Source organism: Sarcophilus harrisii, chromosome 6 (assembly GCF_902635505.1).
Source record: "Sarcophilus harrisii chromosome 6, mSarHar1.11, whole genome shotgun sequence".
In the NCBI taxonomy this organism is placed as follows: Eukaryota; Metazoa; Chordata; class Mammalia; order Dasyuromorphia; family Dasyuridae; genus Sarcophilus; species Sarcophilus harrisii.
Window position 1 is genome coordinate 178,524,924 of NC_045431.1, and position 144,179 is coordinate 178,669,102.

Consider the following 144,179-nt stretch of genomic DNA (forward strand, 5'->3'; position numbering starts at 1 on the left):
TTTTCCTGACCCTCATCCTACTCTAGCTATTAAAAGATCCCTGTCCAAATAGCCCTGCATTTATTTTATGTTTTACAGATACCTCGAGGATGCAGCTGGAAGATAACATAAGGAGAGAAAGAACATTTTGTCCTATAGCATCAGTGATGTAACTCTCCAGAGCTACATGTGTTCCTTGAGTATGTGTTTCTTTACCAATACTATCTGTGTGAGCCTCTGTGCTGATCTATGTGTAATTATGAAAGTATCCCTTCCCAAGTTTGGGTCTCTTAAAATGTAATTTTATTCAATCTTTATTAGCTTGAGCCTGAGATAGTTGTCCCCTGGTGACTCAAACTAAGAGTGCCAGTCAGATGGTAGTCCATGGGGGGTGCTGTACTTAGTATATATTTATATATTATCTTCTCCATTGTATCTGAAGCCTCTTAGGGTAGGTATTGTCTCACTTTTGTCTTTGGATCTCTAGGACTTGGCATATTGCCTAGGCCACAGCAGGCAGTTCTTAAACTTCTTTGTCATTTGTGAAATAAAAACATCATCCAGCCACCGACTTCTCCTATCAACAAAAGAAACAGAGAGATTCCCACAGAGATAGAAATAAAGATCAGAGACAGAAAGACACACACAAAAGATAGAGACAGTGTCAGAAAACAATACAAAGAATTAGAAGAGACAGAGAGGAGGAAATAAGTGCAACTAACTTTAAAATCACTTGCAGTAGGGGAGATATTATTTCTATTGCTATAAAACTTGAAGTTACCTTGTCCTGCTGCATTGAATTCTCAGAATCTGTCTTGATCCTGTCCAGTTGCAGCCCAGATGCTCAATTCCCTCAATTTAATTCCCTTGTGTTGGTCTATTCACCACTTCTTATCTCCCTTCCTGTTAGTTCTATGGAACAATAAGCTGACAAGGCCTTCCCAGAGAAACAAAATTATATATAGCCTATTTTAAGACCAAATTGGGGAAGGACAAGTTTTAGGGGCTGAGAGGAAGAAATTATGCAATAAGCTTCAAATATAGGGAATACACAGGAGTCCTTAGAGAAACACCTTATTTTCTCCTTGGTCGTATACAAGGCCAGTCTCTGAGGAGGCAGAAGCACACATTACCATGCTATTAGACCCCTCTGCTCCCAAAGGAAAATGTGATCATATTCACTTAGTTCAACCCATATTTCTCCTAAGCTGACAGAAGGTATTCATTCAAATTCCAAAATAAGATGATAAAAATGATGACTGTTCAAAAACAAAACCCTAAAAACAACCATCTAGAGCCCTGTTTCATGAGAGCAAAGCTAATTCACAACCCATCTCACTTTATATGCACAATGCAGTGAATGATATATGAGCCACCATATGGAAAATGCTTTAGCTTCACCATCAGCTCTGCTACTCTCAGTTCCCCTTGTTATGTCCATGAGGGCACTCTCCACACCCTCCTGGGCAAAATAATTGAAAAGCATTGCCCCTTCCCTCTCAATACACACACACACACACACACACACACACACACACACACAGAGACAGACAGACAGACAGACAGACACATTCACAGAGATAGGCAGAGAGACAGAGAGAGAAAGAGAAAGAGAGAGAGGCAAAAAGAGAGAGACACACAGAGAGAGAGAAAGAGAGAGAGGAAGGGAGAAAGAAAGAGAGAGGGAGAGACAGAGACAGAGAGACACATACACACAGAGACAGAGACAGAGAGAAAGAGAAAGAAAAACACACAGAGAGACACAGAGACAGAGAGAGAAAGAGAAAGGGACAGAAACAGAGACAGAAAAACACACACACATACACACAGAGGAGTCTTCCAAATTCTCTCTTGGACAGGGGTGGATGTGGCCAAAGGAAATGACTGTCCTCCATTTTCTCCTGACTTGAATTTTCTGTTCAGTAGTGGCCATCATACTGCTGGAGGAATTCTTTGTATTTAGTTGGGCTGATCTTTTGGTATCTCACAAACTCTCAATTCCCAGGTTAGTCCTCCTGCTTTTTCCATTATGGTGGTGGTTGTGATGGTGAAGTGATGCTATAGCATGCAAGTGAACTGGATTTAAAGAGTGGGGCTATGCAAAAATCATTAGGCACATTTTCTCCTTTGAAGCTATCTGGGTCCAAAGGATCAATCAGACTGAGACCTATTAAAGACCTTAACTTAACAAGACTAAGTTCTTACTGCATCCAGGGCCATCTTCTTTGGTTCTGATCTATATCTGGCCATTGGTCCCACTTGGATTTGGAGGAGAAAGTGAGATAGATCACCTTGCACAGTCATCTCTCACTTAAATCCAGTTCTCTTGCATGTCATGGCCCTGTCTCTGATGTCATGATCCTCTTCAAGAACAAAGAATAAACATATGCAAATAGTAGTAGTAACTGCCTCACTTGGAGAACAAGTGGAACTGAACAGTTTTTTCCTTCTCTTTTCTCTTCTTTTCCTTTCATTTCTTCCCCCCTCCCCTTTCTTCTGTCCATATAGAGTATTATATCCTTCTCCAATGTGTCAGGTCCTTTTAGAATGTAGGTTCCATTTGTATAACATTTCAGGTCACTCCCATGCAAGGAGATCCTGATGATAGAATACAGTGGAAACAGTTAACTGATAAAGCATAAAATAGTATATATTTGTACTCTTTCTTTTAGTTTATTTGATAAAATGAAAATAAATTATTTCAAAAACTTCAAAAATTGTCACCAATTATTTTTTTCACATGTCCCTTGAAAATTATTCATATGGACATAAAGGGATTGTGATCTACCATCACCTACACACATGCCCACATCTCTTTTATCCTTAAAAAGCCTTGCATGATTCTTACGATCCTTCAAGCTGAGATTTGATAGCTCTTTTCCCTTTAACACCCAAACTCCTAAGAAAAGTCATTGACATTTACTTCTATTTATTTAGTTCCTTCTTCACCTTCTGGAATTTGGCTTCCTTCCTACAACTCAGTTGAAACTGTTCTTGCCCACATCATCAGGGATTGCTTCATTGCTCACTTAAATGGCTTTTTCTAAGTCTTCATTCTACTTAATTGCCTAATAGTTTTTTTTCCCATACTATTGACCATCTATCTGGAAAACTCTCTTCTTTTGCTTTTTATGACTCTTTTTTTTCTCTTGATTCTCTTCTTACCTGTCTGTGGCCTTCCTAAACTCCTTTGCTGTCTCCTAAGTACAGAGCTCTCTTTAAAAAAAAACCATACTCTTTAATGACCTCATCAACTTCTATTATTTTCATCCTGCAGTTGATTTCTGAATATATAGAGAGAACCTTCATCTTTCCCCTGTCAGCTTAGTTTTTTGCATCTGGATGTCCAGAAGACATCCTAAACTCAAAATAAACATTTTGTTATTCAGTTGTTTTTCAGTTGTGTCTGACTCTTTGTAATACCATTAGGGGTTTTCTTGGTAAAGAGACTGGAGTGACTTGCTATTTTCTTCTCCAGCTCATTTTACAGATGAGGTAACTGAGGCAAACAGGGCTAATTGACTTGCTCAGGTTAGTAGATGGAGCTTGTTATCTTCTCTTTTCAAGTCTTTTTCCTAATTTTCTTATTTTGATTAAAGGCTTCATGGTTCTCCCAGTCATCCACATTAGCAATTTTAGGTTTTTTTGTTTTGTTTTCTTCTTCTTCACTTCACTTCTTCACTTCTGTTTCCTATTAACTTATTATTAATAATTCCCCATTTAATACTATCTCATCCTATAGTTAATAACTTAATAATTCATTGATACTATACCTCACAATCTCATGAATCTATCTCCTTTTCAATTCTACAGCTTCTATCCTAGTTCAGTTAGCATATAGACTCTTATAGTATCTTCCAAATTGGCATTTCTATTTCCAATCTCTCCCCTCTCTAATTCACTCTCTTCATAATTGACAAATTGTTATTCTTAAAAAGAAAAATTGGCTATTTTATCTTTCCTCAGTCAAAAAACAAACCAAAAAAACCTTTCAATTTTTTAGGGAATAAAATAGAAAAAAAAAGAAAAAGAAGATAATTTTAGTTGGTACTCAAGATCTTCCACAGAGTGGTTTCCATTTGCCTTTTTAATCTCACTTCATATTCTCTACTCTAAACTTGAGACTGCCACTATACATGACAATTCATGTCCTATTCCATGTCTTTTCATGGATCATTCCATGTGTCTAGAATATACTTTTCTAGAATGTGTTTCCCATATCCCTATTATCTGTCTCTTGGAATCCTCAGCTTCTTCCAGTTCAGGCATCAACTCCTGCATTGAGGTTTAACATTCAATACTATTTATACTGACCAATTAAAATTTTTCTTTATGGCTTGCAAAATTCCATTACAGAGATATATGTATATATATTTATGAATACATATACATATATGGAACTTTATACACATACTCAACCTAAACAGTTTCTGCCTTTAAGAAGCTTAAACTTGTGTGTGTGTGTATGTGTGTGTGTGTGTGTTGGAAGAAATGTAATGTGTTCACAGGAAAGTAAAATAAATTTAGGATTTCTGGAAAATTAATTGCATATATATAAATTTCATATTAAAATATATATTATATATAAATTCCACAAATATAAAATAGGGAAATTAATTCCATATATATATATAAACATATTTAATATATATTCCATATAAATATATGTATAATTCTATATATATATATGTATATAAAATAGCTAAAAATTGATTCCATATATATAATTCCAGATATATATTAAATAGTTAAGGAAATCAATTCCATATATAAGCATATGTATTATATTTAGATAGATAGGTAGATAGATAGATAGATAGATAGGTATATATATATGTGTGTGTAAACCTAGGGGGTACCATAGTGGATAGAGTTCTGGATCTAGAGTCAAGAAGACTTGAGTTCATATCCAGCCTCAGATACTTACTATTTGTATGATTCTGGGAAAGTCACAATCTGTATTTATTTCCATTTCCTGAATTGTAAAATGAGAATGGTAATAACATCTACCTTCCATAAAGGTTGTGAGAGGAAAACTATGATCACCATTTGTATCTATATTCTATATGCTGTTGCTCATTTATTTTTCAGAGCTTGTTAAGGGAAATAAAAATTTGAATTAATAGTATTTAAATACTTAAATTTAAATAAATTAAATATTTAAATTAAAAACACATTCCTGGATTTTCTTTAGAGGGGGGAGTTTGTTTTGTCATTTCTTTATTTTTCTTTATTAAAATTTATGCATTCATTTTCACCCTTCACTTTTATAAGATTTTGATTGCGTTTTTTTCTCCCTCCCTTCCTCCCCATCCCTCATCCAAGACAACAGGCAATCTGATATAGGTTATACATGTACAATCATATTAAACACATTTCCATATTATTCATGTTGTGAAAGAAAAATAAGAAAAAGGGGGAAACCACAAGAAAGGAAAAAAAAACATCAACAATAAAAGTAAAAATAAAATAGTATGCTTCAATCTGCATTCAGACTCCATAGTTCTTTCTCTGGATGTGGATGGCATTTTCCATCATGATTCTTTTGGAATTGTCTTAGGTCATTGTATTTCTGAGGAGAACAGTCTATCAAAGTTGATCTTTCACACAATGTTGCTGTTTCTGTATACAATTTTCTAGTTCTGCTCACTTCACTCAGCATTAGTTCATGTGAGTCTTTCCAGATTTTTCTGAAATCCACCTGCTTATCATTTCCTATGGAGTAATAGTATTCCATTACATTCATATACCAAAATTTGTTTAACTATACTGCAATTAATGGGCATCCCCTTGATTTCCAATTCTTTGCCATTATAAAGAGAGTTTCTATAAACATTTTTCTGTATATGGGTCCTTTTCCATTTTTATGAGCTTTTTAGGATACAGATCTAATAGTGATATTGCTGGATTAAAGAGTATACACAGTTTTATAGCCCTTTAGGCACAGTTCCAAATTGTTCTCAGAATCATTGGATTGGTTCATAACCATCAACAATGTATTAGTGTTCCAATCTTCCCACAACATCTCCAACATTTACCACTTTCCTTTCCTATAATATTAAGACAACTTGCAGATGTGAGGTGCTGTGGGGTGGTACCTCAGAGTTGTTTTAATTTCTTTATCTGAAAACTGCCTCTTCATATCCTTTGACTATTAATTGGGAAATGACTTGTGTTCTTATAGATTTGACTCAGTTTTGTATATATTTGAGAAATAAAACCTTTATTAGAAACACTGACTCTAAAAATTGTTTCCCATCTTTCTGTTTCTCTTCCAAAGTTGATTGCATTGACTTTGTGCAAAACCTTTATAATTTAATGTAATCAAAACTATCCATTTTGCATTTCACAATATTCTCTATCTTCTGTTTGGTCATAAGTTCTTCCCTTTTCCATAGATCTGACAGGTAAACATTCCTTGCTTTCATAATTTGTTTATAGTATTACCCTTTATATATAAATCATGTACCCATTTTGAACTTATCCTGTTATATGGGATGAAATTTTGGTTAAATCCTAACTTCTGCATACTATTTTTCAGTTTTCCCAACTGTTTTTTGTCAAATAGTGAGTTCTTATCCAAGAAGCTGTAGCCTTTGAGTTTATCACATAGTGTATTGCTATAGTCATTTACTATTGTATCTTGAGTAGCTAATCTATTCCAATGATACATAACTTTAGTTCTTAGCCACTACTAACTTATTTCGGCTATTGCTATTTTATAATCTAGCTTTAGATCTGGTATTACTAGACCACCTTCCTTTTCATTTTTTTCACTATTTCCCTTGACATGCTTGATTTCTTTGTTCTTCCAGATTAATTTTGTAGTAATTTTTTGTAGCTCTATAAAATAAATGTTTCACAATTTGATCAGCATGGCACTGAATACATAAATTTGTTTAGGTAGAATTGTCATTTTTTATTATATTAGCTTGACCTACCCATGAACAATTAATATTTTTCTAGCTATTTAGATCTGACTTTAAGATTAAGAACTTAAAAGCAAGTGTTAGAATCAGAATCTGAACCCAGATCTTACTGACAGCATTCTCTCCGACACACTTTTGAAGGAATATATAATCAAAGCTTAGGTAACTGAATCCATTAGAGGTATCATAACCTTCTGTCTGCCTTCAAGCTGAGGTTTAGCATAAAACCTTGAATTAAGCATTTAGCAGTTCCAAATGATAAAATAGACACTTAGACAATATCGTGTGAGATAAAGATCCTGAAAGTGGCTTTAGAGAGGTATGTAGCTGAAAGCGTATTTTCATATACAAAGTAAATTCTGACTATAAAAGGTAACTTGTATTGTTCTGAGGCAATGTTGTATAGATCTTAACAATTTATGTATTACTTTCTATAACTTATTCCAACTCTGAGAGACAAATAGCATTGACTGATCATTTTCAAATAGATTCAGAAACTGGGGCTCTGAGTGGTAAGTGATTCATTCAGGTTATTGAGTGAGAAAGGCAAAATCAGGACTAAAACTCATGTGTCCAATGAATATCCTTCCCTTTGTATGATGTGGAAGGTAAGAGATCTATTATTTCCACATTCCTTCTGTCAACAGTGAGTCAACAGATGATAGATTTAGGGCTGAGAGGGACCTTAGAGACTATCAAGTTCAACTCCATCATTTTACACATGAGAAAAGTATGGTTCAAAGACATGAAATGACTTGCCTGGAGAACCACAATCAATAAAGATCTAAGGGGGGATTTGAACTCATATCTTCATAAATCCAAGTTCAGTACTCTATCCATCATGACTCATTTAAGTGGCCAGATTTGTCTTTAGAATCAATCCAGGAATTTGGAGGTGATAAGAAAATTCACATCCACCATAAAATTGTCAGTATCCAACAATCATTAGAAATAGGCTTCATATTCATGTGGCAGATTGTTATTTCAGGATCATCTTACCTCTTTTCTCTCTGAATTTATTCTATATCTTCTTTATGCTAACTTGACTAGACTTTCTTTTTTGTTGACAAGTGTTTTTTCCATGTTCTCAGACTTATCGGAAATGTGCAGAAATGATCGACACTTTCCTTGGAATGGAGAATTGTCTGCTTGCTGTAATGCGGGCTATTGGTCTACAAATCAAAGGCTATCGATGCACTCATTTCATTCTGCACAAACATATTGACAATTGGTTTGGATGGGGGTGTATTGGAGAATAGGAGCACACAGCTTGTATTTGTACCAATATCTAAGACAGCTTAGATATTAGTGAAAATGATTTTAGACTAAGTAGGAAGCAATAATGGGCACTATATCAATGATGCCATCTGATTTAAATAGTCCTCTTTGGACTATGAAAGATTAGATGCAATTACAGCATACATAGAATCAAACAAAAAAAAGGAGGAAAAATGCTTCAATTTGAGAGCATGCAAGACCAGAGTGAGTATGTACAATTTGAATCTCCTCCTTAAAAAACAAACTAAACATATGAACTAGTTTATAGATTTTTCACAAGGGACCCAATGACCATAAATTTAGAACCCTTCCTCACAAGAAGTATAGTTAATTAGAAAAAATAATCTCAGAAGAGAAGTTGTAATTGATAAAGCATTCAATCTCCAATGTCTACCCGACTAGATAGATGACTGCTTGCTAACACCATGAAATAAATTTGGTAACAGGGCTTTGCTTTCGATTTTGATGCCAAGTAAAATTGTCTTTATTTGCCTTGTTAGGGCCATTCCATGAATTGTTCTTTTGGTTTTAACTTTTTTAGGGCATCAGAGATTGAGAGCTATAGTTAAGACCTTAGAAGTCATTGTGCCCAACTATTCCATTTAAAGGCAGCTGGTGAACGTTTCTTCACTTATATCCCCAAGAGATCTTGAAGGAGGGAAAGGGACCCACATGTGCAAAAATGTCTGTGGCAGCCCTTTTTGTAATGGCTAGGAACTGGAAACCGAGTGGATGCCCATCAGTTGGAGAGTGACTGAATAAGTTATGATATATGAATGTTATGGAATATTATTGCTCTGTAAGAAACGACCAGCAGAATGATTTCAGAAAGGCCTGGAGAGACTTATATGAACTGATGCTAAGTGAAATGAGCAGAACTAGGAGATCATTGTACACAGCAACAAGAAGACTATATGATAATCAATTCTGATGGACGTGGCTCTCTTCAACAACGAGATGATTCAAACCAGTTCCAATTGTTCAGTTGTGAAGAGAGCCATCTATACCCAGGAAAAGGCCTATGGGAAACGGAGTGTGAATCACAACATATAGTGTTTTCACTCTTTTTTTTTGTTTGCTTGCATTTTATTTTTTCTTATTTTTTCCTGTTTCATTTGATTTTTTCTTGTGCAGCAAGAGAATTTTATAAATATGTATGCATATATTGGATTTAACATATATTTCTATCATGTCTAACATATAGTGGATTAATTGCAATCTAGGGGAGGGAGAGTGGGAAGGGAGGGAAAATTGGAGCACAAGATTTTGCAAGGGTTAATGTTGAAAAATTTTCCATATATATGTTTTGAAAATAAAAAGTTTTAATTAAATAAACAAACAAATAAATGAATGAATGAATGAACAAATAAATAAAATGCAGCTGGTGAAGCTGCAGTGAATTGAATCCCAGACCTGAAATAAAAAAAAGACTGATCTTCCTAAATTCAAATCTGGCCTCAGTTACTTAATAATTCTGTTACCCTGGGCAAGTCACTTAACCCTGTCCTGCCTGGGTATTGCTCTGACTCTGTTGTCCACTATGTCTCCAGTAGGTATAGCCTTGGTGCTTTTCTGGCCCAACTCACTATTTTGGCTTTGAAAAAATTGTTGGCTTTGTCTCTGCCTTGTCCTGGCTTTTTTCTGCTCACAGCCTCCAAGGCTTCTTGTGGCCTTTTTATGCTACTCTGGACTTACAGCAGCTCCCATGGTTGTATTTATCCTGCATCTTTTGGTGAATTTTTCAAAGTTTGATCAGTCAATACATATTTTTAAGTTGAGAATATAAACATGAACAGAAAGATGAAAAGTTCCTGCCCCTGAGGAGTTTACATTCTAATTGAGGAGGAGAACACATAAAAAAGAGCTCAAAAGCATTGGGGATGGGAGAGAGCAGGGAAGAGGCACCATGTAAGCCCAGCATAATAAAGAAGGTCCTGTGCAGGTGAATCAATAGTAGCATCTGAAGAGGAATAAAAACATCTTTAGAAAAGTCTTGCTCCTTAAATCAGAGATTGTGGGAGGGACCAGCCAAGCAGAGAGCAAAGCCTTGGGGATAGAGGGTCCTTCTAATGTGAGAAGTAGCCTTAGGTGAGATGGAAGGGTTGACTGAGTTTTCAGAGTGAAAAGGTGCCTATGGTATAGTAGGAAAAGTCCTGTGGATATGAGTAAATAGTCTGGAGAGTTTACCTGAAAAGAGTTCAGGATTCTGGGCTCCCTGGGATCCAACACTTTTCTGTCTTTTCACAATTCCTATTATTATTATCGTCAATCAATGTTTCATTCCAAATTACAGACTCCTAGAATCAAAGGAGACCCCAGAAGTCATCTCACCTACTGGATATCTCAACAGGAAACCTCTTCACAGTGAGTGCTCATCCAGTCTTTCCTGGGGCAGACAGAGTCCATGCCTTGCTGAAGCCCATGCCACATGGAAAGAATTCTTCTTATTGGGGAGAATTTTTCTTCTTTTCCTGGAAATGAGCCTCCTTTTTCTCTTTACCACTTCTGTAGTGGGAATGCTGTTTCTGATAGGAATAAATCAAATAATTGCAATCTTAACTCCACATGGTTCTACTTCAAAAGTTCAGAGCCAGCAATTTGCTTACAAAACTGTTCTCCAGGAATTGACTAACTGGATGTCAGCAAAAACTGTCATTTTGCCCATTTGCCAATTAATCAGGAGTTAACAGCATTCCTGCAAAGAATGGGCCAAAGTCCCTCTCTTGAAATGAAGACACTTCCCATTAAAGAGAAAGGAGATGAATTTCAACGTCATGTTCTTCAAACTGTATCCTAGATTCCCCTTCTTTTTGAAAATATTTTGAAAACACCATGAGGTTGTATTGTGGTTCTGCTTCTCTACACCCGTGATTTAGGAATTCTGCTCCAGCAAACAGAATCAGCTGTCAGGGATCTGATCCAGCAGATGGTATTAGTTATCTGTCAGGGATTGGATTGGATTGGATTTCTTGCCTGCCTTGAAAATGGAAGCACATTCCATCTCCTCTACTTGCTTATCATCATTTGCAATTCTGTCATTTCTGCTTACTTAGAATCCCTTAGAAGGAGAGAGAATGTTATTTGCCAGTTCACAAAGAACCAATCTTTGTCAGAATATAATTTTATATTCCCGTGAAAATAAGTTTGTTGTACATACACATATATCCATACACCCAGGGAAATGTCTAATGACATCCTCTGCTAATAGATGGATACATCCATCATCCCAGTGAAATTAATATTCTGTCCTCAACATCTGTAACCTTGACTTTGGCTTTGAAAACTAACTTTAACCTCAACATTGGATTATTTCCATCCACAACTAGCAGGTCTTGGATATGCCTCAGGTCAATGGGCTCCAGAGACTTTACATCTTTGTCCTTGGATATTGGGTAGCATTAGGCACAGGAAGCTGACTGCAAATTTGGACCTTTTCTGCAGTTGTACTGGTTCCTACCTTGGAGGCAATCTTCCTTTCCCCCATCCTCCCACCTCAATTCTATGCTAGCATAGCTCCAAAGGAAGGGTAGTTAAGTTAAAGAGGCAAGAAGGCTACAGCTGCTGCCAACAATCCCAATCAAGGAACCAGCTATCACTCAATTTAAAAAATATAAAGCTCAGAGCCCCAGTTAGGAAGTGGCTAAGGAGTGAGCTGCTTCTTTATTTGAAGAGAGATTTGGAGACCTCACAGGACTGAGCAGTATGGCTCTGGGGAGTCACCTAGCCATCTATCATTATATGTCTCTTCCAATATATTCTGTCTGTGTGCTCTTGGTAGATTTTTGTATCAGATTATGTTGAAACTTATGGAAAGGGTTAGATCCAGAGTGTCCCAATGAGTTGTGGGATGGATCCCATCTATCAAAAAGTCAGGGGGAATTGCAAAATTGTCCACACTTTTTATAAAAAGCAGATTTAGATCTAGAAGAAAGGGTAGAAGCCAGAAAGTGCAAACTCTTCATTTTTTTTCTGACTGAAGATAAAGATGAAAAACTGAGGTCTAGAGTAACTGACTGGCCCAAGATCACCAAGGTGCTAGGAAGTAGGACTAGGGATTTAAATCCAGCTTATTGTACTCCAGATTTAACTTTTTCCAGGTCAGTAAACCCTCTTCTTAATTGAGTCATAGACCCTGGGCCCTAGAAGAAAGTACTCATAGGATCCTAATGTTCCTATTGCCCAATGCTTATTGGCTCTGTCTGCTGCCTTTATGCTTTGTTCCACAGCTTAAGTATCATTTTAATTTAGAGGATTTCACAGGTGAACAGGACCTCATTGGCTGACCAGTTCAACTCATCAAAAAAACAACAACAACAAAAAAAACCCTCTACAATAGACCTTCCAACTCAACTCATGGAAGATAAGGGATTTTCAAGGTCACATTAAGTGAGAGCCAGGTGAGATCTATAAAGGATTAAGTTTGGCCATGTAGGCAGTTTCCAATCAATCTAATTGCACTATGCACTAGCCCATATTTCTTCTTCTTTCCTACCAGAATAGCATGAGAGAGGTTCTCAAATGTTTTGCTAAAATCTTTTGCATGCTATATTTACAGTTGCCCCACATTCCCCATCACCATATTTATTTACTCACAGTATAATAAAAATAAATAACATTAGAATGGCAGAACACTTTTTTGATGAAACCATGCTCTCTATCAAGGATTGCCATTTTTCCTCTGTAGATGTTAAAAAATTATCATTTCACTCAGGTTATATCATTAGCATAAGATTTGTAAACTCCATTCTTTTCTTCTTTTTTAAATATTGGGCCACATTTGCCCATCTTTTTTTTTTACTTTGCCCATCTCCATGATCCTTTCAAGATCACTAAATAATTCAACAGCCATATCTGTCTATCCTTTTAGTTCCAAAAATGTATTCATTTGAGTCAGGTGATTTGACATCCCAGAAGCTAAATGTTATTACTGGGTTTTTTCGGTTATCAAAGCCATATTATCCATATTTCTCTGCTCTTTTCCAGGGCCAAAATCATTCTCCACAGCATTTAAAAGAGAATGTAAAGGGCAGCTAGACGGTACAGTGGATAGAGCACCGGCTCTGAAGTCAAGAGGACCAGAGCTCAAATCTGGTCTTAGACACTTAACACTTCTTAGCTATGTGATCATGGGCAGGTCACTTAACCCCAATTGCTTCAGGGGAAAAAAAAAGAGAATGTGAAAATACAAAGTAAACAGCTGTACCTTCTTTTCTGAAGTTACTTATTGTCTCTCCACCCTGAAGACTGATCCTATCTCTTGTATTTTTTCCTCTTCCCCAAGGAAGCTTTTTCTTTTTCTTACCAGCCTCTGCTCATGTTGTACTAGCATTCCTGAGTTGGTTCTTACAAGTAAAGGTTATATTTTGGTCTTATTCCTGAGCTTCTGTCCATCTTCTAAGTATGGATTTTTCAAATATCAAGACTAGTTATTAAATTTCCTGTGATTCCACATTAAGCTTTGTAGATAACTTCTTGTTCAATAGTTTTTCATGAGTGTCTAATTCTTTGTGACCCTGTTTAGAGTTTCCTTGGCAAAAATACTAGAGCAGTTCGCCATCATCTTCTCCAGCTCTTTTTACAAATAAGGAAACTGAAACAGAGTTAAGTGACTTGCTCAGAGTCACACAGCTAGTAAGTTCTGAGATTTGAACTCTGGAAGTTGAATCTTCCCAACTCCAGATTCTGGACTCTATCCATACTTTAGATAACTTAACTCATCCATTTCCCCCTCAACTGAGGGTATCCTATTAGTGTGTATGTATGTGTATATACATGGAAACATATGTATGGGCATATATACATGTATATCAAATATATATTTATATACACACCATATGTGTGTTTTACACACACACATATGTGTGTATTTTGCCCAACTTCATTTTTCAGATTACAGTTTTTGCTTAGATAGCTTTTTGTCTGTCACATGGTTAGCTGTGGTGGAAAGGGGAAAGACATTACTTGAATTATTTGTTTTTCATTCTTAGAGAGGAGAATGCCATCAGATTGGTGATGTAATGACTTACAAGTGAATGGATTTAAGAGATGTAGCATTGTTAAAGTCACCAGCCTCACTCTTTCCTCTGGAGCCTTCTGAGTCCAGGGGCAAGATAAGGATCAGGAAGCCTGGAGGTGGCCCTGGATGCAGTGGGAGACCTTGGTCTTTTTTGGAAGACCGTAGCTTTTTTATTTGAACACTTTCAGCTTGGACATGTCAACATTTCATCCTGTGTGATTCTGCCTCATTATCTAGTAGTAAATGTGGGTTACAGAGAATTGAAATTAAATTTCTAAGGAAATCAGGGGAGCTGTTTGTAGCAGTACAACTTCTTCACTGATGGAGAAACATTTATAAAGATGATATAAAGACCTGACAGACATGGGATGTGGGTGAGGGGTTGTTTATTTGAATCAGATGCCAAACCCCATTGGGCAAAGGAAATGGAGGAGGGCAGATTATATAAAGAGATTAGAAAAGGCAGCAGCATCCACTGATTTCTTAAGTCATGTCTGTGTGATAAGGCATATTTCACAGTTTTATGTAGAAGGAGAATTCTTCACCAAACAAGGGACTGAGATGATCACAAAAGATAAAATAAATAGTTTCAATGACATTAAATTGTATAAAAACAAAACAAAAGATCAATGTAACTAAGAGAAAGGGAAACTTTGCTTGGGAAAGATCATCATATTAACCATCTCTGATAAGACACAAGAGACTAATAATTGGATAAAACTTAGTCATTCATCAAAGACTAAGAGGTCAAAAGATTATAAACAAAAAATTCTCGAGGGAAAAGTTGCCAACTATTAACCATATATAAGATTTCTCTAAATCATCAATAACAAGAAAAAATGCTGATACTTTTCTGAGTCAGTCAACAAGTATTTATTAAGGGCCTACTATATGTCAGGAACTGGACTGAGGACTCAAGATACCAAAAAAGGCAAAATAACAATCCAAAAAAAACTTTCCTAACTCACAAAGATGACAAAAGAAAGGAGCAGTCTATGTCAAATAAATTAAAGACAGTCAGGCATATACTGTGGGTGGAACTGGGATTAGTTAAACCATTTTGCAAAGCAATTTGAAATTATGCTAAGGGACCAATATATTCAACTTTTGACCCACAGATCCCAATTGTGGGCATCTTTCCCAAGGAATCAGAAATAGAAAGATAAGTGCTATAGATATCAAAGAATGCATAACATAACTGCCGTTTAAATTTTTATTTTTAATGTTCATTTAAAAATTTTGTTGTTTTGAATTCTCTCTCCTTCACACTCCTCCCCATCCATTGAGAAACCAAGTGATGTAATGACAATGATACATGAAAACCATGTTTCCGTTTTAATTGCTGTTCATTTATATCTGACTCTTCATAACCCCATGGAATTCTCTTGGCAAAGTTATTAGACCGGGTTGATATTTTCTTTTCCAAGGTATCCTCATTTTATGGATGAGGAACTGAGACAAATAGGTTTAAGTGACTTGCCCAGAATCACAAAGCCGGTAAGAGTCTGGTACTAGATTTAAACATGTCTTCCTTACTGTAGGCCCAAATCTCTGTCTACTGCACCCCTTAGCTTCCCTTTCCCATATTAGCCCTGTCACAAAAATAAAAGCAAGAAATATAAAGTAAAAAAAATCCTTCAATTTGGACTCAGACTTTATCAGTTTTCTTTCTGAGAGTAGATAGAATTTTCCATCATGAGTCCTTTGGAATTGCCTTGGATCACTGTATTGATTAGAATAGTCAAGTCTTCCCCAGTTGATCATCATTACAGTATCAGTTACTGTGAACAATAAAACATCACAAAGATGATGCTCATTGACTGAGGAAAGGCTAGACAAACTGTGGTATATGAGTGTAGGAGAATATTATTGTCACATCAAAACAATCAGTATTAAGAACATAGAGAAGAATGGGTGGGTATTTGAACTGATATAGAATAAAGTAAGTAGAAAAAAATGCAATATGTATTATGACAATGAAAATGGAAAGAACCAACTTAATACTGCATGATTAAAATGATTGTTTTTCTTCTCATTCATTAAAAATCTCTCATTCTCTTCCTCCCTTCCCTTCTTCCTTTCCCTTTATATTTTTGACTGATCAGAAAGGCTACTTTTTGCAAGAGTTGGACTGTGAAGATCCCCCTTGGGGGAATAGGTTATCTCAGATTTATAATAGGCCAAGAGGAAGAAAAGATCATTGAATGGGAGTAGTGAGCAGGAGAAAGAAGTTTTAGATTTTTTAGCAGACCGAATGTAGGAATAAAAACTAACAGAAAAGTCACATAACAAGTCTTAGTCTGGCCATGAACACAACAGAGAGAAAGAAAAAATGAGGGCAAAAATGCATATATTTGTGAGAGATGAATGAAATTCATTTCTACCCCCTTACAAAGCCATCTTGACTTGGGACATACATCAGCTGTCTTCCAATAGGCCCCACAATGAGTGTTGAATGCAAAATTACTCATTGTTCACAACATGAAATGCTTACCTCATTTGTGTGTCCTTTGGTATGAATGACAGGGCATGAGAGGTGATAATAAACAGTCTAGAGCAGTGGACAGTCCTGCAACTGTGCAAGTTTTCAGAGTATAGAGAGATATTTGCCAATATTATCAGCTCCATCATACAAGAAGGAAGGTGAACTGGGTACCAATTGGTCTTTCTTCCAGGAGAGCATATCCCTAGTTGGCTGATATCACTGTCTACCTACATTCAGTGGGGAACCATTTTATCAGCCCTGCAAAAATGGGGACTGCACCCAAAAAGAACAGAAAATGATAAGCTTCCAACTTCTCTGTGCCAGCCAGAAATCTGGAATGTCCAGATGGATCCCATTTTCTGAAAGCAAGGGCACAGGTAGCTGCTACCTTTCCCTGAGCCATAAAATGAGAAGGATCCAATCAGAGTTGTCCATGGGAGAGAACCCCATCTCCACACCATCTTGTTTGAGAACATTCATGTGGTTTTTATGTTTATTAAAATGACTCTGTAGTTATGTCAACTAGGTCTGAAATTTCATCTTTTTTCTGAAATCCTAGCCATGATAGTTTCGTTGGTTAGTCTGTTTAGAAATGACCTTTTTCTACCATCTTTGGTAGATTCTTTGCCTACAATGTTTACCTAGTTGGAATTATTCCAGGATATTCATGACCATGGATCAGCTGCAAAGAGACCATAGCAAGAGGTCTCATCCAACAAATGGATAACTAGTTGACAGACATCAACCCTAATGGAGATGACTGGGGCAGCAGAGCAGAGACATGCTGGGAAATGACTAAAACTTATTATAATTAACTCTTAAAGATATTATGAGAGGGGCAGCTAGATGGTACAATGGATAGAGCACCAGTCCTGTAGTTAGGAGGATCTGAATTCAAATCTAATCTCAGGTACTTCACACTTCCTGGCTGTGTGACCCTGGGCAAGTCACTTAACCCCAATTGCTCAAGCCAAAAAAAAAAAAAGACATAATGAGATATCATAGAACTGTCAAGTAGTGTTAAAGTAATTTACTCCAAGACTTGGTTACCCAAAACCTTAAAGCAAACAATGTAATTATATATCAGATAGAGAGTAACTAAAGCCTAATCTTCCAAAAAAGACAAACATTTTGCACAGGAGAAAAACAATAGCATAGTTACATGGTGCTCTACTGAGTCTCCTTCTTCGCTATCCGCCCACTCTATGGGACTGGGCTGGAGGCTATAACTATCAATATCCTTTCTGGCCATCTCTTTAGCATTCAATCAGTCTGAATCCTACCCCCTCATCACCTGTACAGAGGAGGAAGCAAGTGTTAATTCTGCAAAACCATAGGACAGGAAGAGTATCCCAAAGAGAGGCATCTACCTCCACCTTCTCTGTTTCACCTGCTTTGAAATGCTGAGAATGCAGTTATTTTGGAGAAAAATCCAGAGGCTGTTTGTGTGTACAGACCTGTGATCAATGAACAAAGATTCTTGGAGAGAAGAAAAATAATGCAGGAGAGGGAGAACTAAAGTTTGAACAGAGGGCAGAGGTTTATGCTGAGAAGGAGATAGCCTGATTGTGTCTGCATCCCTGTATCTGGATGGCTTGTGAGAACCAGTGACTACAGAGATGCTGCTGGTGGGGTGGGCATAGCATCTTGGACTTGGGGTGACAGCCTCTCTCACATCTATCATTCTTTCCTTTCCTTTGTCTTTTCCCCAATTGCCCCACCAAGGGGAAAGGCCCCGTTTTAGGGAAAGTTTTACTCCCTCCAGCAATCAGAAAGCTTCTGGTCCCAATTCCTTCGCTTTCCCAATTGTTTCCTCTTCTTCTCAGGAGCTGTCAGTTGTTCTCTCTATTTTCACATAAAAATTTGTTTAGCATGCTCACCCCATTATTCCTTCCAAGCTAACTGCATCTAGTGTCTGAGGCAGAGTAGCTCTGGAAATGAGGGTCTCACTGAGGGGCCCAGGACTCAACCACAGGGCTATACAAGCTGGGAGAATAGTCAGCTAGTACCAGGTCTGGGCTGCAGGAAGGTACAGAAAACCAGCAAGAGTGACTTAGTGTGATACCTAACAGTAAAACCCCAGGTTTCTTAGGAGCCCAGTGTTAGGAGGGAGCATAGCATCCTGACAGACTGTCAGGATCTTTGTTTGTTCTCCCTCCTAAGCATGGCCAGGAACTGGGGGACCCTGCAGCCAGGGAGATTTCCTGAGACCCTTTCTCTGCCTCTACTTTTCCAGGCAGCCATCTCTCCTATTAATCCACTTGATAAGGCACCCATTCCACACCCCAAAAAGGAAGCAGGGGTGGTTCACAATCTGCTCCTGCTGAGATAGTATCAGCATCCTTGAGATCACAAATCCACTAACAAAGATAGCTAAAGTTCAAAAGTGTGGGCTGTGCTCTAGGCTGATATTTATTTTGCCTCTCTTTAGTTAGGCTCCTAATTTCCATTTACAAAATACCATGAAGTAACTGACCCTTAAGTTGACAACCACAAGAATCTAAATGGAAATAAACTGCTTGCAGAAAGAAAGAATAGATTTTTTTTAAAACACCTGGAGCCATCTGCAAGCATCCTCCTCTCCCTTGTTTTTGATCCATCCTTGTACAGGGAAAAGAAAGATGGATTTGGAATTAAAAGACCTGGGTGTGAGTTCTGTGCTTTCTATGTGTGATCTGAAGTCTTTCACTTATGGTCTCCTATACTCGGTTGTCCTCTTGTAAAATGAAACTAAATTAAATAACTTTTAAGTATGATACTGTAAAAATAGTATCACCATTATACCCCTAAGTACTAGGATTAATAATAATGATGATGACAGCAGGCATACATATGCTGCTTGAAAGCTTATATGGTGCTTTATAAATACTATATCAAAGCAACCTAGAAAGGAAGATGCTATTGTTTTCTCCTTTTATGGATAAAAAAACTGAAGTCAACAAAGGTCATAATATATTCAGAGTTACAGTTAGTAAGTGGATGAAGCATGATCTTCCTGATTCCAAGTTAACTTCTAGAAGAGACATGAAAGGAAAAGGAAGAAGAGGAAGAGTAAGGGGAAAGAGAGAGAGAGAGAGAAACACAGAGAGAGAGAGAGAAAGAGAAAGAGAGAGAGAAACAGAGAGAAAGAGAGAGTGAAACAAAGAGAGACACACAGAGAGAGAGAGAGAGAGAGAGAGAGAGAGAGAGAGAGAGAGAGAGAGAGAGAGAGAGAGAGAGAGAGAGAGAAACAGAGACAGAGACAGAGAGAGACAGAGACAGAGAGACAGACAGAAGGAAAGAGAGAGAAAAAGGGGGGAAGGAGGAAGAAGGAGGAGGAGGGAGAGAGTGAATTTAGAAGCAAAAATAAAGGGAAAATAATTGTAAGAAAAATTGAGCAGAAAATGAATTGACAAAAGCATGGTGAATGAAGGTTATCTAAAGGCAATGAGGATGTTTATCCTGGAAGATCAGGAATCAGTGAGTTGTCTTCAAGTATGAGGAAGTTTGGCACATGAAAGAGGCATTGAGGTGGGAACAGTAGCCACTCCATGCTTTGAAACAACTCGGTCAGTTATGAGGATCTGAAAAACTTGTCCATTTCCTGACCAAAAAATTCTGCAAATATACATTAAATAGATTTTCATGCCGGTGCTGCAAATAGTCAGTGCCTCTCTGATTAAAAAACAATGGAATACAATGTGAAATTCAATTAGCAAATGAATTTTCACAATTCAGATAGGTAGAAAGAAAACTAGATTTAAAAAGAAAAGCTAACTACAAAAACAGATACTGAGCAATGATGCTAACATTGAGAGAATGTTAACAGACAGAACTGTTACAGAATAACAGAGTTACTGTAACGGAGAGAAGAATTGTTACAGAGTAACAGAGTTACTGTAACAGAGAGAAACTCCAAGGACAGCTTAACTTCTTCCTAATTTAAACATCCCTGGCAAATTACATTTTGAAAAGACAGATACTGTTCATTGAAAGAATATGGGGTGGGGGAAAGAACTTTTCAGTTAGATTCAAAAGACTGAGCATTTCTGCCTCTTTTTAGCCAAGGAGCTATAGAGCAGTCACCTCAGTAGTCAGTCATCTGTAAACTGGGGCTGGTACCAGCTGCATTTTCCTTGTATATCAAATGTGAAGAGTGACATTGATTTTTGTACCAGTCTAATGCATCTGTTAGGACTGAAGGAGGAGATCCCAGACCCTTCTGAGCTGACTTTTGTCTTTAAACTACTGAGAAATCAAATCAGAAAGACAGAGAAAGAAACACTGAGATAAAATGAGAAAGAGAGAGAGAGAGACAGAAAATGAAGAGAGAGATACATAAAAACAGAGAAGAAGAGAGAGGGGAAAGGAAGGAGTGAAAGAAAGAGAGACAAACAGACAGAGACACAGAGAGGGAGAGAAGAGTAAGGGAATAAGGGAAGGAGAAAGAGAGAGAGGAAGGAGAGAGGAAGATCAAGAATGAGAGGCAGAGAGGAGATAGAGACAGAGAGAGAGCATGATTAAGTGCTTGCTGTGTTGTCAGACACTTGAGCTAAGCACTGATGATACAAAAACAAAATAGTTCCCGTTTTCAAAGAGCTTACATTCTAATAAGGAAAGACAACATATAAAGGACAACGGGATCATACTTAGATGGGAATGAGAAGGGCATTTGTAGGAATATCGTGGGATAAGGTAGCAGATTATTGGAGCAGAGCTGAGGGGGAGCCATGAAAGAAGGCAGCAGTGTGGCTGGAATTTCTCTTGATGTGATGGTTTAAGTTAAGGCATGGACTTAGCAATTATTGAGTAGACCTGGGAGGACAAGGCAAGCCAGAGGGGAGGTGAAGGTGGAGTAGAGTGAGATGGGAGGAAAGTGAAGACGAGTTGGAGGGGCTTTCCATATTCCACATTTCTGAGTAGGACAAAATGCTCCATGGACCCTCATCTATAAATTGGAAAAGATGTTATAATACTATCATTACTGACTATATAGGGTAGTTTGAGCTTCAAAGGAGAGGATGCATGAATGTATTTTGTAAACCATCAAACACTATACTTACATCATCCAGCAGATGCAATTCTTTCTCCCCCATCCCATCTGCCACCCAGAACCCTAACATTCTCTAGTTCTTCCTCTGAGACTGCTCACATCAATTTCTATGCCCTCAAAAGTCAACATTGTGTCAATCAGACACAAATGGGAAAATGAATGAATAAAAACCCATTAGTTAACAATTAAGATATCATGGAGACCAGGGCCTGTCCAACTTCTGGTTTCAAATACTGATCTCACTCAATGGCAACAAAGACATATTCAGTCTAAGGGCTCCAAGTACCAATAAATACACCAGTGCTCATCTCTCTCCAGCACTTCCTCTCTTCACACTTCCCAATCTTTCAGAGGCTTCAAATCCCCCAAGGTTTGTCAGAGAAGCTATGAACCATAGTGTCCTATATCATCTCAAAGAATTATTACCTACGATCTAGTCAAGGTTCAAGTAGGTGTCAAGATTCTGACACAGGCTTTACCTAAATGCAAAACAATCAGGTTTTAGAGATGCTAAACAGTACTAATGTAAACTGGTCATAATTTAGATATGGAAATCTTTGATGTAAAGGGAGGAAGTTTGATAATTAAAAAAATAAAAATAAAGATAAAGAAAAGTTAAGAGGAAGCTCATAAAGCAAAATTTGAAGACCAATTCTAAACCAAATTCTGAGTCTAAATAAGAGTTAAGAGTTTGTATCTCTTTTTCCATGATAGAAGCCTAATCTTGCTTGACAGAAGTCTAAAGGTATAAAAATTAATCTGTGTGGGAAGCTTGAAATCTTCAAATCATGGAGAACAATCTTTAAAGCTCCAAGGAGGGTAAGAGATAGAAATACATCTGAAAGTCAGTAAGGACACATTCAAAGTAGTATTATTGGTTTTTTAGAGAATCCTTTAATTCTACAAAAATCTAAGTAATTACACACTCCAAAGTATAACAGGAAGAAAGAAACTCTGGACTTGTAGAAGATCCCAAGAAAATTGCGTGCTGAATATATTTTATTCAAGAGAGTAGAAACATGCTCCCCATTTGGGCTTTTTTTCCCCAGCATTTCTTGTACAAAACCATTATTCAAGCAATAAATGGAGATTCATTTGTTCATTCAATCAAAAATTAACCCTGTAATTTACCCTGTATATAATTTGTTTGTACATAGTTATTTCCAATATTATTTCCTCCATTAGACTGTGAGGTCCTTGAGGACAGAGATTGTCTTTTATAGTGAAGTGGTATAGTGGATGGAGTGCAGACCTGGAGTCAGAAGACCTGAGTTTGAATTCAGTTTCAGATATTAGCTGTGTGACCCTAAGCAAGTCATTTAATCTATGTCTGTTCTTAGCTTCCTCAACAGCAAAATGACAATAATTGTTGTTGAGGATAAGTTTTTGGGAGGATAAATGAGATAAGATTTGTAAAGTGCTTAGCACAGTGCCAGGCACATAGGTGCTACATAATGTTTTTATTCTTATTAATTCTTATTCTTATTAGTCTTATTAACCTCCTCTCTTTTTGCATCCTCAGTGTTTAGCAAAGTGCTAAACCCAGAATAGGCACTTAGTAAATGTTCTTCTCCCATTACTTCTCTTAACAAAGAAAAAAGAGATTGATAAAGAAAAGGCATTTGGTCGATACAAGTTACTTATTTGTTTTCTGTTCCTATTCCACAGCTCCTCTTCTCTTCCCAAAAGTCAGATCCCAATCTCTAACCTCCACTTTTTAACAATCTTTCTTTTGAAACTGAGGTTTGATTTGCTTCTATTTTCTCCTTAACTCTGCCATCTTTCTCTTTTTTTTTTTTAAAGAAGAAATTATTTATTTTAATCAGCTAAAATTGATCTTCTCACCTCCCTTCCTTCCCTTCCCCTCCAACAAATGAGGTCAGGAGAAAAATGAAATCTATTACACATATGTATGGTAAATCAAGACAAATATTCCCAATGGCTATGTCAAAAAAAAAAGTTGTTTCATAATACATACCCAGTCCTTCACCTTCCTGTCAGGATATGGGTAACATATTTCATCATTAATTCTCTGGAGTCTGGGTTGGTCATTATAGTGATAAAAGTTCAGCACATTACTATTCCTTCACATTTATATGCCTTAAGTCGTTCAATCATTCTCCAACTTATGGGCACCTCCTCCAAATCCCATTCTTTGCCTCTTCAAAAAATTGTACAATATTAGACTTTGTTTTACTTAAGATTAATGCCTACATTAATCTAATCCCTCTCTCCTCTTCTCTTTTTTTTCTATTTCCCTATTGAGTAAAATATATTTCTGTGCCCAATTCTATGTGTATATTCTTCCTTGTTTTGACCAGTTCAGATCAGGGCAAACTTCAAGCCACTCCACTACCTCATCTTCCTTATTTGCACTTGTCTACTTGTGAATCTCAATTATGTGAGACAATTTCTCCTAAACTTCCTTTCCATTCTCCCCTATCCCTGATGTATTTCTCTTCCCCTTTCTTTCAATTCTCAAGATCATCATATAAGACAACCACACCCAGGAATTATCTAATTGGACTTTGTTTATAAACCCTAATGATGATAGGGGTTCAGGGAGGGCAACTATGTAATCTTTCCATATTTAAATGAAAGCAGGTGATCCTTTCTTAGTCTTCTATCATTGTTTATTCATTTTTACCTTTTTATGCTTCTCTTTATTCCTCTGTTTGAAATTAAAGTTTCTCTACAGCTCTGGTCTTTTTATCATCAATACTTAAAAGTCCTTTATTTCATTTAAAATCCATTTTTTTTCACTCTAGCATTATGTTCAGTTTTGCTGGGTGTTATTTTGCTTGTCAATACATATTCTTTGCCTTTTGGAATATTGAATCCCAAGTTCTCCTTTCTTTTATATTGCAGTTATTTATTTGTTTCAGTCATGTCTGACTTTTGTTAGCCCATTTGGAAAGACATTGGAGTTGTTTACCATTTTCTTCCGCAGCTCATTTTACAGATAAGGCAACTGAGGCAAATAGGGTGAAGTGATTTGTGCAGGGTCACACAACTAATAAGCATCTGAGATCAAATTTTAACTCAGGGCTCCTGACTTCAGGGCTGACAAGCTATCCACTGTGTCACCTAACTGCCCTCTACTTTATAATGGTGGCTACTAAAATCTGTGTGATCCTAACTGGCTTCTCAGTATTGAATTCTTTCTTTTTGTTCACTTATAGTCTTTTTTTTTTCTTCTTACCTGGGAGCACAGGATTTTGGCTATAGTTTTCCTGGAATTTTTATTTTGAGGTTTCTTTCAGAGGTAACTGAAATTTTTTTCCTGTTTCCATATTATCCTCTTCTTCTAAGAGATGTGAACAATTTTCTTTTAAGATTTCTTGAAATAGGATGTTTAGCCTTTTTTGGTCACACTATATGTTATATATAGTTATACTCACTCCATCTTGGATCCATTACCCAAAATTAAGTAGTGAGTGACTACATGCCATTTGGCACTTGTCTCCATTTTAATGCCCCAGTGTGAGCCCAAAATATTCTTTTTTATTGGTATTCATCTTCTCCCTATGTGCTGAAATGTTCTATGTGCTGTATGCTCATGCACTATCTCTGTCCCAAGTGTCTGAAACCTCTCTGCCTTTCCATGCTGACTTAGGCTGGACAAAAGGACTCACTGTGTCTTTTTCTGGGTCTTCCCTCCAAAAAAGGATTATGTAATGCATTTTAACAGTCTATTTGAAGGAGCTTACTTTTATTCTGCCATCTTGGTTCCATTCCCTACTCTTTCTTTCCAACCTCAATCTTCCTTTTCTCTCTTCTTATCTAATTTCCTGTGTATTATAATATATTTCTACAAAACATTTCTATGTGTGTGTATATGACTTGTGTACATAAACCTGTCTCAAAATCTTATATAAACCTTTCAGAATCTGGGGAAGTGAGAGTTACCCCTTCTTTCTGACTCTGTATACCACATGACTTAATAAATTTCTTTCTAAAACTATTTCATATTTTGGGATTGTTCTTGTGAAAAACAATTATATTCAATTGAGGATAGGGATAGTTTACCACTATATCAGTATAACTATATACATATTCTGGCAGGGCCTCCTTACCATACTGGAAAGGCTTTGATTAGAACCTTGGGAACTGACTGTGTCTGATCCCCAAGGATAATTCCAGATAAATTTTAAGTGTTTTTTAAAACTGAAGCAATTGAGGTTAAGTGACTTGCCCAGGGTCACAGAGCCAGGAAGTATTAAGTGTCTGAGGCTAAATTTGAACTCAGGTCCTCCTGACTTCAGGGTTGATGCTCTATTCACTGCATCACTTAGCTGCCCCTAATTCCAGATATATATTTTTTTAATTTAAAAATTTCACAAACATAATGATGGCTAATAAGACTTAACTTATTTTTGTAGCCACAGAAATCCCATGATAGATTGTGATCTTCATCATACAGAGAATTCCTGGATCCATGAGGAAGTGAAATGCTAAGGAATTTTTAGTCTGTTATGAGAGAGAATAATTTCTTCATATGAGAAATCTTCCATCAAACCCTAGATGACCATTTGTTGAGAATATTGATGGAGGGATTACTATTTTGGTAGAGGTCAGAATAAATGCCTAGTGATGCCCTTTGCAAATCAAAGAGTACTTCAAGTGCTTAGTCAGAAAAGACAGGAAAAATTGGCCATATACACATCTGGCCAAAGGTTTAAGAATTTCTATAGAGGGGAATGTGTATGAAAGAGAAGTTTTTCCACCCCTTTATCCAGAAAGCTTTATTAGTAAGCTGAGTGAAGCTGAGCTGACTGTAAAGTTGATGGCATTTTCCATATGGTGACTGATATATCACTCACTGCATTCTGCATAGAAATTGAAATGGATTTTGAATTAGTTTTGCTTTCATGAAACATGGTTCTAGATGGTTGTTTATAGTCTTTAAAAAGTAGTCATCATCTTTAACATCCTGTGTTGGAATTAGAATAAATCCCTTCTGCAAGCCTAAGCAAAATAGAGTTGAACCAAAAAGGTATTCCAAGGTGGGCATACATCCCTTTGGGAACAGAGGTGTTGAATGGCATGGTGATATATGTAAGCTTACAAGAGTCTGGGCATGTAAATGATCCATAAAAAAATCAGGAAACATTCTTTTTTCCATATAAAATAAGTAATCTTTTTTTAATTAAAACCAATTACATATAAAATTTGTTAATTTTTTTCTAAAATTTTGAGTTCCAAACTCTCTTCCTTCCTGCCTTCTTTTCCCAATAATTGAGAAGTCAAGCAATTTAATGTTGATTAGACATGAGCAGTTATAAAAAGCTTCTTTCTAGGGAATTAGAAGTTCACTGGATATATGAGTCCTTACGGCATTACATGATTACATTGTTCTCGGTAACCATGACAGAAGTGCTTCTACATACTATTGTAATGCTGGAGAAACTGAGGCAAGATAGAAATTAGAGAGTTTCTAATATTTTATTTGAATTTCTGAGAGGAAGGGATTTTTTGGGGGGCAGAGCAGAATCCATTTCTCCCTCAGGGCTGAATTGGACTTTTATCTCAAAGAATTCAGCATCAATTGTGAGATTCCAATGATTTTTGTAGGTCTCTAATAATTATTTAATAATTTAGGGGAACTGAAGCAGGACAATTTAGGAGAACTGAAGCAGAACAATTTAGGGAAACAGACAGGATAATAAAAGGAAACTGTGGCACAACACTAAAACCTTGGAGACAGAGACTGGAAGAAGGAGCATCAGCATACAGTTTCCATGTTACAAGTCCATACCTAATGAAGGGAATATGACTCCAGTAATTCCTGTTTTAGTGAATTAGGAGGCTTTTCTTTCAGACCCCAATGTTAAGTATGCATCATCAGAATAATGTGGTGTCATGGCAAGAGTATTGGTTTAGGATGTACAGAATCTGGCGTTGAATCTCAACTTTAATTCAGTCCTAGAGGGATTAGAAAGCCTCAACAATAAAATACTAAATAGTCAAAAAGAGTCACATTCTATTATGTTTTGGTAAAGATCATGTGACTGGTAAAATAGCATATTGCTCTAAATATATTTTATTGAATAATTTTTCTGTTATTCAGTCATTTTTCATTCATATCTGACTTCATAAATCTGAGGATTTTTTTTTGTCAAAATACTGGAGTTTTTGCCATTTTGTCCTTCAGCTCATTTCACAGATGAGAAAACTGAGGCAAATGGGATTAAGTGACTTACCCAGTCACTTAATTTTTTTAGTTTTTCCTCAGTGTTTTTCATTTGATTTTAAAATTCTTTTTTGAGTTCTATAAATTTTCTCTTGGCAGAGAGTCATTTTATGTTACTCTTTGGGGTAGAAGCTTTTTTTTTTTTAAATTAAAGTGCTCTCCTCTGAAGATTAATCCTAGTCTTCTCTATTACTATAATATGGTTCAATGGTAGGGTTCTTTCTTCTTTGCCAATTCATTTTTTAAATAAAAAGTATACGTGTAAGCACCTTTAATCATGGAGGGGATGATCCCTTCAGCTCTCCACTCTGACTAGAAGCCCCAAACCAAGAGCATCACCCTTCTGTCAGTCTCCCTGACCCACTGCTTCTGTAAGTGGCAAGTGCAAGAGGTTTCTTCTCACCCAGGACTGCATCTAAGGAGCACAGCCGAGCCTGGTGTTCTTAATAAGCCAAGGTTCATCTAGTCTTCCTGGACTCAACAATTCAACAAATTCAAAAATTAGTTCCTGAAATAAAAGTCTCTGTGGTTCTTGCTGAGGCTCCAGCCATACCTAGATAAACTGAGAGGTTCCCATTTGATCTTTCTGTGGCTAGCCTGAAGGTGTTTGCACTTCACAGGGGTTAATCTCCAGCCGTGGGGTCTTTCTTCAGATCTTCTTAGATTGTATCAGAGAACACTGGTTCAACCCTCAGTCTTCTTGATTTTTCACCTGTCTATGTTTGCCCTGAGTCAAATTCATCCTATTTAGAGAAAGGGAAATCTGGAGAGCTTGAAATTTACTCTGCCATCTTCCCAAATTCCTCCAAATGCCTGCCTTTAAAATTAAAGGCATTTTTTGTTTTTCTACCATTCTCAGCTTTATTCTTCTTTTCCCAGAAGATTGAGATCTCATCTTATTCACCAAAAATGCCATGGAAGAGCCACAATGGCAGAGAGAAACCAGGAAGATGTCTGAGCTCTTCTCAGTTTCCCTCAGAAACGTTAAATCAAGTCTCTAAATGGATTCTGGCATGACAGGACCCACAAAAAGATGAAGCAAAACAATTTTCCAGCTTACAGTAATTTAGAAGGACTTCAAGAAAGATCTGTCTCACTTGGGTAAAAGGGGAAGGCCCAACTCTGATGCAGGCAATCTATCAAGAGACTTTTAGTCATAAAACAGATCAACAGCAGAGATTCTTTGGTCTTGGCTCAGTGGGCCAGGAATTCATCAGACTAGCTGTGAGGCCCTCCAGTCACTGAGAAGGCAAATTGTGAACTTCCAAACCCTGGCAGAACAGGTGAGATTAGGCCAGGCTAGCTCAGTCCAGTAGGAAAGCAGCCACCATTTCCAGCCCCAGTATAGAAAGTCAGTTACCAAATCCCTGTTTCCCAGCAAAAGAAGTTTAAGACATCTCCTCTCTGTCCTAGGATCAGAGCTCAATTTTTAAAAAATGAAAGGAAAAAAATCCTGATCATAGAAAGTGCTATGGTTACAGAGAAAATCAGAACACAAACTCAGAAGAAGAAATACCAAAAAGAAAAGGAAAAAAATAGAAAGAACCTTGACCACAGAAAGCTACTATGGTGACAGGGCAGACCAAAACACAAACTCAAATGAGGACAGAATGTCCACAGAAGAAATCTCAAAGAGTAAGATAAGTTGGTCTCAAGCCCAAAGAGGCTTCTTGGAAATGCTATTAAAAATGTTAAAAGGCAAATAAGAGAGAGAGAAGAAAATGAAAAAAGAAATGAGAGGCATGCATGAGAAAGTCAACAGTTCGGAAGATGAAGGAAAAATTTGTCTGAAAAAAATAACTCCTTAAAAAGTAGAATAAACCAAATGAAAACAGAAATAGATAAAATCACACATTAAAAACTAGAACAGATTAAATGGAAGCTAATGATTTTGTGAGATAGCAAGAATCAATAACACAAACTAAAAAGGATGAAAAAATGGAAGAAAATGTGAAATACCTCATTGGCAAAATAGCCCACCTAGAAAATAGATCCAGAATAAACAATTTAAAAATTATTGGTCTACCTGAAGGCCATAATAATAATAAAAAAAGAATCTGGATAGCATTCTACAAAACGCCATTAAGGAAAACTGTCCTGATAACTAGAAACAGAGGGGGAAATACTCATTGAAAGAATCCATCAATCACCTCTGCAAAGAGATCTCACAAGGAAAACCTCAAGGAACATTGTTGAGAAATTCCAAAACTGTAATCTCAAAGAAAAAATATAGCAATATTGTCATTGGATATTGAAATTTATCTAACCCTATAAATAAATAAATAAATAGGAGCAAAAAGAGGAAAAGAAAAGGGAAGGGCAGGCTAGAAGGGAGGTCAAACACTAGAGGAAAAGGTAAGAGAAGAGAGTAAGGGTTGTTAGAAGATAAGGTACTGAGTAGAGTGGGTTAAAAAAAACACTAGTAAGAGAAGGGGGAAGAGGTGATAGGAAATAGGGTAATGGGTGGAGTGAATAAAAAAAAAAAGTACCACTAAGGACATGGTGGAAAGACAGAACAAAAGTATATACAAGAGAGAAAATAGGATGCAGGAAAATACAGAGCTGGTAATCATAAATGTTAATTTAAATGGATTGAACTCTCCCATAAAATGGAAGCAAATAGCAGAGTGGATTGTTGTTTACAAGCAATACACTTGACATAGAGAGATACATACTGAGTAAAGGTAAAAGGTAGAACAGAATTTATAATCCTTCTGCTGAAGTAAAAAAAAAAAGCAGAGGTAGCAATTCTGATCTCAGACAAAGCAAAAGTAAAAATAGATCTTATCAAAAGAGGTAAGGAGAGAAAGTATCTCAATAAAGGGTACCATAAATAATGAAGTAATAACAATACTAAATGTCTATGCACCAAGTGATAGAGCAGGCAAATTCCTAGAGAAAATTGAATAGGGACAGAAAGGAATACAATTTTTTGTTGTTAATACATGGCACCTACACAAAATTTGACCATGTATTAGGGCGTGCAAACCTCACAATCAAATGCATAAAGGCAGAAATAGTAAATACTTCCTTTTCAGACAATGTGCAATAAAAATTATATTCTATAAAAGGACAGGAAAGATAAGACTAAAAACGACTGGATAAAACAACAAATCACTGAAGCAATCCATAATTTCATTCAAGAAAATGACAATAATGAGACAACATACTAAAATCTATGGGATACAGTCAAATTAGGGGAAGTTTTATATCTCTAAATAGTTACATAAATTAGATAAAGAGTAGATTAATGAATTTGATATGTAACTAAAAAAAATTAATAAAAGAACAAATTAAACTCCCTAGTTTAATACCAAATTAGAAATTTTGAAGCTCAAAGGAGAGACTAATAAAATAGAAATTAAGAAAACTATTGAACTAATAAAGTTAAGAGTTGGTTTTATAAAAAAAAAAAACTTTGATTAATTTGATCAGAAAAAAGGAAAAAAAAAACTAAATCACCATCATCAAAAATGAAAGGGGGAAAGTTAACACCAATGAAAAGGAAATTAAAGAAATAATTAGGAGATATTTTGCCCAACTCTATGGCAGCAAGTCTGACAAATCTAACTGAAATGGATGAATATTTACAAAACTATAAACTATTTTTTGTAACAGAAGAGGAAATAAAACACTTAAATAGTACTTTTAGAAAAAGCAATTGAACAAGTCATCAATGAACTCCCTAAGAAAAAATTTCCAGGGCCAAATAGATTCACAAGTGAATTGTACTAAATATTTAAAGAACAATTAATACCAATATGTAAATTATTTGGAAAAATAAGTAAAGAAGGAATACTTCCAAATTCATTCTTTGACACAATATGGCACCGATACTGAAACCAGGAAGGACCAAAACAGAGAAAGAAAATCACAATCTCCCTTATGAAGAGTGATGCAAAAATTTCATGTAAAATATTAGTAAAGACATTATAGCAATTTATCACCAGGATAATACACTATGACCAAATTGAATTTGTACTGGGAATACAGGGCTGGTTCAATAGTAGGAAAACTATTACCATAATTGACCATATCAATAGTAAAACCAGCATAAATCATATGATAATCTCAGTAGGTACAGAAAAAGCTTTTGACAAAATAAAGCACCCATTCCTGTTAAAAACACTAGAGAGCATAGAACTAAAGGGGGCTTTTCTTAAAATAATGAACAGTATCTATTTCAAACCTACAGCAAGTGTTATTTGTAATGGAGAGAACCTGGATGTATTCCTAATAAGATCAGGGGTGAAACAAGAATGGCCATTATTATTCAACATTGTACTAGAAATATTGGCTTTAGCAATAACAAAATGAAAAGAAATGAAAGGAATTAGAATAGACAGTGAGGAAATAAAATTATCACTCTTTGCAAATGACGTGATGATATATTTTGAGAATCCTGAAAAATCATCCAAAAATCTACTGGAAACAATTCAGAGCTTTAGCAAAGTTGCAGGATATAAAATAAACCCCCACAAATCAGCATTTCTATATATTACTGACAAAACCCATCAGCAAGAGATAGAAGGAGAAATTCCATTTAAAATCATCATAGACAAAATAAAATATTTGGCAATTTACCTGCCAAGACAAACTCAAGTTTATGCACAGTTATGAAATACTTCTCACACTAATAAAATCAAATCTAAACAATTGGAAAAATATAAATTGTTCATGGCTAGGCCACACTAATATAATAAAAATGACAATTTTGTCTAAATTGGTCTACTTGTTTAGTGCCATCTCAATCAAACTGCCAAAATGTTATTTTATAGAACTAGAAAAATAATAACAAAATTCATCTGAAAGAACAAAAGTTCAAGAATATCAAGGAAATTCATGGAAAAAAATCACAAAGGATGGTGACTTAGCAGTACTAAACTTAAAACTGTATTATAAAGCAGCAGTCATCAAAACCATTAGCTAGTACAGCTAAGAAATAGAGTGGTAGATCAGTGGAATAGATCAGCTACACCCAACATAATAAGGAAAGCCTATAGCAAACTAGTATTTTATAAACCCCCAAACTCCAGCTTCTGGAATAAGAACTCACTCTTTGACAAAATCACTGGCAAAACTAGAAAATAATATATCAGAATCTCGAAATAAATCTACATCTCATACCCCATACCAAAATGAGATCAAAATGGATACATGATTTGGGCATAAAGGATGATACTATAAAAAAATTACGGGAACAAGGGATAATTTATCTAAAGGATCTTTGGAGAAGGGAAAAATTTATGACTAAAAACGAACTAGAGAACATTATGAAAGGCAAAATGGACAACTGAACTAAAACTTATATTAAACTAAAAAGATTTTACAGACACAAAACCAAGAGAAACAAGATTAAAAGGGAAGTCCAAAGCTGGGAAAAGCTCTTTACAGCCAGTGTTTCTGATAAAGGTCTCATCTGGGGCAGCTAGTTAGTGCAGTAGATAGAGCACCAGCCCTGAAGTCAGGAGGAACTGAGTTCAAATCTGACCTCAGACACTTACCACTTCCTAGTTATGTGACATGAGCAGCAAAAGTCACTTAGCTCCAATTGCCTCAGAAAAAAAAAAAAAGTCTCATTTCTAAAATATAGAAAGAAGTATGCCAAATTTATAAGACTACACATCATTCCCCAATTGATAAATGGTCAAATGATCTGAATAGACGATTTTTGGATGATGAAATTAAAGCCATTTATAGTTATATGAAAAAATGCTCTAAATCACTATTGATTAGAAAAATGCAAATTAAAACAATTCAGGGGTACAACTTTATACCTCTCAGATTGATTAAAATAACAGGAAAGAATAATGATAAATGTTGGCAGGGATGTGGGAAAACTGGGATACTAATGCATTTGTTGGTGGAGTTGTGAAATGATCCAATCATTCTGGAGAGCAATTTGGAACTATACCTAAAAGGGCTATCAAACTCTGCACACCTTTAATCCAGCAGTGCTATTACTAGGTCTGTATCCCAAGGAAATCATAAAGGAGGGAAAAGGACACAGATGTGCAAATATGTTTGTAGTAGGGTTTGTGTGTGTGTGTGTGTGTGTGTGTGTGTGTGTGTGTGGTAGCCAAGAATTCGAAAAGAAGTGGGTGCCCATCAATTGAGGAATGGCTGAACAAATTGTGGTATGTGAAGGTGATTCAATATTATTGTTCTATAAAAACTGATGAACAAGCTGATTATAGAAAGGCCTGGAAAGATTTACATGAATTGATGCTGAGTGAATCAAGTAGAACCAGAAATACATTGTATACATTAACAGTAAGAATGTATAGTAATCAATTATGAAAGGCTTGGTTCTTCTCAGCAGTTCAGTGATCTAAAACAATCCCAATAGACTTTGGACAGAAAATGTCATCTGCATCCAGAAAAACATCTAAGAAGACTGAATGTAAATCAACTCATATTGTGCTCACTTTTTTTTTCTGGTTTTTTTATATATATAAATCTCTCCCATGGTTTTAACCTTTTGCTCTGATTTTTCTCACCCAAAATAATACATAAAATAATGTATATTAAAAAATAAACAAACTTAAAAAAAGAAAAAAAATCAAGTGAGGGAGATAAAAGAAAAATTGGGAAAAGAAATGAGAGCTGTACAGAAGAATTATAAAAAAAGTCAATATTTTGGAAAATTAAGCACAAAACTGAGTCTTTGCTCTATAGAAAATAAATTAAATTATGAACCTAATTCCTTTCCCCTCCCTATATATTCAGCTGGTACAAGGTCAAGGGAGGAAGAGAATTATACTTTCCAAAGCAATCCCAATAAACTGGATAGGAAACATCTGTATCCAGAAAGAAAACAATGGAGATAGAATGTAAATCAACACATGCTGTGTGTTTACTTTTTTTCTTTTTCTTCTGTTTTCTTTTCCTCTGATGGTTTTTCCCTTTTGTTCTGATTTTTCTCTCCCAACATGATTCATAAAGAAATGTGTATTAAAAATTATTGTACATGTACAACATGTAAAGCTAAAGGTGGGCTTCAGGGAACTTGAGAGCTTGGTGGGATGAAAGTTAGTGTTAGACCAGGTGTCAAGAAGACCTGAATTCAAATTCAGATACTATGTGAGAGAAAGAAATCAAGCAATTAAAAAAAAAGAATACTGGAGAAGCCTGTGGAGAGTGGTGAAATCTTACCTACCTGACTTTCAGGTGATGGAGTGCTAAGATAGTCCATGTTATATCTTGAACTCTGACTTTGGGGGCCCTGATAGGTCTGTAGTTGCCACCTGAAACTAAGGAAAACAAAAAACATTTCATAGAAATAAATGTTCTCAGACCCATTTCTCGGAGATGAAATAAAAGAGGGAATGCAGGGAAAGAAAAGTCTTTCCCTTCTTTCCACACAGAAAAAGTGAGATAGAAAAAGAAAAGGGGAAAATGAAGGGCTGCTCAATCTCTCCAGTTTTAAAGATGCCAGCTGTGAATACAAGGGAAGTCCCTCAACATAGTAATTGTAATGGTAGGCAATTTGGACATGTTCCATTGGCCCCTCAGGGCGTCTTCATGTTCCATGAAATGGACCTGCCCAAGGCAGCCTGGGTACTTCTTCTTGGCCTGTGGATGAAGAAACTGAAAGGCACAGATACCGTGTAGTGAGTAACTAATAGTCTTGAGAGTCACAGCCACTCAAGATTTTGAGAGGTAATATTGTCAACAATTCTAGTAGAGATCCTTGCATAGGGAAAGGGGAAAATTCTCCCACATTACTTCTCAGTCATAAGGTCTGATAGCATATTTATTTTTTCAGAAGCACATTAATGTTGGAGACTCATTTTGAAGGCGCTAAAAGTGGGCTCGAGGGAACTTGAGAGCTTGGTGGTATAATGGTTAGTGTTAGACCAGGCATCAGGAAGACCTGAATTCAAATTCAGACACTATGTGATCTCAGGCATGTCACTTAATTTCTATTTGTCTCATTTTCCTCCTCTGTAAAATGGGGATAAAACTAGACCCTACTTCTAAGGATTATTGAGAGGATCAAAAGAGAGAATATTGCAAAACACTTAGCACAATGCCTGGCACATAGGAAACATTAAATAAATGTTGGTTGTTATTGGTATTATCAGTTACCAGAGGGAAGAGGCAACTCCAAGAAATGTGAGCCCTGGACTCAGGAGATCGTTAGCTCAATCAATGGAGATTCAGGTCATAGAAAAGAAGACAAAAGGAGAGAAAGAGTTTCTAGATCTCATATTTCAGGAATTGCCATGTATTTCCTATAAATCTGACTCACTGGCATTGGATTTTGTTTGTTCCCATTCTCCCTATGAGTGTTGTGCATGCTTGTATGAAAGTATGACCAGCCTTCTGATGATGAATAATTTATTATTGCAAATCTTATTGTACCTTCCGGGTGGAAGTGGGGGAGGGCAAGGTAATGGGAAATGGAATAAAGAAGCAGGAGAAGAAGCTAATTTAGTTGTGGCTCAGCAGCTAGATATCGGTAGAGCCTGGAAAAACTATCACCCTCTCACTCTATTGACCTATCATCTCTATATATTATCTGTCTATGTATCAATGCATCTATCACCTATCTGTAACTACATCTATCATTCATGATTGTGATTCATTTTTTTCATTGTTAAAAATCAAGCTTAGCTCCCATTTGGGGGGTAAGGAAAACTACCAAGATTTGAGGAGCCCATTGTCATCAGTTAGACTGATTTCTCCTTCTCCCATCTCAAGATGATGAGGATCTGTTGCCAGGTCTATACCTGAAGTCCTTCCAGCTCACAAGAGACTGCAGGAACAGGCATTTTGGTGTCAAAACCAGGTGTCCCAATGCTTCCACCATGAGGAATCAGAAGAGGACTTAAAGCAGAGGGAAGAAAAATCACCAAGCTGAACACTAGAGAATTGGGGGTTTAGGTCACCTTTTCCACCATCTTACTAGCAAACATGGACAAGGGACTTAACTTTGCTGGTAGAATGGTGATAACAAATCTTCCTGTCTACTAGAATCTGTTGTGAAAATAAAAGTGTATGGGATATGTGAAAGTACTATATATATATATATATATATATATATATATATATATATATATAAAGCACGTTCTACCAATGTGTGCTGTGGCCATTAACATACCTAACTTAAGTATTGATGTCTATGCTTGTGGCATAGTCCTATGAGAATATGGAAGGAGGAGAGCTGAATATTGTTTTTCACTGAGAGCCATCATATCCAGACTTATGTTGTCACATCGATTAAAATGGTCTGGTAACATTTAGTAAGCACCTACTATGTGCCAGATACTGCTCTAAGCACTGGGAAGATGAAGAAAGACAAAAGACAGAAGTTCACAATCTAATGGGGAGATATACTTACAGTTACATTGGAGATAACTATGTGTGATTAAACCCTCCCTATCCATCTCTAAGCTTGCTTCTGTAATTTCTATCCAGTCTTTGTCCATATTTTAGAAATACCATTTAAAGAAGGCTGAAACATTGACAGGATTCCCTAGGCCCTGTTGAGTTTCTCAGCCTTTACAGGGTTCCAGCCCTATCTGACATTCAGTTTGGTGAAGCCCAGGGCCCCCTTCTCAGGCTGACATTTTTAATTAAGTGAAGAGAATGCTAAATTTCAGCTAGAGGTTAGTGAAAATAAAAGGGTCATTTTTTTCCCATTCAAATTCATGACTTCCCTGAAATCTGTCCCAAGACAACTTGGGAGTCCAAGGACTTCAGGCTCAATAACCTCTAGTCTAGAAAATTTTTCCTCAGCTCTCCTTTTAGTGATGAGAAATCATAAGGACAAATGGAAAAAAATGTTCATATTAATGACCTTTTCTTTTTTTCATTAACTCCTGAGTTTGCTTTTTGGAGAATAGCTGAGCTGGTAATGACCTTCAGTGATTGCTCTGTAAGTATAGATCCCCTCACATCCAGGACATGGGCATTCTGAGGGAACATCTCCTCCATTAAACATTGCCAATAGACAGTCACTCTTACATAAAAGTCAATAATATTTCCAATAAATGCACATCTGGCCATTAGGGGCTCAATAATCTGGATGGAGAGGCAATTTTCTGTGGAGATATAAGGAAGCAGCTGTTTTCAGGCTACTGCAAGTCATTGTAATGAGGACCTCAGATACTATTTCCCCACCCCCATTTTCTTCTCTTGTCTCCTCTTCTTTCCTCTTTTCTCCTCCTTTTCCTTCTGTCTGTCTGTATTTCTCTCTTTCTGTCTCTGTCTCTGCCTTTTTCTCTCTGTCCCCCCTCTGCCTTTCTCTATCCCTCTTTCCCCCTCTTTTCGCCTCTCTGACCCCTCTCTGTCTCTCTCTTTACCTCTTTGCCTCTTTGCTCTCTGTTTCTGTTCTATCTCCATCTCTCTATCTTTCTCCTTCCTCTCCGTCTTCTGACTGTTGGTCTCTCCATCCCCCTCTCTGCATCTCTGTCACTTTCTGCCTTTTTCTTTGTCTTGTCTCTTCTTTCCCCCATCCCCTTCTCTCTGTCTCTGTTTCTTTGCCTCTCTGTCTCTATCTCCTCCCCATTCTGTCCCTTTCCCCTCAATCCCCACTCTACTTTTAAATATATATGTATATATATATACATATATATTTAACTATATTTCAGTATAATTGGTTTCCTTTGTAATTCTCTGTTTTTCATTTATTCATTTAAAACATTATTTGGAAAAGCAATCCATAGGCTTTAAAGATGTGCTGATAAATGTTTAATAAAAGGCTGTGTGGGGGAAAAATCCAACTGTATGCATGATATATTTTTAGCTTTAATCTCTATCATCACCATTTTCTCCATCACTTTCTTAAGTTTAGATTCTAGACAATTAACAAAGCAACAAATCATATTCTAGTTTTTAGTGTTTGTTTTTTTCCTAGGTTATAAATATTCTCACTGAAAATTTAGCAATCAACTCCAGGTCTAAATTAGTGTCTTCATGTCTCAGGCTTCATCTGAGCATGTCAAAGGAAACCATGACTCTAAAATGGATAAAACCCCAAGGCTGCACCCCAGGATTCTCTTCCATTCCTCTGATCATGGGTAACATAACTTATCAGAGGAGAGCCATGCTGTTCTGAAGAACCTAATTAACTGGAAGATTTTCTGTGTGTGTTTAGTCTTCTGTAACCTTCTATGGCATAGAAACCAATTACACTGAAATATCCTTAATAATATATTTATTTTTTATTTAAAACTTACAAACAAAACAGAAAAAGAAAACATCGTCATGTGCACAGAGAACATAAGAGAGTATTCAAACTATGAAAAAATAAATTTCCATTTCACAAAAACATATATAATAAATCCTGCACATTATAGTCAGAAAAGTCCATTTTTGCTTTCTTATAGGTTTCCTTTTGTTTTCTGCTGTACATTTTTTACTTTTTTCTTTTATTTGCCCATTTCGCAACTCCATCTCCCCCAAGCAGGTTATTGTTAAGCATGGATACGTAAACACATGCACATATATATGCACATATACACATACATGTATATATTCATATGCATCTATGTAAAGTTGTACTATGCTTGTTTGCCCACTCTTTCTCTGAAGGTGTATAACATCATCCTTCATAAGTCTAAGTCTTTCCACATTTTTCTAAATCCACCAACTCATCATTTATACCATAGTAATATCACAACCTTAGTTTTCCTATTTTTCTCTTTTTGTTATATCTATTTTAACTTTAATTTTGTCTCAGATCAGTGATTACCACCCTTGATCATTATTATTATGTGTATTTCTTGTTTTCTATACCAGCTGATTCTAATGTTTTACTTCTACCTAATATCTTGTCTTATCATTTAACAAATTCCCCCCTCCAAGGACCACTCTCTTATCCTCTCTTCCCACACTTTCCTCCCACTCTTTTCCTCCCTCTTTATTCCATTTCCATTAATTTACGCACCTTTCCCCATTCTTATTAATCTGCATTCTCTTCTGTACCCTACCATTATCCCCCCCTTATTTATTTGTTTGTTTGTTCGCTTGTTTGTTTTTGCTGAGGCAATTTCGGTTAAGTGACTTGCCCAGGGTCATACAGCTAGGAAGTGTTAAGTGTCTGATGTCAAATTTGAACTCAGGTCCTCCTGACTTCAGAGCTGGTGCTCTATCTACTACATTAATTAGCTGCCCCATCCCTCCTTATTTCTTAACAAATTTAGAAGATTTTTATACCCTTCTAGATATATTATACCCTCTTTAACTCATTCCCATGTATATAGAATTCCACATCTAATTTCTCTGAGTTCTTGCTCTCCTACCTCATTTGCAAAATCTAATTACCCTTTTAAAAACAATTACAGCTTTGCTTTTTAAAATCACATAATATTCAGCACTACCCCAATATTTCTTTCAAGTTACCCATTTACTAATGGCAATCTTATACATATGGTTTCCATGTATAAAAAAATAAACAATTTGTCATTATTTAATCCCTTGAAATTAATCTTTGATGTTTGCCTGATATTTTTCTTGGATCTTATATGTCAGATTTTCTATTGAGTTAGTGTGGTGGTTTTTCTTGGAGGCAACCTTAGTCTCAGTTGAAATAAATAATTACTCCAAATATTGCAGCCAGCTGCTAAAAATGCAAACGTTTATTTCTCCTTACAAATTAGCCTGATTAGTTGAGGCCTATCTCTCTGCCTGGCTCCAAGAGATCTTGCAGCTTTGTCCTTGGCTTCTGCTTCTGCTTCCGCTATCTTCAGCCTCCAGCCAGCTCCGAGTTGGAAGATGCAATGGATCTCTCTTGCCTCGAAGATAGGGCTTGTAGGCTTTTCTTCCAGAGTATTATATCTCAGAGCCCTGTTGATGTTCTGGAGAAATTCTTCTTAGCTCCAAGAGCTTCCTCCATATATATCATCTCCCAAAGGTTAACTCCTTTTTCTCGAGGCAGGGATTATGGGTTATCTCCCAGAGTGCTCTCTGGTCCTAAGAATTTCAAGGGAGGTGTGAATTCAGACTAAGCCAGCCCTGAATTCTCGTGTGAACTCCATTGAGTACTTAGATACTTATGAACTCTCTAAAGGTGTGAACACAAGCATTGTTCAATCAGTTCCACTTAGTATCTTGTTTCAAGTTCTGGCCCAAAATAACTCTAAGATTAAATTAACTCCAATGTCTTTAACACTTTGTAAAGAAATGTCTTAACACTTTAGTAAAGATTCCAACAAGTTAGATCTTTTTCAACAAAATCCTGGAAATATGACAATTCACTGAATGTCCAGTTTTTTTCCTGTTCGGGATTATGTTTAATTTTGCTGGTTATGATATTTTTGGCTGCAACTCTAGTTCTTTGGATCTTTGATATATAGCATTCTAAGACCATTTTTTTAAATGTAGCTGCTGCTAGGTCTTATGTGATTCTAATTGCAGCTCCAGCATATTTGAATATTTTTCCTTGTTGCTCATAATATTTTCTCCTTGATTTATTGATTTCAGAATTTAGCTATGATGTTCCTATAGTATTTCCTTATAGGATGTCTTTCAAGTGGTGATTGGTGGATTTTTTTCTATTTCTACTTTCCTGTCTTGTTCTAACACCTCAGTACAATTTATTTCTTTTATTATTTCAAGATTTTTTTTTTGGTTGTAACTTTTGGATAATCCAATTATTCTTGTGTTCTCTTATTTTGATCTGTTCTCCAGATCTGTTTTTTATAAGATGTCTCACATTTTCTACTATTTTTTTTCATTCTTATATTTAAAAAAAATATCTTTCTTGGGCTCCTATAATTTCACTGGTTTTCTTTGCTCAATTTTAGTTCTTAAAGAGCCATTTTTTCTTCAATAATCTGGAATTCTTTTTCTACATGGTTACTTTCTTTATATAATTTTGTTTTTTGTGTATTGTTCTTTTTTAAGTTTTTTTTTCTCAGTCTCTGTCATTTGATTTTTGAAGTCTCTTTTGAATTCTATGGATTCCTTTTGGGTAGATGACCATTTGGTGTTACTCAGTGGCATAGGAGAGGCTTTTACTTTGACTTTAGTATCCTCCTTTGAAATGAACCCTGTTCTCTATTACAGTAGTAGTTTTCTAGGTTGGGATTTTTTTTCTTTGCCTGGTCACTTAAAAAAAATAAGAGCTTATTAGTGTAATCACTTACAGTTCTGGAGAGGAGAGATGGCTACTTAAATCATCTGAAGACTGGACTGAGATAATTCCTTCATGGGGTAAAAGTAAAATTACATCATCTGAGAAACAGGATGGCCTGGGCCCTTTTACTTCCAGGCTCAGACACTGTCTCATCACAGCCAAGTCATTTACCTCTATCTGCCTCCATTTCCTTAACTATAAAATGGGGATCATAATAGCACTTACCTCCCAGGATTATAGTGAGAATCAAATGAGATAATGCCCATAAAAAGTTTTGCAAGCCTAAAAGTTCTGCTAATAATAATCCATTGAAGGTCAAGGGTCTCTGGCATCCAAGATCAATATTCTATGTGGCTTCTTGAATTTCAACTCCATGAGGACAACAGTTATAGTTTCGGCTCCCAGGACACAAGGGCAGCCCTCTTCATGAAGTGAAGCCATCTTTTCATAGCTTTAATGCTTTGGAACTGGCACATATGCATCCAGAGTCCATGTATGGTCCATCTAGTGTCTGGTGGTGGAGAGAGAGCATAGGGGATTATTTGCTTCTGATACAGGAATCAGGCATTCCTGGGGTAAGGTCAACCCCAGTGGATTCAGTGCATATGTTAATGCTGATAACAAAGGTGACAATTGTTACAATGATAGTAATGGTGATATTTTAGTACTGATTGATTAACTGACTCACACTGCTCCCTAACTATGAAATGCTTTTTCATTTCTGCCTCATCGTCTCCATCATTTAGAGTCCAGTCTCATCCAGGAAGTTTTCCTGGTAATAGCTAGCCCCTTCTCATTTCACAGATATATCTTTTGCCTCTTTCGAATGCTCTGGTCATGCAATGGTCTGCTATAGTTATATTAATTACATTTTAAAACCTGAATCAGAGAATTAAAAATGTGATAACTGTTTCAATATAATTAATCTTGCCTATAATTATATATTTTATTTTATGACTTTAAAAACACGAAGCTAAAAAGGGATCCAAATACCTCATTCAATTATGAAAGGATTTGATCACACAAAAAATGTTAAGAACTTTACTTTGTGATACTCTAAGTTCTATGAAGGACTGTTTTTTCTAAACACCAAATCTCTCCCCTCTCCAAACAGCATTTTTCATAGTTTAAAAATATTTATTGGATGGATAGATAGGTGAGTGGATGGGTAGATAAATGGATGGATAGAAGGGTGAGTGGATGAGTAAATGGGTAGATGAATGGATAGTGGATAGATAGGTAGATGGATGAATGGATAAATAGGTAGGTGGGTAGATCAATGGATATGGGTGAGTATGGGTAAGGATAGGTATAATTGAGTGATCCTAAGCAGTAGTACCACACAGATAAAACTTATCTCTCTCTTCTCTTTCTAGCCTTTGTCTGACTTGGAAGCAATCACTGGGGTAAAGTGGTCATTCATCATTCTGACAAATTCAAGGAGAGAATCAGGCTTCTGAAATCACCTAACATCATAAAGAAACAGTCTGTGCACAGGACAGAATGAGGAAGGACTTAGATTCCACTTTGATTTTCTCTCTCGTCCCTTGGGTATGTGTGTGATTGAGAAATTCAGTTCTCATAGTTTCCCTACATATCAGCAGACCTCTGCTAATCACTCTACATTTGTAGCTTTCATCCTTTGCATGCATCCAGATGAAATGTACGAGACTGAAATACTGAATTTCATTATTAAAGAGAAGAAAGAGATCCATTTGAGGAGGGACCTTTGGGACAGACTTCCAAACAGGTAAACCTTCATTAGCTTTCTCTAAAACTTTGGGCAGGATGGCATGTGGAGGGATATTTTTGTTTGGTGTCCTCAGTACTCTGCTGAATGTCTGGTATATAGTAGGTACTCAATAAATGTTGAACTGCATAAAATAAAGTTGCTTTTTACTTCATGCTGTATTATAACTAGTTGTGTGTGTGTGTGTGTGTGGTTCCTAGGATCAAAGATTTATAGCAGAAGAAAAAATAATTAGGGGCATTAATTTCTTTTTATGTTGAGGAAACTGAGGCATAGATATTTAAGGGATTAGCTCAGTGTTAGAAATATAGTTAGAGTCTGAGGCAGGAGCTGAACTCAGATCTTCATACCTCCTAGTTCAGAATACTATCTATTGAATCATGCTGCCTCTCTGGGTTCTTTCAAGATAGACAAAAGCAATTTTTTTGCAAGAGAAAGTGTGCTAGTGGGGAATGTATTTAATTCTATTCAGCAAATATTGACATTCTTCTTGAATTGGGGAAGCTTTTCTACATTAGCACCTCTAAGATTCTGTCAGTTCAGGGGTGTTCTGGAGCTCAATTCTTATCATCTCCAGAGCTGATTGTTAAATTTTTTAGTGTGTTAAATTTTAGTGTGAGCATTTATACCTTGGAAATGAGCAAATATCACAAATCAGGGTTGGATTTATTGTCCTGTTGATTGTCTAGACTTAAGAATATGATAGAAAAGATGTTAATGATACAAAATCAACTTAAAAGTGTGTTGTATTTCAGAGAGACAATTGTTAAACATTTGTCATCTTACATCTGCTTACAGCTTTCTAGAGCCAAAGATAACTTGAGTTCAAATATAGGCAGATAGACATTGTATTCTTAAGGTCTCTGGGTTTGTTTCCTCAACTGTAAAATGGATTTTATGACAATAGCTCCTATGTGTCCTGTTTATTATGAAGAGCAAATGATCTAATATATGTAAAAAGTGTTTAGCACAGTGTCTGGCACATAGTAGGTCTTAAATAAGTGCTTATATGCTCCCATTTAAATCTTAAGGAACTAGGAATTTAAAGATACATTTCACAGTTTGTGGAAGAGAAGTGTTCTGAATACTAATATGCAAATTCAGAATTTGCCATCATTTATCAGTCTGGACACTGTTCCCTAAATAAAGCAATAAGAGCAGGCAATTAAACAGACAAAAAAAAAAATTCCCTCAAAGGTCACCAGCAATGTTGCCCAATTCAAAGATCCAGTTTGGTTTTTCTATCCTCATCCTCTTCACATGCTTGACTGTTCTTTCAATGAAATTCTTACTTGCCTCCAAGTTATCTACACCTCCACTTATCTACCTATCTGGGTACAAATTCTTTGAGACAATGGACCAATGTGCACATTGTCTTCTATGCCTTTCAGTGTCTTTCCTTCTGAACAGAAAATGGGCATCCAACAAATGAACATTTCTTGACTGAATTTTGCATTTCCCCAACTCCAATGATAGCTCCAAATCTATATTGTTTTTTTTTTTTTAAATCTCTTCAAGATAGGCACAATCTAAATTTGTTGGGTGGCTATGTGGCTGGGGAGGTAGTTGAGGGCATGGTAGATTCTCTGGTTTACTTGTAATTTTCACTTTACACAAACCAGAGGAGATCGCTTTAAATCCCATTTTACAGATGAAGAAATTGAAGCTGACATGTATCGTGTTGTGTAGTCAAAATGTGATTTTCTTCAAATTTCTTTATTTCTTCTTGGGAAGCCTCATTATCCTTATATTCAAGTTTCTTTACAGAGCTTTCCTGGAAATGTTGTTACTCTTTTGCTTAGATTATTACTCATTTCCTCAAGCAGCTTATTTTTATTCCTTTTTGTTCTTCTTGTTAAACCATAAAAATGGAAACAATGTTTTTTGATGAAGAAGGATTGTGTCTTTAAACATTAAAAATATTTTTTAAAATTAAATATTTAATTATTTAATGTTATTAAATATATTATTATACAAATATTAAATTATTTTAATTTAATTAAATATTAAATAAAATATTTTTAAAGTACTTTGGGTAAACTTCAAAAGGGGTAGCAGGAAATTTTTCAATATGATTGAAGGCAGGGAAGATATATTTTGGGCACACAGACTTAGTGTACCCTTGAAAACAGTGTGGTGGACTTGAGGATAAAGAATTGTTTAAGAATGAGGTACTGAACATAGAGAATGGATCAAAATTAGAGAGAGAAGGAATAAACGGGAAATCAGGAAACTTGGAATGAGGATCTCAACTCAGAGATGAAGGACTGAAATTAGATTCAAAACATTTAGATCCAAAGGGTGGCTATGCCATTTCCTGAGTCCCTGACTTGCTTCCATGTCACAGCTTCTTAGGAGACTGAACACTCCTTGAAGGCAGAAACTCTCCTGATTTCCACCTCTGACACAAAGCAAGTATTTCATAAGCCTATGGCTTTTCAAATTAAATGAATTGTTCCATATCTCCTTCCTGCAGTGGGTCTGACTCCCTACTCCATGAGTCATCTGGGGCTGAATATCTCTGAACATAACTCAGTTAATCCTTGATTGGCCATCACTTAGAACTAGAGCCCTTTCCAGTACTTTCTACACTGGCAGACTTTCCAGAGAGGGGAAGCACTTACCTAGGGCAATCCCTGCAAAAATGAAAGCCTCCACTAAAGAGACTTCAATAGTTATAATGAAAGAGCTTATGATATGTTGTAAGATATATAATTCTGATGCATTATTATTGTTCTATGGGAAACGATGAGCAAGATGCTCTCAGAAAACATCCCAAAATAACCTCTAGGATAGTCCAGAACTTTAGTATTACACTAGATGAGATTTGGTTCATGGAGTGCTGATGTTTCAACTGTGAAAATAAAGATTCAGGGAGAATATGATAGTTGTCTTCAAGCAAATGGGGTTCTGCCATGCAGCAGAATTATATGTTATATGCTTGGCTCTAGAGGCCAATGAATAAAAGTTGCAAAAAAGAAAAAAAATTCCCTATCTTCTCTATTCCATTCTCTTCCTAGCCTGGGGTCAGGCCCTTATCTTCCCTGAGACCCGTTTAACACATTTGTAAAATGGGCATAATCTAACCCTAGAGTATTTATCTCCTAGAGTCCCTGGTCTTCAACCCCATTTCTGGTAGGGCTTCCTTTCCTGGATGTTACCCAACCTCCCATATTGTTAGCAAAATTTTTTGAAATTACTTTGTACTTCTTTGAATTTGTTTACCTCTGACAAGAAGTATCTCCTTTAAAGGGCAAGGAATATTTCCTTTTAGTTTTTAGAAATAGCTTATATATATGGATATAATCATTATGGAGAATTCAGTTTGGGAGTTTCTGTTCTTTCCATTTATACTGCTGTAGTCTTCAGATCATTTGTATACCTATTTTTCTTTACTTCCCACTGTATCAGTTTATATAGTTCTTCCTAGTCTTCTCTTATTAGTCATTATTTTTCACTGCTTAATAAAATTTCATTATATTCATATACCTAATACTTTAGTATTAAGGATACTTAAAAAATACCCCCATATTTTTGGAAGCCTACGTTCTTACCAGTTCCTTGACATTCCCCCCAAAAGCATTGTTATGCGAAGTTTGATGTGCTTGAGATTTTTCATTTTCTCTTGAACGTACTCAAAATATATGTTTGCTATTCAGATCTTTGGATTTTAAAAATATGGAAATATTTATTACTTTTTTTAGCATGTTCCTATTTCCAGAATGGCTAGAGTAATTCATAGCTCCATCAACAGTAGATTTGCCTTCCTTTCCACACCCATTCCAATATTGACTTTTAAATCTCTTCTCATCTTTACCAACTTAATGAGTAGGAGAGAAAACTTCAGTATTTTATGTGTATTTTTCTTATTATTATTGATTTAGAATAATACATTATACAGTTGTGAATGGTTTGTAATTCTTTCTAACATTACGTCTTCTAACCTCTGATTTCTTGGGGAATCTGGTGAATACATGTTAATTGCCTATATAATTTGCATCTCATACCATTATTGGAAAGATTTGATATTAAGATTTTCCTCATGAAGAGTTATCTTTAAGATCAAAGAATTACAGATTTATAAATAGAAGGAATATTAAGGTCATTTAATCCAATATCCAATATCTTCATTGACAGAGGAAGACACTTTGGCACAAAAAGGTAAAATGACTTGCTCAATATCAAACATGCTTCTTATATTCATTTTTAATAAATTTTTATTGATATTTTCTATTTTTACATCATCATAATTATCTCCAGAAATATGAAATCATTCATAATAGATTTGCAGTTTCATGTGCAATAATCTTTTTAAAAATATTATACTATGTTATGGAAATGCTTGTTTTATCCCATAAATTAAAAAAAATTAAATAAATTTAAAAATTAAAAGTCATATAACATAATATATTTGTTAAAATATAAAATAAAAGAGGAAAAAAATCAACACAACTGATTTATACATTGAAAATAAACCTGTTGATTGGGGGTGTTTTCTCATATAACTTCATTTGAATTTTACTCAGTCTTTATAAGAGCAGTTAGGTGGTACAATTGATGGAATGTTGGGCCTGGAGTCAGTAGGACTTGAGTCTGAATCTGACCTTAGACACTTTGCTGAGTGACCCTGGCCAGGTCACTTAATCCTATTTGCCTTAGTTTCAGCATCTGGAAAATGAACTTAAGAAAAAGGGCATACCATTATAATATCTTTGCCAAGAAAACTCCAAGCGAAGTCACAAAGACTCAGACACAACTGAAGAACAAAGATCTTTATAAATTTGTTAGGTTTCTTTTACTTTTTTTTGGTTATGGCTATTATTTCCATTTCCATTATTGTTATTATTATGTGTATTATTTTCTTGGCACTGATGACTTCACTCTGCATCAGTTCATAAAGATCTTTCCATGTTTCTCTATACTCCTACATTCATTTTTGTCTATTTTAAATATGACTACAAATTTACATACAATGGAAGCAGCTGGGTGGTATAGTGGAAGACCTGGGTCAAATCCTGACTCACATTTCTTAGTTTATTGGCACTAGGCAAATCATTATATCGCTCTTTCTTAATTTCCTCATCTGTAAAATGGGAATAATAAAAGCACCTAATTCCTACAGTTACTATGAGGATCAAGTGAGATACTATTTGTAGTGTTTTTTTAATGCCTTAAAATCTAGTTGTTAATAATAATTATTATTATTAACAATTTGTAACTAATAATTACTACCATTACAATTATTATTTTGTTCATATTATTTTCTCAAATAGAATGCCACCTCCCAGAGAGAAAAGAATGTTTTCCCTTTGTCACAAAATCCCTCATTTATAATTAGTTCTGCTTACACACAGCCCACATCATTAGAATGTATACTCAGGGCATTTTATTTTCAAAAATATTTTTACTACACATTTATTGAAAATTCTATCATAAGGCACTTTATTTTATTCATCAAACTAAAGAAACCAAACCCAAATTAAACTTATTTTTAGAGTAATAACTAAATTTTAGTTTTAAAATGAAAACAAAAAATTCAATGCTCATTATCTTTGTATGTCATGTATGCATGCATACATGTGTGTGACATTAGGTACCAGTGTGCTGCTAAATAGATTAAAAACTGGCTGTCCTCCCCTAAAAATGTACCCAGATCTCACTTTGAAGTTGAATATGCATTATTAATATTGTCTGCATCACTTCCTAAGTTTAAACAATTAACAAAATAATCAAGTAACCTTGATTTGTAGAGTTTGCTGATTTCCAGGGTCCCATTGAACATTTAACAGAGGCAGTTACAGCTGGTTCCAGTGCACATTAAGGTTTGCTGAGCACACCCACCACAAGTCATCAACACTTCTAAAAATCTATGACACTCAAATATGGTTCTGGATCCAATCAATGACTAATCTAGCCTTAGGAAATCAGATCTTCTGATTCCAGACCCAGCATTCCCTCTAACACTCCAGGCTCCTAAAGATAGCCTGTTGTTTTATGTTGTTTCATCTGAAATACAAAGCTTTTTTTCACAGGAAGCTTTACAATTCTATGCAACAAAAATAATCCATTTCCTCTTTTGTGATCTCCTTTAACCTCTTTGCTTTGTTAAGAATTCTCTGCCCAGCAGAGTTCTGGCACCCAATCTCATTCTCCTGGAACTTTAGTACAATTGCTTGCCTATTGTAAGGTTATGATATTATGCTGTAAGATACTAGGTAAATGGAAGAGTTCTACCACATTGCTTTCTACTTCTCCTGTAAATTCTTGCCAAATATAAAATCCTTCTCCCAAATACTTCATACTTTTAAAATTATTGAATACGGGACTATTGAGTAAATTTTTTTTTTCTTTAGTTGTTCTGTTTCATTGATCTTTTCTCTTTCTTAGTACCAAAAAGTTTTGATGATTTCTACTTTATTATATAATGTGAGAGTTGGAAGTACAAGATTTCCTTCATTCCTCCTTTCCTTCCTCCCATTATTTTTCTTGAAATTCCAAACATTTCTATTCCTTCAAAGATTTGGGGGTTTTGCTTATAAAACTCTTTCTTCTTAATGGTTTGGTGTAGCATGAAACACACACCTACACACATATATACACATATTATCTTTAATAGTTATTACACATATACACACACGACATATAGGTATATACACATACATGTGTGTATAAATGTGTATGTATAGTTATATGTATGTATGTAACAATTTTCTTCATTTTCTAATAAGTTCATAGAATGTTTTCTACCCAATAAGCCATTCCATGTAACAAAGAATAATAATCAAAGAGAAAAAAAGGCAGCTTCACAAAATTAACTAATATATGAGCCAAGTTTGACATTACATGCAATGTTCTACACCTATAGTCCTCTACTTCGTCAATGAAATGTGAGAATCACATCTATTTCCCAGGGATCATAATAGTAAACAGTGATAATAATAATGATAAAGGGAGCAAAAGCAATAACAGCAGCAGCTAACCTTTATATACTTTGTCAAGAATGGCAAAAACCCTTTGCCTAAATAATATTACTTAATTATCCTAAAACCCTTGTGATGGTAAGGGCTGATCTTGTCTTCATTTTATAGATGAGGAAACTGAGCCCAAGAAATTGTAACTAACCGGACTGTAGGCACTGAGATGGGATATAATTCTATTCATAACACCAACCTGCCTCTCTCTTAGATGAGGAGCAACTTTGTTCTCATTTTTATTATTTTCCCTCCATATTAATGTAGTCATTTAGGACATTCTTTCTTGGTCCTGTTCATCTCACCTTATATATGTTCATGTCTTTTCATATTTTTGTGAACTGTTGTGATACATTGTTTTTTATGACACAATAACATTACATTATATTCTCATGCCTTCATTTGTTTGCTGATTCCCCAACTTGTGTCCATCTGCTTTATTTTATTTTATTTTTCTGTTATGAAAAACCACTTTGGGGGTATGTTCCAATCACTAGCATTTCTGGATCAAAGAGAAAAGGAAAAGTGAATGAGTATTTATTTAATGCCTGCTAGGCTAAGCTTAAAAAAAAAACAAATATTATTTCATTTGATATTCCCAAGAACCCTGAGTATTATTCTCCCCTTTTTATAATTAAAGAAATTGAGGCAAGGAGCTATTAAGTGACTTACCAAGATCCATTAGGATGGATTTGAGGCTGGATTTGATCTCCTTTCTTCCTGATTTCATATCTAATGCTCTTTCCACTGTGCTACCAACTAGATCATTCGTAAAAAAAAAAATTCATGATTACAAATTATTTTCCAGAATGGCTAGACTAATTCATAACTCTACCAATAATGTATTTGTGTACTTATTCTGCCACATAGCCTCGCTTTCTTTTATTATCTTTGCCAATCTGCTGAGCACAAACTACAATGTCATATTGTTTTGATCTACATTTCTCTAATTATTTATTTATAGTAATCTTTTTATGATTGTTGATATTTTATGATTCCTTTATAAACTATAAACACCTCTCATCCAATGGAGAGTATCTCTTGATCTCATATATTTGTGTTAATTCCCTACATATTTTGCATATAAAAACCTTATAAAGACAAATCAAGAAGTACATATCAAGTATGTACCAGGTACTCTGCTAAGCACTTGGGATGCAAAGAAAAGCAAAAATAATCTCTGCATTCAAGGAACTTACATTCTAATGAAGAAAACCACTCAAACAAGTATGCCCAGACTACTGTTGTTTGATCATTCAGTTATATCTGATTCTTTGTGACCCCATAGACCATAGCACACCAGGCTCTTCTCTCAAAGTTCATGTTTGTGGTTTCCATGACACAAACTATAAAGAGAACAAATTGAAGACTATTACAAAAGGAAGGCACTAGCATTAAGGGGACGGGAAAAGGCTTCTTCTAGATCAGCTGAGTCTTGAAGGAAGCTAAAGAAACCAAGACATAGAAATTTTTTCTTTATTTGGCAGCTTGCCTTCTTAATCTAACTGTACTGATATTTCCTGTGAATTTTTTTAAGTTCCTCACTGAAATTATAGATTTTCATTTTTGTATGGCCTCTTGTTTGTTAAGCAACTCTGTCCCAAAACACAACTGTGAAAGATTCCTGATCTTATTTTCTTCTAATTTTCTTTTACCAGTAATATGACCCTTAAAATTTACATTGAATATCCATTTTGAACATATGTGATATAAGATATTTGTCAATAACTAATTTTTTTGTCAAACGATTTCCAATATTTTCAGCAGATCTTGTTAAATAAGGAATTTCTCACCTAGGCAATTTATAGTTTTGAGTTTAACTAACAATGCTTTATTAAATTTAATGATTTTAAATTTAATGATTCTTTCTTATGTAGTTCATTCTAGTGGGCTTGTCTATTTTTAAAATCAGTAAAAAAAAAAAAAGCTTTGGTGATTACTGCTTTATAATATTATCTAAGAAATGAAAAAGTTTTCTTCCTTTGTAGGTTTTTCATAATTTCTCATGAGATTCTAAATTTTTTCCTGTAGATAAATTTTGTTAATTATTTTTAGTCTATGGAGTATCATGAAATCAGTAAATTAATTTACATAGTATTGTATTTATTATGCTGAATATTCTAATCACTGGCAAATTGATCCTATTAATTAAATTAAGAATGATTCATAATTATGTAGTTTGAACATGCCTTAGTAAATTGATTTGCATATATATTCATATATATATGCATTTATATTTATTTCAAATAGAATTTCACTTTCAGTTATTTAAACTGAACTTTGTTATTTCTGTATAGAAATGGATTGGAGGCATATTGCTCAGATTTCAACATGCACTTAGAAGGAACCCCTGTAGAACTTGGTGATTCATCTGTCTATCTTGGGCAGGTAGTGCAGACAGATAAGTGGTAGAGTCTGGAGTTTACCAAGAGGGGAATGGGGTGCTCTGCCTTTGGAAATGACTCCATTTAACCTCAACTTTTTATGGAAAGAAGCATTCTTCTATTTCACAGGAACATCCTAGCAATTTTTCTATTTGGTGGTGGGACATGGAATACAACTATGTTCAAATAATCACAAAAGGCAATGGAAGGGCAAGTGATGGGTATGAGCAGACTCTGTTGTATAACTGTTAAAAACGCTAAAGACTAGGAGCCTGAGACGGGTTGCTTATGTGGCAAAAAATTAGGAGTGACAGGATGGACAACCAAAGTGCATGAATGGTACCCACTTAGCATTAGAAGAAAGGGAGACAGACCTTTAGTACTTTGGGTGAACTCCCAGTAGTGAATGTATGGAGTAGGGGAGACATGGAAAAGAATTACACAGGATAGACAGTTTGGACGAGATTTCACTGAATATCACTGAAGAGAATCTCTGTCACAATGAGATTGTAAATCCATTGGAATATGTGGATATAGTCTAGAAAATGCTATCAATTCTGTGGATTTATATTATATACTGATTATCTCAATTAGTTTCTTTACTGATTCTCTGCATTTTCCTCAATAAATCTTCATGTCATCACCAAATAGAGGTAATTGTTTCTCCTCTCTGACAATGCTTATGTCTGTGATTTTTTTTCTTCTCTTGTTGCTCACCCACATTTCTAAAATTAGGTTAAAAACACAGTGACATCATCTTTTGCTCCTAGATTACTTGGGAAAAGCTTTTAGCACTTTCTCCTCTATCTTTTTGGGTTTAAGTACTTTAAAGAATCATATTAATGTAATAACCCCTGCAGAGACTTTCTTGTCCAACTTGCTGCCACTGGCTGGTTATATTACCCAAAGGAGAGGGGTTAGTGCTACAACTTTCAAGGTTCTGGAGATAATACTATGGGCTACTATTCTTCTCAGCCATAGCTCACAAACCCCAAACAACTCCCAGTGTGCTTACTCGTAATAACCAGCCAGTAAACTTAAAACATTTTCTAATAAAGACATTCATCTCAGACATGGTGATTACACAGGATTTCCTCTAAAAATGATACACTCTCCCATAAAAACAACCAGAGATCAAGAGGGAAGAAGATTGGTCATAAATTTAAAGTACAAAGGTGGTATAGGGAAGACATATGGCCAGGATAAGTCAAAGCTACAGAACTGCAGCATCTTGATATCTTTTCTCTCTGTGGACAGTCTTCATGATATTCTCTTGAGGGTGATGGACAAGCTACTGACTGTTTGATTGGACTTTATTTTTGCAAGAAATTGAGGGGATAGGAGGATTGAATGCCTAAATTGCACATAAGAAGGCCAGTAAGATGAATGGACTCTTGGACAGCCTGCCTGCTCAGCTGAGTTGTCTCCTAATAGGAGTGGTACCTTAATTAGATAAGTTCATCTGCTACTGTGTTGCTAGATTGGGCTAGCCAGTTGTTACTGCTACTAAATCAGGGCTACCTGATGGTGCTAAGGGCCACTCCTTCTGTGTGAAGCTGCTGCCATTCAGTGCAGGATTGTAGCTCAGTGACTGGGCTCTTTGCAGTATACTCTGAATGATGTATTCATCTCACTATCCTATACAGAGTTGCAGCCTTTGTCCTTAAGCCATTGATTTGTCTGGGTGGTACAATGCTTTCTTCAGCTTGAATGTTGCTGTGCCTCTTTTCATTGTACTGCTATAGAACTCTTTAAATTTGGTTCTAAGCCTTATCTTAGGATCAACAGAAGCCTCAGATCTGGGGTTGTTTGTCTCCTCTGGGGAGGAGTTGGAATAGGGATTACTTTTCAATTTAATAAATCATTTCTGATCCCATACCCTCTTTTTTCATTTACCTTTCCTTGAATTGAAATAGAGACAGGTAGGTGGTGACTAGGTGCCTAGGTGCCAGGTGATGCACAGAACACTGGACTTGGAGTTAGGAAAACTGAGTTCAAATCCAGCCTTACTAGCTGTGAAACTCTAGGCAACCCACTTAACACCCATTTGCCTCAGTTCTAGGTGCCTAGGTGCCAGGTGATGCACAGAATACTGGACTTGGAGTTAGGAAAACCAAGTTAAAATCCAGCCTTACTAGCGGTGAAACTCTAGGCAACCCACTTAACACCCATTTGCCTCAGTTTCTTCATCTGGGAACTGGGGAAAATAATAGCTCTCTGCCATATACTGAGTGCTATATGAATGCTAGTGATTGTTATTGTTGTTACTATGATACTGATGCCACTAGTAATAATGATGATGGTGGTGGTAGTAGGGATGATAATGAAGATGACGCTGATGCTGATGGTTATGATGATAATGATGGTGTTTGTGGTAGTGGTGGTGGTGGTGATGGTGATGGTGGTGATGGTGTTAGTGATGGTGGTAATGGTGATGATGGTGGTGTGGTGGTGGTGGTGGTGGTGAGAGTGATAATGATGATGAGGATGGGAATGATGGTGGTGGTGATGGTGGTGATGGTCGGGGGTAGTGATAGTGGTGGTGATGGTGAGTGGTAATGGTTGCGGTGGTAGTGGTAATGGTGGTGATGGTGGGTGGTAGTGATGGTGGTGATGATGATAGTGGGTAGGGTTGGTGATGGTGGTGGTAGTGATGGTGGTGATGGTGGTGATGGTGATGGAGATGGTAGTGATGGTGATGGTGGTGATGGTGGTGGTGGTAGTGATGGAAATCCTACAGAGGTGAGTGACTAAAGACAAGTCCAACTGTCTTACTGGCTTTCTCATATGCAATTGAGTCATTCAAGCTTCCTATCCCTTCAAATTTTACATCTTTCAGCCTTTATTTTACATTTCAGCTTTGGCTGAAATCCAACTAGCTTGCCCTCCCCCATCCATTACCAAACTGTACTCTGATTGCACTTCGTGATTTTGTTTTAGGGTGGTTTTTTTACATAACTAAGTGTTATATTTTTTCAAAAGCTTTTCTGCTTCTATTGGTATAATCACATAGATTTTTTTTCCCTTTAGTATTGAATGTGATTAATTTTGTTAATTGTTTTCCTAGTATTGCTATTTTTTGTTTTGAATGTAATTGATTACATTAATTGCTTTCCCAGTGTTGAATTATACTCTTATCCTTGGTTTAAATGCCATTTGATCATGGTGAATAATGTTTGGGCTATATTGTTTCTGCCTTTTGAACAGAGTTTTATTTAAAATGTTTGGATTAATGTCCATTAGTGAGATTGTTCCCCTTTTTTGCTTTAGCCTTCACTGATTTAGGTATTAGGGCTATATTTGTCTCATAAGTGGAGTCAGGGAATGCATTTTCATTTTCTTTTTTTTTTCTAGGAAATTATCTGTTCATGATAAAAAGCTTGATACAGTTCACTTGTAAGTGCATTTGGAACCAATGTTGCTTGTCTATATTTCCCCTGGCTATTTCCTTTATATCTAGTGCAATTTCAGTTTTTGAGACTGGGTTATTTAAGATCTCTCTTTCATGTTCCAGGAATTTAAGCATTTTACCTTAACCCTTAATTGCCAAGGATATGACCTATTATCCATCCTCATCCTTCTATAATATCTGAAATTATAGTCCAATCTATCCTGATCATTTTCTCTTCTCTAAGTCTTCATGGCAATGACCTCTCTTGTTCTTCTCTTACCTGCATGGTGACTACTTTTCTTAGTCTTATTTTCTTGCCTATCACCCATGCCACAACCATGGATTATGGTTTACACCAAGGATCTGTCCTAGGCCCTCTTCTGAGGTTTGCTATCTCAACTTTTTCTTTGAGTAACCCCATCCTCTCAGCGTTACTTTGATTTCTTGGAGTTCCACCCAACACATTTAGTTGTCAATCCTTGTCATTTCCGTCCACTTTTTTCTATTTACATGGGCATCTCCCTAGTTCTGGCCCTCATCACCTTTTATTTAATCTCTTGCAATGTCTTCCTAGTTTTCTGCCCTAACTCAAATATCTTCCCACTGCTAAAAGAATATTCCTTAAGCACTGATCTAAGCCATTTAACTCTCCTACTTAATATATTTCAATGGTTCCCTATTTCCTCTGGCATAAAATATAAATTTATTGGTTTGATTTTAAGGACCTTCACAATCTGGTCCTATCCCACCTATCTGTTCTTATTATGTATCATTCCTCCTTTTAGATACTATGATCTTACTTACTTGATTATCTCCATCTATGATATTCAATACCCACTTTCTATACTTTGGCTATACCCTAGACCTAGAATGCATTCTTCCCTTTGCTCCATCCCTTAGAATGTTCATTGTTCTTCAAGGCTCATTTTCTATATAAAGTCATTTCTGGTTTCCCCTCCAGTTGCTAGTTTCTTTCCTCCCAAAAAATTATTTCCTGTGAATTTTGTATATAATGCGTATGTAACTAACTAAATATATGTATCTTCTGACTAGACTATAAACTGCTTATGAACAGGGACTATGTCATTTTTCATTTTGTGTCCAATGATTTTCCATAGTACCCAACAAAATTTTGCTGTTCAGTGAATGCTGGTTGTCTGATGCATTGATTGGGTTTTAAAAATTATTATCCATTTTTTATATTTAAAGAACTTTTCTAGAACAAAATGTCAAGAATATCAAGGACAGCAATGAAAAAAATATGAACCTAGCAATACCAGATCTCAAACCATACTACAAAGCAGGAATCATCCAAACAATTTTGGTAATGGTTAAAAAACTAGAGTGCTTGATTAATGGAATAGATTAAGTACACAAAATATAGAAGCAGGTGAGCACAACAATATTGTGTTTGATAAATACAAAGATCCTAGTTACTGAAACAAGAATTATCTGATAAAAACTGTTAAGAAAATAAGAAAGTATCCTGGCAGAAACTCAGTTTAAATCATCATCTCTTTTCATTATTATGAATATGACAACACCAGCAAACATGACCATTTCCCTATCTAAAGAAAATAAATAAGACTCTGTGAACTTTCAATAAGTACCACTCTATTTTAATTTCAAGTTGAATGAATCACTACCAATAATTTCCTGCTTAATCATTAACCTTTGGGAACTCCTGTTCTCCCTTGTTTTTTGTTGTTGTTGTTGTTGTTGTTATTGTTATTGTTGTTGTTGTTTTTAATGCATCACTGCCAAACTTTTTGTTTCTTCTTCTTTTTTTTTTTTTGGTATTACTGTCACTTCCTTCAATATGTTCCTAAACCACCAAGCCCTTACACTTGAAAAAATCCCTTCCTTCCTTCAATATGTTCCTAAACCACCAAGCCCTTACACTTGAAAAAATCCCTTCCTTGTACCAAATAAATGTAGTCATGCAAAACAAATTCACATATTGATCCCATTTGAAAATGCCTGTCTCCTAGTACATAATCTCTTTGTGAAAAGGTTAATAATGTTTTGTTATCAATCTTCTGAAGTCATAATGTGTGGTTGTGTTGATCACCTTTCTTAAGTCTTTTACAGTATTTTAGCACACCATGTTGTAATCATCATATAAATTCTTTTCAACTTTCTTCTCACTTCATTCTACATAATTCTGAACAAATCCTTCTGGATTTTTCTGAATCTTTTTTTTTTTTTGGTAATTTTTATGCCACTAAAATATTACATTATAATGAAACATTTTTATTCAACCATGTTCCAACTGACATTAATTTTCTTACGAGATGTTTGCTTCAATATAAAGTACTAGTGTGAATATTTTCTCGGGGATCATGATTCTTTTGCATTTTATATACATACCCAATTCATCAATATGTTCTTTCTTTTATTGATTAAAAAGTGTTTATATAATTATTCCCTAAAGAATGAACCCTCTTCTCGGTCCCCCAAAAGCTTTGTTCTATTGCAGTATTTTTGTTATTTTCTTGGTTGAGTTATTATAGCTTTAGGGATTAGTTCTTTGACTCACAGATGCTTTAGAATTAAAGCAACTTATTTTACTTCTTTTGCAGAATATACACTTGGGATTGGGCTACCATTTGTCCTCAACTTCTTCCATTACAGGATATATGGTCTGCTTGACCCTGTCTTTCCATCCAGAGAGAAGCCTTGGGCAGAAAGCTGGCCCCAAGAGGATTTCCAGTCTCCCTTCCATCAGTCATAGATATTCTTTCCCTTCTAGTCTGTGGCTCTAATCAACTTTCCTCTCTCAAATTTTACTTATATTTTCACTGACCTAAACTGACCTTTGGTAGGATTACAGGGAGAGGCCCTGTGATGAGACTCTGAGTCACAATCCTACATAGCTACTTGGGTTCATCATACTGAGTTTATAGTAGACTGCAAAGTTGGCTTACTGAGAGGGAATTTTGAGTAGTCAATTCCTCTGCCATTATTTAATGTACCTTTATCCTGTGGTATCCGTTTTTTGCATTAAGCTTTGATTCATTACATTGTCTGAAGTTCTGAAGTATTTGCCTAATCATTGGCAGGCTGTCTCTTCCAATAGAATATGAGTTCTGTCCTTCTTTGATTCCTCAGTGTTTAGAATGTAATAATATGAAACATAGCAACTATTGTATATAGTCATTATTCATTGTGTGTTTCTGCAGATGGCTTCTGATCTCCCATTTCTTGATTTTGCACTGGCCTTCCCCCACACTTGGAATACACTATTTCCTCACCTCGATCTAAAAGAATGCCTCATTTCTTTCAAGCATTCTTTCAAACACTTTCTTCAAGCTGTTTAAGTATCACTTTTGACACCAAGGATTCAATCTGAGTGAGATCCAGGGACCAAAGAATTAATGAGTAAACTTCAAGGAGTTCATGAAATCAAATAGGGAAAAAACTGCACTTTCATTTTCACTAATCTCAAACTAAACTTAAATATTTTGTTTAATTACTTAAAAAAACTTATTCTAAGAAGGAGCCATGGGCTTCATTATACTACCAAAGTATTCCAAATGTAATGAACATTAAGAACTCTTGCTCTATATGAAGCTTTCCTGATCCCTCCAAATACTAGGGGCATCTCTTCTTAATGACCTAGTCTTTTTACACTATATTTTTTCATTTATATACATTTGTTTTACCCCCTCTTATGCCCCCAAACTCAAGGTTCTTAAGAATAGAGGCTTTTCATTTTGGTCTTGGATGTTTTAGTACCTAGCACAGTGACTAAAATACTAAGTACTGTTGATTGATGTTTGATTGATGATTAGGTGATGAAAGTTTCATCCAAGCTCAGTAATGAAGGAAGGTGATGGCAGTGTGGGAATGAAGAGTATTTCAATGTGGCTGAATCAGAGTATATGAAGTGTGATATTAGCCTAATAGGAAGGCTGGAGACAGAATGTGGAGGGTCTTAAATCCACTAATCAATCACCAAGTCTTTATTAAATGCCTATTTTATGACAATCACTGAGCTAGATGTTGACAATACAAAAACAAAAGAATGGAAAAAATTCCTTCCTTTAATGACTTTATACCTTTATACTTCATTGGAGCAGCAACACACACACACACACACACACACACACACACACACACACACTTGCATGCATATGCACACACATATGTATAGTCTATGCAGAATAAATACAAGGACCTTTTCTGGAAGAGGCAAAGCTGGATTTGATTAGGAAAGGCGTTCTGTAGAAGAATTCAGTGAGTTAAATTGAGTTTGGAAAGAAACCAGGAATTCCAAGAACTTTTCATGGTCAGGGACTGTTTTGCTTGCTTTTATTTGTAAGTTGCTTTAACCAACAAGTTTCCTAGAAACTTCTCTACCATATAGAAATGTATTTGTCATGTGACATCTAGAGAGCTTCCTTGACATTGAGTGCTGTTTTTAAATAACATGGAAGGGAACAACAGCCAACTCATAGCTTCATAGACTTTGAGTTTGAAGGATCCTCAGGGGCTATCTAATCAAACAGTAAATATTTATCAAGCACATCCCTAGGTATAGTGAGTGTGTAATAATAAATACTTTTAGGGGGTGTGGGGGGGTAAGAGGTGAAAAATTGGAACAAGAGGTTTGGCAATTGTTAATGCTGTAAAGTTACCCATGTATATATCCTGTAAATAAAAGGCTATTAAATTAAAAAAAAATAAATACTTTTTTATTCATTCATTCATATGTGATTTACCATCTCCTCTAGTTATATAGTTCTCTGATGACATTCTGTGCCTCACTTCTCCTGTAGAGGGATTGGGATTGACCAATCAAAAATGATGGAATATCCCATTGAGAACTCCTATAGGATGGAGATTATTTTTGCTTTTCTTTGTATTCTTAGTACTTAGCCCAATGCTTGGCACATAGTAGGTACTTAATAAATCCTTGTTGATCTACTAACATGGGGGTGTAAAGATTGCAGAAAGGTGAAAAATGAAATCCTAAAAAGTAAATTCTCAAGTATAGAAACACATGAAATCAAAGTGGGAGAGATGAATTGGAAAATATGGATTGGTTAAGAGGTTAGTAATCAACAAAACCATCAATACATGGTATTCTAAAAGTTTTAGAACAATTTTAAGTTTTGAAAGCTTAGAATAGTTTGTGGTAGGTTTAGTAGGAATGGGACAGAAAGAGAGATGTAAGGACAAAAAGTTATGGTTTAGAGAAAGGAGCTAAAAGAGACAGTATGTACAGTAGGTAGTGTCAAACTAGGAATCGGAGCTGAATTTGAATGCTGCTTCAGATACTTGTATATTTCTACCTTTCTGTGCAATTCCATGAAATGAAAGTACCTGGACCTGATATTTTCCAAGACTTCTTCTAGCCCTACATCTATGAGTTTAGATGTAAACTGTTGGACTGTTTGGAGATTTGACCATTGCAAAAGCAAGTGACCCCTTAGGAAACCATTTGGGCAGGTAGTCTAATTGAGATGAATAGTGGGATTACTGGCTTTTAGAAATTTTATGCTTCTGGTGTAGATCAACCAATAACATTGATAGTGAAGTCCCCAGGAATTATGAAAATAATGGATTGCCTTGGAAACAATGAGCCACATGTAGATCTTTTGGAGACATAAATTTGCGCTGGATCCTTCTCTCTCCTAGCTTTAGCCTTGCTTTAAAAATACCTGATATTTAAACATTAAGCCACATTAACAAAAGGGTAAGTTCAGTGTGAATAGATGCATGACAAAAGGTTACTCTCTTTAGAATATCACTGCTCATTCCAATATCCATGTTGGCAAAGGAAAAACATTTACTCCACAAGAAGCAGCTAGTTTTTTCCCCCTTAAGTGGTACCCAAATCACCTTTCTCCTTTATTAAGTGTTCTAGGAGATTAAGACTGGAAACAGTGCTGAAACCATTTGTTCTCCTAAGTATAAAAACTAGCACTCACAAAGGAGTCTTTAGCTCCTTAGGCTTGACACCTTCAAGTGACCAGTATGCTATCATGGTAAAGAAACCCTGAATCAGTGCTATATCCTTGCTGATCATCATTTCCACACTAAAGTTAAATATACTATTAAAACAAAATAAAAAAATTATGACATGAATGCATATGTATTTGTTCTCCCAGGAAGGAGGAAAAGGAGGGAGGAATAGAATTTGAAATTCAAAACTTTAAAAATAATGAATGTTTAAAATTTGGTTTTACAAGTAATTGGGGAAAAAATAAAATATTACTAAATAAAGTTAAGAAAATCTTTTTTTTTAATCAACGATGGTCTAAGAGTGTCTTACTTCCTTTCAGTCCTAAACCTCAATTACCAGATTGGTCTGAGTCCAGCCTGGCCTCAAATGCATATATATATATATATATATATATATATGTATATATATATGTCAGAAAAGCCTTGACAGCAAAAAGGGAGACAAGCAAAGCTTGGATGTCAGCACCTGGTGCATGGAGGGAGGGGAGGCTTGATGCTTCATCACAAAGAAGAGTGAATCCCATAAGAAGCAAGGTTTCCATTTCGCAGAGGCTTTAGCTGGGAGCAGGGCAAGTTCTTCAGATTTGAAGCTTTGAAAACTAGGGCTTGGGTCCCCACTCTGCCTCTGACAACTTGCATGGTCTTATATACAAGTCTCTCCTAAAGACAGGACCTTGCTTTCTATGCTTTCATAATGAAAATATTGGAGTTATCCTTTCAGGTTCTTAGTCCTGTGATCCAGACCTGACATCTCTGAAAATAGTTATTTGTTAAGGAGCAAGTCAATTCTCAGAGAGCCTCCACAGCTGTGAATCATAACATCTGAAAGAGTTGAAGGGCAGCCTTTGTTAACACAGGTGTTGTGGACTGGGAATGGGAAGAGGAGAGAAGTCAGACAACACAATGGCCTCTCAGTCAGAGAGGTTAGAGAACAGCAACTGCCTTTCAGGCTCCTTGTATCATCCTCTCGTAAGAGGAGATCCATTCTGCAGGTCTGGGTTGGATCTCCAGCAGCCACTGTTAGGTGGCTCCCATGTATTCCAACAGTAATTAGGATTGTCTTCCCTTTAAATAAAACTTTTCTTTGTTTAAAAACTGGTGAATGAAGGATGGTCTAGGAAGTGGAAGGACTGAGCTATATGATTTATATTGGCTATTTCTGCCCCTCAATTTCACCATATCTGCTGAACTCCATTTCCTTTTTGCTAGAAATGGGATCTGAAAGCAATGTTTCTATGAAAAATAATAAGGCTTCTTTTGAATTCATCAACAAATGATTAAAGGAAGTGAAAATAATTCACTTAAATTGAACAAGTGGGAACATCATGACCACTTATGAAAATAAGGAACGGCAGGAAATTGGCCAGAGTCAATCTGACTGTTTTTCTGCCAAATCAAATTTAAAGAGGCTGGAGGATGCAGATAAAAGACTGACATTTTGACTTGAGACTTGACTGTAGATTTCAGTTCCCAGAGCTGACTATCCACACTGTCAATTTTTTCAAAAGTGCTCATTTCCTTATTTCAGTTAAAGGATATAAGAAATGGTCAGAAAATCTCAGGGTTACTTTAAATTTAATCACTGAAGATTTTAACCATTTTCCATGCAAAATGTGGTGTACTGGCAATTTCTCTTGCCTTGAAATCAAAATATCTAGGCTAAAATTATGCTTCTGTCACAAGTTTTGTTTGGTATAGAATCTCTAAGAATCTTCATTTTTTTATTTGGAGAGAGAGAGACAGAGTTAGAGACAGTGACAGAGGCAGACAAAGAGGGACAGAGAGACACAGAGAGAGGGACAGAGAGACACACAGAGAGAGACAGAGACAGAGACAAGAGACAGAGAGTGCCAGACACAATGATCTCCAAGATTTCTACCCAGTCCCAACATCTGAGGATTTGGAATAAAAAAAGTTATTTGGTTACTTTAAGAGCAATGGAGAGACATGTGATGTGTTTAAAAAAGATTACAACATATTGCCCACAATAACTTGAGGCTAAGAAAGACAATTATATATCGAGTAGGGATAGCTGGAGGAGGTAGATGGGTGACAGTGAGTGCAGCCCTTAAATATATCCAACTTTTACAAAATGTAAAGAACACTTATATAGCTCAAATTATGAGAGAAACATTTAATTGTAGAAAAAATAAACCCTTTGATTCAATTTGTTCTATTAAAGGTATCATTTCTAAGATATATAAGGGAGGGATTCAAGTAAATAAAATGAAGAGCCATTCCCAAATTGATAAATGATTCAAAGAATTTGAAAAGTTGGTTTTCAGAGAAACAAATGTAAGTTATTAATAGCCATATAGAAAATGCCTCAGATCACTGCTAACAAGAGAAATTCAAATGAAAACAATTCTGAAGTTCTACCTCACATCCATCAGATTGGCAAAGATGACAAAAACAGAAAATGGCAAATACTGGAGGGGTGGGAAGGAATTAGACACATTGATGTGTTCCCTGTTGTGGAGCTGGTAATAGGTCTAGTCAATCTAGGAAGCAATGTGCAACTGTGTCCAAATGTTTCCAAAATGTTTGTACTCTTTAATTCTGTAATGATACTACTAGGCTTAGATGTCTAGAGAATTTAAGGAAAAAGGAAAAGAGTACAAACAGTATTTATAACAGATTTTTGTTGCACTGGTTATTCTTTCTTGGTACAAAGAACTAGAAACTAAGAGGAAGCCCATAAAATGAGAAGTGACTGAATTAATTGTGGTATAATGGATATAATGAATAGCCATTAAAAAATCATAAAAGGGACGGTTTCTCTGAAACCAGGGAAAACTTTTATGGATGGTTGCACAATAAAATGAGCAGAACCAGAAGAACAATTTATACAGCAACCATATTGTAAAGACAAAAAACATTGAAAGACATATAGATTCTAGTTTATTGTTAGTATGAATTATTTATGGAGATTATTGTAATTTTAATTACTACCCTACTCTGCATCAAGAAAGGAAATGTATCCATTACTCTCTTTAAAGCCTTAGAGATTTTATACTGCCTGCCCAGAAGAGTATATATCTTTGATCCTGACATTCAGCACCCTCTGACATCTGGCACTAACATACTCATGTAGTCTTATAGCATAAAATTCTGCATTGGGTCATTCACAATCCAAGCCCAAGGGACTACTCTCTATACAAGATGGGTAAAGCATGATCAGATATTAATTGGTCTGAGAAAGATCTGTGGTTTTATTGGCTTGGGTTATCAAGCAAATCAGATCTTGAGTTACAATCTTCTAGAGATTGTGAGGTGAGTGTCTGTATATTCCAATCTTATCACCTATCATCTGGAGTACTGTGTTCAGGGCTGATTTTAGAGTTTAAGAAACTAGACAGGAGGAAATCAGGTCTTTGAATCCATGCTGTAGGAGAATGAATTGAAGGAATTGGATATATTTCACCTGGACAAGAGAAGTCAGGAGGGCATGAGATGGGGATGATAACTGTTTTTAAGTAATGTCTTCAAGGGAACCATGTGGAGGAAGGATTTGACTTTTTTTCTGTTAAATTTAAGAGATCAAAGCCAGGAGCAAGTATCTGAATTTGCAAAAAAGGACAATAGTGTCTTAATTTGGGGAAAAAAACAACAACAGCAAATGAATTGCCACCAATTTGAGCTGTCACAAAGGGAATGCATTGCCATAGAAAGTGACAGATTCCTCTTCACTGGCTATCTCCAAACAGGTGCTGAATGACCCGTGATAGAGAACATTATAGTAGACATTCCTTTTGTATGTGTGTGCAACTCAATGGTCAATGAGTTGACTTCCAACTTTCAGATTCTGTGATTTTTCATTCTTATTCTTCCCTTTATCTTTACTGTACTTTAGAGGTACTGTTCCCCCTATCTTACAGAATAGTCCAATCTATTAGTCATTTTTGCCCTTCTCACTCTTTGCCAACCCATTGTAAATGTTACAAGAACATCAATTCTTCTTCCTTATTTCCTTGGAACCCAGCTTAGGGCTTCCTATACATCAGACGCTTAATGATGTTAAATGAATGAATAAATGCATGCGTTCACTTCTTAATCCAAAGGGTTATTTTCCATTCTGTTGTTGGTTTAAATCAATGATTTAAAACTCAAATAGAAACTGGGGCAACTAAGCCATGCATAAGGATTCCTACAGGCCACAGATTAACTGAGAAAGGCATAAATTAATTTTATGTTTTATTTTAATTTTTTTGTTAAGTATTTCCCAATTACATTTTCATCTGGGTCAAGCCATATTGGGCAATGCTGTTAACCATAAGGCATCTGGAATGCATAAACCAACTCTGGTTTAAATGCTCAATCCTATTGCATTATATTTTTGTTATTAATGTAACAATTATCAAAATTTCCTTCCTTACAGCAAATAAATAGTCATACAATGAATGGAGATTCCAAACATGTCTGAAAACCTGGGCATACCTCCTATCTGCTTGCACCCCTAAAAATGACTGAATTTTCTGTTTTCTTACATGGGGAGGACAATTATGTTTAAGACCACGAGTACATCTTTAATGTAAAAAATAAAACTGTCTTTTACTATAAATATAACCATTGGCTAGAAGAATGAATATACTTAATTCCAGCACATTAATTTTTAGATTTTACAACCCATTAAAACTGAATCATAATTATAAATCATAATTTAGCATTTTATGCCAAATAACTCCAAGGTGGCTTGCTCCATAAACATTTCACTTGTGTTGCATATGGAAATATACTTTTCAACTTTTTTTGGCAGTAATGGAAAAGTGGGATAGACTTTCCAATAAGCAAGAGGAGAACTGTGCTTCAGATGGTTACTCTGATTCAGTGAGATTTGATGCCAGAACCATGACAATGAAGCTTCCAGAAAGTGAGTTACATTTAATGAAATGGAAACCTTGAGCATCTCCATTCTCTGTGATTTCAACAGCATGAGCCTCAGCCTCATTGTTCCTGCATCTTATATAAAAATCCCATAACCCCTGCTTTCTTTAAGAAACCATCATGGTTAGAATGGCTGAAGCTTTTAGCTTTATCTGAATAATATCTGAGCTTTCTTCCACCTGCTGACTTTCTTTGATTCTACCATTGCCTTTTATTTAACAAATAAATTTGGAGAAAATGATAACATAGAATTATTTTAAATATTTAATGTTCAGTAAGAGTTAAGTATAATCTTTCTGGGCCACATAACAAATTTTTTGTTTTGTTCATCTTTTTAAATAGATATTCCCAGTGTTTTTGGTTTGCAAGAAAAGCTGAAGTCACAGAAAATTGCACTGGTTGTGCTTTATATACTTATGTTTGGGGTTTTGATCCCAATCACTGGATTTGTTACAGGTAAAGTATTCATGAGAACAATGATTCAGCAACACATACTCCAGGAAGCAAAGCCAAATTGGCTTCATAAGTTTTCCTGCCATGTATCTCTGTATTTAGGCAGTCCCCATTTGCTAACATGGGTGTATTTCACATATATGTATGTATTTGTGTTGTGTTGTGTGTGTGTGTGTGTGTGTGTGTGTGTGTGTTTATGTGAAGTCCTCAATCCATGGGAATCATGGTAGATATACCATGTTCAGCTGCTTCTGACAAGGTTTCAGTGCCTTGTTGTGAGCAATCTGTTCCTTCCTCTCTTTCAGAAAAACAAACAAAGAGGTCAGAGGAAGGAAGAGAGGAAGTATAAATAGCATCCCTTTATCCTAACATGGGACTTTTGCTTTGTTGATAGAGAAAAATACATTCCACTGCTTTCTCCTTCTGTCTCTGTCTATATTTGTTTCTCTTTATCTCTCTGTTTTTATCTCTGTCTCCCTATCTCCTCAATCTTTGTCTCTTTCCTCTCTCTGTGTCTTAGTCTGACTATTTCTGTTTGTGTCTCTCTGTCTCTCTGTGTCTATCTTCATCTCTCTTCATTCTCTCCCTCCCTCCTTCTCTCTCCTTCCTTCTGTTCCTCTCTGCCTTTCCCCCTCCTATTTGCTCTCTCTCTCTCTCTCTTTCTTTCTTTCTCTCTCTCTCTCCCTTTTCATTTCCTCTCTTAGAATATCACTTTGTTATCTGAGTCTTACAAAACTATGTTCCTACCTGCTAAGAACAAAGAAAAATAAATAAATAGGCAAAAACAAAACAAAACAAACCCACAAAGTGTGCTGTTTATGGGAAACCAAATAAAAGCTCCTTTGGTTTTTTAAGCTCTTTCACTGTAGCTCGAATTCACTTATCTAAGCTTGTTGTTGGCCTTTATATTAGTAAGGACAGAAACTTGAGATAGAAAAACTATTTAGGAAGCTATTGTAAGAAGTGTCTTTGTGAGAGGTGAAGAGGAATAGAAATATGGTGATGGCTGTGGGATACAAAGAACACTAAGGGAAAGTGAAGAGTCCAGAATTACCCCAACCTGGTAAACCTGAATAACTTTGAGAACCATGGAGCCCAAAGGCATCCAATTTAAGTTTATGTTTATGTTGGGCCAAATATGTACCAGTTTATGTACAAAGTTTATGTACCAGTTTATGTAAACATAAATTGGTAACTCAGTCTCCTCCCCAAGAAGTCTGGCTTCTTTTTTGAACTCTGTTTGTACCAAAATGAGTTTATTTCAATGTTCTTGCACTTTCCATCAGATTTAAGATTTTGTTGCTGATATTATTTTGCTCTGGGGTTTTTTTTATTATGAAAATCAGCATCTCAGATTTTTTTCCAGTTTGTAAAAGCCCAATTTTAGTGTTCCTACATTTCCCTACTGACTCCAGATCTTGGGTCCAGATCTTTTCATTTGAACTAAATATTTCATTTTAAAAATAAAGAATGTGTTTCTCCCTTTTGTAAGCAATGCATCAAATATGACAAACAGATTGAGTTTATGTTGGGCCAAAATTTGTATCATTTGTTAAAACCGTCAAAAAATTATGCATTTAGAACAAAGGCTGACACCACCTGAGGCAGGGGAACGCAGTGAGTTTAAAGTTGTAATAACTGGAGACATTCAATTCCCCCCTGGAGAGAAAGGATAAGAAGGAAGGAAAGAGGAGGGAAAGGGGAAATAGACAGACAGAAAGACACACACAGACAAAGACAGAGAGAGTCAGAGACAGACAGAGACAGAGAAAAGAGGAAAGAGAAAGAGAGAGGAGGAAAGGAAAAAAGAGGGAAGGGAGGGCAGGAAAAAGAAAGAGAAAGAAAGAGAAGGAGGGACAGAAAGAGAGGAAGGAAGAGAAAGAAGGATGGAGAGCAGGCACCAAGGAAGGGAAGAGAAGAAGAGATAAACAAAAGAGGTGGAAGACAAGAGGAAAGAGAAAAAAACTCACATTACAAAGGTTGATGGAAGATAGAAAGAGAGAACATGAGAGAAAAGGGAGGCAAGCAGACAGAAAGGGGAAGAGAGAAAGACAAAGAAGAAGGGAGAGACAGAAAAAGAGAGAGAAGGAAGAGACAGAGAGACAGATACAGAAAGATAGAGAAAGAGTGGAGAGACAGACTGAGAGAGAAAGAAGAGAGAGATAGAGACTAAGAGAAAGACAAAGACAGAGAGGGAGAAAAAAATGGAGACGTCTATAGAGACACAAAGTTGTGAAGAGAAGGAGGGAAAGAGAAACAAAGTGAGACAGAGAAAGAGGGAGACAGAGAAGCACAGAGCTGGAGAGAGGGAGAAAGGGAGAGACAGATACAGAAAGGATGGAGGGAGAGACAGAGTCAGAGAAAGAAAGACAGAGGGGAGTGTGTGTAAGAATGTGACACTTAGAATTTATTTTTCCTCTGTACAATGGCTTCCTCCTACTATCTAGTTGCATGTTTTCCAGGTCTTCTCCATATAACATTCTGTCAAAAGTTGAGAAAGTAGGCAGACATGGGGCGTCTGGGTGCTGTTTATCCAGTGGGTTGGTCTCTCTGCCCCTCTTAGAAGTGGTCAAAGGCAGGCTATGTACTTTTCTATTAACATGCTGTATCCTCCCTTTTAGAATGTGAGCTTCTTCAGGTCAAGAACTGTTCTTTTTTTGTCTTTGTATTCAAATATTTGGCAGAGTTCTAAAAGAAAAACTGTTGATTGTTTCCAAACATCTGCATTTCAGGAACTGTAATTGACTTCTACCTATCTACCCAATGATATTAGCGGTGATCATTGTCATTTTCTTGGACTCCACAGCTCAGGCTCTGAGATGGGGAGTGCTGAATCAGAATTCTGCGTCAGAATTCCCGGGGAAAGGAAACAACCATGAAGCTGAGATGAGATTGAAAAAAATGGTGTCTGGTCTCAATGACACTTTAGAAAAGGAGATTCAACAGATATCTGATTTAGAAGCAAGTTTCTATTCCATCATCTCTGCTATCCATACTCAAAAAGAATTGATAGCTGTTGTTACCAACACTTTAGCAGATGTGAACACCACTTTGCTTGGAGTTCAGCTTAAAATAGAGAATTGGAAAAGTACCTATGAAGGGAGCATCCACGAACAACAGGAGGTAAGTAAAAAAAGTAAATTTTGTGCATTAAAGGTCACATTGAAGAATGAGAGCCTACTTCTGGATAGGGACTAGGTCTCCAAAGCCATGCCAGGTTAACTATAAAAAGTCCCCAAAATCAATGACTCAGAAATCACCTTCTTCCATTTCAGGTCTCCTCATTCAGCCAGTTACTTTGATACTTAGAAGGTTTGCTCAAGTTGCTTAAAAAAAGCAAGGAAGAAAAAAATAAAAATACAAACACTACCAAACTGACTAGAATCTTATGGCATCTCAGAGCTGGATTATCTAGTTTCTTTCTGCATTTTTGAGGAATAACATAACAAGTGATTCCTTCACTGGAAATCCATAAATAATGTCTCATCATAACTTAAGAATCTGGATGTTCTACCATCTGGTGCAAATATGTTTAGTATTGATATTACTTCATTGTCTCTGGTACTTTTCAGCAAAATGTACCATCTTTGAGTATTTCTTTTACTTGTCTATTTTTGCTTTTGCTTTGTCTGAGATCATGCTTGCTATCTCTGCCTTTTTTTACTTCAGTTGAAGCATAATAGAATCTAATATATCTTCTTATAACTCTCTTATAATTTTCTCTGTGTGTTTATCTTTCTATTTTAAGTGTGTTTCTTGTAAATAATATGGTGTTGGATTCTGGTTTTTAATTCGACTGTCTGCTTCTGTTTTATGTGAGTTCATATCATTTACATTCAAAGTTTTGAAGACAGAGTAATCAAGTTTTGATTATTGTGTATTTCCTTCTATCCTATTTTCTTCTGTTTATGCGTCACTCTCTTTTTAACCATATACCTCCTCAAAAGTATCTTGCTCAAAAGTTTTGCTTTTGATCATCAATTCTATTAATCTGTCCTCCTTTTTATCATTTCCCCTTTCTCTTATGTTCTTCCCCTCCTACATGCTGGTAGATTAAGAGGGATTCCCACATCCCACTCTGTATGCATGTGTGTGTGTGTGTGTATGTGTTTGTACTTTTGACTTTTAGAACCAATTTCTTTAAGTGATATTGAAGCATTGCTTAAGTCCCATTTCCCCCTTTATTATAAAAGGTCTTCTTTGTATCCATCTTTTGTGTGAGATAATTTTCCCCTTTCTTCTTCTCTTTACCTCCTTTTCCCAGCATATTCCTCTTTCTCAATCCTTTTTTTTTTTTTTTTTAAGATCATCTCAATATAATCAGCTCACAGTTGGTGCTTCCAAAGTAGTATCATTCAGGAAGAGATGTAGTTCTTGCTGTCCTAATCTGCAGTCTGTTTTTTTTTTTTTTTTTTTTTTTTTTTTTGTGTGTGTGTGTGTGTGTGTGTGTGAGTGTGTGTGTGTTTGGCATTCACAAGCACTAATGCTACTTTCTGAACTATAATCCAGACTATAACATAGTTGATAAATGGTCAGCTAGCCTCTGTCTGGAGTCCACTACCTCTTGAAGAAGTACATTATATATTGAGATAAATCTGCTTTTTATGAAGTTTTTCCTAACTTCAAGGCTGAATTGGCCTCTTTACAATTTTACCCATTGCTCTTGATTCAGGAATCAATCAGTCAATAGCATTTATTAAGTTCCCACTATGTGTCAGACACAGTACTAAGTGCTAAGATAAAAAAAAAGAGGAAAAGATGAGTCCTTTTCCTTAAGGAGTTCACAATCTAATGACTATGAGACATTTTTATCAACTGCTTTGGTAAAATCAAAACTAAATCTATTATTTTGAGGAGATTTTTTGAATAATTTCCTAGGCTTCTCTAAGTCCGTCATCTTTTCATCTGCATAGAGTGATATTTTTATCTCCTCTTTGTTTACTAATTCTTTTAATTTATTTTTCTTTCCTTATTGCTGAAGCCAATTCTAGTACAATGTTGAATAATAGTGGTGATAATGAGCTACCTTGTTTTACCCCTGATCTTATTGGGAATACATCCAGCTTCTTTCCATTAGAAATGATGCTTGCTGCTGGTTTTAGATAGATGCTGCTCATTACTTTAAGGAAAACTCCTTTATCCCTATGTTCTTTAATGTTTTTAATAGGAATTGGTGCTATATTTTGTCAAAAGCTTTTTCTGCATCTATTGAGATTGTCATAGTATTTCTATTGGTTTTCTGATTGACATGGTTGATTACAGCAATCATTTTTTTGATATTGAAGCAGTCCTGAATTCCTGGTATGAATCCCACTTCATAGTGTATATCCTGCTGGTAAGATGCTGTAATCTCTTTGTTAATACTTTATTTAAAATTTTTGCATCAATATTCAGAAGGGAGATTGGTTTGTAATTTTATTTCTCTGTTTTAACTCTTCCTGGTTTAGCCATCAGTACCATATTGTATCACAGAAGGAATTTGGCAGGACTTTTTCTTTACATATTTTTCCAAATAGTTGCAAAATAAAATCTAAAGCATCCCATTCATCATCTATGTAATTATACTGTTCAAAAAAGGAAAAGAGATAAATTTTAGATGACCTGTTGTGAAAAACTGATGGTTCTTTGTAACAACTTTTTTCCTCTCTAGATATTTATGAACTGTTTCTTTAAAGACCTATTTGAGAATTGTCCAAAGAATGAAATAAAACTCATTGATCTATAGTTTTTGAACACTATTCTTATTTTTGGAAAATGTGTGAAATATAAGACTTCACATTTTGTGTCTCCCTTCTCAGTTTCCATCATCTTTCAAATTCACTAATAGTTGCTCAGCAGTCACAGCTGCCATTCTCTCATGAAGGGCAGCTAAAAATTCTCATCATATCTTCTTTTTTTCCTTAGGCATCAATTGTTTATTACATTTCCCATGTAACGACCTCATCTTTGGTAAAGAAAAGAGAAATAAAAATAGATTTTGAGAAATTGTGCTTTCTTTCCATTGTTGTCAGTTATCATTACTCCTTCAATGCCAAGAAGAAATCCAAATCCTTCTTATATCTCTCTTTCTGTCCCACTTGGGTTAAAAAAGTCCTCTTTGTTCATAGTTTCCTTAAAGAATGGGCTGCCACAAGAGATGAACCCTCCTTCATTGTCTTCAAGTAGACGCTCTAACTACTTCTAAGAAGGATTGTAGATTAAATCTTTGCTCTGGTAGTGCAGGGATCTCCTAGGATTCCATCCTTTCAAAGTTTCTCAAGGTCTGGGATTCTGCCGCAAAGGGAATTCTGCACTGACATTATCAATAATCACTCCATTTATTGAAAGGGTTTATAGAAAAGGCAGAGAAAGGGAAGATTCAAAATATTTTGTATCTCCTTTTTCAAAGGAACATTATACTCTTATACTATTTCCCACCATTTCTCATCATTTTCCTTATCCTTTCCTTTCCTCATTAGGGAATGAATGAATTAATGAAGAAAAACTTACTGGGCACTAACTACATAGAAGTGCAAAGTAGTTATGGAGACAAATAGAAAAGTAAGACAGACCTTGGTTTCAGGGAGCTCACATTACAATAGAAGGAGAGAACAAAAATAAGTTTCCACTGCTAATCAAGACTATTATGAAGAGGAGGGCAGTAAATAGAGTGCCACCCTTCTCAGAAAGGCCTGATTCAAATGCAATCTGAAATGCTTATTACCTGTATAATTGCTTTATACCTTCAGCCTTAGTTTCCTCATATGCAAAATGGGGCTAATAACATTACCTACCTCTCAGGGATATTGTGAGGATCAAATGGAATAATATATGCAAAAAGACTGCACACATTAAGATGTATAAATGCTGCTGCTGCAGCAGCAAATGAATGAATGAATGAAGACAGATGGAAAGATCTAGTAGTCTTTAGGGCACAAAGAGTTTGCTTTGAATCTCTTCTAGTTTAATATCTATTAATAAAAATCATATATTAAAGCCCTTTTTTGTGTGTAAGTGCTGTAACCAGCACTTACTATGGTGCTGGTACATAGTAAGTACTTAATAAATGCTTATTGGCTAGCTGAATGACTGGTAGAAAAAAAATGACTAGAGAGACCATAAGCTATATAAAGATAACTATCTAAATATAGTATATTTTTAAAGAAAAATCTCCATTAAACAAAATGTTCATTTATTTATTTGATGAAATAATTTTGCTGATCCTCTGTAATACTTTCCAGGAGACTGAGAGTCTGAAAGAGCATGTGTTCAATGTGTCAGCAGAAATTGTGACTTTGAAAAAACAGCAAGTCCATCTGAAAGAGGAAATAAAAGAAGAAATGAAACTTTTGGCTAACATCACAAATGACCTTAGATTAAAGAACTGGGAGCATTCAATGACACTGAGAAATATAACATTAATTCAAGGTATTATCAATTGGTTTCACTTTCTCAACAGACACTAACTTGGAAGCCTCTAGAGATGGCTAAATTTGAAGTCACATATCCCAAGAAAATGTTGCTTAGTTCAAAAGGGATCCTTTGCCAATGGGCTGGGATGGAATCGTCTAAATACCTGGGGGTGTCCTGATATAAGAAGCAGTCTCTTCAGTCATTAGATCAGTAGGGCAGAAAATCTCAATACAGCAGAAATTTGACACAATGCAAAAATCAATACAGTTTCTCCTGTCATATTAGATAAAAGAAAGAGATCCAACAGATCTCAACAGGTTAAAAGGAAAAATGAAATTTTATACAATTGAATTGAATAGTTTGACACTTGGGTTCAAAAAGTCAACTTTACAATCAAGTTATCAGGATGTTGTAGTTAGAAATCAGTTCCTCTGAAAAAGTTCTGGGAGAGGGTTACAGAGGAGGGTTAATGAGACGCAAGATCAATAGTGCTACCAGATGGCCAGAAAGATGACAGAATCTTAGCCTGTCCTAAGAGGGGCAGTGTTCAGAAAGGAAGATCATGTATTTGCCTCTATCACCACCCTACTTAGAACATCGATAGAATACTGAATTTAGTTCTGAAAGTAGAATGTGGACAAAGATACTCCAGATTCAGAGAAGGGTGAGAATTAAAATGAAGAGCTTAGAGATTATGGCATACCTGGATGAGGTTAAAAAAAACTAGGGAGGTTTGACCTAGAAAACAGTAAGGGATGCCATGATAGCTATCTCCAAGTAATTTGATGAATTATCATGAGGGAAAGGAATCAACCTTTTTCTGCTTGGTCACAAAAGACAAAAGCAAGAGTGATGATGGAAAGGGACACTAGAATAACAGAACTAAGTGGTATCTCAGCTACTTTCAACTCAGAGATTCTCCAAGTGATTCTCAACAGTAGATGGGAAGTGCAAGAAAAAGGGAAACTTTTCCCAGTGGCTTTGTGAAAGGTGAGTAAGGATAAGATTTGAGCAAGAAAAAGTACAAATAATTGACCGACCATGAGTGTCTGAAACCAAAGGGAGAGAACAACTGGCCCTGGGGTTATCTCTATTCTAGTGGACTGACCTTGGGCCTAGAGTAGGACAAACAGCTTTCTCACTTCAATGGAGCCAGTATTTCAAGAGGCATCCCCTGTCCCTGGAGGTGTGCAGCATCCTTCCAGAGGACTGTTATTATGCCCTAACTCAGCCAATATGCCAAAGCTTACTTCTTAAATAATTGGGTCCATCTGGCCTGTGATACAACTGTATTTATGGTAAAATAGATTTATAATGGAGTACGCTGCCATTCAAATCCTCTGAGAATATTTACAAATTGAAGCTTTCTTATTTCCTTACTGATGAAGTAAAAATGAGTTAGAAATTTGGCATGTTTGTGTAAAGCTAGTTCTGAATCCTCATTCTTTAGTCTAGGAATCAGGGGTAGAGATGTAATCCAACTAAGGTTCCATATGTAGCTGTGTGTAGTGGAGAAAGACCTGGATATAAGTAGAAGACCCAGATTCATATTCAGATCTTGCCCCTTTCCTATCCTCATCTGTATAAGAGGAAGAATTCCATTGACCAACAGTATCCTTCATCCCACACAGCTACAGTGAATAGGAAATCATGAAGCATCTTTGGGATAAAACAGTGATTACAGATGAATAAGGGGAAGATTACCAACTTCTTTGACAAGAAGACAATCATATACTCTTCTACCCTCAGTAATTTAAGAGTCTTTGTGATACCCCAGAATGAGAGTTAGAAAGGGATGATACGGGTCACCTCTGGATGTTCCAAGGACCTTAACAAATGCTTATCTGCACAGTTTGGGAGTGATTTATCTGAGGTCATTCAATAATCTAGGGCTGGAAAGAAACCTGAAGTTAGATCTAAATCTCCTGATTTCTATTTCTTTGCCCTCTTGACTTTTCTATCAGGAAATAAGTCACTTTACTTCCTGGCATTTTAAGACTTCAACAGTAAAAGGCCCTGTAGGGATGAGGATGGGAAGCTTTAGATCATTATATGCTATTTTATATCACAGAATGTTTCTGTATTCCTTTTATTGCCCTTTTAACCAAGTCAACAAAGGTTATCGGATCATGGGTCTAAGGCTAGAAGGGATCTAATCCCTTCTTTTTAAAGATGAGAAAACTGAAACACAGAGAGAGATGCTAGAGGGATAGAGAGCAATAAATAGATGGACAGACTGACTGATAGAAACAGAGACATGCAGACACACAGAAGCATTTAATGAGAATTTTCAGGAGCATCAACTCTCAAGAAAATGCTTAGCTCCAAAGCAAATGTATAGACCTAGGATAATTCAGAGCCTATCAGGCCCATGATTCATTGTGGAAAATATCTAGCTCAGCACAACTTACAAAATTCTAGAAATGTAGTCCCATATAAGGAATATTAAATTCTCAATGAAAACCCTCAAACCTAAATCTTGGCATTTCTCTGGACAAGAGGATACCATTGATTAATTATAAATACATGTCTTAGGTCCAGTGTGGTCTGCCACATACAAGCATGGAAAGCCCAAGGGGAGCTCCATGAGCCCCATTCTCATCCCAGCCAAAGACTAGGAGGAAGACAGAGAGAAAACAGTGCTCTCTAATCAGCAGGGGTGGGGGGAAAGTAGTATTCACAGAGCAGATCCAGAAAACTCTTGCTCCTTTGTCTACCAGGCAGAGGAGAGGGTAGAAAAAAGCTAATATGCTAAGGTTCTCATGGTCACATAGGGGGAAAGAGACCAAGGTCAAGAGAAGGACCTCAGAAGACCTATATCTGGGACTACTAATAGTCAGGACAGGTCACAAGCTACTTCTTGTTAAGATCCAGACCAGCTCTGAAGCAAAATTTTTGCTCCACCATTCTAAGCCTTGTAGATATGGGTCAGAGGGTAGAGGATATTCCCTCTTTTTCAAGAAAGGGACCAATATGGAAATGAGATCCTTCTCCATTCCTGATAGAAAGTTGCTTTTTCAAAATTTGTTTGGGAGAAATCATTCATTCTTAAGAATTTTTGTGCTATCTGCAGCTGAGAGAAGGAAAGGAGTTATTCTATCCTTTCTCTTCCCCTTATTTCAAATAGCTAAATATCATTAGAGTCAATTATTATTATGGTACTGACCAGAGTAACTGAATAGGTGGGTTCATCACAACAGCAAGGAATGGAACAAAGATTTATTTAGCATTTATGATGTGCAAGGCACTGTGTTAAGAATTTAACAAATATGACCAACTCTGTAAGGCAAGTGCTATTATTTTCCCCATTTTATAATTGAGGAAACTGAGGCAAATAGAAGTAAAATGCCTTGCTCAAGGTCCCACAAACTGAAAATGTCTGAAGCTGAATTTGAAATCAAGTCTTCATGACAAGAGGAGCAATCTATATTGTCTAGAAGATAGAACACATGAATGGGAATGGTGGGGTTTATAGTGGTAGGAAATAAAAGTGGATGAAAGGTGGATCCAGTTAGTAGAAGACCTCAAATGTTTAGATGAGTTAATTATAACAATAATAAAAAGCTTTAAGATTACAAAATACTTTATATAAATTTTATATAAATTTTATCATCTGATCCTCCAAACAACTCTAGTAAATAGGACCTTTATTACCTCCATTTTACAAGAAAAAACTGAAGTAGAAAGCAATAAAGTGGCCTGGTAAATGGCTGAGGCAGGGTTCAAACTCAGGGCTTCCTGACTTTAACCAATCTTCTAGCCATGATACCAATTAGATGCCTCAGTCTTTTATTCAGTGAGTAAGGTGCAGGCAAAGAATAGGACCTGGAAAGGTTCTGGCATATTCCAGGAGGGAGAAATGACTTATCAGTTGGGAGAACGGCTGCCCTTTCTCTTCAGGATTAGGGCTAGTATGTGTCTGATCACCAGTCATTATCAGCAGTTATCATCTCTTTCTTTCAAGGCCCTCCTGGACCAAAAGGTGAACAAGGAGACAGAGGCTTCAAAGGAGATGTAGGTGCTCCTGGTATCATTGGCCCAAGAGGTACGTGAATATAGCATGTAAGGAAACTGAGGTCCAGGGAGCTGAAATGATTTTCAAAAAGCAAAAGAGGGATTCAAATGCAAATCTTATAACTACAGATTTATTGGTATTTCAATGGCCCTAAGCTGATGTGGTTTTGGAGCAGAGTTGGCAAAGCATGTGAGCATGTGTATACATATATATGCATATGTTTACAATATATTTATATGTAGATTTTTAGGGGAAGACATGCTCTGGGAAAATCCAAACCACTCTGAATGAGTATTAAAGGGATCATATCAACATCCATTAGAGTGACTCAGGATTCAGTTTAATAGACAATTTTTTTTCAGTACCTGCTGAAGGTAATAGGTCAGTTATTGGGAGATTCAAAGATAACAGCAATACACATCCCACACTCAAGGAGCTTACATTCAAAGAGGATCATGGAAATAATGAGCACAGAAGTTCTCAGGGGTCTCCCAAATTCCCCATCAGAGTTTTTTATGCTTCATTGCACTTAGGGGTAATTCAGACCAACTCAGGTCTGCTTCTTAACTCAGCACAGCGCCAGCTGGTTTGGGGAGAGTGTGGAAAATTGATTGAAATCTCCATAGCTTACAACAGCTCCAGTTTCACATCTCTGGCTGCTGGACATCTCCAACTGGATGTCTCTTAGGTATCTCAAAGTCAGCATATTCCCCCAAAACTTATTGTCTTTCCCCCTAAAACTATCCTTGCTCCTATTTTTCTCGTTTCTGTTAAGGGAAGCACCATTCTCTTAGTTTCCTGAGTTCTTGCCTTTGGAGCCATTCTCAGTTCTCTCTTTTCACCTTCCATATCCAGTTATTGTCAAGTGTTAGTAATTCTGCCTCTTCTACACCTTTCTCCTTCTCTCCACTCACAGAGATTCCACTCTGGGGCAGGTTGCCAACCTCCTTTCACCTAGACTACAGCAATAGTCTCTTATCTGTTCCCCCTGCCTCTAATATTTCCATTCTCCATTGTATCTTCCAAATCCCTGGGAAATTAAAATTCCTAAAGCACAGGTGTGGCCACATCAATCTTCTATTTGAGTAGCTCCCTACTGCTTTTACAATAAAGCAAATGTGTCTGCCTGGCATTTAAATCCCATCAATTTCTGGCTCCAACATATCTTACTAGACTAATTATAAATTATTCTCCATTATGCACTCTATACCAGACAAACTAGCCTCTTTAGCTCCCAGTGGTTTTTTATCAAGCTCTTCTCCAAGAGCATCTCCAGTGCCAGACTTTCCTGAACGGAGGCAATACCCTCACATTTGGGACCTTCTTCAGGGCAGGCAAGATAACCCTCGCATCCTAATTAGTCTCTTGGGCAGGGATCTGTTTGCTCCTACTTCCTGTGCTATGGGCCTCCTCAGGTCTCCCAGGCCACAAAATCACCACCATATGAAGGAAAAGAGGTATAATCACCTTCTTCCCTCACTGGCCCTCTTCCTCCTCTCATAGTCTGTCTGGACTCATTTCTCAATGCTTCCCATGCTCCCATTCCCTTATATTCACTTCATCCTAATCATTCTGAACACTTTCTTATGAATATACAAACTCCACTTCCCATACCTAGCTGCCACTCACTTATTCCTATTAATCTCAACCTTGTACCCAGCCCCAATCTCTGTCCATGTCCCACTGCTGGTCTTCTTTTGAACTGTGCCCTTTGGTATACCTGCTACACAATTAACATTTCCTTTCATTTTAAACTTTCTTTCAGACTTTTTTCATCTCCTACCCTTTCTGAGACATGGTTACGCCCTAATGATATGGCATCTCTTACCACCCTTTCCATTACCAGGTATACCTGGTCATAACCCTGACTCACTGGTCACTGGCATAGTTAGAATACCACCTTGTCTTTCATTGCTACTTCCAAATATTCCCTCTACCAGTTTCACAAAATAATCTCTCCTTCTTTTAAAGACTCATCCTGTCACCCAATCCAGGTCTTGATGGCTATTATCTACTGACCTTCAGGATATTCTTCTTTCTTCCTCAAAGAATTCAAGGTCAGATTCATAACCATTATACAAATTGTTCTGCTATTTCTGTTCATTTCATTTGGTTCATCTAAGTCCTCCAAGATCCTTCTAAATCTATGCATTATGTCATATCCTATGGTGCAAGAAAATCCCATTTTACTCATTCATCATTATTTGTTCAGCTCTTCCCCAATTCAAGAGAATGCTGTTTAGTTTCTAGTTCTTTTCTGTAACAAAATGTGTATATGTATTTTTTGATATATAGTTCTTTCACATCTATTCTTGGAGTATCATTTCTTTGGAATATCATCCTATTAGTGGGAATGATATATCAAAGGGAATAGACAGCAAATTTTTGGATATAGTTCTAAACTGCTTTCCAGGAATGATTGGATCACTTCTCAGGTCCACCAACAATGTACTGTATTAATATATCTGTTTTCCAATACTCCTTCCAACAATAACCTTTTCTATCATCTTTGCCAATCATTCAATTAATATGTATCAATTATTAACTAACATTTATTATTCCTACTCTGTCAGGCACTGGGATACAAAGAGGGACAAAAAATAATTTTTGCCTTGGAGGAACTCACAGACTAATGAGAGAAGACAGCATATAAAAGGAAGCTGCAAAGGGGTGGTAGTGGTAGCAGGGGTGACAGTGGAGAATATGTGGTACAGGGGCATGATAAAGTCCAGAGGAATATACTTAGATGGAAAAACACTATGAGGTGAAACTATAGACTTGCTTTAATTTGTATCTCTATGATAATTATTTTGAAAACTATCTGTTCATATCCTCTGATACCTTTACAATTTTTTTTTACTAATTCCTTATATGTCTTGGATATTAGACCTTTATAAAAAATAAATACTGAAAGAAATTTTCCCAGTTAATTTTCTCTTCTAATTTTAACTCCATTGATTGTGTTTGTGCCAAAATTTTTCAACTTTATGTAACCAAAATTGTCTACTTAATCTCCTAGAATCCTCTCTATTATTTATTTACTCTTTTTAAAGGCTTTTCCTTGATCAATGTATTTGACCAGCCCAGGTTTCGTCAGGAAAACAATTTTTAAAAAATGAACAATATGCCTGATTTTCCTAGTATTCAGCTTTAAAAGTCAATAAATGGGGCTATGATGTCTAGAAATATCATCAGGGATCTGGTGGGTGAGAGGTCTTAGTTATGTTGCCAACTGAAAAATATCATCCAAAAAAGTTTTGCTGTTACTCTGCATTCTACAGACCTCCAGAGCATTTCTGGAATCTCTTAGTAATTATGAAGGTTTTTTTTTCCTTTTCTTAGGCTTAAATTTCTCTTTCTGAAACATGAGTCCAAGGAGAACAAGTTATTCAGTGAAACACTGTGCATCCAGGAGCAATGTCCACAGAGTCTAGAAAGATGATTGGAACCCCAGGGTTATGCACTTGATTCCTTTCCATTTGTACCTATAGTTATTGTGTAGCAGTTGAACCTTCTATCTGCATGATATTTTAGCCAAGGTGATGATGCTCTGTTCTTTAGAAAGATATGACCTTCTCACCTCATTCCCCAGGTTAGCGAGTTGCCATGGTGTGCTTTGATCTCTGCAGGACAGAATGCTGATCTCGGGTCATTTTCTTTTTATTCCTTGAATTCTTCAGGTTTTCCAGGTCTAAAGGGTGACAGGGGAATGATGGGCCCCCAAGGAAACAAAGGAAATCCTGGAATCCCAGGGATCAATGGAAGACAAGGTACCATTATTGTGCTACCACTACACAGAAACACAAGGAACATAATGTGGAAGTTGGGATGGGGGGAAAAATGAGGGGAGTAGAAGGAAGGAGAGAAACAATAACTGGAGTGTTGGTTTGGGCACAAATCAGGGTTAGGATACTGGTCAGTAACCCTGGTACTAGTTGTATTCTAGAAAAGGGCTTTTTAAAAAATATGCATTATTTTATTTTTCCAAATTCATGCAAAGATTGTTTTCAACATTCATCTTTGCAAAATCTTGTGTTCCAAATTTTTTCTCCGCTCTTCCTCTTTCCCTCCTTTCTAAGATAGCAATCTGGTATAGGTTAAACACATGCAATTCTTCTTAATGTATTTCCATATTTGTCATGCTACACAAGAAAAGTCAAATAAAAAGGGGAAAATATGAGAAAGGAAAAACAAACAACTGCAAAAAAGGTGAAAATACTATTATATATATATATACATATATATATATTCATTAGAGAAGGGCTTGTTAAACTTTTTCCACTTGCAACCTTTTTACTCAGGGTATATATAGGTATATAAAATGGGTGTACAGATCAATCATTTACTGACAATAAATCATAACTTCATGACTCCCACATTTAATTTTGCAACCCCATAGAGGATTGTGATCCAAAGTTTAAGAAACTTTGTTCTATAACACAAAATTTCTAAGGGCTCTCCTTACCTTATACCTCTGAGAGATTTGGGGAGTAGATGTGGTAAAGATTATTATCTCCATTTTCCTGATGAGGATACTGAGGCTGCAAATGCAAAACAGTTCTCCTGAGGTCACAGAGCCTTTATATTAATGAAGACTTAGATCACCTTAGAAGGAAGTTAGGAGGCTTAATGGATGGAGCACTGGTCCTGGTCAGATCCAACTTCAAACACTAGCTGTGTGATCCTGAGGGGGTCATTAAGCTCTATTTGTCTTAATCTACTGGAGAAGGAAATGGCAAACCCACTCTAGTATCTTTGCCAAGAAAACTCCCTTAGACAGTATGGTCTAGGGTCATGAAGAATTGGACATGCCTGAACAACAAAAGCATCTTTACTTTGAGATCTCTGACTCAATTCCCTTTGAAATACACGGAGCTTGCTGTCCAGTATCCCCCTACGTGATAGGTTCTCTAGCCTTGCTTTTTACATCTTTTTATGAAATTGCTCTTAAAACCAATAAGACCACCACCACCACCAAGAGTCTTTCCCCTTATCTCTTTCAGCTTTCATCTTTTTATCTGAGATCCTTTTTGGACCCTGATTATGAATATCAGTTAGCTTTCTCTCCCAGTCTTGAGTCCATGGTAATCAGAGCCATCCTGAATGTAGTGCTTTAAGGTCTACAAAACACTTTCCATGTAATATCTTCTTTGATCCTCATAATATCCATGTAAGGCATATGCTATGAATTTAGAAAACTCAGAGTTGAAAAAACTGCAGTTCATAGAATTTATATGACTTGTCCAGGGTCATATAACAAGGAAGTATCTGAGGCAGGATTTAATCACAAACCTTCCTAATTCTGTCTACTCTACCACCTAAAGACCTAGTCATTTGCAAATCAGCTAAACTACTTAGGCTTTTCCCCAAATTTTTGACATGAATCCTTAAAAACCAGGACCAAGGACAAGATCCCAGAAACATCTCGTATCATTTGGCACTCTGCATTAGGACTGCTCCAGATCATTCCACTGATCTCTTCTGCCCACATTCCCTTCTTGTCTCCAGTGAGATATTGGGAAATGGAAAAGATGAGTTCTTCCAAAAATCCATCATTGGATGAGCCTAACTCTCCATTAACAGTAGAATCTGTTTCTCCAAGCACTTTTATATCATATCATCAAACTTTAAACCAAAAGGAATTTTTAAGTTCCAGCTCCTCTAAAGCAGAGAGGTAAAGTTTTTTTTTCCCCTAAAGTCACACAGGAAGTAGGTAGTAAAGTTAAGATTCAAATTTAGAGGCTTCTAGGTAGCTCAGTAGATAGAAGACTGGACCCCATAAGAATCAGAAAAACCTGAGTTTGACAGTTGCATGACCATGGCAATTATTCACTCAGCCTTATCCATCCTCAATTTCCCCATCTATAAAATAAAAAGTTACACATAGTGATCTCTAAGATGACTTTCATCTCTAAATCTATGATTCCATAATTTGAACCCATATCCTCTGACTCAAAAATTAGTTGACTAAACTGTTTTTTCAAGGAGACTTTCTGCACCAGACAGAGCAAGGGAATAATGGGGTAAGGACACATGAGGTTGAAGTTGCCTTTTAGCTTTCTTCAATTAGTCAAGGATATGAACAAAGTGGAGAAAAGAGCACTGATTTTTGAGTCAGAAGATCTGACTCAGGGAATGCCCTCTTGAAATTGAAATCATCTTCCAGATAGAAATCTGGAGGCAGGGATACTTTCAAAAGAATAATTGTGTTGCTGATAACAACAACAACAACATCAACATTTATATCATGCTTTAAAATTTGCAAAGTTCTTTCTTTTTATTATCTCCTCTGATCCTCATAACAAACCAGGAAGATAAATTTTATTATTATTATTACTCACATTCTACTCACATGAGGAGATTGAGATAGGCACAGGGAAAGTGACTTGCCTGGGGTCACATTAGTAAGTGTCTGAAGGCAGATTTGAACTCAAATTTTCTTTAGTCTAGGCCCAATATTCTACTCACTGCCCTATCTAGCAGCCCAATCCATAAAATAACAGCAGAATTCACATACAGAAGCTTAAGGTTTGTAAAATCTTTTATAAGCATGATCATGACAACCTTAGGAGATCAATATCACAGCTATTGGCCCCATTTTATAGACAACCTGAGGCCCGAGGGGACCTTAACCAAGGGGTTAAGTGACTTGCTTGAATCATCGAGCTTCTTCCAAGTCCAGACCCCAGCCCAAATGCCACGCTGCTTCTCTAACATTAAATATGTCTAGATAGAATGTTTGAGAAGCAGAAGGCAGGGTAAAGGCTGGGACTCTGGTCCCATCTTTAGCCAGGAGGTAAATCACAGGAAGACAGAAGGATGGCCTAGTGGTATTAGAAATCCATATTTTCTGGCTCCTCAGCTGTCCCCACTTCAGAGAAGCTTGGAGGGTCTGCTGTTGATTAGAATCTCTCTGGTGGGGTTGAGTACCTTCCCATTTTTATAGTCCCACCCCACTCACCACTGCTGTACCTCTAAAGCAAATATGAATTTCTTTTAAAGGTTTTCCTGGACAGAAAGGGCAAAAAGGAGAAAAGGGAGAGCGAAGATACTATTGTAAGTATCTGTGAGAGTCTGTCTCTGGGTTGGGTTTGCTCACTGCAGTCATCTCTGACTTAGGCTGAGTCATGATGATGATTTTACAGAAATTCTCCCCAGCCTCCATCATTGAACCTCTCAGTTCAGCTCCACCTGGCTCAACTATATCAGCCAGCATTTTCTAAAGTAAAATGGAGCAACTGAAACAAACCTAAGGCATGAAGTAAATTGACTTAGCTTGAATGGAAAGTGTCCATTTATACTTTATTTTAAAATTCAGTTCCTAGAAATGTTCCCTCAAAGTTTCTTATAGAACATGAGGAAACAATGTTGGTTCTTTCCATTGAGGGGAGTATGAGTTCCCCAATGGGACTCTGAAGCCTTTACCCTCCCACTTTTTAGTTCCCGGCTTCCAGATGAATATTGACCAAGAAAGCAGGACTTTCCCAGACCAAAAGAGGAAAAAGAAAGTTTTTCCACTGTTTCCCAGGTCAGCCATCCTAGACCATAGAAGAAGGATTTCATTCAGGTGCAGAAATTACTCTTCAGATGCCACCTTTGGACAACAAGAGGAATTCTTCCTTGTACATTGGGTTATTTGTCCCTTATACACTTTAAGTGCTTAACAAAGCCCTAGCCCAGTGGTTCTCAAAGTATGGTCTAGAGAATTCTGGGGATCTCTGAAACCCTTTTAGAGGGTCTACAAATTAAAAAACAGTTTTTATTTCCAATATGGTAAATGTTTATAAATATAATCCAGATAAACAAAAATTCTTTGGAGAGATCCTCAATAATTTTTAATAGGATAAAGATACTGAAAACAAAAGTTTGAGAACCACTGCCCTAAGGCTGTCCTATAAATGTGATGAGAGATTGAAGAAAAAAGGAAGCAATGACTGAGCTCCGTCAATAATAAGAAGAAGAATCAAACTGAGGTAGACAGAATCCCATAGCTAGTAAATGTCTGAGGCTACATTTGAATCCTGGTTTTCCTGTCTCCAGAACCAGTTTTCTCCACTATGTCCACTGTTTTCTTATGGAATTTGAATATGGCCCTAGGATCCTTTAAAAGTGGAAGGAACTACCCCCCACCTCAGGGATGAGAATCTAGTTCAGACCAGTTATTTTTGGGCCAAGGACACAGAGACTCAGCCAGAGAGCTTGTCATTGGCTGAGGTCCACAGATTTAGGAAGCAAGCTAAGGGCTGGAATTCCATACTTCTCCCTCTGCACACACTATACATCAGGGTTCCTGGATGCCCTTAAATCACATCCACTGGAAAGGGGAGATGTTGTGTTGGTAGCATTTGATGGCACAAAAAAAGCTTTCCAGTTTTGCTTTGGAGGCAGGAGAATACATGATACATTCTACAAGATATACTTTTCCCCATTATCAGGAGACCAAGGCTTGACAACTAGCAACCACTTCTCCAATGTGGATACCTGTCTGACAACATATGGCTCTGAATTCGAGATGCTTCTTCCTGCTTCCATGTTGATCCCATCAGTCAGATGGGCCAGATCAAGCTCCAACTCTGACTTGTGCAGTCACTGCTTCCAGATAGCTCAGATCACATGATCCTTAGCATGGGACTGTGCCTCTGCCTCTCATTCCCCAGCCCCCCTTATCCTTTACTTCTTGCAAGGTTTGACCTTGGCCATTTTAATTACTGATTCCCAGTATCCCTTCCCCCCACTCCAGCTCTAATCATCGGCTTCCTGATCCAGCTTTACATATACACCTGGAATCCGCCCCCTGCACTATCCCAGTGCCACCTTGAGCTGCTTTTGTCTGCTAGAGACTGCTGCCATTCTCTTATACTGACACAAAAAGGCATGGCCACTGTTGTATCAACATACTTTGAAAACAATAAAAATTGCATGTCATTAAAATAGTTTCATACTCTAAAATCATCTCAATTTAATAGTTTAAAGAAAAACAGAAAAGAAGACCTTGAAAACAATGTCCTGAAAGGAAAAGGAATATTTGACCCTAAACTGTGGGATCTATTTCAAAATTTTAAATGAACATTAATATGTCCTTATATGATTTCATAAGTGGGTACTGACATTTGTTTTCTGAAATGTACAAACATAACACAAAAGATCACGAAATTTTCTTCATTAGAGATGCTTTTCACTTTTGATAGTTTTCTTACCAATTAGTCTTCTGAAAACAAGAGTCAAAGGGGTTTGTGTACTAGAGGAAGGGAGGATGAATCTCTACAGAAAGGCATTGAACTACTTTTGGTTGGTTTGATATTAACAAAAGAAAAGGGGACTTAGTGTCTTTCCACTATATGTGTTTACATGGCACAGGACCTCCCAGCAATGGGCAAACAACAAATGCAAGTCTAATGATTTATATGGGCATAAGTAACATGACCAGAAACAACTGCAGATTCTTTTTGGAACATAGCCAAAAAAACTGGAAAGAAATTGGAAACTTTAGATGTTGTTTTCTTTAGTGTTAGTATTACTGGCTCTGGAAGTAAATTCTGTACTAGCAAAGGCAGTGTATTATGATTATCAAATCATTTAAAAAGAACAAAAATATTCTCTTAGTCCAAATATTTCAAGGAAAAAAAAAACATACAGTGATCAAAATTATGTTGACCATTTGCTTTGTGATATTTCCTTTTGCTGAGATCAAAGCTACTTGAGAAAGTAAGATTCAAATTGGACATACTGAGTACATAGGAAGAATAAGGGAGAAGTTGGCAGGAAAGTCATAATAAAAGAAATGTAGAGGAGGGCGAGGGGAGAAGAAGAGTAGGAGAAGAAGGAAGAAAGGAAGAGAGGGAGGAATGAAGAAAGGCAGGAAGGCATTAAGGCAGGAAGGCATTAAGGCAGGAAGGCAGGAAGGAAGGAAGGAAGGAAGGAAGGAAGGAAGGAAGGAAGGAAGGAAGGAGAATAAACTGTTGTGTGTGAACTATATCTATCCCATAAGCAAGAAATTTCATTAAAGAAAGACAAAAGACATAGACACACATATGACTAGAGAGTTCTTTAATTTGCCTGTTTGCTGTATATTGGCCTTGAAGAATTTGGGGAGGGGGAGAATGTTGAGAGAAGATGGAATGCTTCACAGTCATACATTATAATTCTCAGTCTCTGGATTGCAGTCCTTCCTCCTATGCCTAGTTGTTTGAAAAAAGATTCAGATTAACAATCCAAAATGGATTAGAGTAAAAAGAGACTAACCCAAAACCAAACAGAGACCTTTCTTTAAAGAAAATCTCTTTTCTATAGTCCAATGACTGGGTGCATGAGGGTCTTTATTCTCACTATAAGAACTGATGCTTCACTTCTGTGCTATAGCACAGAGATAATTCCTTCTCTTATGGCAAGAGGAAGCACTTAAGATGAAAACTACATGTTGCAGCAAAAAAAAAAAAAAAAAAAAAAAAAAGCATCCAAGAGAAAGGGGGAAACAACATGGAACAGCTAAAGCATAGTGTCATACCCATCAGGGAGCAGATAATGACATTGATGGCCCAGCAGTATCAGAGGTGACAGATAACTTTCTCTGTGTGTTTGTATGCATGTGCTAATTACAGGCAATTCCCACTTTTGTCCCTCTATGTGTACATATGGCCACATATTTCCTATGCCTATTCCTTATTCATTTATACTCTTCCCGCTACATATTTGTAGAAGAGTGTGTCTCATACTTATGGTCAGAATATTCCATCATGAAATTTATTACCATGCTATTTTATCAAATGCTTTTACTTTGGATTAATTGCATCCTTTGTCTGACTAACAAATGTGAATACATTGGTAGGGGCACATCAGCTGTGTTCTTGAGTGGTTTCAAATCTATACAGAACCTTCGGTAGCTTTGGGGGGATATGAGGGAAGGACAAAAGAAGATGCCCTAAGTTCTGTAAAAGGAGAAAGATAAGTAATGCCTTGATCCTTCAAACTTTGGCTATGGTGATAATATTATCCTGACTAGGTACCTATATTGACTGGACTCATTAATTGGCAAACTATTGCTTTCCCAATACCTTCCTCAACAAAATTCCCAATCCTTCATTTGGGTATTAGAGGGAAGCTTCAATGAGAAGCTTTTTAATCTATTTGAACTCAGCTCCCCCATTTCATCATTAGAACATTTTGTCACTATTTTAATTATTAAACCAGATTGAAAATGAAAGAGAAATAAATTGCTCTAATGGAAACTAACCAAAAAGCATGGAAGAAGAGAGATGCAAGAGAGTCAGCCAAGATTTTGCAGTAGATAAGGCAATGCAAGTGTGACCAGATCACAAATCATAGAGGTAGTTTGAGTGCAGCTGTTGAGAATAGACATAAATCAAGGGAGAGACTAAACAAGGTATATCTCAGAGGGCAGAAGCCATCAACAGAGGTCAGCACAAAATATCAGAGTCATAAAACCTGTGTCTGAGGAGCTGAAGGACAAAAACTCAGATCCAAGAAGTCGCTGGAGAGAAATTTGAAGGAAAAGTTAGATTATCTGTCTGGCAAGGATGATCCTTAGGTGGCAAAGCAGCCAAAAATATTCTGATCAAGAGTCAAAAGACCCAAGCTTTAATCCCAGTCCTGCCACCTAGCGATCATGTTACTATATACCTCTATGAACCTCAGTTTCTTCACCTGCGAAATGGAGACAATAAAACTTAAACTCCTTTTCCCTACCAGCTAAGGTAGGGTTATTGCCAGGGAAATTGCAAATATTAAAGGAATATGAGTTGGATTTATTATAATTAGCAGCAGCAGCATTTAGAGGAAAAAGGAAAGAGCAAATAACTGTTCAGAGACATTTCAATATCTGGATACCTGAAAGTACCTCAGAGAGCATTTGTTGTTGTTTGTCCTTCATTTTTAAGAAGACTAATGGTACCATGAGTAATGTCTTGACCTGTGTGTGAATTGGATTTAAGTGAGGTAGAGTTGCACAAAGTCTTCAGCTTCACTTTCTCTTGCAATCATTGAATCCCAGTGGCAAGATGAAATTTAGTGGCAATAGCTCGGGATGCAGTCGGTTCTCAACAATCTCTGAGTGCTCCATAGCACCTACTTTCCCTGCCTTCACGGCAGTTGAACAAATTGTTCTCATCTGCTCATTCCCCTGGGGGAAATCTTTATGTGTTTGGAGTAGCGATTCCTCAATTCACTAGTGGGTTTGAGGTTCATTGGTTATCTTCAACCTGAGTTAACCTGTCTGCTGAGACAGTTTTACTGAGATGTGGCTTCTGTGTGCACTATAGTTTCTTGGAGCCACAGGCGAGAATTGGATGAATCAGGTGGGCACCAAAGATAAATGAGCATCCTGAAAAGGTGAGCCCTCAAACCAGAGGTGCTAGTCCTTCTGAATAATCCCCATACTCTAGAGAACAGTACATACCTCTGAGTAGAATATAAGATACCTGGATTCTTCAGTCAGTCTTGGCTTCTGCATATTGCATGCATATTGACTGTCACCCTCACCAGCAGCCAGATCAGGACTTGACTAACCCCAGTCCTAGACACCCTGGCAAGTGAAGTTCTTCAAATTTCCATGGATCCAGAATGGCTTTCAAAACTCTGAACCCTCTCTGTGCTGGAGATAACATCTTTATAGATAAAGAAACTAAGGTACTGAAGATAAAAAGGGAAGGAAACTTAGAAGATGATTTTGAAAGGGACCTAAATGATAATAGTGTCTGGTTATTTATTTTCTAGAAAGATGGAAGTCAATGGATGGGAAATAACCTCCCTTTGACAACACAGATAAGAAAGAGTTAAGTCATCATGATCACTATTCAGCCAAAGCTATGGGAAAAGATTACCCTATTTCTAAATTCTCTCTTCTCTCTGAGTTTTTGGGTCCTATAGGTATATCAAAATCAGTATCTCCAAAACAGAATTGATCTTTTACCCAAACCTGTCAGCCTCCTATCATCCCTATTACTGTAGAGTACCCCTATTACTGTACCATCCTTCCAGTCACCATGTTTACAATCTCAAAGTCATCTTTAACTTCTGATTCTCATTCACACCACTCTCCACCCTATTCAATCTGCAACCAAATCTTGTCTTTTCATCCCCAGCCTCGCTCCACATGTCCCTTTCCTCCTGCTCACATAGGAACTCCCCTGATATAGACTCTCATCACTTCATGCTTGGACTGCTGTCATACCTGCTGGTTAGGGCTGGTCTCCCTGTCCCTAGTCTCTCCCCACTACAATTCATCCTCCACCGTCAGATATTTTCCTCAAATACAGGTTTAATGATACCAAATCATTTCTCACCAAACTCAGTGATTCTACACTGACTCGGAATAAATTCCAGACTTTTCTCTTTGTTATTTAAAGCCTTTCACAACCTAGCTCATCAATCTTTGCAGTAGCGTTATACATGACCCCCTGCCGCAAACAATTGATGGCTCAGCCAAACTGACAGTTTCCATCCACTTTCCATCAGTTCTTTTCCATCACTTTCTCTCTTTTATACAGGCTGCCCCTCCTGCATTCTTGGAACCCAAACCCCCTCTTCATCTTAGTTCTCTGCAATCCCTAGATTCCTCCTCAGATCCCAACTCAATTGCCATCTTCAAATGATCCTTTTGACTCCACTACTCCTAGTGACTCTCTCAAATTACTTGGAATTTACCTTATATATACCTTGCATTTATTACCATATGAAGGAGTGGCCTCCCCTGCTCCCATGGAAAAAAGATTCCTGAAGGACAAACATGGACTAGTGCATTTTTGTTGACAAATTGGCATTGCCCAGCACAGCAACAACTTGGCACCTAACAAATGCTTAGTAAAGGATGGCCAATTGATTTTTGATCTGGCAAAGCTGGAGTTGAGCCTGATCTGGCTTTAGATACAGTATTCCAGCCAGGATACCATTCTACCTTTTTTAACCTTGAAAGGACAAGAGATTTTTCCAGTGTCACACAAATACTGGATTCCAGGGGCATTATTCTACCCAGGTTCTCAGGCTCCAATTTCAGTGTTCTTTGCCATATAGTATATTTCTTTAACTCTGGTTAATCTAGCTAAGTAAGAGAGTTATGCTCCAAAACAAAGGGTTTGGACCAGCAAAGAAGCATGATGGGATAGCTAGAAGGAAAATCAGGAAGACTGGAGTTCAAATTCTGACTCTAGATGTTATCATGGGCAAGTCACTGAATCTCTGTGAACCTGTGTCCTTATCTCATATATGTGTGTGTGTGTGTGTGTGTGTGTGTGTGTGTGTAGTATCTATTATTTATATCTAATATATCTATTATGGAGACAGCTGGATGATCTCCAAGATCCTCCAGTTTTAAATCTGTGATCTTAACCAACCTTTTCATTTGATAGATGAGGAAATTGAAAATGGGTAAAAGGAAGGGACTTGGTCAAAGGTATAGAGGAGAATCGGTCAATCTTTGACATTCAGATTTGGAATTTTTTTCACTTACAGCTTACATATATAAATGTATTTTTACATGTATGTATACAAAATATATGCATATTTACATATATAAATGGGTTTTTGTTTTGCAAGCAAAGTTAAGTAACTTGCTAGGGTCACACAGCACTTAAGTATCTGAGACTAGATTTCCAGAGGAGTAATGGTGTCAACCTATAGTAGATGTCTTGTGGGTGATGAGATAAGAAGTTAAGAATTGGCAATTAATAATATGTGAGAAGTGAAGCAGAATATATGGGCAATTGCAAACTTAGGTGACTAAAAGGAAGGTACTACTACTTCTTAACAGAATATGGCAAAGTGTTAATTTCCAATTACATGTAAAAGAAAATTTAGCATTTTAAAAATAAATTTTGTGTTCCAAATTTTCTCCCTGTCTCTTTGTTGAGAATGTAAGCAATCTGATATAGGGTATACCTGTGCAACCATATAAAACATCTCCACAATAGTCATGTAAAAAAAAATACAGACCAAAAATAAAAGAGATAGAAAAATTTTTAAAGGATGCTTTGATTTGCCTTCAGATTCCATCATTTCTTTCTCTGGATATAGATAGCATGTTTCATCATGAGTCTTTCAGAATTGTCTTAGATCACTATATTGCTTAGAATAGCTGTCAGATGATCATCATACAATATTGCTGTTACTGTATATGATCTTATGGTTCCTCTCAGTGCTGGTACATTATCCACTGCACCATCTAGCTGCCCATAAGTAGATTATTAAATGTTAAGTCCAACTCTTTCCACAAAAGAGCTCCTGCTCTGGACATATCATTAGTACACAGAGAGTTGTCAGGCTTTCCTTGAGCTTCTTTATTTTTCTCCCACATCAGAGCACTGAGGAAAACTCTTAAATAAGATTGGGCTATAATTCCTGATCAGATTCTTCCCAAAGTTAATTAACAGAAAAAGGTAATTCTTTTAGAATAGGTAAGTCCATGAACAAAGGAGATAGCAGATATGGGACAGTTATTTTTTCCTCTACTACTAAAGAAATGTTTAAACTAAACAAAACAAAAAGCCTCCTCAGTGCATAATAACTCAGCATCTATTATCCAGCTTTCTAGGATCATTTCAAAAGTATATCACATTCACCTCAGAGCTGCACCGACCAATCAGCTGACAAGTTCAGGTCTTCAGACCAACTAAGTACATTTTCTTAGTTCTTTCAGATTATAGCTCCATCCTGGAAATGCTGATAGTCATCTTCTCTGAGAAGTTGCTAAAAAAAAAAAAAACAAAAAAAACAACACCTCCCTTTGGATAAATAGCTTCTACCTCTTGTTGGAAACATCTGTTTCTTAGAATCATTATGGAGTTACCCAAGTTCAGGGAAAGAAACAAAACAGAAAATCTCATTTTCCTAGACAATGCATGTTCTTGGTATGTGTGGTTTTTATTGGAGGGTAGAAAGGTAAAAGTCAAGAAACCCCCTTTCCACTACCCCCTAAAAGTCTGAGAAAGAACTGGCTGAAATCTACAAAATGACCAGGTTCTTGAGACTGGGAGCTCTTCCATCATCACACTTTAAAATCCAGAGAGTCAATGGCTCTGTTAGACTGGGCAACCAGACATCTTGACAGAGACATACTATCATCAATCAGGACCAACTTCCATTTCACTTGATAACAGGCCAGAACATGGAATGTCCCACCCTTTGGATTCAAGGCACTTATTTCTAGCTCCCTTGGAAGGCACCTCAGGGGCTTTGTCATCCCCAATTACATAAAAAATTAATGTTTGAAATGAACCTAAGACTCTGCTTATTTAAGGATCATTTGTGAATGCCTTTTACAGCATCACTCTGCATAACCCAATTTGACTATTGGCATGATTTTTCATGTTAATTATTCAGGTAATAGGATTCCTACTTCAGAACTCTGTGTCCTATTGGCAAAATGAAGAAGTTGAGCCAGACAGAACATGCAATTAAGCAAAGATCAGAGACTCATAGTGGAATGGGGAGTGGGAAGACAGACAAACTTTAGGGATTGCATATTCCCTATTCCAATCTAGAGCAGGATAAGACACAAATTTAAAATTAATAGCACAAAATCCTAATGGGTGAGAGCAGCAATGAGGCTCTCCTAGCTGTGCCATGAACTAATGATGGGGCTTGGGATAAATCACTTTTATTTCTCAGGCTATGAACTTAGCTTAGCAGAATGGGAATAATGATCCCCTAGGTAAAGCTCTTCTCTTGGTAAAGGGGAAGAATCAAAGGAAATCATAATTGTTGAAGCATTTTGTCTCATGCTATAGAAATCAAGCCAAATATTCTAATAAATTCTTTCAACAGATTTTTTTTTTTTTGCTTTACTTCTTTATCTGGATTACTCACAAAATTGAAAAAAACTGATAAGAAATTTTTGGATTTTTTTTTTGTTATTTTGACCTCATTTCCTTAAATTTTCTTTTTTTTTTAAATAACTTTTTATTGACAGAACCCATGCCAGGGTAATTTTTTACAACATTATCCCTCAGGCAGGAAAACTGGGGCATTGAGGCATTGTTGGTGGAGTTGTGAACGAATCCAACCATTCTGGAGAGTAGTTTGGAACTATGCTCAAAAAGTTATCAAACTGTGCATACCCTTTGATCCAGCAGTGTTACTACTGGGCTTATATCCCAAAGAAATCATAAAGAAGGGAAAGGGACCTGTATGTGCACGAATGTTTGTGGCAGCCCTCTTTGTAGTGGCTAGAAACTAGAAACTGAGTGGATGCCCATCAGTTGAAGAATGGCTGAATAAACTGTGGTATATGAATATTATGGAATATTATTGTTCTGTAAGAAATGACCAACAGGATAATTTCAGAAAGGCCTGGAGAGACTTACACGAACTGATGCTGAGTGAAATGAGCAGGACCAGGAGATCATTATATACTTCAACAACAATACTATATGATGACCAGTTCTGATGGACCTGGCCATCCTCAGCAAGGAGATCAACCAAATCATTTCTAATGGAGCAGTAATGAACTGAACTAGCTATACCCAGAAAAAGAACTCTGGGAGATGACTAAAAACCATTACATTGAATTCCCAATCCCTATTTATGCACACCTGCATTTTTGATTTCCTTCACAAGCTAATTGTACAATATTTCAGAGTCTGATTCTTTTTGTACAGCAAAATAACAGTTTGGTCATGTATACTTATTGTGTATCTAATTTATATATTGATATATTTAACATCTACTGGTCATCCTGCCATCTGGGGGAGGGAGTGAGGGGTAAGAGGTAAAAAATTGGAACAAGAGGTTTGGCAATTGTTAATGCTGTAAAGTTACCCATACATATAACCCGTAAATAAAAAGCTATTAAATAATAAAAAAAAAAGAACACAAGGTTTTGTAAGGGTGAACGCTGAAAATTATCCATTTACATATTTTGAAAATAAAAATCTTTAATGAAAAAACAACCAAACAAACAAAAAAAAAATTATCCCTTGCACTCACTTCTGTTCCGATTTTTCCCTTCCTCCCTCCACCCCCTACCTCAAATGGCAAGCAGTCCTATACATGTTAAATAGGTTACAGTAGATCTTGGATACAATATATATGTGGAGAACCGAACAGTTCTCTTGTTGCTCAGGGAGAATTGGATTTAGAAGGTATAAATAACCCGGGAAGAAAAACAAAAAATACAAACAATTTACATTCATTTCCTAGTGTTCTTTCTTTGGGTGTAGCTGCTTCTGTCCATGCTTGATCAATTGAAACTAAGTTAGATCTTTTCTTTGTCGACTTAAATTTTCTTAGAGGGGAAAATATATATAATTAGAGATGGATAAAGGAATGATAATTCTTTCCCTTAATTGTTCTTCCTGCATGTGACCTCACAGAGCTGATTTTTCATATTTAAGAAATATTACTTTGTTGATTATTATTATCATACTTTTTGAGCTCCAGGATAAATTGAGTTTTTTCTCCCACTAGCTATCAAAACTGGACTCTGCATATCCAGTATATACAAAAGGAAGCTCAGAAGGCAGCTAGGAAGGCTTGTACTGTCCATGTAGAATCAAGGTTAACATTTGGAATTAAGGATTAAAAAGGAAATGAATATCTTATACAGGCTTCTTAATCACACCCTCCTTTATTTTTTATTTTTTATTTTTTTTGCGAAACTCAAAGAATCTTAAGGGGCATAGTGAGATGAGGTGTTATTTCTTGAAAGGAATATCTTGAAGGGGCATGGGTTTGGCCATCTGATGGCAATTAAAAAAGACTTTCTTACTCCAAGTCAGATAAGATCTTGGGATAGGGAAACTGCTCTTGCATGCAGGTGGAAAAGGTTCAAAGACAAACATTTATGCCATAAATCTACTTAACTGGTTCCAAATGTTCCAGAAGTCTTTGTTTCCCAGAGACTAAGACTTCTCTTCTGGAGAGGAAAGTTGCATATAATCAGAACACTTGAAAAGTACTCTCAATAAGGAAAGAGAAGAAAAAAGCAATTAAAGGTTTCTTTTTTCTCCCTTCTAGTCTGTGGTCTGAGATTATAAAGGATTGCCAACTCTCACAGAAAAATGCCAAGTCTTAAGTTTCTGGTTTTTAATCTAAAACAGGAATGGAAAGAACCCTTGTTCTTTCTAGGGTAAAAGGATAACACTTGGGGTGAAAGTTCCAGCTAGAGCCCAGAAAGAGAAAGATGCAAAATTTAGAGAAGACATTGTCTCTTCCTATATGACCTGAGTGGGTTCAAAACGATAAAGGAGTGAAACTAGAGAGTTAGTTGATCATTCTTTTCTGCACAATACCCCAATATTTTAATAGCAAATGCTTTGTAAATCAGAGGTTGTTAGTAGTCCACATTCTTACACTATGTGAAAGATCAATACAATACTCATAGTTTACACTTGCAGGAGGTTTATTGATGTATTACCACAGTTTACTGGTTAATGATAATGAGGGGGAGAATTGGATTGAACCTGCCTTCACTTTTCCTCACAACTCTGTGATGAATCTATTACAGGCTGGTAAGCACATGAGATGACAATTTAGGATGTCAAATTTGTGAGATTAGCAGCTACTTTCCAGATCTATAATTTCACTTTGGATTTTCCAACATTTAATTGTTGGGGAGACTAAGATTCTATTGTCTCCATTCTAAAATATAAACTTTGGGATCTCTGGGCACTATAACTAGATGAGATGGTAAAGAAATTAAGGGGCAATCTGGGATAACTAGATGGCATGGAATTCATACATGCCCTTGCAGATGGGTCACTTATTCAGATACAAAAATATTTAGAAGTTGGAAGCCTAGGCAAGACAGCTCACAGATCAAGAATGGAAGCAAAAAGTAGATAAAAAATGAAACAAAAAATGAAAATACCGTTCACCTTGTCTTTGGTCTAAGTACATGCCTTAGTTCATATCCTTATCTTATCCTTCTTAGAAGTCAGTCTGTTCAATTAGGATTGTTTTAATATTTTGGTAAGCTCCTTACTATGAAAGACATTTGCATCATCTATCTAGATAATTCTCTGGTGTCTTTGTATACCTAGTTTGATGTACCTTCCATATAGAAAAAGCTAAACTGAATTGATTCCACATAATAGCTTTAAAACAGTCATTCCCAAGCTCATACCCCCCAAACCTTCTCTTCTTCAGATTAAACAGTCTTTATTCTTTCCACTAATCCTCATATGAGACTGTCTCTATGGCTTTCATTGTCCTACTGGCCCTCTTCTGAACATGATCCAAAATAGTCAATATCCTTTGAAAATGTTCTCTGAACTGTTCCCTGCTGACATAATGTTTGTTATTATGGCTAATTTTCCAAGGTGACTACTAGAACTCTTTGGTAATGAGGGGGCTTATCAGTAGCAAGACTGATACCAATCCACACTAGTTCCTTTCCATTAAAACTACACAAGAATTATCTGATATCCTTTTTGTACTTCAGTTAAATTCAACAAGCATTTATTAATCACTTATAATGAACCATCACTATTGTAGGTGCTGGAAACACAAAGATTAAAAAACCACAGTCCCTTCCCTTGAAGAACTAAAACATTCTCCTGACAGAAAACAGTGATTCAGATGAGGTTTTTTGAAATACATAGTAAATGAATAATTTATTTTTTTCTCAATAGTATTTTATTTTTCCAATTATATCTAAAGATAGTTTTCACTATTCATTTTGTAAAATTTTGTGTTCCATTTTTTCTCCCTCCCTCCCTTAACCTCCCCCCAAGATAGCAGACAACCAATATGTTATAAATATATAATATTTTTAAATATATTTCCATATTTGTCATGTTGTAAAAGAAAAATCATGCCAAAAAAGAAAAAAATGAGGAAAAAGGTAAAGAAACAAACAAAAAAATGTAAAAATATTATGCTTCAAACCATATCCAGTCTCCATAATTCTCTCTCTGGATACAGACAGAATTTTCCATCCAAAGTCTATTGGAATTGTCTTGGATCACCACATTGCTAAGAAGAGCTAAGTTTATCACATAATCTTACTGTTACTGTGTACATTGTTCTCCTGGTTCTGCTCACTTCACTCAGCATGAGTTCAGATAAATCTTTCCAGGATTTTTTGAAATTAGCATGATCATAATTTCTTATAGAACTATAATATTTCATTATAGTCATATAGCATAATTTATTCAGCCATTCCCTAATTGATGGACATGTCACTACAAAAAGAACTGCTATAAACAATTTGCACATATGGGTCCTTTTCACTTTTTTATGATCTCTTTGGGATACAGACCCAATAGTAGCCCTGTTGGATCAAAGGAAATACACAGTTTTATAGCCCTTTGGACACATTTCCAAAGTGCTCTCCAGAATGGTTGAGTCATTTCACAACTTCATTACCAATGCATTAGTATTTCAGTTTTTCCACATCATCTCCAACATTTATCATTATCTTTTCTTCTTATCTTAGCCAATTTGAGAGGTGTGCAGTGGTATCTCAGAGTTTTTTTTTAATTTGCATTTCTTTAATCTATAGTTATTTAAGAGTAGTAAATGAATAATTTCAATGGAAGAAAACCAACAGGAGGGAGAATGAAAAAAAGGTCTTGAATAAGAACTTTATTTTGACCTGAGCTTTGAAGGGAGTTAGAAATTCTGAAAAGGAAATCTAAAGAACAACATTTAAGTCATGAGAATAGTCTATATAAGGATACAAAGGAAAGAAATGGAATATTGTGCATAAAGAACTGCAAGTAGGCCTGATTGAAATGCATACTGCGAGAAGGGAAGTCATGTGAAGAAGGAAAGGTTGTTAGCCCAATCTCTAAAGTTCTAAACATCAAGCAGAAGCATTTGTATTTCATACCAGAAACAATAGAATCACTGAAACTTCTTGAACAGGGGGATGACTTGACTAAAAATATCTATTTTGCATATGGAAATGGGTTAGAGAGGAAATAATTAGTCAAATAAAGAAGTGTTTTTTTTTTTTACCTTTATGTTTCCAGTACCTCAAACAGGGCAAGTCCACAATAGTGAAAAGAAAGAGAAATTAGTAATTATAAAGCTGTGGCAAAAGTGAGAGAGAAAGATGACAAGGGTCTTCATGTTAATGAAGAGGTGGATTAGAAGCTTCTCTTCCTGAGAACAATGCCTTGATCAAGAAAGTCAGCTGCCTCCAGCAATTTGTACAAAGGAATTCATCTCTACCCAGACTATTACTTTTGATTTTCTCTTTCATAAATTGGATTCCCCTAGATTCCAATGGAGGGGTACAATGGCATGAGCTTTTATCCTAAAGACAAGAATTCACCCAGATTAGACACACTCTCAAAAAAAAAAAAAGATCTTTTAATTGGACAAGATTCAGTCCCAAATCACATGTTTCCAGAGGATTTGGCCAATCTCATTTATCAGCAATATTCTTCAGAGTCTGACTGGCCCGCAGGAACTAGTCCCTGAATGAGGAAATAAAGGGAAAATCCTTAATCCTAATCTAATAATTGGTTATTAATGTGATAGGAAAATAATAATTTATCTCAAAATGGTGCCCATAAATTTGGGTTTCACTTCTAACTCTAGCACTACATTGAGTAAAGGCCCTCGTGAATCTGTACATCATTTTCAGAAGTGAGCAGAGAACATGAGCCAGGTGTTTCTAAGAGTTATTTTTTTTTTATTTATTTATTTATTTTTTTTTTATTTAATAGCCTTTAATTTACAGGATATATACATGGGTAACTTTACAGCATTAACAATTGCCAAACCTCTTGTTCCAATTTTTCACCCTCTTACCCCCCCACCCCCTCCCCTAAATGGCAGGATGACCAGTAGATGTTAAATATATTAAAATATAACTTAGATACACAATAAGTATACATGACCAAAACATTATTTTGCTGTACAAAAAGAATCAGACTCTGAATTATTGTACAATTAGCTTGTGAAGGATATCAAAGATGCAGGTGTGCATAAATATAGGGACTGGGAATTCAATGTAATGGTTTTTAGTCATCTCCCAGAGTTCTTTTTCTGGGTATAGCTAGTTCAGTTCATTACTGCTCCATTAGAATGTTTCTAAGAGTTATGACTCCTGGGTGAGGATGAGCAGAGGTCCTGCTCATTCCCTTGAAGGGACAGAGAGGTAATATAGCTCCTACTGAGTCTCCCTCCCTTCAGCCTCCCCCTTCTCTAATCCACTCTTTAAACAACTGCAGAATTTGTATTCCTGAAGCTCAGGTCTGACTGTGTCACTCTCTTACTCAAGAAGTTTCTAGCATTCTCTATTTCCTTTAGGATAAAATATAATCTCCTCTGTTCAGTATTACAGATCCAAACTTTCTGCACTGCTATCACATTTCTCCTCTTCATTTATTCAATTTCCAGCTAAAATGATCTATTTCCTGTTCCTCACATTAAAATTCCATATTCCACCTTTGCCTTGGCTATCTCCAATATCTAGAATGTTATACCTGCTCACTTCTGCCTTGTAGAATTCTCTAGCTTTCTTTAAAAAAATTCAGGAGATAGTTCCTACAAGTGGTATTTCATAATCTCTCCAGTTGTAAATGTTCTCCACCCACAATATTACTTTTTATCCATTCTTATACATATATCATATCCCTTTCATATCCTGAACATTAAAACATTAAAAGTGATTTTATGTAAAGAAAAAAGTTATATAGACTGGTAAAGAACATAAGATATTATTTCTCTCATAGTTGAACATTTTGATGACTGAAATGAACAGGAAAAGATCTTTGGCTTAATAAAAATTGCTAAAAATATTTGTGTGAAGAAACACAGTTGTCAGATGGGATGTAAGCATTTTGAGATAGAAAATAAACTGTAGCATAAATGTAAGTAAATGTAAGTAAAAAAGTAAATCTTATGTAAGATGTAGGGTGATTACTCATATGTATGGGGAGATTTTATGGTTTAAAGGGCAGAGAATTAACTATTATTAAAAACTGGAAAAAATGTGAGCATGAAGAAGCAGTTTCAAAGGCTCAGAAATTATGTATTGTGTTGAAAACATAGAGCTACAGGGCAGAATGGTCCCTTGGCTCATTTACATATAACTGTTTTAAGACAGGATTATAAAACTTACAAAATAAAAAAATCATGTAATTCTTTGGAGACTAAGGGATATTCAAATAAGGACTATTAATTTCACATGGGAAAAAAGATGAGCTGTTAGCTTTAAAGGGAAAGGTAAGTCAGTGAGTTCCAAGAGACTCTGATTTAAACCATTTAGAGATATAGGAAAGAGGAGAAAGAGTTTCCAAAACCTTATAGCATATTTACAGTTTTGAGAGTCAGGATATGAATTATGGTCCAGGAAAGGAGGTTGAGAAGGAGTCAGAGATAGATGAGATTGGATACAGGACAGCCTCTGCATCAGTGTCGATCAACAAACATTTATTAAGCATCAGATATTAGACTGAGAAAGAAGAGAATGTGAAGGAAGAGGTGGTATAAATGCATTAAACAATGAAGAGCTAGGTAGACTCAGAGTTCTTTATATTCATAAAGTCCTTTGTTGAGACAGTAGAAGTTTGGGTAGTGTGAGGACCTTGAGGAAAGAAGAAAAGATTGACATTACAACTGTGAGGGAATTAGATGGAGAGATAATCAGGAAACTGTAAAAGAATTATTTATGGCAGTGGGAACCCAGTTGAGATCCGAGTACTTTGTAGTGACTCCATTCAGTTCTATGGTGTGCTCTGTCCAGGACTGTTGAGCAGTATGAGCAGAGGAGGCAGATGGTAGGAATGTTCCAGTGATGGTATTTGATAGCTTCTAAATGAACGTAGAGCAAGAGTGGTAAAGACTGGAGGCTAGAAGACAGTATAACTTGAACTGGTTAAATATAGTTTCAAGATTGGGGTTTGCTGTTCAGCTGATTCAGTCATGTTTGACTCTTTGTGACATCATTTGGGGTTTTCTTGGCAAAGATACTGGAACAGTTTGCCATTTTTTCCAGCTCATTTTACAGATAAGGAAACCGAGGCAAACAGGGGTAAGTGACTTGCCCAGGGTTACTCAGTTATTAAGTATTTGTGGCTAGATTTGAACTCAGGTCTTCCTCATTCCAGGTCTGGCTGTCTCTCTACTGCATCCTACTAGGGATGACTCAAGAGATTATTCCAGATGGATGAAAGGCCTGGAGATAATGATGAAGCTAAAGAATTGAGATGTGAGGAATAAGATATAGGCAGAGATGGAATGAGAAGAGGTTAGATAAAGAAAATATACAAAAATAAAGAAATTTCAGAATTCTTGAAGTGGAAGTGCAGCATTTGAGAGTGATCAAGGGTATGGCCATCCTTGGTATGGCTGATGGGTATACCAACATAAAGTGAGGGTGAGGAACTAGGAAGTTAGTGTGCATGAAGAGACATCAACATGTACATTGAAGCCCACAGGAATAAGGAAAAGTGTTGAGACAGAGAGGAAGCCTTTGAGCCAGGCACAGAATCCTTGAGAAAGGAAAAGGAATAAGCTGGGAATTAATGGAGATGTCACCAGAATCTGAACTGGAAGATAGAGCAAGATGAAATAAACCTCAAAGGAGGAAAGATTGGCAAAAGAAAGATATGGAAATCTTCATGGAAAGCAAGAGCATGTCAAGTCTGCTTCCAGGACCAGGGAATCAGGGAATTGGAGAGAAACTGCCTCTGAGACTAAGCAAGGAAGCTATTTAAGGAAGTGTTATCTTCTGGGGAAAGACTGTTACTGTAAATGTCAGGAGAGGTAAGAAATGTGGTGGAGAGAAGAAGTTTCTTAACTAAAAAATAAGAGATTCTAGAGGGCACATACAATGCACTTAATGAATGTTTATTGAATAAAGTAAAACATAGTCGTATGCCGTGATTAAATGAGAGCATGACTGTGTACTGAGAATCAGTCTAGCTCCTCATCATAGAGTCTGCCAGCTAGAAACCATTTTTGTTTCCAGCCATAGCTATTCATAGGAAGGACCTTTCTAATAAGAAGGGGCACAGGTACTATTGTAATGCTGGAGAAATTGAGGCAAGATAGAGATTAGAGAGTTTTTAGTATTTTATTTGAATTTCTGAAAGGGAGAGATTGGGCTGGGGGCATGTTGCCCCAGGGCTGATGTCTCAAAGCATCCAGCAGCTAATGTGAGTTCTCAATGACATGAGCTCTAAGCTCGGGTAAACAAAAGGTGGTGGAGTCCAAAAGGTGTAGGACCACAAATTCTTACAAATTGGGAGGATTTAGGAGATGTCCAACTAGATCCAGGAAGTCTGGGGCTTAGATTTAGACAATGCCAATTAGGTATCTGAGATAGGACATCTGGAGTCTTATCTTCTGGAATGTCAGATCTCCACAGTCCTAATTATCTCAGTTCAGATGAGCAGAAAAGGGGGGTTTAAACCAGGGGAATTGAGGCAGAACAATTTAAGGAAACTGAGGCAGGACAATTAGGGAAACTGAGGCAGAACAATTGGGGAAATTGAGGCAGGACAATAAAAGGTAACTGTGGCACAATACTATCATCTAATCCAGTGAAGACCACGCCCACTCTGAGAAGATCCCAGTTTTTTGAAGAATTGGAGTCTTTTCTATTCATGAAATTTTTAATTCTGAAGCCTGGAACATTTATGCAATCTTGGATAAAAAGCTGTGATTCTTCCCCCCAGAAGATTTCTGGGATATATTCAGTTAGAATGTATAATTATGGTTCCTTGTGCTAAACAATACTTTCTTAAAATGTTCAAAGGAACTTGTTTATTGTTTATGGCAAATGGACCCTTTTTCAAAAAAAAGCACTTGGGAGAAAGCTATCCTAGCGTTATAGACAGGGAAGCCCTCTGGTACTCTGGAGTGATCCAACTTAATTAAATTATTTTAGAAGCATTGGCTCACCTTCAAGCTGTCTTGTTACAGCACTCTAGCTTCTGTCTCAGAGTGGGAACTCAAATTCCCTTCTGGGTTCCTGGACTTCAGTGTGTGGCACAAGTTCTGTCTAGGGCAGATCAGACCTACTATTCTGCTTTTCAGTCATAATAATAATAATTACTTTATTATCTCTACTTTATTGATGGGGAAACTGAGACCAACAGAAGTTGTGACTTGCTAAGGGCTATAGCTAATTTGTGTCTCCTCTTCCTAACTCCAAGTCCAACATTGTATCCATTGCATCTTTGAGTTAACCATAGATCTCCACACAGAGGCATCTGAGAGTGCCATACTGGTGGAGAATCTTGAGTTTCAGGATCCATCAGACTGCAAGCTCAAGAGTAGAAATTGTCTTTTGCCTCTTTATTTTTCTTTTGTATCCCTGCACTTAGCAAAGTGCTTGAAACAGAGTAGATGCTTAATGAATGTTTATTGAATGAATAAATAAAAGAATCAGAAGTTTACATATACTATAGGTGGCTCAGTAGCTAGAGACACTCAGGAAGGCTGTAGTTCAAATTCAACCTTGGAAATTAGCTGTGTGACTCTGAACAAATAGTTTAACCTCTGTCTGTCTTAATTGGAGAAGACAATGGCAAACTATTCCAGTATCTTTGTCAAGAAAACCTCAGTATGATACATAGGGTCACAGAGTCATAACTGAATGGCTGCACAGTAACAACATAGAAATGAAGGGGTTTGAGCAAGGGAGAACACTGATCAGAGAATGGCTTGGGACTATATTCACTCAATGGAGTGATGGTGGGGCTATGGGAACTAGTTAGTCAATAGTCCATCTGAAGAACAGGAAAGTTTGAATGAATTAAAATAGAAAGCAATAGTGAGAATTAAGTGAACACCATTGACTCCATCTTGTGACTTAATCTAGAGCTAGATAATTTTTTTTTCAATTATTTTACTGTCCTGTGATAAAACTGTATCCATTTGTGGGAGTTGGGAGAAATTTTATTATATTGTATGAACCTAGCCTTGCATGGTTGGGAAGCTGGGCCATCTCTTCCTGTTTCTTATAGACCCTTAACCAAGAACCCACATAATGCTGATTAGAAACTTGGTCAGATCCAAAGATTGATGAAAGGCATTTTCTCACAATTATAAATCTCAAGCAATTCGTGTCTTATCTGAAAACTGGTCCTGTCCTAATTAATCAGATTCCTTTGATTGGATAATTTAGAGGAAGGAGGGAAGTGAGGAACCTCTTATAATTTCATGGAATTATATCTGTTTTCTCTCTTTCTGCCTCCCAACTCCTAATGTTTCCAATTATTAGAAATCAGATTACCTACTTGTCCAAATTAATTGTTTTCTTTTAATTAGTTGCTCTTATTTGAGTAATTGTTTTTAATACATAAAGATCTGTCTCCCCCTGTATTGGGGGGGATTTGTGTTTCAAGCTGAGGAGGTCTGATCTTGATTTGTTATGTAAATAGTATTCATTGTGTGATAAATTGATAAGTTCAGAAGTTCAAGCCTTTGTTTCTTCAGTCATTTCATCTTTCACCTGTCATAGCTTTAGTTAGAGAAAGGGGGAGTGGAGAAGAGAGAGAGAGACAGAGAGAGAGAGAGAGAGAGAGAGAGAGAAAGAGAGAGAGAGAGAGAGAGAGAGAGAGAGAGAGAAAGACAGAGACAGAGAGACAGAGACAAAGATAGACAGAGACGGAGACAAAGAGAGAGACAGAGACAGAGACACAGAGAGAATATTCTTTAAAATTTAATCAATCCTCCTCTTCATGGAAAACCCTCAATTTATTTTTATTCAATTTAATTCTCATCTTATGCTAGAGACTTACATTGTTTATGATTCTTTGACTTTTTTAACAAAAGGAAATCAATTGTATAATTGAACATTCTTTAATCAATCATAGCTTGCAGATGAAATTTGACCAGAATGAAGGCATTTGCAAAGTCCATATCTACCTCCAAATTGGAAATCAATGAATTTGGTTAAAATATTTGCTCTTGGTATCAAATAAGTTGAATGAGTCTAATGGAAATTTTCTTTCTCATAGCTACAGCTCCAATCAAAACTGTCCGACTTGTGGGTGGAAGCCAGCCCAATGAGGGTCGAGTAGAGATTTTCCATAATGGACACTGGGGCACTGTCTGTGATGACCGTTGGGAGTTGAGAAATGGATTGGTTGTCTGTAAGAGTTTGGGCTACTCCGGGGTTGAAAAGGTGCATAAGGATGCCTATTTTGGAAGTGGTAAGCCATTTACAGAAGAGCGGTTATAACTAATTAAGACAGGCAGATAGACAGACAGACAGACAGATAGATAGATAGATAGGCAGATAAATGTAGCAATATTCTCCAGGAGAAAGAAAAAGTAAGTAGGACATGCTTTTTTGTTTTTTTTTTAATTTTAATAGTTTTTTATTTACAAGTTATATGCATGGGTAATTTTACAGCATTGACAATTGCCAAACCTTTTGTTCCAGTTTTTCCCCTCCTTCCCCCCATCCCCTCCCCTAGATGGCAGGATGACCAATACATGTTAAATATATTAGAGGATAAATTAAATACAAAATAAGTATATATGTAAGACATGTTTTTAGTAGAATCTGTGTTATTGCTTTTTTTCTCCACATCATTCTCTTAAGTCTAGACATTCAACAAAATAATAAAACAAGTCCTAAATTGTGGCATTGGCCTATATCCAAAGTGTAAATGCTCACAATGAAAATTGAACAATTCACTCTCTGGCTTCAGCCAACTCCTGATTCCAACCAGTTCTATCTTAATGGAGAATAGTTCTTAATGACTGACAGAAGCCAGAAAGAGAGGTCTTCTTCTCCAGTTTTATCTCCTGGGGAAAAAATAACCCTTGGATATTTTCTGCCGGGCTCATCTGCCTCACTCTATCTGAACAGTGAATCCATTTAATTCTATTTGATGTAAGACTTTCTACCGAGGTGAGCTCTTCACCTGACAAATACACAAAGCATTTAGAAAACATTAAATCCTGGGATCCACAACAGGGTCAGCATAGGGGATTACATTCTATGGCCACTTACATTGCTATCTGTTCCCACTGCCTTGTTGGATTAGAAGAGATCTGACTGGAATCATAACTTTTTCTTATTTTTGTCTTTTCTTCTCCTAATTTTGTATTATTTTTAATTTGTTCTCTAATAGCTAAGTGATATACCTATGGATTATTGATGATTCAGGTATGATTGACACTTCAGTAATGTGTCATTTCGCAGGTTAAAGTATAATTAATTTCTATATCTGAGTATATATGTTTGTGGGTTTGTGCTTGATGTGTCCTGCATCTTCTAATTACATTCTGGAGGAAAGTTTGCATTGTATTTCAGCATGAGATTCCTATGTCTCTCATTCCTTACTTTATATTTCTCTATTTTCCAACATATTTTTTTTTACCATCCTTGCCTTCTAACTTTGCATTAAAGTCACTAGATGTCACATTAATTACTGATTTAATTTAGAGGGCTGTAAAAGGAACTGACTGACTTACAAAAGTCATATTCCACCGAAAACTACTTCATTGCTGTCATACAAGTGGCTGAAAGATGAAGAAAATAGAAGATTGCATTGGATTTGTGGATTGTTGAGTATAAAATATCATACAACAGGAAAAAAAAATTGGCATAAAGACTCTTTGCCCAACAAGATAAAATATCCAATGAGGTTCTTGTGGGTAAGGAGGAAACCCAAGGCAGTGAAAGTCAAGGAAGGATTTCTATAGAGTGAGGACCATTATATGTTCCTATTTGTGAATGGCATACTGATAGCATTAAAACCTGAAATATGGCAGAAACTTCTCAATGAGTCAGTCAGTCAAACAGTATTTATTGAGATTTATCCTTGGCTAACAATTCTGCAGTAGGGATACAAAGAAAAGGCAAAAGACAGTAGATATCTTTAGGGACCTCAGTCTAATGGCAAGGCAACAGGTACAAATAATATATGGACAGGATAAATTGATGGTTGTCTTAGAAAACAATGCAATGAGATTAAGGAGGATGTGGAAAACCTTGTTGCAAAAGTTGGTATTTTAGCTGGAACTTGTAAGAAGCCAGGGAAGAAACAAGGAAGTGAAAATGAAGAGAAGGAAGATGGCCTCTTAATAGAACTAAATGATGAAACGCCTTGTTCTGGGAACAATCAAAAAGCCAATGTCACTACATCAAAGAATATGCAGAGAGATCAAGTTGTAAGAAGACTGGGGAAAAGAAGTTATGAAGAGCTTAAAAGAGGAATTTATGATATTATTCATTCATTTATTTATTTAGATTTTTTTAGAGTAGGTGAAAAAGGAGATTCTTTGCCTCATTTACAACCTAGCCTTAATTTCTGAATGGGTATTGCCTCAGTCAAACTGAAATCCAGGAAAGACATTAGCTTAAAAAGGGGTGTAGCAGCCAAGGAATTCTCTTAACTTGGTATACACATTTGTCTGTGGCATCCTTGGAAAGAGACTCATCCAAGAAAGGTCATCCTGAAGAAATTTAAGGATGAAAATTCATGAAATAATCACTTAAACTTTGAGTTTCCTCACATAAAATGGGAAGAGTATAACATCTATTTCAAGAGTTGTTGAGAAGACTAAATGAGATAATTAATGAATCAAAGAACCATATAAATGCTGTTGTTCAGTCATATCAATTGTTTCCTACTCTTCATGACCCCATTTGGGGTTTCTTAGCAAAGATACTGCAGTTCTTTGTCACTTCTTTCTCCAGCTCATTTTACAGATGAGGAAACTGAGCCAAACAGGGTTAATGATTTACTTGCCCAGGATCACATAGATAATAAGTATTTGAGGTCACATTTGAATTCAGGAAGATGAATATTCCTGCAGGCCCTATGTTTTATCCACTGTATACCTAACTGGCTTTTATATAAATGGAAGCAATTTTTATCATCATCATAATCATTATCATTATTATGAACCCAAATATCTCATCTTTTTAATACACAGATCTTTTCAATGTTATTGTACATTCTAATGTTCTCTGACTAAGAGAACACTATAGACTCCAAAGACTTAAACCTGAGTTTTATCCCAAAGTCAATGGAGAAGTACATGATGGGTATGAAGAGTCTAAAACACATTTCAAACAACATTTTTTAAAATGGTATAAGGCATATCAGCAAAGAAATATATGAGTAAAAAGAAGGAGAGCTTGAAAAAGCTCATTCTATCACATAATGATACCCAGGGGTAACCACTGGATAACACTATTGATATCCCCTCAATGTCAAAAGAAATTAAAGAAGACATCATTAAATTGACTTTTCTGTGGTAAACTCATAACTCAGTTTTGCTTTGGCTGCATCCTTTGAAAAAACAATCCACATCAATGAGATTTGTATTTTTAAATCTTATTGGACCAGGATAGTGACCCTGAGTCTCAAGGGTTAGATTAATAAAGGAAAAGCTCTAGCAGGTCTGCCCTGTGGAAAAAGGTTAACTTACTAGTTCACAGATGGACAGTCTGAGGACTGATGCATTGTCTCAGCATCTGTCTAACTATGAACAAATAAATTCATCACCACAAGGCTAGCTACTAGAAGAAGGCGGTTCTGGCTATTTTACTCAGGAAATTGTTAACATAGATAAGGAGAGACAGCCCTTGGGGTTAAAACAAAGATCTTTGGAAATATGCAAATAAGAAATAGCATTCTAAGCTTGAAGCTGCTTCCAATTGGTTTTTGTGCATAATTAAACAAGCTCAAGGGCATAGATTCAAAAATAACAAATAGACTGAAATAGGCAGTGAAAGCTCAAATTGAATAAATAAACCACACTGCCAACTCAATGATTAGCAAGGTTTGTTTATCAAGTTTAGGGATTATCCACTGATCGGTGTCCTCCAGATTGCTTCTTGGATTGTAATGGCTGGTGTTCAAGGTGGAGGAATAACATTTCATTTTGGGGCAGACATTTTCCTTGGGAATATTAAACTTTGGACTAAAATGTGAGCCAATCATCAACAAGTACTTATTCTGTGTCAGGATCTGCTCTAAATTCTAGGGATTAATTTTTTTTTTTTTTTTTAAAGTCCAAAGACATTCCCTGACCTCACAACACTCACAATCTAGAACTAGATGCATCCTTGCACAGATGAGCCATAAACAGAATAAATTGGAGCTCATCAGTAAAAATAAGACATTTACATTCATTGGGAGCAGGAAAGACTTTCTATAGAAGGTAGGATTTTAGTTGGGACTTGCAGGAAGAAATGGAAGGTCCTTCTGGTAAGGGTTGATTCAGAAACATCTTCACACAAAACCAGAATTTTGTTTCTTGGTTTTCAGAACTTCAAGAGGTTTTGTTAGGTCAGGAAAGCTCTTACAATGGAGAGAGAATAGAGTTGCATGCAAAAGTTTAGGCACAAGGCTACCTATTTGTCCTGTTTACTATTGGCCTATGGATAAATAAGATGGAGACTGACATTCTAATGAATCCTAAAATGCCCCCAATTTATTGATCTTACAGGAGCAAAGACAAAGATGTTACTACAAGATTCCTTCTGGATAGAGCCTACACAATCTCTGAGCTCATACATATCCAACAAACTGCAGATCCTATCAGGAAAGAGTTTGGCACATTCTTATACAAGATTACCAATATAAGGGCAGTAATCACTTAGATGGGTTGGTGGACCAGTTGGAATCTGACCTGAGCTTTCCCAATTTAGTCTGAGCCTTCTCCATTTGGAATCTTCCTGTGACCTCCATACTCACTGAATTTCCAAGTCTCCTTAATTGGACCTCCATAACATTTCTTGAGGTTGACCCTTTTTCTTGATTCACACATTTGCTACTCTTATTTATGTCATGGTCACTTATTCCCTGAAACATTCGAATAGTCTCTCAATTAGTCATCTTGATTCCAGGTTCTTCCTTCTTCAAAAAAAGAACTCCATGCAGTTGCCAAATAAGCCTTCTGGAGACTCATGTAACTCTGCTCAAGAAACTTTAGTGATTCCCTGTTTTTCCAAGGATCCAATATAAACTTTTCTGCTCATTTAAACCTTTCGTGATCTGGTTCCAGATGAGCGCTCCCAGATTCTTATCCATTACTCTCCCTCCATACCATTTAGCCAATTTCTTCTTTGTCCAACTAGGAAATCCAATTTCCACTACTATATTGTTGCTAGATTTGCTCCACATTCCCACTTATGACTTAGCTTTTTTCTGGTCTCAGATGGAATGAACTTCCTAGTCAAAACCATTCCTGATCCCTCCCAGGGAAGTGTTCCTTCACCCCTTTGTTATATCTATGTGTGTACATGTTGTAGTTCTCAGAGCACTACAACACTCATTGTGATCAAGGACTACTGAATTTCCGTCTTTGTATCCTTGGCACCAGAACAGTGCATGGTAGAAGGGAAATGGATTGCTATGTGAGGGCAACAGCAAATATGATAATACCAGATTTTAGGAACAATTAGATGTTTCAATGGATAAAGAGTTGGGCTTGAAATCAGGAAGTTTAAATTTGCCTTTAGACACTTACGATTGATGTGATCCTGAGCAAGTCACTTAATCTTTGTCTGATTCAGTTTCATCATCTGTAAAATAAGTTGTAAGGATCAAATGTGGTAATATTTGTGATGCTTCTGGCAAGTAGGTGTTTAATAAATGCTTGCTTCCTTCCTTCTATAGATTGCATGAAAAAGTTTAAAATGTGAAAAGACTGGAAAGTTACAAATAGGCCAGAATAGAAATAATCTTAAATGCCAACCAGTGGACTTTGTTTGCATTTAATCCTAGAAATAATGGGCAACCATTAAGTTTATTGAGCAGAAAAATGATGTGGTGAAGTCTACATTTAATAGGGAAAAAAGTGTTTTGGCAACTGTATGGAGAATAGTTTGAAGTGGAAGAGAGATGGGGTGAGGCTTGAGGCAGTGGAAAGCTACTATAACACTAATACAATAATGTAGGTGAGAGATGAGAACTTAAACATGCAAGTGGAGAAAACTCTGTGTGGGAGAGGTGTTGGGAAAGTAGAAATGATGAGATTTAATATAGTTGGTGTGAAAGTGAGGAATCCAAAAGAATACTTAAGTCATCAATCTAGGATACTGAAAGGATGGGGTTTCTCTCAACAATTACAGAGAAACTTGGAGAAGAAAGGGTTTGGGAGGAAAGATCAAACATTTAGTTTTGAACAAATGGAATTTGAGGTACTTAGGGTACATCCATTTTCAAATATCTAATAACAGTAGGAGAAACAGATTTGGATCTTGAAAGTCCACCTAGAGCTGGCCAAACAGATCTGGGAATTGCCTTCAAGGAGATTTTAATTGAGCTATGGGAACTGATGAGCTGGTCAAAAGAAATAGAATAGAGAAAGGTCCTATAACAGAGTCTTGGAGGGCACCTTGCTTTAGGGTACATGACAAAGATATATGGTATCCAGTAAAGGAGACTGAAATGGGGTAGTGAGGCAGGCAGAAGGAGAACCAAGAAGAGTACACATGCAATGAGATTGGTAAAGCTTTGGAAAATATAAATAGAGAGAAGGTAGGTAATTAAAACATGATGGTTGGGGCTTTCCTGAAACATGAATATGGAGAGGCAATCAACACAGCTAGACCCCAGGGTGGGAGTTTTTTCAGAGCAACAATGTGGTAGATGAAGTTGTAGAAGAATGGCTGTACAAGTTGCAATATATGATAGGAGATGAAATACACCATGCTAGAAGAAGTGAGGAGCTTGATGAGCTTTAAAAAACCATGGATAGACTGGTATAAAATAATGAAGGATATAAGAAGAACCAAGAAAACAGTGTACATAGTACAACAATATTGCTTTAAGAACAGTTATGAGTCATTTTGACTATAAATACCCAAATTTAAATTAACTAAATATCCAAATATAAATACCCAGAACACATTGCACTTAGAAAAAGAAAGAACTGACAAATAGAGGTATGTATAAAATGGTTTACATATCTAAATAAAGACACACATATACAAAAACATATACATACATACATACACAATAGACATATATAAATATACGTGTACATATACACATATTTATGTCTATAACAGCCATCTTGGGGGAAGATTTTAAAAAAGGAAAAAAAAACAAGTTACATAACTATTATATATTTAAAAAGAATAGAAAATTATACATAATAGATTTGCAATTCTGTGTACAATCATCTTTTTTCTCCTATTCTACTATGTTATAGAAATGCTTGCTTTATCTGAAGTTCAGAATAAAACAAAGAAAAGAAAAATACAAATTATATTTTCAATTTTATAATTCTGAAAATGACAAATTAATAAATGTAAAATAATCACAGAAAAGAAAATGTTGAAAAATAAATAATAGATAAATTTAAAACAAAAACACTATGTAAAAAATTATTAAAAATTAAGTTTATTCTTTGAAAAGAGTAAAATATTTATAAAGCCTTTTGATAGATAATCTAATTAAAGGGGAAAAAAATCAAATTATAAAAAATTAAGTAAACAAAAAAATCACAACAGAGATGAAATTAAAATAATTTTAGGAACCTAATATTCACAAAAAGAAATTAAAAGGAAATGGAAGAATATGTATAAAATATAAAATGCCTGAGTTAACAATAAATATGACATTTTAAAAACTGTATAATTTCATTAAAAGAATTCCTATTAACTGAAAAGAAATTATAAAGGGAAGAGGAAACACCCTGGTCCAGAAGTGTTTACGTGTTAATTATATCAAACTTTTAGAAAATTGTTAATAGCTATACTACTTAAATTATGGTCAAAATTATAGAAAAAAATATTCTACCAAATTCGTTTTTGTGATAAATATGCAGCTATTCTTTCCACATAATAGGGGTTAGGGATGTTGGTACCCCTATGATCTGGAAAATCCATGTAAAATTTTTTTGACTCTTCATACCAGAGAAGAACTCTGAATTATTATAGTATTAAAATATAAAATATGTTGATATTACATAATACTATTCCTATATTTTATGCATTTCTGAGTTCCTAAACTTTTTCTGTCTCATTTGCTGATTTGCACCTATCATCTACAGCTGCTGCAAAACTCCCTGAAAATTCCCATTTGATTTCTTATGCCAATCCATGATATACAAAAATTGGGATGGGGAAAGTTTATATGTTGAAGGTATGACTGTAGTTCCATTTCTTCAGCACCTGAGTCTCCCTACGCAGGAGCACCTAATCATCTTCTCAACCTAGAATACCCCTCTGTCTCTGTCTCCCCCGTAGTAGGTTCTTCCTAGAGTTTTCATGTTGTGAAGGGTTCCTGGAGGGCATGTTTTCATTCTACTTCTGACCCCCTTCCAGGCTTCCAGATTTTAAAACCATGCTCCCATGCCATTTATCCTTAACCCTACCCACTCCAGTTTTTCAGGCTCTTTTGTATGTTGTCTTCCCTCATTACATTGTAACCTCAAAGATAAGGACTGTTTCTCTTTTGACCTATAGTTGTATCACTTAGCACAATGTCAGGCACATAATAAGCACTTAATACTTGTTTAATAAATACTTGTTTCCTTTCTTCCTTCCTAAGCCAGGAAAGATAAAGCAAAGAAAGATGACAAACACTTGATATTGCTAATAAATATTGATTCCTAAATTTAAAACAAAATTCTGACTACATCTTCCCCAAACTACATTAACACATCTAATTACTCACTATAATTAAGTTGAGTACATACCAGAAAATGCAAAATATAGTTTAGTATATATGGACAGGATTCAGAGAAAAATTACCTGACTTAAAATATTAGATCTCTGATTTCCTCAGTGCATTTTCTGGGCCAAATACACTATACACTTGAGCCTCAGTCTCCTCAGTAGTAAGGTCCTCCTCAGCCCAAAGTGCCTTCATTCTAATTCAGTTTTAAACTTCCCTTTGCAAAGAAGAAAGTAGTCAATGACAATGTCAGATTTGAGGTCAGGTACATGGGGATCCTGCCCTGAACTCACTAGCTGCAGAATAGGGGACGAGCCACTCAATTTCTCTAAATCTCAGGTTGTTTATCTGTGAAATGGATTGAAAAGGATTGTAATTATGTCACAGAGCTGATTCATAAAGCTCAAATGAGACCATTCAGAAGAGTTATAGAAACATCAGTTGTCATTTACATGTGAAAACAGATTCTGCTGGTCTAGATTCTGGAACAAATTCCTTAAAGCCCCATGTGCAAGAAATGAGAAATCTTGAACCCCATTGAGTGGTAGTTCCCAGGTGCCTTTTCCTGAGCTCAGTCCTCAGATAATCTGGTCTGTGTGAAGAGAAGAAGAAATGGAGATAGGAGATCATAGGATCCATGACATAATTTTTTCTGTTTCTTAGTCTCTCTGGTTCTATTTCTTTCTCTCTCTCTCTGCTTCTGTGTCTCTCTGTTTCCTTTTGTGCCTTTATGTATATGTATCTCTCTCTCTCTCTCTCTCTCTCTCTCTCTCTCTCTCTCTCTCTATCACACACATGCACACACATACACATACACATACCGAGTTGGTGGCACTTGCATAAACACAGATGGTTGCTTTATTTCAAGGATGACTTGTTGACTTATCTTTTTCTGATTCAGTTTTTTTTGGGGCCATTTCAGGTACTGGTGTCATATGGATGAATGAAGTCCTCTGCTTTGGAAAAGAACAGTCTCTAGAGCAATGTTTGTTCAAAGGCTGGGGTGTGACCAACTGCAATCACAATGAGGATGCTGGAGTCACTTGCAAGGTGTGACATCGTCTTCTTCCTCTTAAATTGAGCACAAGGGCCTCTCTCAAGTCACTCCATTTCCAATTGGATATGAAAATCTATCTTGCCAATGTCACATTTCATAGCCGTGTAGGGCATTGACTGAAGAAGTTTTTCCTGAAGATTCCTAGTGGATGGTTTTGTCATTTGCCACTGGCTCCTTTTAACATCCTTGGCACTGGTCTGTAACCTAGTTTTTTAAGGGAATCATCTAGATTTTGAAGGGCATGTCAAATTGACTCTTCTAGTTGAACAGTGAGTGGAACTTCTTACAGACATGATCTTATTTGGTTTTGCCTTTCTATCCCCAGAACCAAAGATAGGACACTGCAAATAGTAAGGATTCAGTAAATATTTAAGTCAAATATGAACTCCATAGGGCAGGGACTATTTTTTGCCTGTCTTTGTACCTTCAGTACTTAGCACAGTGCTTGGCAAATAATAGCCAAATGTTAAGTGACTGTGGCTAAAGCTCTTTCTCCCTTGTGACTGATTGCAAATGATCCTCTCTGACTTGGAACTGTTACCCACACTGACTGATTAACCAGTACAGATGATAGAAATTATCATCAACCTCCAGTTTATCAAACACCCTAATCATTTCCCCAGTACTTTGGCCATTGTAAAAGACTTTGTTATCTCCATCTTACATATTAGAAAATAAGGCTCAAGGAGAGCAACTGACTCATTCATGGAAACACCAACTAAGTATCAGATGGACTAAAGGCTTAAATCTCATTTTATTGAATTATATTCTAATGATTTCTTCAAACCCATTTTTCTGGTGTTGCTGACCTGAATCATCAAGAGATTGGGATATGTTTTGGTTCTGCTCATTCCACTAAATCTTCCCAATCATTCATCCTAGAAAAAAAAAAAAGAAGCAGAACCAACATAGTGGAGTATAGGCAACAATTCAGCTGAATTCTCCCAAAATTTCCATTCAAAAATTTTAAAAATAACTCTTCAAATCAAATTTTTAAGTAGTAGAGATAACAAAAGATCAGAGGAAGATATTTTTCCACCCTAAGAACTTAGCAGGTCAACAGGAGAGATCTAAGACACTGGGGTAGAAACCTGTCCAGAACATATTCACAGGGTAACAATATTAATAACAGACCTTGGATGTGGTGGCAGCAGAGATAGTGAGGAAATTGGACAACTGGTCAAAATGAGATTATAGGGAACCCTTTGCTGGCACTGAGTACAGCTCACACTAACTGGCAACTCTATTGCCCATAAGCAAGGAACATTGTCCCAATATCTTAGGGTGTGAGTCTATTATGTTGAAATGATCTTAAAAAAATTAAGGGGTGAAAAAAGGTATTCTCTGGAAAAAAAATGGAGAAATAGACTGGAATTTTTACATAAAAGAAACATGCAGGGAAGTGTTTTTTACAATGGAGGGGGAAATGAGAGAGGTGGGCAATATTTAAACCTCACTCTCATTGAAATTAGTTCTAAGAAAAAAGAATAAAAACATACATACTTAGTTGGGTATGAAAATCTGATTTGGGAGGGAAATATGAAGGGAAGGGATTAAGAAATATGAAGGGAATGATATAAGAGAGGGCAGATTAAAAGAGGCAGTGGTCAGAGACAAAAGAAACTTTTGAAGAGGGATAGGACAAAAAGAAAGGGAAGGATAAACAGAAGAAAATATGATGGAAGCAAATATACAATTAATAATCATAACTGTGCATGTGAATGAAATGAACTCACCCATAAAATAGGAGAGTGTATTAGAATCCAGCAATACATTACTTATAAGAGACATTCTTGACACAGAAAGACACAGAGTTGAAAGACTGGGGCAGAATTTATTATGTTTCAGCTGAAGTAAAAAAAAAAAAAGGCAGGGGTACTAATCATGATCTCAGACAAATCAAAAACAAAAGAACCTAATTAAAAGAGATAATGAGGGAAATGACATTTTGCTAAAAGGTAAAATTATAATTTTTTACAAGTTTCTCTGATAAAGATCTCATTTATCAAATATAGGAAACTGAGTTAAATTTATAAAAATAAGAGTCATTTTCCAATTGATGTATGGTCAAAAGATTTGAACAGGCAGCTTTCAGAAGAAGAAATCAAAGCTGCCTATACTAATGTAAGATTTTCTAAATCACTATTGATTAGAGAAATGCAAATTAAAACAATTCTGAGGTACCACATCACATCTATCAGAAATGATAAATGCCAGAGGGGTTGAGAAAAAAAATTAGGTACATTAATAAGCTTCTGGTGGAGCTATGAACTAGTCCAATCATTCTAGAGAACAATTTGGAACTATTCCCAGAAGATTATAAAATTGTATATACCACTACTAGGTCCATAATCCAAAGAGATCAAAGAAAAGGGAAAAGAACCCACATTCAAAAATATTTAAAGCAATTCTTTTTGTGGTGGTAAAGAATTAGAAATTGAGGGGATGCTTCTTAATAGGGAAATAGTCAAACAAGTTGTGCCCTATAATTGTGCCATTAGAAATGGCAAGAGAAATAATTTCCAGAAAAAAACAAATAAAGGTGGCAGAGAGACATAGATGAACTGATGAAAAGTGAATTGAGAAGAATCAGGACATCATTGTGCATAGGTAGTTATGTTGTAATAAATCAACTACATAATAATGTTGGAATAGTTGCAATAATGTTGTAATATTATAATGATTATCAACTGCGAACGACCTGAAACTCTGATCAATACAATAATCCAAGACACTTCCAAAGGACTCATAATGAAAAATGCTATCCACTTTTAGAGAGAGAACTGATAAAGTCTAAATGCAAATTTAAGCATAACTTTCTTGCTTTTTTGTTGCTTTTTTATGATATGGCTAACACAGAAATGTGTTTTCTGTGTTTTACTATGTATTTAATATCCTTTCCCTTGTCTTCTCAGTAGGAAGGGGAGGAGAAAGAGGGGAGAAAAGCATTTGGAATTTAAAATTTGAAAAAGAAAAAATGTTAAAAACAACCAAAAATTATTGTTTAAAAATATTAAAGGAAAAGCAGTTTATAGAGGGTCTTAGATTCCAGAAATCCCTCTCTAAAATGCTTTTCCTTTAATATTTTTATATTATCTATTCAGAGCCTTTTCAACATTAGGAAAATTTTAATATAATTTAGATAAATTACCAAAAAAACCTCTAACAAAACCCATTTGATTGTATTATAGATTTAGAGAGAAAGCCTTCATTTTTAATATTAAAAATACTAGGAAAAAATCCTAGTAATGAGGGAAAAATTCCTTTAATATGACCATTTAATAGTATGCTTGGATCACCCTTCATGGGTATTAAGGATTGAATCATCAGTAGGAAGTATGAGAATCATGATCTTCACAACTTTAGAGCAGTCTGAGGTTATCACAATTTTGAGATAGATAAGGAGGTAGAGAGAGAAAGAATGTTCCCATGGAGATGGGAGGATAAGGGGTAGACACCTATCTGGAATTGGAAGAGGAGTCAAAGAAGAGATATTGCACTATTTACAAGAGACTCACAAAAGTTATGCCTACTTAGAAAGTAGCACTTTAAACACTTTGCATTGGAATGGAAAATGGATATTGATGTGACTTGAATTTCCCTTACTTGCCATTCTGTCTTTTGAAGTAATCCTGTATAATGGAGGTTACTGGGATTAGTGACAAGTTTAAATTACCCTTTCCCCTATGTTTTATCTCCACATGCAAGTGGCAGAAACTTTACTCTCCCTGTTCTTTAATTCCTCCTTCCCCCACCCAACTCCCATTCTCCAAGTCTTTTACAACTTTTGATTGATTTTGTATGTTTAAAAGAACTTACCCATTACAGAACATCTATAATCTATTATGAATGATATGTATTGCATATCCATATAATGAGTCTGTCCTCCACAAAACAGAAATGGAAAAAGAGAATGACTACTTAGAACAGATGCAAATCTCTGAATGATCATTAAGAACTTTTCCTAATTGGGGTCTCTAAAGTCCTATTACTTTATTAATATTTTTTGTCCTAAATGACTTCCTTAGAATAGAAGAAAAAGTGATCCATGTTGAACAAAACCTATCTTGCCCCTAGGCTAGAAACAAGCTCTTTATTTTAGTCAGTTGTGTGTGGGTTGTCAGGAGCAGGATCCTCCTCTGCCCTAAAGAGGAAGAGACAAGAAAGAAGTTGTGTCCAAAGGAACACCCCCCACACACACACACATACATGCACCCTCAAAGAATCCCAATGACTTGATGTGATACAATTCCTCTCCTCCCCTCTTTTTTCCCTGTTGAGATGGAGGAGTAAAAAAATGATTGCTCCACTATGTGTGTTCTATGGTAACACCTAATAGATATAATCAAAGACTCCTTAAAAGCTAGAGTTGGCATTATGTGTAATGGAGAAACATTGGAAGCTTTCCCAGTAAAATCAAAGGTAATGAAAGCATAATCACTGTCTCTACTGTTATTTTATTTAGTGCTCTAAGGACCAACTAGAGTTTAAAAAAAAGGACAGGAAAAATAACTTAGGAGAATGAGCCCAGGCAAAAAGGAGATGAAATTACCTACACTTAAAGATGATTGGATGGTTTAATTAAAGAATTCTAGATTCTTTTCTTTCTAATATAACCAATAGAAGAGTAATAAAGACAAACAATATCTTAGCAAAATAACAGGATGCAAAACATGTCTATGAAATTATCAGTATTTTGGGAAAAATCCCTCCAAAATCAAAGTACTGGATTTGGAGTTAGGTGACATGAGTTCAAGGTCTAGCTATCTGGTTTTTTCAGCACAAGAGATAAAAAGAAAGCTTTCATTTGATGTAATAGCAAAATGAATTAAATATCAGAAATTTAAACTACATATGATTAATATAAATACATTAAGAAAATATTTTATAGAAGTAAAGAAGGCTCTAAAAATTGGAAACTAATCAATGTTCATGCCTGGATTGTGCCAATATTGTAAAACAAAATTATGATAATACCAAATTACAAAATAACAAGGAAATAATTTTCAGAACTGAACATAGTATATTTTTAAAATCATATGGAGGAATAAAAAATAAAAAAATATCCTGGGAGATAAGAAAAAAAAAAGATTACAAATGAAGTTGATATCACCATATCTTACATTACATTAAGAAGCAAAACCAAGAACCCCATGAACGACCCTCTGAAGAGAAAAATCTAGAGAGAAAGGACTTGGAGAATTTATACATTCTGAATTATGTCATCTTGGTCACATGTATTCACTAAGTTCTTTACCTGGTTACTGGGAATAATTATTGACTATAGCCTTTGTTTTGAAGAAAATATTCCCACCAAAATTTATAAATGTGAATACTTGGAAATTTAACTAAAAGTTTTAAGGGGTCCATGGATCAGAGATTAAAAGTGCCTGGATTAGGAGAATACTATTAGGAAGATAAACTACAAGGTTATTTTGGAACCCTAGGGATACCCATGGTCACCCCTTTGATCTAAACTGCCAGTAGTGGTACGAGTTTGACAAATGAGTTCTAAAATATTTACTAGCTAAACAATCTTGCATAAATCAGTACACTTCTCTCAGTCTCCTTATTCATAAAATGAGGATAATAGTATTGGTCTAATACAGTTGTTGTAAGGACTAAATACACACACACACAAAAACAACACCACACGCACTGAATAACAAATCTTAAAATGTTATGTAAATGCTATTATTATTATTATTATAACTCTCCACAGTGTATGACAATGGAGTTACTTAATAAGTTGCCTATTATTAATGTGAGGTCTGCTGGTCATAAAGAAGAATAACAAATATATTAGCAACACTATCTTCTAGGGTACCAGGATTTTCTCTCCCTTTGCTCTTCAGGTTAGGTTAGTTTTTTTATTTGTTTTGTTTTAGAAGACAACAAATCTATGTATGAAATTCTGCTAGTCCTGGAACTGAATAATTTTTCTACACTGTTTCTGGTATCTGTTAAATGACCAAAGGTGTCCATACTAAAGTAAAACTAAGAGAAGACAAACCCAAGTCTAGTCTGTCTATTACAGAAATCCTCTGGACAAAATTCATATTGAATCTAGAGGCAAGAATTAAAATGAGAAGCTAAACAGAATGCAGAAATAATTTTGAATAAAATAAAAAGAAAAAAAATTAAAGCAAAGACACAAAAAAAGCTGGAAAGCAATTTAGCAAAAAAAAAAGTTGATCAGGTATAAATAAAGTGTTATAAACTATAATAAATTTCTATAAAATAGAAAATAATGGAAGGTCATTATTTTCTGGACAGAATTTCTTCAAGGAAAAAGTACTAGTCTGCCATAGAATAGACTATATTACAAATGATGTATGAAACAACCTTTATAATATAGAAATTTTTATAGAAATAAAATAAATACATCTAGAAATAAAAAAAAAAAGAAATGAACTGGGGGGAAATCTTTGCCTCAGACTTTGCTTGTAAAAGTTTGAGATCATAAATGTATAAGGGAAAAAGGAAAAATTTGCAAAAGTCATTTCCAAATAGAAAGTCCAAGAACATGAACAAAGGGTATGATGAAAACTCAGTAATCATGTGCAAACTTGATTAAATTCAATGAGCAAAGAAATGCACAGTGTAACCATTCTGACTGTCCCATATCAATCAAATTGGGACAATTATGGAAAGAAAATAAATTTCTATAGGGCTGTATGAAGTCAGACATAATTCACTTCATGAAACTACAAATTAATCTGACATTTCTAGAAAACAATTTAAAATTACAGAGGAAATAATACTGAATTGTTCATGCCCTTTGACCCATTAATAGGATTATATCCTAAGGAGGCAAGGAGGCTAATGATAGCAAAGCTGTTGATAAAACATACATTACTATTTTTGTAATTTCATAATGTCAATACCAGAAAGCTGAAAACCAAATACATATCTGATGAGTGAGGAATGGATAAACAAGTTGTAATGTACAAACACAATGGCATAAGGAATTCAGCGACAAGAGGGAAGAGATGTATGAAGTGATACCAAGTGAAGGAAGTGGTGTCAATAGAACAAGACACAAACTGATAAAGTCTACATGGGAATCAAACATCAATTAGATCTGATGTAACCAGAGATGATGCTGATGCGGTTTTCTGACAATCTCAGTTATACTCCCCATCCTTCCTTTTCATGAGAAATGGCTGACTACCTCAATCACACCATTAGACTGTTTGGTTTCAGTTTTTTCAGAGGCTGTATTTAGGGGAATGTTCTTTTGGGTGTTTGGTGGGAGGTATCTCTTGTGTAAAATCAAAACATTTCAATAAACAAGGAGGATAATAAAGTTGATGGACCATTGGGTAATTTAAATTGAAGATGAAAAATTCAAATTAACAAAATAAAAAATGAGATTTTGGTAATCGTACTTGTTTGTAATTACAAAAAACCTGCCATTCCTCTAAATGTGCAACAATAAGGGAATAGTTAAATAAATTGTGGTCCATTTATGTAATGAAATCCTGCATTGCAATTTAGACTGACAAATAAAATGAATGTAAAGAAAAATGACAGGATCTTTTAAAAATAATCAGCCATAAAAAGTAAAATCAAAAAGATAAAATACTCACAAATGATTACCATAACCTATAGGAAACCAGGTGGTAAAATTGGCAGAAAATATTGGTCTTGAAGGAAGAATGATGAGCTCAAATTCTGCCTCAGAATTTTGCAAGGTATGTGACACTGGCTGTTATTTAATCTTTCTCAACTTCATTTTCCTCATTTGTTAAACAGAGATAATAACAATACCTACCTCTCAGAGTTGTTATGAATATCAAAGAAAAGATACATACATATGTACATATACACATACATACACATATATACATATATCACCTATATTTATATATATCTTGGAAATCTTCAAGTGCTATTAAAAATGTTGACTATAATTTTATGCTGAGAAAAATGACTGGAAATGAACAGGCACACAAGGAATTTTAGTGAAGATTTCAGGGGAGGTGACTAATGAGTTTCGTGACATTTTCTGCCTGAAAATTCATAGTTTAAATATAAGTAGATAAAAAGCAATTTTAATTGGCCACATTAATGTTTAAAATTAAGTGTTGAATATTAAGATTATGTCAGCATTAATATTAATATCAAATTACTATCTAATATTAAATGTTTATAGTTATACTTTATTAATGTTTAATATTAAACTTATAATAAATCATTTTTAAAATGAGAAAAGAGGAAGTCACAGTGACTTCAGAGGAATTAGAAAATTATCAAGAACTATTATTGCATAGAATTATAGTACAGAAAACCTAAAATTCTAAATAATATAAGATGAATAGTTACAAATATACAAACTTCTGAAAACAAAAATATATAATATTAATGAATTAATTTGGGAAAGAAAAATTGAATACTTCATAAATAATCCATCAAAAAATGTCATCATGTTCAACTATGTTTACAAGTGAATTCTATCAAGTAATTAAAAAAAAAAACTATGTCTTTTCTATTACGTAGATTATTTTGAAAAATTGTGAAAGATATCATGTCATTTCTCTTATGGGACAAATCCTGTGTCTTTGTCACTGTATCAAAGGAGCCAGCAACAGGAAAGGGGACTCTGAGCTAGTATTAATAACATGCTCATTAAGTTATTGACCAATTAAATATCTAATAAAAAGTATAAATTTTTTGCCAGTTTGGATCTGTAACTGAAGTGCAAGCATGTTTGACCTGAAGAAAACTAATAGTAGAATAGATCATCTAAACCAGAAAAATCTTATGACTACATCAGGAGATGCATAAAAGCTTTCATTTAAAATTTCCCCAAAATATTTAAGTTACAGATGCAGTTATAGGCATAGAAAAAAATTTTCTCTTTAATTTGTTACAAAGTGAAGATGAAGAGCTAGTAAGTCATTGTGTACTGAGTTCTTAATATGTTCTAGGCACTCTCCTAAGCACTGGAGATACAAAAAAAAAAAAAAAAAAGGCAAAACCAATCTCTGCTCCCACCTCCAAGAGGTCATTGTTAGATGGGTGGGACAACATGAACACAACTGTGTATAGCAAACTAAATGCAGGATATGTTGGAGCAAATTTCAGGAAGAAAAAACTGAGATTAAAGAATAGTAAAGGCTTATTGCAATTGAGATTTTGACTGGGACTTGAAGGAAGCCAGGGAAGTCTGAAGAGGAAACACATTCAAAACACTGGGGCTTGGGAAATTCCCGGAGCTGGGAGATGGAACATCTGATTTGAGGAACAGCAAAGAACCCAGATCACTAGATCAAGGAGTATGTGAAGGGGAGGAAGTTGTTAGACTGGAAAAGTAGGAAGTCAAAGAGGATAAATCATGAAGGGCTCTGAACACCAAAAAGGACCTTCTATTTGTTCCTGACAAGAGACCACTGGCGTAGACTGAATGGGACATGTGTAGGTGGGGTATTACAGCCAGAGGTGATTTTTTTAAAAAATACTTTGGTGAATGAGGGGTGGATAGACCAGAGAGACTTGAAACAGGCAGATTCACCAGTGACTATTGTAATAGTCTAGCTCTGAGATAAAGTTCTGCACACCAGGGCAGAAACAGTGCTTGAAATGGGACAAAGATGAGAGATATTGTTTAAGTAGAAATGGATTTGCAATGAGACATGAATATAAATGAGGAATTAAGGATGACACTAAGATATTGAGACTGAATGACCAAGGGGATGGTGATATCCTTGTCAGAAACTGGAAAGTTGGGAGACAAGAAAGCTGGAAAGAAGAATAAAAAATAAATGCTGTTCTCACCATAATGAGTTTGAGATGGTTCTAAGCCATTGGCATGTCCAATAGGCAGTTGTGGTTACATAAATAAATAGAGTTAGTGTTAGATAAATAGACTGAAGAATCATCAGCATTGAGCTAATAATAGAACCCATGGAAGCTGATAAGATCACTAAATAAGATAGTAGATGTGGAAAAGAGGGAGATATCCACCATTAATGGATACAAACCAGATGAAATATTGCAAAGAAAATGGAGAAGGAGACAGTCAGACAATTAGAAGGAGAACAGGAGAAAGCAGGCTACTGAAAACATGAAGAAATAATATACTGGAGAAGTGAGTGGTAAACAATGTTCAAGACTGACCAGAGGTCAAAAAGAATTAGTACTGGCAAAAAAAGTAATCAGATTTGTCCATTAAGGGATCATTGGTGACATTAGAGAGACTAGATTGAGTTGAATGATGAGGTCAGAAGCTAGACATCAAGATTTAGAAAAAAGTGAGAAGAGAACTGTGGGGGGGCGGGAGGGGGAGAGATAGAAGTCTCATGGAGTTTAACTATGCAGAGGAGGAGATCTAGAAGAAATGATCACATCAAACCCGAGAGGGGCATTGTTTTTGCTTTTAAAGATAGTAGACATACATGAGTTTGTAGGCAGCAGGGAAGGAGCCCACTAGCATGATTTTTAAAAATTAAACATCTAAATATTTCCCAGTAAGTATGAAGGAAAAGTAAATATTCTGTTCCCGGTCACCTATATTTTGAACATACTTATAGAAATTCTGTAGTAATAATATAGAGGGAAAGTTAAATAATCATTGGTAGAGAGGATGCCAACAAAAGCAATATTGGCAGATTCTATGGTGGCCTAACTTGCTGCACAATAAAATAGGCAGAATCTATTGTGAGGATCAAAGGCATTAATGCAAATAAAACTCTTTTCAAACCTTCAAGTGCTATACAATTATTGGGGAAGTTAGGCATCATCACAGTAGAGAGAGAACTGGGCTTCAAGTCAGGAAGATCAGAGTTCAAATCCCACCTCAGATACTCACTATCTGTGTGGTCCTACAAAATTGACTTCACCTCTGTCTGCCTCAGTTTCCTTAACTATTAAATAATAACAGAAACTACCTCCTAGGATTGTTGTGAAGATGAAGTAAGGAACTATTTGTAAAGTGTCTAGCATATAGCAGGCACTACATAATTGTTAGCAATTATTATTATTATTATTATCATTTTTACCCAAAAGAAAAAATATGTATTTGCTGTAGCAAGGTAAGAGAAAAGAATAATAAAAAAGTTGAATTTTGAGTAAATTAAAAAGCAATGATAGTCTCAAAGAAAAGATAATGAAATATAGATAGTTTCTTACTGGAGAGAGGAAGGCAATGACTAGAGCAGAATGTTGTATGTACCCAGATACAGTCACTGTTATAATGAAGAATTTTTTTTTTTTTTGGAATTTAAAGCTATCGTTCATCCCCTACCACAAGGAGATAACTGATAAAGATAAATGGGATCTATTAAAACTTATGTTAATCAATAAATCCTATTGAAGAGTACATTCTTGGACCTCAGATTAATCCATTTAGTATAGAAGCAAAATGCACTTCACATACATGAATTCAATTGAACCACTTTTCTTGCACCTCTCATTCTTTATGATATTTGATTTTGTGTTATGATCGTTTTATGTAGCATATCATCTACAAGACTTCATTAAGGAATGGTCACTATCTTACCTAAATTTACATCTTTCTTAGCATCTAGCACAGTTCTGTCTATAGAAGGTACATTATTAAATGTTTCTGGAACAGGATTGGGGTAGGATGATGTAGGTAAGATGGACTGATATGGGATGGTATGGGATAATGGGATATAGAATAGGATGAGATGAAACATTGTGAAAAAAACCAGAATAATATTGCCTAGGGATCAATTTGTCCTTTCAGCTTTAATGTCTGTGGTTTTCTTTCAGTAAATCTGTTCCTCTTTGTTCTACTTCTTTATCACATTCTCTTTCCACCTCACAAAGAGATCAAGTTAAGTTTGATTGACTGAAAGTTGGCCACTGCTTGATCATTTCTCACTTAAATCATTAATCCCTTTGTCTGTTAATCCTCAATCTTCACTGAATAACTGTTACACATTGAACATTGTTCTGTAGGCTGTCATGAGGCTTTGTTTATGGAAATAAAGTGTTTGATGATAGTAAAAGAACACCAGGTCATTGCCATGAAAAAAAATATGTGAAAAAGTCATCCTTAGGGAACTTGGGTTTACAGATTTTTGGAGGAAAATGCTAGAAACTTCAGCAAAATTTAACATTGCAAAACATGATCTGGTGGCCAGATTTATACACCAGAAACTCATAGCCTTCATACGTTGAGAGATGGTATAGCCTAATGTGGCAAATGCAAAACCCAAGATGTCCTTGAAAATTCAACAAATAAACCGTACCAGAGAAAACTGTGACTCACCATCACTTGAATATAACATTGATCAAAATGTAAGAATAATAGTTTGATTAGATCTTTTCATGCCAAATATTTATAACATCTCAAATACAAGGAACTAAAGGCTTTCAGAACAGGGAAACTTAGTGAGAAAAATCAAAACTGTCAGAAAAGGAAAAATCAAATCATAGCCCTGTCAACCTGTTCTGCTCCCCAAATTGTCCCTAAAATGCTATCATTGAATCTAAATAAGAAGAACTTGTATCTAAATCTTTTCCTTCAATTGCAAAAAAAAAATATAATATAAGAAGAAAAATAAGAATAGCTAACATGTATATGGTGCTTATTATGTGCCAGACACTGTGCTAAAAGCACATTACAAATATTATTTTATTTGATCTTCATAACAACCCTGGAAGGTGGGTGCTATTGTTATCCTCATTTTATAGATGAAGTGACTAAGGCAAACAGAAGCTGAGTGACTTTTCAGGCTCCCATGTTAATGTCTGAGGATAGATTTGAACTCAGTTCTTTCTGACTTCAGCCCAGAATTCCATCCACTGTGGCAACTTCTACTTCATTTTCTTCAGTCATTTTTCCCCCTTGGTGAAGTCCACTGAATACTGAATACAAAAGAATGAAAGTAATGCAAGTGCCAGCGTCAATTGAATCAGTTCCTCCACCCACCCCCTCACCTTAAAAAAAAAACAAAAACAAAAAACAAAAAAAACTCCATGAGATCTTACTCTTCAACACCTTAAGCTGGTGAGAATATCTATTGAATCAATCAACAGATCAATCAAATCTATCAAACTATGTGCAAAAACACATCAATTGCAATAGAGCTAAATTAAGTGATGTTATAGGAGAAGTAGATTGGGATTAGCTAAAGAGACTCAGGCTTGCTGTGTTGGACTAATAATATTTCAGAACTTAAATGTTCAAGGGGCTGATCGAAGAGGAGAGAGCAATCAAGTGAAGTCCCTGAAAGTGAATCTGTTGGGGAAAGAAATAGCTTTTATCTCCTTTCCCCACTCATCAAGTGAATGACATTATCTGCGGTGAAAGATCAAATGAGTTTAACTTCCGATGATCATCTTCGAGATGTTTCTAGAGTGATGATGGCAGTTTCTGCACCAAGAGCTGAGGACAAATTAGATACATCAAGGAAAACATGTAGAGGAGGCCAGCAGAAATGAGATCACAAAAATACCATAAAAAGGACAAAAAGAATTTCTGTCCTACAAGAAGCTATGAGTTACCCTTTTGTTACATGTTCTTTCTAAGCATAAGTCTGCTTTTCTCTGGATCCTTATGTCTTTATGGATCTTATTGAATCTTACTTGAGCCATTGCAATAATCTCTAAATGGCCATCCTCCAGAGAGATTCCATAGCACTTCTTGGCTCAGAAAACTCAACATCCTTCTATCATTACCAGGATTAAATACTGACTCCTTAGTTTGGGATTTATACACCTTTATACTCTGGCTCCAATTTAGCTTTGCAAGCAGTATTAGACCTTACTCTCTGTCATATGCTCTATTGTTCTACAAATAGGTCTTCTTGTGATTAGAATAGCACTCCATCCATTCCCTAACTTTGTGTTTATTTACATATCCTCCCCATCCCCACCCCCTTTTCATCAGCTCTGCCCCCTAGGATTCCTAATTTCCTTCAAATCTCAATTCAAACGTTATTCCTTCTATGAGGTTTTCCTGATCAGTGCTTCTCCCCAAATTATTCTGGATTTATTTTTTTTTTATTTGACCCCCACACACTTATATGTGCACAGGCTATCTTCCCCCAAAATGTAAAATCCTTGAAGGCAAGAAAGAACTGTATAATAATTGTCTTTATACCTCCGGTGCCTAGCACAGTGCCAATATGTTGTAGGTATTTAATAATGCCTGATGATTGACTAATTTATTGATAAAGGCTGGAGGTGATTCATCATTGAAAATTGACCCTACCTCATGCCAGGAGATATGTAATGTCGACTGCAGACAATTAGCCATTCAACTAGATTACATGGTAGAAAGATTTGTAAGAAAGGGGAATGTGAGTGAAGTAATGGAAGGATGACAAACAAGTCTTGACCTTCTCTCTTGCATCCTGTGGCAGGTTCAGTACCAATCTAGAATTAAGCTGGGGTATAAAAGAACTTTTCATGCATGAAGGGTGAGTATATGGCAATGTCCTGAGCTGGCCTTTGGAATGCTTTGGGCATTGTTCCCAGGCTCTGTCTACAACCTGGGCCATGTCAGAGTCAAGAACCAGACTCAATTGCCATGTTTTTCCTCATATTCATTGCAACATTTTGAGGATCATGATTTGGTCAGTATGGTGTATGTGTGTGTGTCCAGTTGTGACCCAATTGGAGGGAGTAGGTGGATGGGTATCCTGCTGCTGATGCAAAGCTTGAATGGACAAGAGTATTGTAGAAAAGCCTAAATCAAATCTTCATCACTGACTGTGTGACCTTAAGTAAGTCACTTCACCCTTCCCTCAACCTCAGTTTCCCTATCCATAAAATAATGATAACAAAACTTTTAGTACTTTAACCCCAAGATTACTGAGAAGCTCAAATAAGATTTTACGTGTGTGTGTGTGTGTGTAGAATGTGCATATATGTGTATATATTAAGAGGCTCAAATGAGATCACATCTATGTGTATATATATATATGTGTGTGTGTGTGTATGTAATGTATATATGTGATATATTTGTATACATTACATATACAATGAATATATAATATATATTAAAATTAAACTCTTGATAGATGTCAGTATTTTGTGGGCTTCTGTGACCCCTCAGATTTACTCCTTATTGGCCAACGTTTGTATATAAAAACTTCCCAAGAAGTTTATACCCATTAATGCTTTCTTTCCACAGACCTCATCTGGAAGAACTCAGTCTCATCTCCACTTCATAGGAATTCACCTAAGTAGAACATTGCATCTATAGATGCAATTTTCCCTCACAACTTACTTTTCTACAGAATTTACAGCATATAAAGAGGAAGCATACCCATGGGCTAAAGTGCTAATCTTGGGAGCAAGAAGATTTGTTGGTTATTTTGTTGACTATCTCAATTTAAGAAAATAATAGAAAAAAATTTAACAAGGCAGATAAAATTTAAAAATATGTCTTCTGTACACCTTTGCAAATTTCATTCACAGATATGATTACTCTGAGCTACTGGGTAGGGAGCAAAAGGCCTCTGAATCAGATTCAGGGGTCATGATATTTTGGAGAGAAGGGATTTTGGAGGATAATCAGCTGAAAGAGGATTATTCAGTTCTTAAAATACTTAGCATAGTGCCTGGCACTTGGTTGATACCTATTCCCTCCCTCTTTTCCTTCCAGTGTAGGATCTTTGCCTAAACTCGGTATTGGCTTTACTCACTGTTGTATTATTTTGAAATTATTTCATTTCAAAGTTCTCCATTTCATAAAAAAGAGCATTTTAAAGTATTTTCTTTGTTGAGGTCTTCAGAACCTCTCCTGAGGGCTGGCACCAGGACAGATGAGCAAGGTCCTCTGAACATGGTCAAATTCCTCACACAGTACTTGAGCTAATGAAATCTGATGTAAAGCAATTTACCTGCTAAGTGGAAGGCAGATGAGGAGAAGAGCAGCTCAGTCACCCAATTATGTTCTATAGATAAGGGGAAAATGAGGGCCTAGCACATTCAGTAACTTTTTAAGAGTTGGAAGTAAACAGAATCTCCTTAATCTCAGCAGAGGAGAAAAATGGATGCTACTCTTCTATTCAATTAAAGCCCCATCCAAAAATACTAAAAATGACCTCTGGAAAATGAATAGGTTCTTTGTTTTTCTTGAAGGAATACATCCTGGATTCACTCTACAATTAAAGGGCTAGGGAAGGTGGGAAAGTGATTGTGTTTGTTCATTTATTTTTCATATCAATAAGTCCCTGGAATGGAGGTGGGGTAAGTGTCCAGCTCAAAAGGTGATCCTCACATCTCTATGCTAATAGTCAAGCTACTATGGATAAACCCAAATACCAAAAGGGGGTTTAGCACAGATCACGCCATAGAAACGATTTCTCACAGATTTTCATTTGCCCTGACCCAAATATGGATTTCGCCCCACCAATGGATAGGTATCTATAGATAACACTCATTGGAAGAATGAGACAGCTTTAGAAGGATGCAAATGACAAGTCCACTGTTTTATCTTTAGTTTCCATAGAATTCCTTGGAAAGGTCCTTCAAGACTGGGGGTCTTATGGTCTTCCCATTGCTAAATAGAGCATACAATTTCCTAAGAATAATTCTAAACTGACAAAGTGAATAAAATACCACTCTGTGCAGCACACTAATATTCTGATGAGATTGCAGAGGAAGTGGTTGTGTTTAAGCATGTCAGATTAGGAATCAGGTGATTTAAGTTCAAACTCTTGTTGCCCTCATGGAATTCAATTGAATTCTGGATCTCAGTTTCCTGAGTTATGAAATTTGGACATTGGACTAGATGACATCAGAAGTCCCTTCCAGGCATTAATCTATGATCCCCTGCACTATCTCAAAATGGTAATAAATCAACTAAAATGAATGAATAATAAAAAGTATTATTGTTATAATTTACTGGTAGAGCATCAGCCCTAGAGTCAGAAGGACCAGAAGGTTAGATTTGAACCTCAGCCAATTACTAGGTGTATGACCCTGGGCAAGTCACTTAACTCCAATGGCCTTCCAAAAAAAGGGAAGAAAAATATTTAAAATGAGAAAACAAATAAAAGAGAAGCCAAACAAAGAATCTTTAATATAATGAAGAAAAACACAAATAAAAAGTTATATCCAGGAGAAAATGATGAAAATGCAATAAGAAAAATAGTTTTAAGAAAGCAATTGCATATATCAAAAATCAAGAAGAGATAATAGTGACAATAGACATGGTATGTGTAACCTAGAAATTAAGGTTGGTATGGAACGAATTCATGAACATGAGTATGGGAAATAACAATGCAAGAAAGATATAAGAACATTTCAATAAAGTAGCTCTTCTTTCAGAGGAGGAAAGGGCCTTGGGTAGAATGGGAGGAAAATAGTTACAGAAGAACAGACAAATACAATAATATAAATACATACACATATATTTATTTATTTATTTTATAGCTGAAATAATTGTTTTCCACATATCAGATAACAAAGCAATAGAATTAAATGATGAAAATTTAAAAAAGAAATTCCCCATGGGAAAATCATGTACAGAAAAAGTAATGTGGTTCAAGATATAACACAATAAATTGCCTGAAGGTCTTAAAAATAGAGAAGAGAGTACAAAATAATAATAATTCACAGGATGCCAATAGGGAGGAACCATGCATGTAAGTCACTCAGAAGTGAAATGACAATTTGATATACCCTATAGTTTGGGAGAGAACAATTTACATATCCCAAAGTAACAATTTGAATTATGCAAGTCTATTCAACGTTGATTATAAATATTTTTTAAAAGAGGGACTGGTATAGAATATATTAAAAAGCAAGATAAATCAGCTTCTATCTTCAGATTACCTATAAGATTGAAACTCCAGCACTTTAAGAAAAGATTATTCTTCATAAGTCTTCAGCAACTTTAACTGCTTCCTTATGTGAAAGTGAGAGCCTTGAATGAACCAATTGAGTAGAAGAATCATGAACATGATAATCTTGAAGACAAATGAAAAATAAAGGCTTTTTCAATGTTAACACGATAGAAAAAATCTTAAATCTTTTGTAGCTTTTAAATCTTGACTAGCATAAGAATAATATTCTTTTTTAAAGGCCAGAAATGGATCTTTGAAAAGAACAAATAGACATATGAATTATCTAAACTGAAGGCAAATAGTAATATGAAAACTAACATATTATTTCTTAAAATTATTAATCCTAGATAAAAACTAAGAGGTGAATTTTGGAGAGTAATTTGGAACTATGTGCAAAGGATTATCAAACTGTGCATACCCTTTGATTCAGCAGTGTTTCCACTGGGCCTGTATCCCAAAGAGATCCTAAAGGAGAGAAAGGGATCCACATGTGCAAAAATGTTTGTGGCCGCCCTGTTTGTAGTGGCAGGAAACTGGAAACTGAATGGATACCTATCAGTTGGGGAATGGCTGAAAAAATCATGCTATATGAATGTTATGGAATATTATTATTCTATAAGAAATGATAAGCAGGATGATTTCAGAGAGGCTTGGAGAGACCTATATGAACTGATGCTGAGTGAAATGAGCAGGACCAGGAGATCATTGTACACAGTAATAGCAAGATTATATGATGATCGATTCTGATGGATTGGCTCTTTTCAACAATGAGATGATTGAGGCCAGTTCCAATGATCTTGTGATAAAGACTGTGGGCACTGAGGGTAGATCACAACATAGCATTTTCACTCTTTTTGTTGTTATTTGCTTGAATTTTAGTTTCTTCCTATTTTTTCCTTTTTGATTTGATTTTTCTTGTGCAGAAAAATAATTGTATAAATATGTGTGCCTATATTGGATTTAACATATATTTTTACCATGTTTAATATATAATTGATTACTTGCCATCTAGGGAAGGGGGGAAAATTGGAACCCAAGATTTTTCAAGGGTCAATGTTGAAAAATTATCCTTGCATATGTTTTGAAAATAAAAAAAAACTTCAATAAAAAAGAAGAAAATTAAGAGGTGGGCGGTGAGGAAGAGAGGTTAGTCACATTCTTATTTAGGATAAGATGGAAAGGATAGGTGCAACTGGTGCTATTTGGCAACTTTGTTGCCCATAAGTAGGTCTGAGTTGCAGTTTCAGGACAGAGAGGAGCATTTGTGCTTAGTCACAAGGCAGTAGGGGTCCTGGTTATAGTTATAAAATAAAAAGAAGTACTATCAAACTTGTGGCTATAGATTAGGGGACCTCATCACATTTCTAGGGCAAAGAAAAACTCTAGCACTTGTATCTTCAGGGAATCAGGGGCCCTTCCTGGGTAAAGACTGGAGTACAATCCAAGAGAATAGGAACCACACCTTTCTCCATATCATAACATCTTGGAAGTGACAAAAATTTGTAGAACCTCAGAACTAGCCCTGAAAAGAGCAGCACAAAAAAGTGAACCCTGAGACAATGTTTCCCTACTCCTAGCTGAGTAGAGAACCCAATTTTAATATAAAGTTCAAAGACAGGAGATAGACTGGAAAAAATGAGCAAACAGAAAAAAAAAAGAAACTTGACTATAAAAAGCTATTCTAATAGCATAAAAGACCAAAACACAACTCATAAGAAAACAACAGATTCAGACCTAACTGAAGAAAATTTTTTTAAGATGACATAGCAGGCACTTCATGGATCAAAGATTAAATCTTGGAAATGAGCAATAAATATGTTTAAAATAATGATTATATGTGTACCAAATATATTCCAAAACATATACCAAAATGTATATTGTACAACTAAAGCAGTTCTTGAATACAAATATTAATAAGAGATAAAATAGAAAAGATGAATTGAGCATGCAATTTATAAGATAGGAAAAACAACATATTAACAATCCCCAAATAAGAACAAAAGTGATATTTTTGAAATTAGATGGTTGAAAAAAAAAAGACAAAAATAGCGATGTAAAAAAAAAATTGATATTTTTAAAGGAAATCATCCCAAGAGCTATTTTAAAGGTAAACAAAATTATTTTTTGTTATTACAAATACAAATTATTAATTTGATCAGATTAACAAAATCAAGGTTAATATGGGATTTCCCAAAAAAACAAAATTTCAGAAAACTATCATGAATTATTCAGCAATATAACTAAAAATCTAAATTAAATGGATGAATGGCTATACAGTTATACTTTAGTTGGCACAATGGGGAGCATGTAATTTAAAGAAGTTTCCCACATGGTAGAAAAATCAGCACCCCATGTTCACATACATTAATAAGTGAATTTTATTAAAACAAACAAATTATCCCTAAGCTATGAACATTGTTTTAAAAATAGAAAAATGAGATACTCTATAAAATCTTTAAATGAAACTAATATGTTCCTATTTACTCAAACATAGAGTCATTATCAGAGAAACTCAGTGACTCAGAAGTGATAGCCCAAGGGATTGGATGGGTATGTATTACTCCCAATCCTCCCAAGTTATCTTGGCTTTTTGCTTTGAAAGAATAATAGAAAATAGCAGCCATTTAGATAAACAGAGTTGAGAAGCATAGGTACTCTGTGGGATTGAGAGACAGAATAGAATACTTTATATGGTTCTATTTTTGACTTTGCAAAATGGAGCTAACAAATGGCTAATAAACAGATATCAAGGATGGTGGAGATTATGACTACAGTGAAGGAGGTCCAGATATAAGAGAGGCATGGACAAATGGATAAAAGAAAAGAAATAAGTGCACATGGTATATATGTAGATTTGGTAAGATATTCAGTATACAATATTTTTCTTCTTTTCCCATTTTTAAAGCTGAAGTACCATTTTCCTTTTATTTGTCTACTGTTACCTCCCATTTCTTTTCTACCCAGGAAAAGAGGGATTTTTATGTAGAGGGATTGGGAAGAATTCATTTGTCCTCTTACTAATGCAACCAAAGGAGCCAGTAACTAAATACTTTATTCCCTTATTTTTTTTATTCTCATTTCTTTGTTATTTGAGAACATTATTTTAAAAAATGAAACTAGATGGCCACGTAACATGAATTTGTCTATGATTATGTGAAATGAGACTGAAAGAGAGGAAGCCACACAAATTGAAAATGAGGTTTTTGTTTCTCCCACCTCTCAATCAGATTGAGGGATAGAAAGGTGATAATTATGTGTGCATGTTATTAAAATGTCTTTAAAGTACATATATGTACATATCAGGCATTTTGCTTTACAACTTTGAGAAATAGACTTATAAGAAAATGAGTCTGGAAGTCACACTGTATTTCTAATTCTTAATTTAGAAATATTGATTTGCTGAATACTATCATCATGAATCAATTTCTTGGAAAAATAGTATGTGACTTGATCACACTATAGTGTAGAATTTACAGATATAGAAATAATTACTGCTCTTGATATTGGGAATGTTAGAAAAAACATTTAAAAGAACTCTACAATAATTTATTATTGTATATTGTATAGAGTCAGTCTCAAGGGTGTCATTCAGATGTATAGAGAATTATTGGACCATTTAACTATTCAGAAATTCTCAATAACATAAACAGTAAAAATAGTATAAATCCTTTTTGGAAATTTTCTTTAGAATGAAGAAACTATGATGAGCAGAGAAGGCTTGTGGACAGAAAAAAATGAAAGGCATCCATAAGATAAGAAAAGAAACCTTATTTGTAGAGAAAATTAAATCTAGATTTGCTATATCAAAAGTATATCACAGGCCAAGAATAAAAATCTCTCAGGAAAGGAATCACATGCCATGGGAGTTTAGTGATGGTATATTTGGATTGATCACCGACCAGAATCTTTACAGCCTTAAAAATAACTGAGTTGAAAAGCTTTAATGGAATATTTTTTTAGATTTCTGATAGGACTGATAGAATGAAAAGTAGGAATCAAAGGTAAATCATGGCTGCAGAACTTTATAGTGAGATGATATGGTAGTGGTGTGGCTGTATCATAAGCCTATGTTACATTTATCCACTACCATTCAGTGCAAAACAGAAAACTCTGGATTTATAACGAATTATGAAAGTTTTGAGTGCAGAGTGGGAGAACAGTAGTATATATCCTCAAAATAGCGATAAATTTAGACTCTAACAAGTGCACAGAGATAAGATTCACAATGATGAGCTATAGTTGCCCCTCACTGGTCTTGAATCACAAAAGGTATCACCACATTTATAACTGTCTTCTGTATCTGACACTGTTAGCAGACATCTTATTTTGGATACTCTGTCCTCTCTGAGTTTTCTTAACACTGATTCTTCTTGATTTTCCTGCTACGTCTTTTTAAAAATCTTGATCCAGAAGTCCAAATGTCACTTTCAGACCATATCTTCAACTAGCTGTTTACTCTTAAAATCAATTTTTTTCTCTTCTAAATATTTTGCTTTCAATAGATAAAAAGGGGGAGGAAGAAAGAGAAGACAAGAGAAAAAAAGAGAGGGAAGGAGAGAGAGAGATGGAGAAGAGAGAGAAGAATAGGGAGAGGGGAGAAGAACCTGTATCCCAGGGTTTTCAAGCATGTTTTTGGTCAAGATTTCTTAATTTTATCAATCTTAAAGATTTTTTCTGGAAGTAATATTTTTACCCATATGAATCATGCCATGTGAGAAGCTGTTATCATTTCTGATGCATTTTTAGAGATTCTCTATTATATCATTTATATATGTAAGAGCCTCACCTTATCTGAATCAAAAGTTCCAACTTCCTTTCACATCTCTTACCAGAGCTAACAAATAGAAGATTTTAATTCATGTAAGATTCACCTACTATCATTTTCCCATCTCTTTATTTATGGTAATTCCAATATTCTGTGAAAGTAGTCACAAAGGAAGCAAAAGAAAGAAGTTACAATGAGTCAGGTGCCCCTCCATAAATGAGATAATTAGCCTCTGCATAATTGAATTTTCTGGTCCAAGGCATGGATCTGTTCTTGGTACTGAAATTTATATCTCTATCTCTGCTTCTTCCTTCCAGAAGCAATGGATTAAAAATTCAGCTCAAATCAATTTAATTTGATTCAATTCAACAAGCATATTAAACCAATACTTTGTTAGGCACTAGCATACAGTGAAAAAAAAGTTTAAAAATCCCTGCCTTTAAAAAGCTTTTTTTAAAGAAGAGAATTCCAGGTCCATTGTCTCCATAGGATATATCACAGGTACATATTTAGCCATCACTGCAACTCTAACACAAATATAACATAACAAGTATAATACAAAGACAACCTAATAGCCCCCAAAATCAAAGCAATGTCATTGATAAATTGTGCAAAATAGTTCACAGTGCTAAGAAAAAATTAAATATAGTCAATCAAATATGCATTGTAAATATACTAATACAAAGCAAAGAAACAAACAAGATAAAAATAATAAAGCAGCGCATATTTAATTTGCATCAATTAAAAGATAGAATAATGAAAATATAGCAAAGAACAATATTTTCCTGTCACATTTTTAAATCTATCCACAGAAGTTTTCTTGTACATCACTTGCAAAGATGTTTAGTTATCTCTATCTTGTGACATATTCTTGCAATATCTTTCCCAAGCTTGAAATTCAATGCAGATATGTAATACCAGTTGTCAGTCCCTTTCTTTGTACACACCAAGCACAAGTCTTACATTTCTTACTGGTTATTTTATAGTCAGCAAAATCTCTTTCTTTTCAGCTCTGGGATCTTTTCTTGACCCACTTAAAGTCATCATGTAGAGCTTACATGGCCAAAAATGCTCTATCCTAGGTAGGGCTTTTTAGTACCATTTTTGCGGACCCATGATAATCTGGGACAGCCACGCATTTCATGGTTCCAACTTCTGCCAACATCTTGACAGGAAAGTTCCTTCAGGACATTGGTGTTTAAAGCCCTTGACATTACCACCTTGCTTTTTAGCTTGTATCACTTTACACAGTCCTTTGTCTTTGAACTGCTCTCTTCTTCAATCATCCCCAGACAATTGAAGTAAAAAGTATAATTTGCATACCCAATTGGTATCTTGTCTGCTGGAAGTTCCAAATTTTCAGATGAATTGACCATGTTTGTATTCTGGCTTTTGGGGTGTTACAAATAGTTTTTATACCTTTAATTGTCATTTTAGTGTCCTGTGGCCTTCTGAACTGGGCATCTACACCTAAGGCCAGTAATCTATGTTGAATTCAGAATTGACCAGTGCTTCTTTCCATATTAAAAATCCTCCTTAATGGAAGTTAGGTGATACAGTATATTTTGGAGTCAGGAATACTTGAATTCAAATCTAGTCTCAGATCTTGATTAGCTATGTGATCTTGAGCAAATCATAATCTGTCTGCCTCTGTTTCCTCATCCATAAAAATGGGGTTAATAACAGCACCGACATCTCAAGTTTGTTTTTAGGTTCAGATGAGATAATATTTGTAAACCATTTTACAAAGCACTATATAATTAATTGCTAGCTATTATTACTCTTATTATCATTATTGTTGCTAGTCATTTTAGTTCTGACTCTATGACTCATCTGAGTTTTTCTTAGTAGTTGTACTAGAGTGCTTTGTTATTTCCTTTTCCAGCTCATTTTACAGATGAGAAAATTGAGACAAACAGGGTTAGGATACTTAGCTAAGATCACACAGCCAGTAAGCATCTGAGGCCAGATTCTAACTCAGGAAGATAAGTTTTCCTGACTAAACCCAGCACTTTATCCACTGTGCCATCTAGCTGCTCCATTACATTGTAATTACTAGTACTATAATTATTATTATCTCCATTTGCTAAGCCTTCCTCATTCTTCTGTTAAGTAATGACCTCCTCCCTTGGATTTCCCATCATATTCTTTTTCTTATGTTTCCAATGTAGTAATGATGTACAGTTATGGATTATTGCTATCTCTATGTCTCATCTCTCCCCCTGAATTGTAAGTTTGATGAGAGAAGGGATAATGAATTCATTATTTGTAATTTTGCATGGTTCTCAATATATCTGCACATAAAAGGTTGCACATGAGTATTTGCTACCATATCATATGAGATCCCCCCAAATGCAAAGGAATCCCTGAGGTATAAATCAGTTAGCATGACCAATGACAGCTGTTCACTTGGGACATCTCAGGCTGCTTTGAAGGGGTCAGGGCATGGAGTGTTCCCCCAATTGTGCCTCTCTATCTGAAGCAGCACAGTTCAAGGCTTCTCTTGAAGCCCAGGTGAAATCTAGTAGAAGTCTAGCTTCAGTAGAACATCCCCAGTATCTATTTCCCTACCATCTGGTCCCCAAGGAAGTGGTCAGCCTTCATTGTCCAGAGACACAGTTTTCCAGCAGAGCCCTTCTAAAGTGGTTTCTGGTGCTTCTCAGAAAGCTTGCCATTACCATTGATTGATTTCTGTAGGCTTTCTGATTTCTATTTTCTGTACACCAACTCTTTCATGCTCTGATTTAGAACTTGTCTCACCTGCTGGGCTGGCTGCTGGCAGATGGGTTTAATCTGAGTTTCAGCCACTTTCCATCTGGGACTCAAAGAAAAGAAAGGGTTTTTTTTTATCTTTGTTCTCTCTTTCCATGGAGAAAATTAACATATTACTCTCATTACTGAAAGAATTGGCTTGATCCACATTTTGTATGGGTCTGAAGAGACTGTGATGAGAGCCCCTGCTTCTCACTTGGCTGACTTAGAGGCTAACTCATGTAAAAACCAATCCATGGAGTTTGTGCCAGCACAGAAAACATAGCACTTGAAGAAGAATTTCTTTAAGACCATTTTTATTTATTTTTTAAAATACATTTTATTGATTTTTTTTTCTTACATCACTTGTATTTCCCCATATGTCCCTTTTGTGTTCCTCCCAGAAATAAGTTCTTCAGAAAAAAAATTAAAGGGTTAAAAACAAATTCAGCAAAAATAGCCAACATATGGGAAAAAATGTTTCTATGGAGTGGCCCCCCAGTGCTAGTCCCCAGATTCACAAAAAAGCTACAGGAGGGACCTACTCAGTTGTATTCGTGGGGCCCAGTGTGGGCATTCTAATATCCAAACTTTCCTGTTTGATTGTTCTGTTCTGGATGGGGGTTTTCTTCCTTTAAATTGTTGGTGTCATCATCTATGATGGCTCCATTCATCCACTTTGTACCTGTCTGTGAATCTTCTCTTGTTTCCTATATCTTCACATTCATTGTTTTTTATTCTTGTTTTTTTTTTTTGTTTGTTTGTTTGTTTGTTTTACCTCACAGCAGTATTCCTTTGCATTCACGTACAACAATCTGTTTAGCAATATTCCATTTGCTGGGCAGATGTTTTATTTTCCATTTCTTGGCTGCAACAATGTCAACAGAAGAGAATGATGAAGTCAGGAAGATCTTTGTTTAAGTATCCTCCTCTGACTGACTGAGTGAGGTGGAGCAAAGCATTTAACTCTCACAGCTGCTTGGTGAGATAATTCCCTGAGGCTGTCTCATAAATAATATTAGCTAATATTTATATAGTGTATACTGTGTGCCTGTACTGTGCTATACAATTATTATATCATATGATACAACTCTGGGAGGGAAGTTTTTTAAT

At 35.8% G+C, this 144,179-nt stretch overlaps 1 protein-coding gene across 1 annotated transcript; it reads left to right on the plus strand.

Moving 5' to 3' along the window:
* Nucleotides 1-43,517: 43,517 nt before the first annotated feature.
* MSR1 (macrophage scavenger receptor 1) lies at nt 43,518-118,710 on the plus strand. The gene is made up of 10 exons (XM_003772828.3): nt 43,518-43,748; nt 67,221-67,334; nt 67,691-67,804; nt 70,608-70,924; nt 75,022-75,208; nt 79,158-79,238; nt 82,889-82,978; nt 86,211-86,264; nt 108,089-108,277; nt 117,642-118,710. Exons 2-10 carry the CDS (start codon nt 67,223-67,225, stop codon nt 117,773-117,775), a joined length of 1,278 nt encoding a protein of 425 aa, XP_003772876.1. The 5' UTR covers nt 43,518-43,748; nt 67,221-67,222; the 3' UTR covers nt 117,776-118,710.
* The last annotated feature ends 25,469 nt before the right edge of the window (nt 118,711-144,179 follow it).

Bases quoted from the DNA above. Each gene is read 5' to 3' on its own strand.
- MSR1 (XM_003772828.3), top strand. From the start codon at position 67,223: ATGGAAAAGTGGGATAGACTTTCCAATAAGCAAGAGGAGAACTGTGCT. The intron at 70,925-75,021 runs GTAAGTAAAAAA...AATACTTTCCAG, and splicing joins GCATCCACGAACAACAGGAG to GAGACTGAGAGTCTGAAAGA. The intron at 82,979-86,210 runs GTACCATTATTG...TTTCTTTTAAAG, and splicing joins AGGGATCAATGGAAGACAAG to GTTTTCCTGGACAGAAAGGG.